General features: G+C 41.5%; 1 protein-coding gene and 1 long non-coding RNA gene across 7 annotated transcripts; both read left to right on the forward strand.

Annotated features, from left to right (window-relative positions):
- The first annotated feature begins 2,625 nt into the window (after positions 1-2,625).
- On the forward strand, positions 2,626-72,429 carry PTH2R (parathyroid hormone 2 receptor). Of its 5 annotated transcripts, none has more exons than XM_023622533.2 (13): positions 2,830-3,128; positions 23,367-23,469; positions 31,661-31,771; positions 31,872-31,993; positions 37,124-37,221; positions 39,175-39,364; positions 40,566-40,719; positions 47,970-48,030; positions 54,157-54,223; positions 65,319-65,413; positions 69,215-69,353; positions 70,146-70,187; positions 71,217-72,429. In XM_023622533.2, the coding sequence occupies exons 1-13, from the start codon at positions 3,054-3,056 to the stop codon at positions 71,610-71,612; spliced, it is 1,653 nt and encodes a 550-aa protein (XP_023478301.1). In that variant the 5' UTR covers positions 2,830-3,053; the 3' UTR covers positions 71,613-72,429. The 5 variants fall into 5 exon arrangements, with proteins under 5 accessions (XP_070098315.1, XP_023478301.1, XP_070098317.1 ...); XM_070242215.1 differs by lacking the exon at positions 2,830-3,128 and adding an exon at positions 8,010-8,298; XM_070242214.1 differs by lacking the exon at positions 23,367-23,469 and having other exon boundaries at positions 2,626-3,128.
- A 44,043-nt stretch (positions 72,430-116,472) lies between these two features.
- LOC111768848 (uncharacterized) lies at positions 116,473-118,194 on the forward strand. Of its 2 annotated transcripts, none has more exons than XR_002801434.2 (3): positions 116,473-116,758; positions 117,175-117,435; positions 117,999-118,194. It is a non-coding gene; the product is annotated as an uncharacterized lncRNA (long non-coding RNA). The 2 variants fall into 2 exon arrangements; XR_011428426.1 differs by having other exon boundaries at positions 116,622-116,758; positions 117,175-117,283.
- The last annotated feature ends 25,985 nt before the right edge of the window (positions 118,195-144,179 follow it).

Below are 144,179 nucleotides of genomic sequence, written 5' to 3' on the forward strand. Positions count from 1 at the left end.
TTAAAAGCAGATATAAATGCAAACACACATACAGAGACAGAGACAGACACAGACACACACAGACACACACAGAGACACACACAGACACACACACAGACACACACACAGACACACACACAAACACATACACAGACACACACAGAGACAGACACGCACAGCAACAGCAGCAACCACTATACCTAAGCTTGGGGTCCAAAAGCTTGAAAGGACTTAGAGAAACCATCCAGGCAGTGACCTTACATTGAGGATCAATTAATCAACCTCAAATTCATAAAGTGATTTTAGCATTTTAGTTGTCCTTCCCCCAAACACAGAGCAGCTGACAGCAGGATCTTTGCTCCCACAATAAAGCCCTCCAGACTAGGCTCCAGGACAGTCGTGTCTGCTCACCAGAAGCCCAGAAAGGAGGATGGAGCCTGAGAGACAGGCAGACAGAGCTTCAGGTCCTCAGTCCTCCCCAACAAAGACTAGAAAGCAGCACAAACTAAAACGAGGAAGTGCATCTGTACTCAGAGATGCACACAAGACAGAAGCGAAGGGTCCTCCTGAAAAGAGGCTGCCCATCTGTAGCTGTGGGGGTCAGGCTAACGGCCTGCTTGTCCCATGTCCCCACTGTACAAAGCAGGCGGGCTGCTGACCTGCCTCCCACCCCTTCACTGCAGAGCGTGATGCGCTTCTCAAGGAGGAGTCCTGGGCTAGCAGACCTTTAGCCACCCAGCAAGCCCACACCAGCTTCGTGGACCCATCAGGCTAGACAGTGGTATCCAAACTTTATCTTGTGTGAGAATCACCCGGGAGCTTGTTAAAAATGCAGATTCCTGAACCCCAGCCCTGGGGATTGGGATTCAGCAGGTAAGGCCCAAGAATGTGCATTTTAACAAGCATCCCGCTGATTCTGATGCAGTGGTCAGTATGTGACATAGGGGACCTATAAAAGACAAAAGCAAACTAACAATAACAGCAAAAACAAACCTAACTAGTGCTGGCCCGGTGGCATGGTGGTTAAGTTCATCTCTCTGCATCAGTGGCCCAGGGTTTGTGGATTTGGATCCCAGGAGGGGACCCACACACCAATCATCAAGCCATGCTGTGTCAGCATCCCACATACAAAATAGAGGAAGATGGCACAGACGTTAGCTCAAGGCCAATCTTCCTCACCAAAAAAACCCAAAACTAGCATTGCCAGAAATAACCAGATAATATGATTTACTTGAAATGGAGTCCCTTTATCATCAAAATCCTGTTTTTTGTTTGTGAATGTGAATGATCAGAACTGCCACCTGCCCTTCATTGATTTTAAGGATTGACAAGATGCCATTTGCATAGAGATTTGGTGGGTAAGTCATTCCACCAATTTTGTCCAAAGGATTTTTAAAGATGTCAGTTTGTAATACTCAACTAATTATTCCAAGTTTACCCATAATATAAGCAATTATAATATTTTATGGCAAGAGTGACAAATATCTTGATATCACAGCAATTTGTGTAATTGTTTTAAAATTTTCCTAACACACCAGAAACACATAGTGTGACACACCAAAAAAATGTGACACAAACCAAAAGTTGCCAGATGTCCCCTGGGGGACAAAACTTCCCCTGGTCAGAACCACTGCTGGGACGCACAGCAAATGATTCTCAAGCTTGGGGAGGGGGCACAAACAAAGAAATGAAAAGAAAAACTGGCTGGAAAAGTGTTTCTGGTTTCGTGAGGCCTAAGGAACATGGGAAACAAATTGTAATGATGCTGTTGCACAAGGAGAACAGAGGATGAGAGGTGCCACACTGATGGAGTATCTGGACCGTGGACGGATGGCTCAGTGTCTGTGTCCTCACCTACAATAGGGACGAGGAGATGCCATCTCACAGGTAATGTGAAGATGAGTTAACTCTGTGGAGAGTACCTGGAATGTGATACAGAGCTCAATAAATGCTGTCTGTCTGTATTATTACTATTGCCATTATCTTCTCGCTTGAGTAGGGTGGCACACCCCTTAATAATTTTCAATAATTTTAGCAAACTGAAGACTTTAGATAATGGAACTTTCGAGAGTTCTATTTTGAAAAGGAGCATTAAAAAATCCCTTAAATCTTCGACAGAATAAGTGGAAAGTGAACTTCACTTGGTGATTTTGCAGGTGTGTGCCTGTGTGTGTTGTGTAATTCAGATCTCGCTTCTTCCACGAGGCACTGAGACGGTTTACACACACGTACACAGTATCAACAATGCGATTACAATGGAGACGTGAGGGAACCTTTACAAATCTCAGCTCTTCACCGGCAGGAGCAGCTGAGGGAATAGTGCTCCTCCGCGGGAGCCATTCCCTCCCGGCTGCGTCAGACCCGGGAGACGGGACCTTCTTCAGCCCATGTCTGTGAGGCAAGGTCTCCGGCATCTTGTTGACTGTGCCTCCAGGAAAAATAAAGGAAGAGAGTTGTCCCAAACGAAGGTGTTTATACAAATAACCCCAAATCGTTAAAGTATATTGGTTGTCTTTTTTTTAGTGCCTGGATCCCAAACTCACAAAACGATACAAAGAAATTTTGACCCAGGGATTTCTGCTGAATCTCACACCCGCGCGCGCACACCCGCGCGCGCACACCCGCGCGCACACACCCGCGCGCACACGCGCAGTGTGTTACCCTGGTCAGGAGGAAGCCGTCCGAGGACGCAGGGCTGCAGGGCCGTCCGGCACGCGGCCGCAGAAGCCTCTCCCCGCTGTCCGGCGCCCCCGCGGGGGTGGCCAGCGCGCGTCCGTCCGGGAGGGAACTTTCAGACACTCGTGCGGACCGGGCGCCCGGAGACGGGGCTGGACCAGGACCGCGCGGGGAGGGGAAACGGGCAGCCGGGATCCGGCGGGACCGACGGACTCCGGGGCGGAGCCGGGGCGCGCGGGGCCCAGTCGCAGGCAGCGCCTGCGGGAGCCCGGACCGGGCCGCTGCCCGCGCATCCCCGCCGGCGCATCCCTGCACGGCCGCCCCAACCGCGACCCCCGCGCGGGCCAAGCTGAGCGCGGAGCGTCTCCGCTCCTGGAGGGAGGTCCGGAGGTCCCGGCATGGCCGCGCCGGGGGCGTCGCCCGGCGCCTGGGGGTGGCTGCTGCTCGGCGGGTGCGTCCTCGCCGGAGCGCAGGTAAGAGCCTCCCGCACCTGCCGCCGGGGCCGAGCCCCGCCGGACTCACTCGGTCAGGGAGCCCGGACCGGCGCGGGCGCCCACGTGAACACGCGCACGCGGTAACACACTCACGAATGAACACAGGCACGCGCGGATACACACTAACACAGACATACTGACACACAGCACACACAATACTAACACATGCACACACCAGCACACTAACACGCGCTAATATGTACACACTAACAAACATATGCGAATACACTAACACAGACGCACACTAACACGCAGACACAGACACACACTAACATGCACACACACCACTGCATGCACACATACTAACAGACACAGATACACTAACACGCAGACATACACACTAACAGAAAAACACACGCTAACAGACACATACTAACATGCACACACCAACACACTAACACATGCACAGTAACACACAGACGCATACTCACACACGAACACACACAAACACAGACACACGGATGTGCACACACACTAACACATGCATGAACACATATTGACACACTAACACACCGCACTGACACTCACACAGACGCCCACCGGGCAGGGTTTCACAGGCGTTTGGAGGAGCTGCGCACAGTCGCCGGTGAGGGATGCCCGGGGGTGGCGCCGCGAAGACCGGCGTCCTGGCCTCTGCAAAGCGGGGCGTCTGCCGCCAGCGGCCCTGGGTCAGCGGGGCGAGGCCGGGGGTGGAGGAACTTTTCTTAGACTCCTTGGTCGCTGTTTAATTAATCCAAATTATTTTTGTCTGCTGGCAATTTACCGAACTTCTGAGAAACTTAAACTTCTAGGTTGGGCTGTGGCCACCGTCTGAAAGGATGACGGGGTCTCCCTGACACAGAATCACGTGTCGTTAAAGAGAGGAGGCGACAGAGAAAGTACAGCGTGTTCGGGCTCAGGTGTTAACGCTGGAACAAGTGTCATTTCGTGCTGCCAACGTCCTTTAGAGATTTTCTGGGCGATCTCTCACATGGAGCCTCTCTAATGTGCAAGTCACAATTCACGCGCACACCTTTTTGAGTCGAATAAAATGCAGGATTTACGCCCAGCTTTTCACAGGAGCTGGAAGGAGACGCGAGTGTGGTGGTTGTGAAGTCGTTAGGAGCTAGAATCGCGAATTTGAACTGAGTCAATGTCATTACCTCTTCTGGTCGGTAGGAGGCGCACCTTGACCGTCAGATAAAGCCCCAAGTTGTGTTTTTGTTTTTAAAAATTCTTTCACCGTGAGGAAATTAAGGCGTTGATTTATGTACTGATACTATCTAAACTTAATACTATATTCTTGGCCTTCAGATCACCGGTTTAAATTTCAGTTATTGTAAAAATGCAATTTTTTTTGGCCAAACCACATAAATTAAAGGAAATGGGTGCCCTGCTGAACACTGGGCTCTGCTTAGCATCACCACCACCCTTAGTACGAACTTACTCTGTTAAGAAATCAGATGAGGAGTGTGTCGTACACTGACTGACAAGATCGGCTTAGAAGTAGGGAGAGAACGTCACCAGGGTGACGGAGGGCGAACGAGTGGCTGGAAGAAAGAAGCTCCCAGGGCCTGGAGACAGTCACAGACCCTGGCGGTCTGACGGGCTTCCTGCATCTCCATCTCACGTGGCATTTGGAAGGTGTTCTTAAAAACACTGCTCCCTTGTATAAGGGCAATGAACTCTGTTTTAGTCAGTGTTCCAACTTCTTTTCTAAGGAAACGGGCAGGTATTGTTGAGTACAACAAAGAAAAAATCTCTCTGGGATTATGGGCAGAATGTGTCCTTTACTTCATCTTTCAATAAAACAATCAGGACATTGACACTTTTCCCATAATTTTAAACCAAGGATTCCCAACCTCTGCACTATGACGCTTAAGGCTGGACAGTTCTTTGTTGTGGGGCCGTCTTGTACATTGTAGGATATTTTGCAGCATCCCTGTCCTCTTTCCACTGGATGCCAGCAGCACCTTGCCTCTCCCACTAGTGTGACCACCAGATGCAGCGAGATGTCCCCTAGGAGGCAAAGCTGCCCCTGGCTGAGACCCGTTGCTTTAAAACCACTTCCATTTATGTTTATAGATGAAGAAGTGTATGAAATGACGGTTTGTGATAATATATGACATTTTTGGCACTTTAAACAAAATCCGAAGTTTAAATTAATTTACATTGACATTGACACTCTCTCTGATCTTCAGTTTCTTTATCTTTATTCCCAGCAAATCATATATTTAAAATTTTTTTAATGTATCGATAGAACAAAGAAGGGAAGTCATCCAAGGAGAATTAGCTTGTGTAGAGTAAATGTTCAATATTCAGTGAACACTGATGAGGTCACAAAGCAGATAGATTAGTCCTTATCACTTGTTCTAAAGGTCTCTGGTTTTGGTGGAAGATGCCGCCTTTGCCTCCGTGCACAGCTCAGACCCTGGGATTGGCGCATAGTGTCATTGCAGAGCCTGGCGGTGCGTTTCCTAAAGTCGGGTTATCATGTGGTAATAGGACCACTGGACAAATATGTGTAGTGTTTTCTTTACTGTGTCAGTGGGTCTTCTTGGAAACAGACTCTGGGATGGAGTTAGGAGTCCAGTAGGGTTACTGGGGGGGGGGGGGGGCCCTGTAAAACATAGAAGGGTGAGGAAGCAGGATTCCACGAGGAGAGCCTCAGACAGGATGCAAATCTGACGAAGTCTGGCCAACCCCGTGGAGAGCTCTGGGGTAGAGGAGCACCACGTGGTGGTAGAACGTCCAGGTCCTAGCCCGCCCTCTGTGCTCAGTCATGCGATGGGGTTGTTCACAAGGTGGTGGCCTTGGCTCCAAAGCTGAGACGATGCAAGCTCTGTAGCTGGAGCTGTCCCCGGCCACACTGAGTGCAGACAAGTGGCTGGATCTGTCTGGAAGGACTGTCTCGGTGGTGCACCTCCCCGGCTGCTACCTCACAAAATGATCGAGGACCAAGATGGGCTTTCCGGGCTTGAGAACGGGCTGACCCCGCGTGATTCGGTCGCCTTCCCCAGCCTCCAGGGTGCAGGTCTGCGTGGCTCTCAGACAGTGTGTGCGCAGGGACAGCACGGAGGTCCACAGAGTGCCAGCTGTGGGCGGGTCCCCACGCGCGGGTTTGATTCCTACTTATTACTCGTTTTTGCCCGAGTGGAATCCCGGCGCTGCCTCGGGCCCTCGTGCAGAGAAGGGAGCGGAAGCTGCGCTCAGATTCCTCCTCGGACAACTCCTCCCCGGGCCTGACACCTGGTCTGGCCGCTCTTTCTCTGGGCCTTGAGGAGGATGAGCTCCACTGACCTCCCAGGGTAGGAGTCGGAGTCCGCCAGGAGGTCAGAGATCTTACTGGATGGGAAACAGTGAGAATCAGCGATGACGTTTATCTACTTACCCCGTGCCGAACAGTCCATCGTTCTCTCCTTCAGTGCTCAGGGTAACCTCCCGGCACAGGCTCTGTGCTCGTTCACACCTTATACGTGAGAAAATGGGGCTCAGGGACGTCGGACAGATCCCTCAAGTCACACAGCTAACAAGCCGGGAGCCGTGGCTCTCACCGGCTTCCCCTCGGGGACCGCCCCTCAGATGGGTGCCCTGGTTCTGGGGTCCGCGGGGCCGCTCAGCCAGGTGATGTGGACGCGCACCCTCTGCCTCGGCACTACCCCCGGCACGTGCCCAAGGCGGTTCTCACGCAGCTCCGCAGTGGTCAGTGCGGTCACTCTGTGCTGTTAGAGGGTTGGGACAATCCGGTTGTTCACGGTGGGTGTTACGATCAATGAGGAGCCGTGGATTCCGTGCACACGAAGCAGCGTGAGATCCGATCCTTAGGACGGGGTAAGACGCGGCACAGAGACAATGAGACTGCGGTATAATGCCATTTCCTTACACTGAAGCGCACACACACGTGGACACACTCAGATAGGGGACACGTGTGTGCGCTCCACGTAAACGGAAGGTAGGGACCTAGGAGCGGGCACGGAGGCAGGCGGGCGCACAGTCAGCACCCGAAGGAGGCAAACCCGCTCTCGGGCCGGTCTGTGCTGACCCGACGTGCCGGTGCAGCGGAGCAATTCCCGTTTCTGGCGGATTTGAGGAGGACCTGCCGGGGACCCATCAGCTTCTCCGGGTGGGAAGTGAGCGCACTTCCCTTCGCAGGCGGAGCTGGCCCTGCCGGCTGCCCCGCGCTGTGTCCGCCGCCCTGCGGTGCTCGCGGTCCACGCGGGCGCTCTCCCTCCGCCTGCGGCCGCCGGGCTGTCCTGTCCGTCCGTCCTTCCTCCTCGGGAGGCTCCGAGGCCCCGCGGGGAGCCGCTCGGTGGCCGCGCTAGTGGTGGGCATCTCTTCTGCTGATGGGAGGGAGCCAGACGGGGCTGCTTCCTGGCAATGCAGAGAGGAGGTCTCGTTTCCGCAGAACTTCCTCCACTCCTTGAGAAGAAAAACGGAACGTTTTCAACTCACATTCATCCGTCCCGCTGATTTTGCCGTTTTGAGCTCCAGGTGGTTTTGTCGCCTGCTGGCACCCTCTCCTTTCCCGCGCCTCTGCTCAGGCGTTGCCTTCGCTCTGCCTTATTCTCTGAATCTTTCTTAGCAGGGTGACTGGGCGGCTCGTTCCACCTCCGAGTCTCCGTTTCGTCCGCTCTAAAACGGGGCGACAACGGCATTCACCTCATAGAATGAGGGAGTATTGCGTTTAAAAGTGTGCAAACAAACAAAAGCCTTAAGTGTCTGATAAAGAAAATGTCGGCTCTTTTCTTCTATTTGCCTATTAGCAAAGGGCCTTTTAATGGAATGGTCATTATATTGAGGTTCTTTCTAAACCTGATTGGGAGGCACTGAAGGCCTTTAAGTGGAGTGAGTGTGTGTGTGTGTGTGTGTGTGTGTGTGTGTGAAGGTAGCGAGGCTGTTCTCTCTGCCTGCAACGCTCTTCCTTCTGCTCCTTACAGTTTCTCATTCAGAGCCCGACCCCCTATCCAATTGATAGGAATTGCACACTTTATTCACAGTACTGTAGAAGTTATAACTTTTCGTTTATTAGTATGAGTACTTGATCAAAATCTGTCTCTCCCTTTGAAGAAGTCATTCTGAGACAGAGAAACTAACCAGAAGGAGTTGCAGCCGTTCTGACAGTCCCCGATGGAAGTGGAGATGCGAGGAGGCCGATGGAATCAGGAGAAAGGTAGAAGGCACATTCAGCTGAAGGAGAAGTGGGTGGAGCAGGAAGGATGAGTTAAAAGGTCAGATTTCAGGCTGAGGGAGGAGTCTGTGGGATATTTAGGAGGTGGTTGGATATTGGATGATGGAGCTTAGAAAAAGCTCTGGATTTGGCATCGGCACCTTGTAGGAGTTCCTGAAACCACAGTGTGAGTAACATTCTCAATGTGAGTGTAATGGATTAGAAGGGCTGGATAACTTGTCTGAAAAAGAGCATGCAGATGGCTTTCTATGAATTTGTGGGGGCAGAGGCTGAGAAGCAGTCTGGAACGGTTAGTGTGCTGTGACAGCTAGTGTGGTGCCTTTGGGTGGTAGGTTCTCCGTAGATGTTTGAATAGCTAATCTCTTTTCTTTCATTCCAAGAAAATTCATCCTTTGTGATCCCACTTGGAACTCAAGTGTCTAATCATTTACCCCAGTTTTAATTTTAAAAAGGTCATTCTGTTCTAAGGGGCAGAGGTGGCTGCCCTGGGCACAAATGATGCATGGAAGCTGCATCTGATCCCGAAGATGGAGAGAACACTGCTGGCAGAGCTTGTCTCTAGGGGAGTTCCAGTTTCCAGAGCACTCTGGTCTTAGTGACTGACAAACAGCAGGCTGGGTGTTGGTCCTGGCAGGTGTTCCATTGGCTGATGGAATTTTATAGACTGTCAAAGAAAGGGAATCATAATTTTCTGGGGGGGGGGTGAGGGAACTATACAAAATGGTTAAGATTATGGACTTTGTTATCAGAACTGAATTTGGGATCTATGTTTTCTACTCTCTAGTTGTTACTTGACATCTGAAAAACTAGTCTTCTAATTTAAAAAATGGGGGTGACAAATTCATTGCGTTGGTGTGTGAATTGCATGAAAAGCTAAGGAGAAGCATTTAATGTGGCACCTGTCACAGATTAGCCATCATTGTTGTCATTGTCATCACTATCATTGTTATTACAATTTCTATTACATTTTCTAATTAGTTATTGCTGGTATAGAGAATCTCTATTATTTTTGTTTGTTGAGTCATAACTACCAAGTATATTCCTGAGCAGTAACAATTTTCTCCAATATTTACATCTGTTATTTCTTTCTATCTTTCGTCTTTTCATATTACATTAGCTAGATCTCCCAGTAAAATGTTGGATAGTGGTCATTATTGTGGGCATCTTATCTTGTTTATTAGTTCAATGGGACTGCTTCCAAAGGTTTATCATTAAGTATGACATTTGCTCTAGGTTTTTAATAGATATAACATCATTGCTAATTATGCTAAGTTGTTAAACGTGAGGCTAGTATAGAAGTCTTGAATGACAACATGCATGATTTCTATTTTAAAGTCATAAATTATATATATATATATATATTTTTTTTTTTTTTGGTGAGAAAGACTGTCCTTGAGCTAACATCTGTTGCCAATCTTCCTCTTTTTGCTGGAAGAAGACTGTCCCTGAGCTAACATCTGTGCGATTCTTCCCCTATTTTGTATGTGGGACGCTGCCACAGCATGGCTTGATGCGTGGTGTGTAGGTCCACGCTGGGATCCAAACCCACGAACCCCAGGCCGCAGAAGCAGAACTCAACTGCTGTGCCACCAGGCCAGCCCTGATATGTTATTTATTTATTTATTTTAATGTCATAATAGTTGTGTTGAGCTTCTGCCACAGATGTTGGGCTACTTGAGACCAAGAACCTATTCTTAGCCCTTACCTATTGGACGTCTCCCCACTAGAGTTCCAGCTACACTAGACGAATGAGTTCTATACCTCTGCTGCACAAGGTGTTGCCGATCGTCGGCAGTACGGTAGCGTGCACTCAAAGTTTAAGAGGGAGGGTAGATCTCATGTTAACTGTTCTCACCAGAGAAAACAAACAGAAGGGTTCTGAGGACACTTTGGGAGATGCTGGGCACATTGATTGTCTTGACTGTGATGGTTTCATGAGTGTTTCCCTATGTCCAAAACTATAAAATCATACAAATTACATATGTGCACGCAGTTCTTTGTATATCGGTTATACCTCAATAAACCCGTTTTTAAAAATAGAGTACCTTATCTAACTTAAAAAAAAACCCAAACAAAAATACCCATAACCTTCAATTCATGGCAATTCAATTCAGCAAATACTTTGAGGGCTTCTCATGTGCCAGACACTGTGATAATCACCGGAAATATAGATACAGTGAAATACAAGTGGATCATGTTCAGCATTTTTGGAAATGTTTTAAAATTTGAATTGATGTTTAAAACAACCTTTGGGTGATGATGGTTCCGTTGGGAGAGGAAATCAATCTGAGAAGATACCTTATTATTGAGTTGCTGCCTTGTGTTTCTCTTCCTCATCTGTCTAAAAGTTTGTGTCCCAGATACACTGATCTCCCACAATCTTCTCAAATATAGCCCCACCCCAGTTTTTGCCCTCACTGGGTTATGTTCTTTTGGTTTGCACCTTGGGAGTTTCCCAGGAGAAATGTGAAACTGGCCCCGTTCATGGAGGGCAGAGAGAGACCGAAGAAAGAGGCACACCCCAGGCTGGTGGGTGGCAGGTGTGATAAGCAAGGGAACTTATGTATGAGCCTTGTCTTGGGGGCCATGGGACAAGCAGATCTCCACCCCCAGCTGCCAGAATCTTAAGATTTATATGGAGGCCTTAACGGGGGTCAGGCACGTATACCATCCAGATGGTCCCAATGCCTTGCTCTCTCAAGGCTGCGTCCTTGAAACAGCTCCCTCTGTGGACAGTGGGCAGAGCGCACATTCCAAGACAGGGAAAGGGTGGGAGCCTCCAATTGCCCAGGTCCACTCCAGGGTCAATCAGTGGTCACATCCTCTGAGTGATCCCTTCCAACAGTTTCCCTTTACCTCCAGTAAGACCATGTAGACTCTCACTTCTTACTCGTTTAGAACCCATCGATTATTCCCAGGTCTGTTGACTAAATTGCTCAGTACATCTTACCCTTCCCACTTTGTTTTTCCCTATTAGCCCCTCAGCTATCTAAGAACAGCTATGCCTTGGCCTCCTCTCTTTCATCAAAAAGCTAGCTCTTGTCTCACGGATGGCCGTACTGGTATATTAAAAACTAGAAAACCCAAAGTTGAGTTCCAGTATCCACTCCTTTTTGAGAGGCCATAGGACATTGTTTAATTTTACAAGTTCTCATAGTAATTTTCCTTTATTCTCTTAACATACGTGCATAATTGTTATAGCTAATGGGTGCACAGTTTCTACTATGTGAAACTTTACCTTAGAGTTTGTTGACCTTGTTATCAGTGGTGATTTTACCTCATTGCTTTTGCTCAAAATTAGCCCCCTCATTGCTGATGGATGTCAACCATGCTATTTTTCCAAGCCACTACCTGACAGATGTGATGCCTGGGGTGGTGACACTAGTTCCAAATGGATACAATGTTGCCCTCTGCAATTTGGCCTGATTTTCTGTAATCTCAAATTCTGGTTCCGGCTACCTGAAGGAAATGATCTTGATGATTTGTACTGTTCCCATGCAGGTCAACACTGTCTTTTTGGGATGAGGAGGAGTGGTTTATTTATTTTTTATTTTATTTTTTTAGGTTGTACAATGTGATTTTTAAAGATGTGTACAATGTGGTGATTTAATATATAAATACATCATGAAATGATTGCCATTATCTAGTTAATTCACACATCCATCACCTCACATAGTTACCTTTTTTTTCTAGTGAGAGCACTTAAGATCTACTCTTTTAGCAAATTTCAGGTACACAAAACAGTGTTGTTAAGTATAGTCACTGTGTGTACATTAGATCCCCAGAACTCATTCCTCCTACAACTGGGAGTTTGTACATTTGACTGGCTTCTCCCCATTTCCCCACCCCCAGCCCTGGCAACCACGGTTCTAGTCTCTGGTTCTATAGGTTCGACTCTTTCAGGCTCCACATCTAAGTGAGATGATACGATATTTGTCTCTCTGTAGACACGTTTTTGATAATGCTAATCCCTGTCTGCCTTCCTCTCCATGTGAGGCAAGGTCCGTCATACAGCAGCACATCAGTAGAAAATCTGAACAGACCAATTACCAGTAAGGAGGTTGAATCAGTAATCAGAAACCTTTCAAAAATGGAGGTCCAGAACCAGATGGCTTCACTGGTGAATTCCACCAAATATTTAAAGAGGAATTAATACCAATCCTTCTCAAATTCTTCCAAAAACTGGAAGAGGAGGGAACACTTTCAAACTCATTTTACGAGATTGTTCTATTGTTCTGTTTCTTTCTGATTCAGTCTTGATAGGTTCTATGTTTCTGGGAATTTATCCATTTCTTCTAGGTTGTCTAATTTGTTGGCATATAATTGTCGATCATTTAGTGTGATATCAGTCAATACACTAACAGAATTTTTTTTCCTAATTTGACTAAAATTTAATCTGTAGTAATAAACAAGGAAAAATTGCATCATTAGGTGGCCATTGGTCAACTAGCTAATAAAGCTTACGTATCGCAGAAATAAAGTACAAACGTCAGAAAACACGTGATTCTGCAGATCAAGGGGTCTAACTGTGGCCTGGGAAAAATTAATAAGTAAGCCAATACAATTTCTTGTAAAACTATTGACTAAGTGTGCAAAACTGTAAATACCCCAGAGAGAATAAAAAAGTCTCTTATAAAAGGGGAAAAACCCTTTATCCCAGTCTTAGTCTTCTGTTTTCTCATCCTAAAATGGTTGAAGGCAAAGGAGAAAGACCTTTAGAGTTTTCAGGCAAACACATTATGACTAAATAGTTCCATAAGCAATAATGTGTGAAGGCAACAGAAAGGGAGAATCATTAAATAAAAGGATTAAAAAATGGCAATGAAACTATTTAAACATAAATCTAAAAGTTTCGATAGAAACTAAAAATAGAAAGTAAAAGAACTACTCTTGAAAGATAAGTAAAAGAATGTAAAGTTGTGAGTTTATAAATAATAAACTGAAGTGCACATTTGTATAAGCTCGGAAAAGTTGTGAACAGGTATGCACAGGAAAGCTAGCTCAGAAGATCTGATAGAGATAAAACTGGAGAGGAGTGTACTAATTTCCTCATTTTCAGAAAGGTTAGGGTCAAAGGGTTAAGTAAGTATGTACCCTGGGAACTTAATCAGAAAGGAAGTAAATGTTACAATTATATAGTGGTAAGTCCAAGATTAAAGAATACCAGAGAAAGGCATAATCTACAACAAATAAACAACTGACATACAATTTTATGTGACCAGCACATAGTGCTAATATGTAAAGACAAGAAAAAGGCACATCCAATTAAAATATTGGCAAAGACTTGATCACTTTACAACAGATGATAGTAAGAGTGGCCATTAAACACACAAAATATAAATTAAGCCACAATAGGTTAGCATTCATACCCTCTGGAATGGCTATAATCAGAAAGTCCGACGACCTCAAATACTGGAGAAAATGAAGAGTCATTTGAAGTCTCATACATTCCTAGTGACAATGTAAAAAACCGTGAAAACTTAAACTGAAGACCTAAGAATTTTATTATTAATTAATTAATGTTATTTATATGTCAGTAAAAGATTTAAAAGGCAGCTACAAGTTACTGAGAATTGTTTATACATATTTCATAGTCACTATCTCATTCATTTAATCCATAAAACAAGATTTTGAACAATTATTTTCCCAATTTTGCAAATGAGATAACTCCAGAGACATGAACAAATTCTCCCAAAGTTCACAACTAACAAGAATTCACACCCAGGTCTGCTGATATCAAAGCACATGCTCTTTGTTACGATGCCATTCTGTTTCCCCAAATCTGGAGAAGCGAATCTGCCAGCCTCCCCCACGGAACCCCGGGCTGGGCTGAAGAAGACGGACGGCTTTGCTTCAGCTTCCTTCTAGATCCCCTGAGGAAAAGATAGGATGCCTCTCACCATCTTGGTCCAGCCCTCGTCAGTCATGCGGGAACCTCGTGTACAAGGCGGGAGGGAAGTTGCCACGCCAGCCTCCTCTCTGATTTCAGCAACATTTGAAAGCCTGTACTTCCCCAGAACTGCAGGGCCCTATTCAAAGCAAATTCTCGGCTATTCTGAGTTGACAGAAAATTTCTCACATTCTTAGTGCGGGTGGTTTGGAAAGCCAGTTCAGATGTACTAGCTAATTAGGTGTTTAAAGCAGTTTTTTTTTTTTTTTAAAGATTTTATTTTTTCCTTTTTCTCCCCAAAGCCTCCCAGTACATAGTAGTATATTCTTCGTTGTGGGTCCTTCTAGTTGTGGCATGTGGGACGCTGCCTCAGCGTGGTTTGATGAGCAGTGCCATGTCTGCGCCCAGGATTCGAACCAACGAAACACTGGGCCGCCTGCAGCGGAGCGCACGAACTTAACCACTCGGCCACGGGGCCAGCCCCAAAGCAGTTTTTTTTTTAATAACTAAAAATCTCAGGTCAACTTTGCTGAGACATGAAAAGGGAGCTTTTGACCTGAGGACTGACAATTGGACAAATCTGTTTGATGCTGTGTGTATAATTCTTAACTTGGCTAATTTTGGATTTGTGTTTTAATGGCAACTTTGTGTAAAATAAGTAAATTACTTTTGAGGAAGATCCAGTTACCTCATTTAACTGCCAAGGGAGTTATTTTAAATTAACTGATGATTAATAGAGCTTGCTTAGGAGGTCTCATAATAGGTGGGAATTTAAAGGTTCTCAGTTCTAGTTGGTTTTCCTGCTTTTTGAGAATATAGGGGATTTTTCACATTTATAGAAGCCTATAAATTTACGGGGAGCTACCTAGTACATGATTTCTTTTGCACTCAAATTCTTTGCCAAATAGTCAATATATTTGAGCTGAATTGAGATCAGATTAATAGAGTATATTGTACTTAATTTATGCTTAATTTAAAATTTACTTGGTCTTTCTCTCTCAGGGTTATAGTCATTAAACCAGACAATTCACTAAAAACTCTTTATTATCTGAATGAAAAAAATCTTGATTTTGAGAAAATGATAGATTCACCTGCAGTGTAAGAAATAATACAGAGAAACTGTACATCTTTCACCCAGTTTCATCTTTCGTAACCACAGGACAGTATCCCAAGCAGGAAGCTGATATTCCGATAGTCTCCCCACTTTGTTCAGATCTCACTGGCTTCCCTGTGCTCATTGTGTGTGTGTGTGTGTGTGCACGCGCATTTAGTTTTTTGCAGTTTTACCGCACATGTTGATGCATGTGGCCACCACAGTCAAGACACAGAACATTTCAGCACAGGAGTCCCTCCCGCTGCCCTTTCATATCCATGACCACTTCCTCCTCCTTCTGTCTGAGCCACGTCCTAGACGGAGAGACATTTTATTCTTAAACTGTTTTCAGTTTGCTTCCTCTAAGAACAGGGTCATGGGAAGTTTTATAGTTTACAGCCAGATTTAAAATGCAAAAAGGAATGGTCTTCAGATTTAGCTCTGAGTTAGAGGTCAGTTTGTGAAAGGGTTATAAACCTTGAGAAGTATGGATGTGTGTGTGTGTGTGTACATCTGTTTGTGTATGTTTATACTGTGTGTTTTTGTTATGTGTATGTATGCCGTGTATTTTTATTGTGTGTATATGCGTGTTTGTGTGTCTATGTGTTCATGTGTGGTTATGCTGTGTATTTTGTCTGTATCACTTGTTTTACTTTCAATTAAAAAAGAAGGACAAAGGGGAAAACACTCTCATAGTTGCTGATTTAATTAAAGGTGGGTGGTTCCATAATATTTTCCCCAAAGCTATCAGATTATTATAGCAGTTTCCTTTTTTCTATTTTAACCCAATATTACAGACAGTAAATTCTAAATATGTTAAAGAAACTTCACTTTATGAAGGAGATATTTTTGCAAAATTATAAAATAAGCATATTTTGACAATTCTTATTTACCTTTGGTTTTTACAACCACTTTATGGCAAACCTTCATTTACTAGAATGAGGTAATATTTTTATATATTGTGTTCTTTTAAGTTAAGACAGAATATTTCTTTTTTTAAAAAAAATTAGGCTATTGAGTTAATTGTAGATTCACATGCAGAGAATACAGAGAGAACCTGTGTGTCCTTTACCCCGTTCCCTTCAGGGGTAATGTCTTACAAGCTGTAGACAGTGTCCCAGCCAGCACGTTACCATGGACGCAGTGGAGATGCAGCACATGCATCCCCCAAAGACCCCTCCTCTTGCCTTTGTAGCCACGCTCTCTTCCTTCCACTCCCCCTCCTCAGCCCTGCCAGCTGCTAATCTGTTCTCCATTTCCATAATTTAATTTGCATTTTCTCTCTTTTTTCCTTTGTGCGCTTGTCAGAAGTTTGTCAATTATATTGTCTTTTCAAAGAACCAGCTCTTTGTTTCATTGATATTCTCTGTTGTTTTCTGTTTAAATTTCATTGATTTCTCTTACTTTCTTTATTATGTCCTTCCTTCTTCTTGCTTTGCTTTATTTTTCTCTTCTTTTTCTAGGTTCTGAGCTGGGAGATTATGTTACTGACATGAGCCTTTCCTTCTTTTCTAGTGTAGGTATTTCATGCTATAAATCTCCCTCGGCATTGCTTTTAGCGTGTCCTACACATTTTGATATGTTGTATCTTCATTTTCATTCAGTTCAAAGTAGTTTTTTGACTTTCCCTGAGACTTCCTTTTTGACCCGTGGATTATTTAAAAGTGTGTCGTGTACTTTCTAAGTGTTTGGAGATTTTCCTCTTATCTTTCTGTTGTTGATTTCTAGTTTGATTCCATGTGGTCTGAGAACATCCTCTGTATGATTTCAGTTCTTCTAAACTTGTTGAGATCTGTTTTATAGCCAGGTATGGTCTGCCTTGGTCTATATTCTGTGAGGGCTCGCACGGAATGTCTTCTGTGTTGTTGAGGGAAGTGTTCTATAAACGTCCATTAAATCCTCTTTGTTGATGGCGTGGTTGAGTTCTTCTATTTCTTTGTTGATTTATTGCCTAGTCGTTCTATCGATTGAGAGAGGAGTATTGAAGTTTCCGACTGTAATTGTGGGTTTGTCTATTTCTTCTTTAAGTTCTATCAGTTTTTGCTTCACACATTTTGCAGCTGTTTTTGATGTGTACACATTCATGATGGCTATGCCTTCCTGGTGGCATGGCACTTTTATCATCATGTACCGTCTCTGTTGGTCTCTGGTAATTTTGTTTGCTCTGAAGTCCACTTTGTCTGGTATTAATGTGGCTGGGGAAATGGGGGTGTCACTTGTTACTGCTCAGTGGAGATACAAGGTAGTTCCTCAGGCAGCTGCTGTTGAAACCAAGGTGGGGGACTCCTTGTTGCTGATGGAGTGGGTGTGAGTTCTGCTCCCCATGTGGTCTCCACCGACCCACTGTGGGGTGGCCTGTTTGTTGCTAGGCTGACTCTCCACAAGGTCTTCTCTGACATCGCTCCAGAGGGAGATGGAGGGACACCAGGTAACTGCCCAGTCAGGGAGGAAGTCCCAGCTCCCACATGGTCTCCACTGACAGCCAATGGGGGGAGCAAGAGGGGCCTTGTCATAGACTAGTAGGGAAGGAAGTCCCGGCTCTCTGCTGTGATGGGAAACCACCCTGGGGAGGGTGTGGGGGCGCCTCCTTACCGCCTGGCAAGGCTGCAGGTCTGGGCTCTCCACCTGGCCTTTGCTGGTGTGGACTGGGGTAGGGTGGCAGTGTTTTCTGTGGCGTTTGCCTGGGGTCGAGCTGTTATTGTCTTAAACTTTTCTGTCTTGTCAGGCTGTCCCTTTCCTTCCTTTCTGTTGAAGCAGAGTTTTCTCGAGGCTTTTATCGTCAGCATCTATTGGTGTTTCAGAATTGCCAGCTTCTCCAACTGCAAGCCAGGAATATATGAGGCAAAAAGAAAACCAGGAGAACTCACCCTGTGTTGTTCTTCCGAATCTGAGGTCCCAAACTGGTCGCTTTCTGCTCTCTGCCTTTCAGAATTGTTTCACGTTCATTTTGTAGACAGCGTCCAGAGTTTTCAGTTGTACTTGCTGGAGGTAGAGTAAGTGTGTTTGCTCCATCATGCCGGAAGCGGATGTTCTGGAGTGCTTCTTTTTAATACATCTGACTGATAGGTTCACATTTGCTGGAAAGTGGAATAAATGTGGATATTGTAATGATGGAGATTTGCATATTCTTACATCAGCAATTAATATCTATAATGGCAACTTTAGGGACTTTCAATAAAATGCGCATTATCAAATGAGGCCTTCTCTCAGCCATCACATGTGTGACAGATTGAAAGTAAATGTTTTGTTTCAAATTGTAAAGGACCACTTGCACAGAAAAGTTACTAACGTCTGTTTTGCTGAATGTGCCACTTCATTTTGGATGTAATTGTTGCTTTTGGAGGGATAGACACCGAGGGTGGAAACCGCTCTTTGGCCTTAAGTATGTACACTACACGCGTCCATGTAAAACCATGTGGTGAGGGCCCGAGGCTTCTTCCCGTCAGCCGCTGCGGGACTGAGCCCCTGACACTAGCCACGTCTTGGAAGTGGACCCTCTAGGCCCAGTTGAGTCTTTAGGTGACAGCTTCTTTGGCCGAAGCCGTGACTGCAACCTCATAAGGAACCCTGAGCCAGAACCACACAGCTAGCCCTCTCCCAAGCTGTGAGATAATTATGTTTGTTGTTTTAAGCCACAGAGTTTTGGGTTAATCTCTTACACGGCTATACATGAACCCCTCTTGGCACCAAATGCAGCGGGCCATATTAGATGGGAGCATGACTTTGTTACTGAAGCTTTTGCAGATTAAGTGGGTTGAAAGAGGTGTGTGTGAGAGCCGAGTTGACCGAGGTGGATTCCAGGGCCTTGTGACGGGTCAGTTTGGCTTGCTCAGCTGGTTCCTCGGAGCCCCCTTCCCTTCATGCTTCTGGTTGGGGTGAGCTGCAGAGACAGTGTTTCTGGAGTGTTGGAGGCAGAGGTGGAGCAGCAGCCGTTTTGGTTTTTAGACTTGGAAGGTGGGGGCAGTCACTTTAGTGTCTCTCACTGGAGAGGGCGGCAGCCGGGCCTGCAGCTGCTCCCCTCTCTCTGGGTCCTCCTTTAACGTCTCTGATTCCTGGGCCCAGTCCATGGGTCCATGATGGAGGGTGCCAGTTTCTCCTGCTGTGTACTCACATCATCAAGGTTGGACGCACCGAGAAGTAACGTGGCTCCAGCGTGTCCTTGTGGTTTCCAGCTTGTGTCCGTGGTTGCGGCTTGTTATTTCTCTCCCTCTCTTTACACTCCTCTTCTTTATCTGACTGCCTCACCTGCAGATTTCCAGCTCCAGCACCAGACAAGAAATAATAGCCTTCCCAGGATTGTTTAACCAGCTCCCACGTTGTTTATGTTCACGTACCTGTAACACATACTTCATTCTGCCTCCATTTCCACCTCTCTCTCTTTCTTTATAATCTATCCTAGTCTCTCAGTAGTTCTGCTTCTCTGATTGGACCTTGACTAAGAGAATGATCTTCACTATTATCTCGTACCTTCAAATATGTTGGTTCTCAAACCCATTAAAGTAAGTGCAAGAATCACCAGGGGTTCCTATGAAACATGAGGATCATCAGTCTCACGTCCAGAAATAAATTCTGATTCACTGGGTGTGATGTGCAGGCTAAGAATCTGCATTTTCCATGGGCATCAGCTTCAGGTGGTCCAAGCTCCATGCTGTCAACAAACACTTATGAATATTTTATCATGTTTAAAATAGATTTTATTGAAATTAAAGTCTTCCAATAATGGAATTTCCTTTCCATTAGTGATTGTGTTAAAGCCAAATCTCATGAATTCATCCAACAAGTATTTATTATTCACTTGTTGTATGTTAGAAACATGCTCCAGGGTGGGAATGGGTATCAGGATACCTACTGAAAGATGTCCAGTAGGAAGAAACATTTGTGTGGGAGTCCTATAAGACGCTGCTGGACATCTTTATATTCCTATTAATGGTGGCTTTCTGGCAATGCTTTGAGAATCCCTGTGGTTTTTCAGAGCAGGCCCGGTAAAAGGAAGATTCAAATTAGTGAGACAGCGTGATTCCCCATTCACATTCTCCTAGGCTTCAGTTGGGGAAGTTCTGCTATTATATACATATTTTTAGTAGTTGGAATTTTCTCATGAAGTGTTTTATTTGAAGAAAATGTGCTACAGAAAAATACTAGAAAATGAAAGTCTTTGCTATAATATCAAAGATTATTTTTCATATCAAAAGTATTTAACAAATAGTGATTGAATGGATAATGGATATGTTGGTGCATATCTTACCATGAAAGTGTCACAGTATTAAAACAAAAAGGGCAGACCCACAGCTAACATTGTACTCAATGACGAAAGTTGAAAGCTTTTCCATAACATCAGGAACAAGATAAGAGTGCCCACTCTCACCACCCCTATTCAGCACTGGCATTCCTAGCCAGAGCAGTTAGGCAAGAAAAAGAGATAAGCACCATCCAAATCAGAAAGGAAGGAGTAAAATTGTCTCTATTTGCAGATGCTATGATCTTATATATAGAAAACCATAAAGATTCTACCAAAAAAACTGTTAGAATTAATAAATGAATTCAGTAAAGTTTCAGAATACAAAATCAACATATAAAAATCAGTTGTGTTTCTATGCACTGGCAAAGAACTATCTGAAATAGAAATAAGAAAACAATTCCATTTATAATAGTGTCAAAAATAATAAAACACTCAGTAATAAATTTAACCAAGGAGGTGAAAGACTTGTACACTGAAAACGACAAGACATTGATGAAAGAAATGGAAGAAGACACAAATAAATGGAAAGATGTACCATGTTAATGGAACAGAAGAATTAGTATTGTTAAAATGTCCACGCCACTCAAAGAAATCTAGCTTCAGTGCAATCCCTATCAAAATTCCAATGGCATTTTTTCACAGAAAGAGAAAAAAAAGTCCTAAAATGCGTGTGGAATCACAAAAGATCCCAAATAGCCAAAGCAATCCTGAGAAAGAACAAACTTGGAGGCATCACACTTCCTGATTTCAAACTATCTTACAAAGCTATAGTAATCCAAACAGTTGGCACTGGCATAAAAATGGACATACAGACTAATGGGACAGAATCCAGCACCCAGAAATAAACCCATACGTGCATAGTCAACTAATACTTGACAAGGGAGCCAAGAATACTCGCTGGGGAAAAGACAGTCTTTTCAATAAATGGTGTCAGGAAAACTGGATATTCACATACAAAACAATGAAATTGGACCCCTATCTTATACCACTCACAAAAGTTAGCTCAAAATGGATCGAAGACTTAAATACAAGACTCAAAGCTGTAAGACTACTAGGAGAAAACATAGAGAAAAAGCTCCTGACATTGATCTTGGCAGTGATTTTTTGGATATGACACCAAAAATGCAAGGAACAAAAGCAAAAATAAACAAGTGGGACCACATCAAGCTAAAAGACTTCTGCACAGAAAAAGAAATTATCAACAAAATGAAAAGGCAACCTATTGAATGGGAGAAAATACTTGCAAATCATATATCTGATAAGAGGTTAATATCCAAAACATATAAGGAACCCATAAAACTCAATAGCAAAAAACCCAAACATTCTGATTAAAAAATGGGAAAGGACTTGAATAGACATTTTTCCAAAGAAGACATACAAATGGCTGATAGATATGTGAAAAGATGCTCAACACCACTAATCAACAGGGAAATGCAAATCAAAGCCACGAGATATCACATCCCACCTGTTAGAATGGCCATCATCAAAAAGACAAGAGATAACAAGAGTTGACAAGGATGTGGAGAAAAGGGAAACCCTTGTGCACTGTTGGTGGGGATGCAAATTGGTGCAGCTACTATGGAAAACAGTATGGAGGTTCCTCAAAAAATTAAAAATAGAACTACCGTACGATCCAGCAATTCCACTGCTGGGCATATATCTGAAGGACATTAAATTACTAACTGGAAGAGACATCTGCACCTCCATGTTCATTGCAGCATTATTTACATAAGCCAAACATGGAAAAAAACCTAAGCATCTATTGATGGATGAATGGATAAAGAAAGATGGTATACATATACAATGGAATATTATTCAGCCATAGAAAGAAGGAAATTCTACCCTTTGCAACAACATGGATAGAACTTGAGGGAATTATGCTAAGTGAAATGTCAGACAGACAAAGACAAGTACTGTATGTTCTCACTTTATATGGAATCTAAAAAAGCTGAATTCATAGAAATAGAGAGTAGAATGGTGTTTGTCAGAGGTTAGGGTGGGTGACATGGGGAGATGTTGGTCAAAGGGCAAGGACTTCCTGCTATAAGATGAATAAGTTCCGGAGATCTAATGAACAGCCTGGCGACTGTAATTAGCAATACTATATTATATACTTGAGAGTTGTTAAGAGAGAACATCTTAAATGTTATCACCACACACAAAGAATGATAATTATGTGAGGGAATGGAGGTGTTAACTAACCTTATTGTGGTGGTCATTTCACAGCATATACATGTATCAGGGCATCACATTGTACACCCTAAACATATGTATATTACACATCAATAATATCTCAATAAAGCTGGAAAAAGGAGCAAAGATGTAAGTAGAGACCATTTGGAGTATCCCGTTTATTTCCTAGGTGAGTAAATCAAAGCCCATAGACATTGAGTGACTTGCCCAAGGTTTCACTGGTGATTTCTCAGGAGTGCTAAATTTAGTCTTCTAGGCCATTCTCTTTCTATTTGCCATAATTGACATATTGCAAGACAATTAATAAAATATTGTCTTCATAACATTCTAGGAAATTTTTAATCTTTGTCATTTTTCCAATTATCTTATATCTGATATAATTACCTAATTATTAAAAAATTCTGGTATGAGATGTTTTTCTTTAGGCAAATCAGGTAAAAGTAAGATTACTCTAAAATCTTATACAGTGATGGATTTTGAATTTTGGTTCAGATAAAGGACTATTTCAGATAGCTTGATATAGAAACTTTTATTTTCAACTATGTTAGAAGGTAAAATAATGAAAATTTGTATCACGGCTTAAAAACAACATAATGGGGACGTTTGTCTCTGTCTGTGTTGTGTTCGATTCTCAGCTGAATTCTGACGGCACCGTCACCATAGAGGAGCAGATCGTCCTTGTGCTGAGAGCTAAGGTGCAGTGTGAACTCAACATCACCGCTCAGCTCCAGGAAGGAGGTAAAGACGCCGAGAAGCCTGTCTACCCGCCCCCCAGCTCCCCGCAAAGCCTGCAGCTTTCCCCCGTATGCGGCATTAGGGAGCTCTCCCCAGTCTCTGCCCCTCCATGGGGAGGGGGCGGAACAAGGCCCCTCAGCTCTCTAACCCGCCGGCCCTTCCCTCCCTGTGGAGAGGACTTGCCTGGCTGAGTTTGGGGGCAGCGGCCCGGCCTGTGCACAGGAGCCGTCCTCAGGCCTCTCCTGGGACTGCCTGCCCGCGGAGAGCACGCACACGGGTGCACGCCGGCCTTCCCGCGAGCTCTGCCCCTGTGGGCACTGCCGGCACTTTCAGGTCGTGCGTAAAGTTCAGAGGAGCAACAAGCAAGCCCACTCTTACATGCCTGAGCCATGCTCTCCAAAACTGTATTCCTGATAAAATGAGCATTTTATCTCGTCTACCTGACTCCTTATGTAGTTTATCAATTAGTTCCAGATTTAAGTGGGAAACTACACAAACAAACCCACAAAACTACAGGCGAGCTTGTGGAGGGGGTGGGGTGCTCCGGGTGCCTCCACCCTGCAGCTGCACAGGGGCCTGTGGCCATTGCGGTTCTCATGGAGACACCTTTTTTTTCTTTTAAAAAGAAAATCTGCTTTATCTTTTTAGATTTAATTTTTATTTATTTATTTGTTTTTAAAGATGTGATTTTTGGTGAGGAAGATTGGCCCTGAGCTAACATCTGTTGCCAATCTTCCTCTTTTTTTTTTTCTCCCGGAAGCCCCAGTGCACAGCTGTCTATCCTAGTTGTGGGTCATTCTAGTTCTTCTGTGTGGGATGACGCCACAGCATGGCTTGATGAGTGGTAGGTAGGACTGTCCCCAGGATCTGAACCTGTGAACCTCGGGCCACCAAAGCCGAGCGCAGGAGCTTAAGCACTCAGCCATGGGGCTGGCCCCTCATTGAGTCTCTTGAGTAAAGCTATTTATTGGATTTCTTTGGCGTAGTGGGGAAAGTAAAATGTTTTATATAAGAAAATACTTTGCCTTGATAGTTTTGAATATATTCAAGGAAATTTTTTTAAAAATGTGCTATTTACTAAGCTCCCTAAATTCCCAACAGTCGGAATGCAGCAGATAATGTCCTTAAAACTATGCCACATAATAAAGTATGTAGTTTGTTGTCTGCGTCATTCTTGTCTCCAAATATTAAAAAAAAAATTTCAAGATTGATTTCTCACTTGGTTATGATCAGAGAATGTGGTCTGTGTGATACTAATTTTTAAAAATGTATTGAGACCAATGGCTTATATTGTGGTCAATTTTGACAAAGGTCCCCTGTGGTCTTCAAAGGAACGTGTGTTCTCCACTTTCTAGGTACCGTGTTTTATAGTGTCCACTAGATTAAGCTTATTGACTGTGTGGTTCATGTGCTCTGTATCCATGATTTCCCATCTTCTTGACCTATTCTTTCCTCAAGTATGTACCTTGAAATCTCCCATCAAGATGATGAGTAATGGCAATTATGGCGAATTTTTTGCTTCATATATTTTGAAAATACGTTACTGAGTATATACAAATTTAGAAATGTTATATTTCCTGGTGAATTAAACCTTTTATTGATATGAAGCAGCCCTCTCTATCTCTAGTATATTTTTGTTTATTAAATAATAAAGAATATATGTAATATAAAATTATATTAAAATAACAGTATTTAATAAACATTAGTTTCTTTCTCCCTTGGTTGGTGTTTGCCTTGCATATCTTTCCTATCCTTTAAAATTCTTTTCAATTGTGGTAAAATACACATAACATTAAATTTACCATCTTAAACATTTTTAAGTGTATGACTCAGTGATGTTCTTATTCACATTGTTGTGCAAACAATTGCCAGAAATTTTTCTTCTTGCAACATTGACACCCTAGGTCCATCAAACAGCTGCTTATCTTTTCCCATTCTTTCATTAAACGTTTTTGTACGCCTATGTTCTGTGAGTTATCATTTGTAAACAAGACATGTGACTTTTCCTTGTTATCCGTTCTGATAATCTTTGTCTATTAATGAGAGAGTTTAGCTCAATTACATTAATTGTGGTTATTAATGCACAATATTTGAATGTGATTCTGTTATCTTATGTGAGCTTCTCTTTCACCAGATCTTCCTATGTCCCTTCCACTCTCACCACTACCTTCTTTTGGCTTCTTTTAAATTGATTTAAACTTTTTTCCTTATTTCATCCTCGTTCCTCCTACTAGTTTGGGAGATACATATTATATTTACTTCTTTTAGTGCTAATCTAGAACATTTTTCATATATAATTTTAAAAAGCTTAAACTTAATAACTTCCCCCTCACAAATAATATATACAGTTTGAAATACTTTAATTGCCTCTAAATTATATGCTAATGTCATATGGGATTTTAGTTTTACCTTAATTTTATGTTATAATTTTTCTTCTTCCAAAAATGTCTTTTTTAAAGGATTTATATACTGCTAAGAGGGAATGGTCTCCGTTTTTGTTTGTCTGAAATGGTCTTTAATTCAGTCTCAATCTTGAAAGATACTTTTTCTGGATGTGTGATCCTTGGTTGAGAATTATTTGCTTTCAGCCTCTGAAGATATTATTTTATTTCTCCCCCCAGCTTCCATTGTTATTGCTGACAAATCAGTTCTCGGTCTGTTGGTGATTAGTTTTTTCTCTCTGGCTCCTTTTAAGAACTTCTCTTTGACTTTGATGTTCTGCGGTTTCGCTGTGTCTAGGTTTGGGTTCATTTGATTTCTGGAGTCTGAGAATCTGTGTCTTTATTCAACGGTGGGAATGTTTTGCTATTTTGTCTTTGAAAACTTGTTCTCCCCTGTCCTCCTACTCTCTCCTTTTGGAACTTTAAATCTGCCAGTGTGGGACCTTCTCACACCACCCTTTGTGTCTTCATATCTTATATATTTCCCTTTTCTTTGTTTCTCCACTGATGTTTTGGTTAACTTCTTCAAATGTGTTTTCCAAAATGCTGATTTTTTGTTCAGCTTTGTCTAATGGCTGTTTAATCCATCCATTAAGTTAATTTTGATTATTCTATTTTTCATTTCCTGAAATCTTCATATTCAATTTTGATACTCTTGTATCTTCAATATCCTTTCAATCTCTTATTTTTTTTCTTAAACATATTTTATGTTCTGCAATTTATAATTCTAATATCCATGGGCTTTGCTTGTCAATGCTGACTGCCTCACATGGTGGCTTATTTCTTGTGTGCCTCATGAGTTATGATAAAGAACTCATGAGGTTCTCAAAGTGCATTCCTCCAGAGAAAATTTGTGTTTACTTCTGCAAGGTGCCTGGAGGAACTGGTGACCTAAGTCCACTTTAGACTAAATCTGGACCACACAGGAATGTCAGCTTGTGGTTAGAAATTTGCAGAGAAGAAGTTTTTTCTTCACTGTTCCTGCTCCAACTCTAAATGGAGCCAAGAGTAGAACAAGCCAGCCTCTTTCTAAAGGATGTTTTTGTTTCTTGTTTGCTCACTAAGAGAGTCATCTTCTGGATGTCCTGACCTTATACGGAGGTTTCAGTCCAATTTCCCAACAGCATCAGGCCTCAGGCTCATCTTTTGTTACCTGCACACCGTCAAAACCCAAGCTCTAAGCCAGCAGGTCAGCAGACGCCTTCATGTGGGCCCCAAATTCAGTGCTTGCTGACCCTATGGAATAATTTCTGGCCTCAGATTTGTTCCTTTAATTTATAGCCAGCTAAGCCATGTTTTAAGAGAGATAGTTTTTATATTAATCCAGCCCTTGTAGGCCACTTGTACTAGGAAGCAGTTCTCTGAATGGCTAGATCAATAGTGTCAGAAAAGAGAATCATCCATGCTACCTCTAAAGAACACTGAAGGAGCAACAATGCCATAAAGGAATTTATAAGGATTATTGTCTATGAGGGCTGAATGAACTGTTTTCTGTGAAGTCTCGTGAAATTTTGAGCTGGAAGATATCTCAGAGATGACCTAGTCCAACATTGTCATCTTCAGTGTCCCTTTGACAGTTCAACAAATATTCTGTGCACATGGTGTGTTTCTTCTGTAATAGACACTGGAAAAAATGAATCAGATTCTGCCCTTGCCCCTTGGAGATGATGATATGGTGAGGCAGGGAGACATCTTCCAGAGGGTGTGTAAGTTTAACGACAGAGGAATCACAACTGTGGAACCACTGAACAAGCGTCTTAATTCATCAGGGAAGGACTAGAGGAGACTCCCTGGAGGAATAATGATCTCAGCCTAAAATTAAAGAGATAGGAAGTAGATGTGTAGAGGAGGAAGAAGGAAGACCTTCCAGGCAGAGGGAGCAGGAAGGGCGTAGGTGAGCCTGTGTGAACCAGTCACACGGCACATGAGCTGCGCGGAAAAGGAGTAATCGATCTGAGTGTAAACTTGTGGAACATCACAGGAGGGTGTGAATCAGGGGGACCATGTGGATGAAACATATTCAAAGAGAAAAGACACTTTCTTTGAGATCTTTCTCCATACAAATAGGATAGAATTAAATCTGGTCAAACTTTGGTCTATCTTTCAATGAAAATGTCTAATTATATGTAAATTGACTAAAAATGTCTTCATTTTATGAGTGTAAAAAACTGAAATGATGTTTTTAATTCACTAGCTAATTAAAGACCTTTTTATTTTCAAATTCTTCTAAAATTGAGAAATGCATATCAAAATATTTAGGAGTGAGCTGTTATCCTGCTCGCAATTTACTTTAAAATACTGCAGCAAAAATATATTAGTTGAAATAAATATGGTACAATATTAACAGCTGTCAGTTTTTGATAATGGATATATAATATTCTATGTTTATTTCTGAAAAAAATTTATAATAGAAAGAAAATAAAATTTTTCCTAATGACTATGAAAGAAAGAACAGGAAATGTGAATGCAAATGTCTGGCTATAGAACTATTCAAATGTTTAAAACAAAAACCAAAATATTATTGGTCCCAGCTCCACTTCACAAATGTGTGGTCACGTTGTGTTATGGGCAGCTGTAGAACTGAAAAGAGACAGAGTTTGAGTCTCCAAATTGTAGATTGTCCTATGAGCATCACATCCTGACAAGCTCACTAATGATTAGGTTGCCCTGGCTCACACAGAAGGTTACAGGGAATGCAATTAGTGGGGTTAATTTATAAAGGGAGATTGGTGAGTCATTTGGCAATTAATTAGTTTCTTGCTGTATAATGCAAGTAATTACTCACATAGGTTGAGAGATGATGATCAAAGACAAGATGTTAATTAAGATCTCTCTACTATCTGTGGAGAGCATGGCTTGCCCAGTCTTTTCAACATTTTGTGAATATTTATCATTATCTTTGTCAAAGAACCACTGGAGAGATGATTGTGATATACAGAAACATCATTTTGGGGGAGTATTGATCTTCTGAGTTTTGGGGGTATGCCTGTGTGTGTAGGTGTATGGGATGGTATCTTGCAGAGAACTAGAAAGCTGTCCCTTTTAGAGCATGAGGAAAAAATCAGCAAACTTTTTGATATAGCAGTTTAAAAACTACATAATTATAGAATAAACTGGTCGCTGGATTTCAGACTTGTATGAAGACCTTATTCCATCACATGACTAACTCTTGCCAGAAAATCTCACATGATGTTGCAGCATACGTTTCAGAGGGACAACTAGTTACAGGAACACAGGAACGTGTGCTGAGGTCCAGTTTGTGTAGCTGGTACAATTGATACCTGGCCAAGGATTGGACAGTCCAGATGAATAGGTGTGTGTGACTGTTAGAGACGAGGTGAATGGGTGGGAAGCCACGTGGAATGGTACCAAGATGCAGAGGAGTGTCGAGGGAAAACTGATGAGAGGCAGACTCCTTACACTCTGTGTGAACAAGAAGGACCACAAACAGACAGAGAGCAGGTAATGGTGGGAAGAGGCCGGTGAGGCTGTGCACCAGGAGCAGGAGCTGGTGCCATGAGTTCCTGGGTTGCTTGTGATGCATAACGTGCAGGCTTTTACGAGCAAAGTGAGGCTGTTTCCAAGAAAACGTTTTCTTCTCTGAGGACAGCGTGGGCGACGAGAGACCTTTTCCTTTCCTATTCCTTCAGCAATGCACAAAGCAAATCAAGTACTCGCTCCATGTGGTGTGCTGGACACTAGGAAGTTAATTTCAGGTTCTGGCTGAATTCTTTTCTGTAGAGAGCGGTCTTTGTGTGTGCTTCTGTTATGCTGACTATTCAAAACTGAACAGACAATTTGAAATCATGAACATTATTAGCTAGAACAGCAATCCTCTGCTACAGTTAGTGCAATTGGTACCTAAAAATTGAGAGAGCTATACTGGATGGTACTTGTGATGGCAGAGTAATGACCCCCCGAAGATGTCTATGCCCTAATATCTGGTGTTATCCTGTGTATGTTACATTACATGGCAAAGGGCATTGCAGCTGGTATTAAGTTTATGGACTTTACAATAGGGTGAATTATCCTGGATTATCTGGATGAGCCCAATGTAATCACGTGGCCCCCTTAAAAGTGGAAGAGGAAGACAGAAGAGTGAGTCTGAGAAACGGAGAGTGAAAGAGACTCCAAACGTGAGAAGACTCGACTGCCTTGCTGACTTTGAAGGTGGAGGAAGGGGGCCATGAGCCGAGGAATGCAAGTGGCTTCTATAAGTTGGGAACAGCCCTCAGCTGACAGCCAGCAAGGAAATGGGGGCCTCAGTCCTACAACTGCAAGAAACTGAATTCTGTCAATAACTCGAATGAGTAAGGAAACCGATTCTACCTCGGATCCTCAGGAAGCAGTGCAGCCTGCCCAGCCCTTGATTTCCACTTTGTGAGTCCGTGAGCAGAGATCCCGCTGAGCTCATTGGACTTCTGATCTACAGAAATAATGAGAAAATAAAGTTGGGTTATTTGAAGCCACTAAATTTGTGGTAATTTTTCTGGTAACAGTAGAAAATGAATACAGCACTCATTAAAAGTCTCTTTTTGGGAATTTGGGGCATGACATGGCCGAGACGCTCTCTTCTTGGAAGTTCAGTGCACAGCTCGTGGGGAGGAGTCCTGGAGAGCCCAGTGTGGACGTTGACTGAATGTTTGTTAAGCCCCCGTCAGGCGTCAGGTGCTGTTCCAGGAATGTGGCTAATGCATGAAACAAAACAGACAAAACTCCCCACTCTCAGGGTCCTTAAACCCTGTGATTTAGGAAAATGATAATAGAACAACACAATACTGGAAAGTGATGAGAGCTCAGGTGAAAACTACTGCAGGAAACAGATAGGGAGTGTTTGGGGTGCAGTTTTAAATGAGGACATTTTACTCAGAAGCTGATGTTTAGTAGAAATCTGTAGGAGATAAGGGAGTAAGCCTTGGGGCTCTCTAGGGGATGGCCTTGAATTCAAGGAGGAGCAGGAAGGACCTTGGCAGGAGCTGAGGTCGGGGATAAGCCGGGAGAGAGAGCAGATCCTGCAGGGCCTTCGGACACTGTGTAGATTTGGCCTTTGCTCAGAGTGCGATGGGAAGTCTTGGGAGGATTGAGGGCTATTGTGTGAAGAACAGGAGAAAAGCGAGCAAGGATGGCGTCGGGGAGCGGGGCTGGAGCCTGTGGCAGTGCGGCTGGAGATGGGGCCTGGACGGTGGTGGTCCAGCGCAGGTGTGGGAAGGGGTGGGTCTGGATGGGTCTCAGCAGAGTAGAGCTTATGAGAATTTTCTCTGAGACAAGTGTCAGACCCAAAGAAATTACTAAAATTATTGGTAAAAAGGTAAACGCCAATCTTGGAGCTTACCCGTGAAGCTCAATTTGTTTCATGCATCATATTTTTTAACAGCTATTTAAAAAAATCTGGGGTAAAAATGTAGCTACAACTATGATAGTTGGAAGAACTTTCCTACAGAAGTTGTTCACAGCGCATTTCAATTTTCTTCTGTATTAATTGCTCTAACTGCTATAACTCATATATATTAGAATCACGAAAATATTTTTAATTTGCACAAATCAAATGTACCTGTTAGTGGGCCTTTGATGATGCTAGGAAGATGAATTTGGGGATGTTTGCATCATGTTTACCCCATTCTACTTTCCCAAACTACCAATTTGCTTTACATTTTGCCACCTGCAGTGACCTGACTTTTTGTATTTTGAATGCATTTACTTTCTGGTTCCAGCTGCACTTTTGTTTATTGTGTTTTACTTTTTTTCCTTGTCAGATGGAAATTGTTTCCCAGAGTGGGATGGACTCATTTGTTGGCCCAGAGGAACAGTGGGGAAAATCTCGGCCGTCCCATGCCCTCCTTATATTTATGACTTCAATCACAATGGTATTGAATTTTTCTTGAGATGATTAATTTGGAACTTTCATTTTGTAATGGACTCTGAGGCACCTGAGCAGTCTCAGTGGTTTTCTTCATGTCTTTGCAGGAGTTGCTGTCCGACACTGTAATGCGAATGGAACATGGGATTTTATGCACAGTTTAAATAAAACATGGGCTAATTATTCAGACTGCCTTCGCTTTCTGCAGCCAGACACCAGCCTCGGAAAGGTAATGGTATTTTTGTATCTGTGAACCCCTGAGGGAAAGCAGAATAATGTTTTTATGTGATTCTTTTTTCCTTTTTCTTTTTTGAGGAAGATTAGCTCTGAGCTAACATCCACTGCCAATCCTCCTCTTTTTGCTGAGGAAGACTGGCCCTGAGCTAACATCTGTCCCATCTTCCTCTACTTTGTATGTTGGATGCTGCCTCAGAAAGGCTTGCCAATCGGTGCATAGATCCGTGTCTGTGATCCAAACCGGAGAACCCTGGGCCACCGAGGTGGAATGTGTGAACTTAACCACTGTGCCACCCGGGTGGCCCCCCGGAGCTTCCTTTCTTAACTTTCTTCTTTTCTAACACAAGGCACTCCCACTTTGATGAGCTCGTTAGTAAGTGCTGACAGTCCTTCGGTTGTGGGTTTTGTCGCTGACAAGCTTCTTGGATAAAATCGGTCCATGTGAGGAGACTGATGGGTGCTCTGCAATGGAACTAGGCCCACAATGTGCTAATTAAAGTGCTTCAAGATAATTTAGATTTCATTGACAGAAATAAACATTCACAGCATTTACTGTACTCTGCGATCAATTTTTTGTACATTAAATGATGGCAAATGCAAGTCTTTTGCAACCTTTAAATGGCCATTAAATACAATCATAGTTTTATTTACACTGAACTCCAATATCTTATAGTGGTTCTTTATGATTACTGTGTGGTCCAAGAATCAAAATAACTAAGGATGGTAATATTCCCAAGATCTGTACTATTTATTATAAAAATGGCTTAAAAGTTAACTGAAAAATTTGAAGGGTTTTGTTAGCGTAAATAATTTTATCTACCTAACTAAAAATATAGAGTGTTTTCTATTTTTTACAACTTTCAAGCAATAATTTGAGGAAACTTAAGAAAACTAAATATCCTTTAGTTAGAAAACTGGATATCTCCTGAAGTTTCGATAGACTGTAGTGCAAAATGATATTACTTATTTATGAGGTATTAATTATTAATGGTCATAATCAGAGTATTTGTATAAGGAACAAAAAGTGAAAACAAAATGTGCCTTTACAATAAATGCCACATCTTTATTGGGGAAATAGACTAACTAAGATTTTTTTAAACATATATTATTTTGTTCTTAAATAATTTTCGTATCATTGGCCTGACAAAATGAGATAATTACTTTTAATAAAAAGAAGGACAGGGACTCATATGATGGGCCACGAGGTTATTAAATTCTTCAGGTAGTGTATTTAAACAGTAGCATGGTGTAGAAATTACCATATAATATATCTCATATGTAAAAACTATATGAATTTTTGGAAAGCAATTTAGCAATACATCTTAAGAAACACTTCAGAGGGGTCATATCCTTCAATCTTATAATTTTCCTTCTAAGATTCAAGCATAAGGATTTGGAATGGGGGAAACTGAATGGAAAAAATGTTCATTGAAATGTTAATTACTATAGTGAATAGTCCAAATAATTTAAATTTCCAATGAAAAGCTCATATATATGTATATTTTGTAAAGGGTTTGTGGCCTTGTGAAATTCTCTTGGTTTACAGTTAACTGAAAAAAAATCAGGTAATAAACTTGTATATAAATTTGGAATACAGTGCTCAAAACAATAGGAAATGATGCCTGAATAGAATGAAAAGAAATATGTGATGTATTTATAGTGTTTCTTTTTGTTTAATAGGAATTCAGGAAATTTTTTTTCTCCTCCATTTTTTATTTTACACATTATCCAAAAACAGGTGGGAAAGTCTGCAGAGGAATGAAAACTTAAAGGAAAAGAACCATACTTACACACATCACAGTCAAATGGCTGTAAATCAAGGCATAAAGAGAATCTTCAAAGCAGTGAGAGGAAAGGGCAGGTTATATTCAGGGAACAATCATAAAAAAGATGCCGACTTTTACTTGGAAACAATAGAGGCCAGAATACAACGGAGTGACATCTTTAAAGTGATCATCTAGATTAAGATAAAAGCAGAATAATGATATTCTTCAGACAGAAAAAGTCTGAGAGAATTCATCTTCATCAGTACTGCAGCATAAGAAATGCTCAAGAAAATTCCCTAGACAGGAGAGAAGCGTGCCAGCTGGAAGCACAGACTGGCAGGAAGGAATGGGCAGCACCAGGATAGGTACACCTGTGGATAAAAATGACAGACTGAAGAACAAACAAAACCGTGTGTCTGTATTTATTGCTATAATTATATCTATCTTTATATCTATAATTTAATTGATTTAAAAGTTTATTGACTGCTTAAAGCAAACATAATAGCCTCTTATTAGGGTTTATAAATTGTGTAAAAGAAAATCTAAATGGGACAAAGGCTGGGGGAGCAAAATTGGGTACATGATTGTAAAGTTTGTGAAATAGTTCAATATTATTTAAATACAGGCTCTGATAAGTTCAGGATGCATAATCAAGTCTGTATAGTTAACTGCTAAGAAATAGCACAAGTGAAATATTAAGAAATACTTGATAGATCCTCTCTCCCAATAAAAGGTAACAAAGTAAGTACAGAAGAACATAGAAAAGATAGGACACATAGAATGTAAATATCAATGTGTTAGATTTAAACCTGCTGATAGCAATGATTGTGTTCAATGTAAATGGACTAAACATTTCACTTAAAAGGCAGAGATTGTCAGAATTGGTAATAAAAGTATGACTCAATTACATGCTATCTTCAAGAAATGTACTGTAAATATAAAGATACAGATAAATGTAAAAATAAAAGGTATGTTGATATAAAAGGGTGGGAAAAGATATATGATGTGCATACTTTAAGTGTAAGAAAGTTGGTGTGCCTAAGTAGACTTCAAGACAAAGAGTATTACCAAAGATGGAGAGACATTTCAAAATAAAAAAAGAATCAATTTACCAAGATGAAATAACAATCCTAGATATGCATGCATTTAAGAGATTCAAAGTACACACAGCAAAAGTTGTCAGAGGTAAAAGGAGATAAAGTCAAATCTCATCACAGTGGAACTTTTAAAATGCCATTCTTCAATAATTGAAAGAACAAGTAGACAAACCTTCCAGAGGATATCTGTCAAACAATTAGATTAAAATGATGTCTGTAGAATACTATACCCAATAACCACAAATTCACGTTCTTTTGAAGTACACTCTGAATGTTCGTCAAGATGGAACACGTGCTGGGCTGTGAAACAAGTCTCAATAAATCTTAGGATTAAAATCACGCAGAGTATATTCTCTGATCACAAAAGAATTAATTGAAAATCAATTAAAATAAAATATGTAGACAATACACAAGTAGTTGGAAATTTGTATGATCCATGGCAAAAATCTGAAGTGAATAAATATGAAAACTCAGTATGTAAAAAATTGTGGAAAACAGCTAAGGCAAAGCTTAAAGGAAGATTTGTAGCCTTCCATGCTTCCAGAAAAGAAGAAAGGTGAAAATTCAATGATGAAAGTTTCCACATTAAGTTACGTAATGAAATACCTAGAGAAACCACCAAGAGCACTATGCAGAAAGATACATCAAAATGAAATTCTACAAAAGGTTGAAGTAATTCACAGGATGGCAGGAAAAACAAAACAGAGAAATGAAAAATAGAACAACAGAAAATAAAAAATAAAATGATAGACAACATATCAATATTATATTAAAAACAAATGGTCCAAATATACAAATTAACAGAGATTGAAAGAATCTATTAAAACTCATGACCTATCTACATCTACATGTGTGCTATCTACAGGTTTGAAACTCATTTCAAATATGATGATGTATACAGATTATATCCATACCATGGAATACTATTCAGAGACGAAAAAGAAAAAATTTAATATGTACAACTCAAATGGACATTGAGGTCATTGCTCTGAGTGAAAAAAGCAGATCTCAAAAGGTCATATCCTGTATGATTCCATTTATATAACATTTATGAAGTAACGAAATTATAGAGATAGAAAACAGAGTAGTGGTTACCAGGTGTTAGAATGCTGGGGAGGAGGAGGGTGGGTGTGACGGTGAAGGGAGAGGTCAGGGGAGATCTTTGTGGTGATGGAATAGCCCCGATTCTTGACTGCAGTGATGTTTACAAAAATTTACATATGTGACAAAATGACATGGAGCTATGAACACCGAAACTGCACCAATGTCAAATTCCTGGCTTTGGTATTTTAGTATAATTGCCTAAGATGCAACCAATGGAGGGAATGGGTGAAGGGGGCATGGGATCGTTCTTACTATTTTTTCCACTTCTTGTGAATCTATAATTATGTTAAAATAAAAAAATGTTAAAGAGGAATGAACTACTGATTCATGCAGCAATATCAGTGAATATCAAAAACAGTATTTTGACCAAAAGGGTGTATACTGTGTAATTCTGAGAAGTCTAAGAACAGTCAAGAATTGTGTGAAGCGTGCGAGCAGGTGCAGCTGCTCCGTGGTGACAGATGGGAGCAGCAGCTGCCTGGGGGTGGGTGTGGAGAGTTGTTTTCGACCAGCCAGCATCACAACAAACTCAGTTTGTTAAAACCCATCACACTGCTCACTTAAAACCTGTCATTTTATTTCATGTAAACTACAGCTCAATAAAAAAGCTAAAGAAAACTAGAAATATTCCAAAAATGACATATGCTTTTTACCAGTTTCCTTTTAAAATAGTCCTGTAAAGTGTTTTATTTACTCCAAATATCACGCTAGATATACAATTCCGGTTAGTTAAAATGAGCAGTACAAAAATACATGAAGTAAATGTTGCAGCATTTAATTTGGCCTCACACAGCAGGAGGTGCCACAGATTGTTGTTACAGCTTTAACCTTGACTGGAAGTCAAGGATGCGTGATAACACATCGCCTATCGCTAAACAGGTGAAAGCATGATGTTTAAGTTTATCTATAATAAGATTACTAGTTCAAACTGCCTTTTTTTTGGTGAGAACGATTGTCCCTGAGCTAACATAGGGGCAATCTTCCTCCATTTTGCATGTGGGACCCCACCACAGCACGGCTTGATGAGCAGTGTGTAGGTCTGAGCCCAGGATCTGAACCTGTGAACCTGGGCCACTGAAGAGGAGCTTGCGAACTTAACCACTACACCACCAGGCTGGCCCCTCAAACTGCTTTTCTTGACTCTGTCCCCTTCAGCGGGAGTTCTTTGAGCGCCTCTCCATCCTGTACACGGTCGGGTACTCTGTCTCCTTTGGCTCCCTGGTGGTGGCTGTGCTCGTCATTGGCTGCTTCAGGTGAGTGGGTCCACGCGCTTCCTCCAGAAGGGACAGGGCTGTTTCTGATCCACTGAAGACACAGAGGTCTCACCGTCTGTGCCCCGGAAGACTTCTCCCAAATACAAGTTTCTGAATTTGGTCCAGTGTTATTACATTATTTGACTTTGACAATTTGTTTTTCATGAGAAATTCAAGGATTTTTTGTTGCTGTTTAAAAACTTAAAGCATTGAAGCAGTATGAAACCATGAAGCCAAGGGATCTGCATGGCAGTGTGTTTTGTTTGCAGTGATGCAGAGCTGAATTGAATGAGTTGCAAAGATTTTCATTCATGAAGTAAAGATTTATTTCATTTTTCCCAATGATTTTGGTGCCATTAGACAGAAATTCTTTTTAAATAATCTCCCAAATTATCTGATATCATATATAAAGAAGTAGTATTTATTGCTTTTGTTGTGGTTTATGTTTTATCCACTTAAATGTTGTCCAGTTCAATTCAACTTACTCTAAATCAACACAAAATTTTGCACACCAGTATGGAGATAAAGCAGTGAACGACGTGTGTAGCACGTTTACTAATGCTCATGATGGCTGCAGCTGGTGTGTGGTCCAAAGAGCTGAGAAACCGGTTCAGTGTGAGAAGTGCTGTGATTCGGGCGGGGTGTCCTGATTTGGGAGGACAGCGGAGGGAGAGGCAGGAAGACCTCCCCAATGGAGCGAAATCTCAAATGGCGCATGAGTCCAAATAAGATTTAACCAAAAGAGGAGGCTGGGGGAGAGGTCAAACCTAAGTTCAGGTCAAGAGAAAGCGTGGAATACTTAGAATTCAGGATTTTGGTGTGGGTGAGACTGGAACGGTAAGCAGGGTGCGGAATGTCTTGAGGCCTGTGGATTATAAGGCATCTGAGGAGCCGTGAAGGATTTTCGGCAGAGGAGTGATGTGAATGTCACTTGCATCGTAAGGTGGAGTGAGAGCTGGTGGGAAGCAGACAGGAGCCCCTCAGCAGAGGCTGCGTAACCCTGGACGAGGGGTGTGGCCTGGCTTCAGGCAGTGGCACTGGGGCTTGGGGTAGAAATGGAAGATTTTGAGATATATTAATTAAGCTGATAATTTTAAGAGTTTAGTGCTAAATTATGTGTGGGAAAAGAGGGGTGAAGGTAGATGACATATTCAGAAAACTAAAATAGAGGATTTAGAAGCTAACAGAAACTGCAACTAAAAAAAGTTTTATATTTTGTTTCCTATTATCTTATAACCCCCTCTTCCTTGAAACTTCTCATACCTATTTCCTGGTTTTTCTCCTTCAACTGATCACCCTTTAATATACTGTCTGGTGTTCACACATTTGTGTTTTTATTTATTTATTTATTTTTTGTGAGGAAGATTGGCCCTGAGCTAACATCTGTTGCCAATCTTCCTCTTTTTGCTTGAGGAAGATTGTCGCTGAGCTAAGACCTGTGATGGTCTTCCTCTACTTTGTATGTGGGATGCTGCCACAGCACAGCATGGCTTGATGAGCAGTGTGTAGGTCTGCGCCTGGGGTCCAAACCCATGAACTCTGAGCCTCCAAAGTGGAGCGCACAAACTCAACCACTAGACCTCCGGGCCAGCACCCTGAGCATTTCAGCTTTAATGATGTTTATCCCTCTTCAAGGTGGTTCTCCATTAGCTATTACTTTAGTATCTAGCGTAATATAACGCTATAGTATAAAGTAGCATAATCTAACACTGTGAAATCTGGATAAACATGGTAGCAGATCAGGATAAATTTGAAATTATTTCTCGAAAAGTTACATTTTAGTTTTTGATCCCAGTTGTTTCTCTTGGAAATATATGATAATGGGTTTCTATCTTTGTTAAAGTTTACTATGTTTTCCTCTTTTTTTGGGAGAAGCTTGGACTCATTTTTGTATTTTCTCTCCCCATTTCTACTTTTATCCAAATCTAAGTACTGAGTATTTTCTCCCCGTAGACGATTGCATTGTACCAGGAACTACATCCATGTGCACTTGTTCGTATCTTTCATGCTGAGAGCTGCCAGCATCTTTGTCAAGGACAGCGTGGTCCATGCTCGCCTGGGAGCAGAGGAGCTGCAGGCCCTGATAATGCGGGACGGCCCACGGAGTTCCATGGAAGCACCTTCTGTGGACAAATCACAATACGTAAGTGTTTTCACCATTTTCTCTCATTATAGATTTGAATAAAATTACAAATAAGTAAAATTTTACAGTCCACTAAATGTGTTAATTTGTTTTATATTATCTTTGAACTAACTGGAGTAGGTGACCAATTTGTACGCTGATATTTAGTACCTCAGCTCTGTCCTCCACTCTCACGCATAATCACTCATCATCTTAGATTGTTAAAAGTACTTGGGCTCTTTCCTCAAGGACATTCTGGGATGGGAACTTCAAAAAGCACGTGAATGGAATGGCATTTGATGTGTGGCCTGTGACAGCTGTCACATCTCACCACTTGCAGAAGTAAAAAGTCCACTTGCAAAATCAGAAGGTTGGGATTTGAAGGCCCGTGACATTTAGTTCTTTTATTGTGGACTCAAAGACTTGTTCCATTGTGAGATCCCATGCCGCTTGATTCTCCTGTTAAATGTCCCTATGTTATTTACTAAATAGGATCACCCAACAATTCCGTCAATTAGAAGCATTATCACCTTTGAAGCAACATATCTGGAAGTTAGGTATTGTAGATGGATTGTCGTGATGGTATGAATTAATGCCCCGGCTGCATTAATGCCTTTGGCCTGTGACTTTGGAGTCCCTGCTGATTCTGATTCTGGACTGGCTTTGTGACTTATTTTATCCAAGAAGTAGAAGCGGAAGTGACAGTGTGCCAGTCGAGGGTAGACTTCTGTGAGTGAGCCTCGCCAAGATCAGCTGATCCGGCCCAGATCAGCCGAGTCACCCAGCCAGTCGATAGCAATCATAGATGTATTAAATCTTTATTGTTTTAAGCCATTAACTTTTGGGGCACAAAAAAGATCAGAATAAAATAAATTCATGGTAGAATGATGGATAATATTTCTTCTTCATGCTTTTCTGTACTTTCCTAATTTTCTCTGATGATCATGTATTATTTTTATAAGCAAGGAAAATTAAGGAAAAGTTATTTTTTATAACTTCTAAAGGAAAAATATTTTAAAAATACAATCAAACCCATAGTCTTAAAAATGCTATGTTAAAATAACTTTGTTCTGGTCTCTTTCAGCAGTTGAGGGCTTCCTGTGTACCAGAGATTTATTAGAGTATAGAAAATAAATGAAGAACTGCTTTTCAGTGGTCTGATGTTGGCATCTAGGCCCATCAGCAGCTCTAAAATGATGCGATTCCGGTTTATTTGTAACAGGTTGGGTGCAAGATTGCCGTTGTGATGTTTATTTACTTCTTGGCTACAAACTACTTTTGGATCTTGGTGGAAGGTCTCTACCTGCATAGTCTCATCTTCGTGGCGTTCTTTTCAGACACCAAATACCTGTGGGGCTTCGCCTTGATGGGCTGGGGTAAGGCCTCCCTGTCGCTTTCCTTAAACCACGTCAAGCGTTTGAGGGCTTTCTGTGGTGCCTGTCATCCCGTTCTTTCCGCCATTTTCCTGGTATAACTCTTCTCCATCTTTATCCCTCCTTCTCTCTCCTTCCTTGTTTATTGGGGAAATTGTTAAGGTCGAGTCTGTAATCCTCCTGTTGGTAACAAACTTTCCACGTTTAACTCACAGTTAGTGTTCTTGGGCCAGATTCTTGAGAGGTTCCTTGGCGGAAATATAAGAGAACACATTGTTAGTTACACACATTTAGAACAGCTATGCTTCTGTTTTATGATGTCAGTGTCCTGATTTAGCAATAATTTCATCCTAAAAATTTTGATTTTTGAATTTCTAAGATAAAATGACACATCTTTGATTTGTATTTCTAGGTTGTGTAATGAGAATGCCAGAAAGGAATTTATGACTATCTTGGCTACATTTAACAACACAAATTACAAACTAATTATGTAGACTTACCATTATCTTCTGGAAGGAAATAATTGAAATTACTTTGGCACAAGAAATTTAAGAAAAAGGATATTCAGCTCACATTCCAAAAATGTCTTATCAGTGCCAGAAGGATTACTGGACTAGACACTAACTCAGCAGGATGGGGAGAAAAGGACATGGTTTGCTTGTTAAAATTTAAGAGAAATTGGGGCTGGCCTCATGGCTGAGTGGTTAGAGCTCGGCGTGCTCCACTTTGGTGGTCTGGGTTCATGAGTTTCGATCCCGGGTGTGGACCTACTCCACTCACCAGCCATGCTGTGGCAGCGTCCCACATACAAAGTAGAGGAAGACTGGCACAGATGCTGGGTCAGGGCTAATCTTCCTCAAGTAAAAGGGGGAAGATTGGCAACAGATGTTCACTCAGGGCCAATATTCCTCATCAGAAAAAAAAGAAAAAAGCCTAAGAGAAGCAAAAACTCATATATGGTTAAAATGAAGTCTTGAGATTAACAACTGCAGATCTTAATTGCTATTTTAATATCCAAATTATGAGGTGCTCCGCACAGGAAAAAAAAATAACTAAGTGGCTCAAGATTAAATTTGAGAGGTTTTCCTCCAAAATAATGATGTTTCTTTGCTTGTTTTGCCTTAATATTGTTTTAACACTTGAAAATGTAAAGTAAGGAGTTTTGAATTTCCTGCTGATTAAATAATATCCTTTAAGGAGACAAAGGGTCAATTTACTGTAACATTTCATTTGTTGTGAAATAACGATTGTTATGAATGAAGTTTTGCTTCTGAAGGCAGGTTGTCTATTTTAAGGGTCTCCCTTATCTTTGACTAGCAGTTACTAAAAATAAAAAAGACATATTTTAGTTTTTAGGGTACTTTGGAAATTTTCTCAACAGTTTTTGGTAGTTTGCCTTCTAATCGAAGTTGTATCTGAGTACTCATGTAGTTCCTAGAAGTTGGTAAAGGTGTTGATAGAAAATTCAGTAATGAAAGTAGACGTATGTCTGAGTTACAGTTTAGTTTTTGGATTTCCACACCTCTAGTCACCACCAATCAAAAAGAATAAATTCTTTTTCTTTTTTTTACCTACTGGTTTGATAGCTAACTCCCCATCAACTCTTATTTGGGCTGAGTCACTCAGTCTGTCCATCTTTAAAGTCAGGAGTTTGTCCCACTGAAACCCAGGAAAAACTGGTTTTCAAATTTTTCCCTGAAAAAGACAAAAAGTAGCCAAGGTTCCAGTGAGCTTCTTTGCAAATATGAGTTTCTCACCTTCCTTTACAACTTCTATTAATTTGTCTACAAGCATTTTGGCATAGAAATGACAAGCACGGTAGACGACCATCATTACTTGAAATCTTCATTTCATCAGATGCTTTAGGAATACACATGAAAGCAAGTAAGGTTTGCATGAGGCTCACTTTGAAAAAAGCATTTTACCTGCGATGTCACACTCTCTTAATTAACTGCAATCAAAAACAGTCATAATCAACATTTATGGAGTTGTGTTTCTATAGTTGATCTATTTCAGACTCTGTCTCTCTTTGCAACTCCATTTTTGTAGGAAATAAATTATCTGGTCTAGGGCATATATAATTAAAAGAATAGTGAATATTCTTTTAAGACTACCCCTCTGCTCCTGAAACACAGCTACCATTTAAAGAAATAAATATCCAAGTCTATTTGACTAATGGACTATTTTTCTCTTATCTCGGTATTGAGCGTCTGATTTTAAAATATCATTTTTCCAAATCTCTATAAGAAAAATAATGATCAAAAACCTTATAGCTGCTTTGCAGGATGCTTTGCTAGCTGAGTTCATAGTGAATGCAGTTTCTTACTTTCTTCCAACTATGTGGCTGCCTGGCTTCCCTGGAGAAAGGAGCTCACTTAGACTCCTTTTTACCCATTTGGATCTTCAGCTGGGTGAATGCTCAGAACCTTATTACTCACATGGTGGTGATGTTGGAGTTACATTGTTTACGTTGATTTTGCTGATTCTTAACAATAAATTGGAAGGGAAGGAGATTACAATATAAAGAGGAACAGATGTCATATCTAACCTTTACTAAATTGAAGGCAAATATTTAAAATGACTCTTTTTACACATTTTTATCACAAAATGAGATGTATAGAGGAGTAAAAGCAAATACTAACGATAACTATATTTCCCTTCTTTCAGCCAACCACATTCTTAATTTTCCCCATCCTTGCCTCAATTTTCTCATAAGTAAGGCACTTTATTCTTGATTCCACTTTATTCTTTCAGCTACACATTTTCCTATATATTTAATTCTATATTTAAAAGGTGTCAGTCTTGGGCCAGCCCTGGTGGCTTTGGCTTAGTGATTGAGTTTGGTGTTCTCCACTCCAGTGGCCTGGGTTTGGTTCCTGTGTGTGGACCTACACCACTCGTCAGTGGCCAAGCTGTGGCGGCAACTCACATACAAAAAGAGGATGATTGGCAACAGATGTTAGCTCAGGGTCAATCTTCCTCAGTGAAAAAAAAAAAAAGGTGTCAGTCTTGTTTCTTTATTCTTATTGAATGTGGCAATTTACCTCTGTGTTAGCAGCTGCTCTTACTTTTAAACCATCAGATGAGATGCTGGTATGTACATATTGTCATAGAAAAGACCTGTCCTGGTTATACTCCATTGCTGAGCTTTCATGTAGAATATTTTCATATTCTGTACTCTTTGAAAATACTCAAGAGAAGGCACTACACTTTCAGTTTTATTTTCTCATGTAAAATGATCTCAATACAGCAGACATTTTTTGATGGTCCTTTGGTAGTAAATAGAACCGCAGTGCAGAGACATGCATTACTGGCCCGCCTGCGAGAAGCAGGCTGCAGGACCCTTTAGTTACTTTGTTTTCTGTTTGCTGTTCTTGTCATACTGTTACATTCAACATATTAAATTTACAAAGTCTGTCCTTCATGAAATTATTTGATAGTCAATATAACACCTTTACACAATTAAAAATCTTCATTGTTTGCTACAAGCAAAATATAAAATCTAGAAAAACCATTTCTCCCTTTTCCTATGATTTTTTTTTCTTTTTGCTGAGGAAGACTGGCCCTGAGCTAACATCCACGTCCATCTTCCTTTACTTTATACATGGGACACTTACCACAGCATGGCTTTTGCCAAGTGGTGCCATGTCCGCACCTGGGATCCGGACTGGTGAACCCCAGGTCGCTGAGAAGTAGAATGTGTGCATTTAACTGCTGCGCCACCAGGCCTCCCCTCGTATGATTTTTTAAATGCCATTATTAATTCTATTGAAGGTTGTCTTAAAGTCAAAATTATATTTAACCATTAGAGTTAATAAAAGATCTATATTTTGACCCTACTTTATGAAAGATAGGGAACTTGGTTCTCTCTGCTTGTCATTTTTCCAGACTTTCACAATGTAATTTGGAGTTTTACTTCCAGTCATTTAAAATTGTATGGATTACTACCTCTCTCAAAGAAAATAAACTATTGTCAACTTTAGATTCAAATCTGTAATGATCATGTAGATTTTCTCTGTGGGTTCACCTAGTTTCAAGATTCCGCCTTCTCTCCATCAATTTGATTTCCTATGGTTTCTGCCCACTGGTGATATTAATTCAATAAGCATATTTTCTTTTCCGCTGTGGCTCTTCTGTTCCAGACTGGTCCTTTTTCACAATGCCTTTCTCTATTCTTCTAGAGCATTTTTTTGGACTATGAATTAGATATAATTTTAAAATATTGCTTGTGTCTCCTGTAGTAATTCCATCTCAGGAGGAGGCAGTTCTTCTAGAGTTTCACAAACAGACATTCTCCTTTGTCAGATGGAAGACTTTTGAAGGCTCAGCTGTTTTCCTGACCGAGACATGTGCTAATTCAGTATTGGCTTTAGAGTCCTGTGAGAATAGAGAACAATTTTGCCAAAATTATATGGAGGGACTTCCAGGTTCCTTAAAGGATGACTCAGCAGGGATGGGTAGTGAGTTCCAGCATGCGGCAATGAGTCCAGACTGGCCTGGAGCTTCACGTTTGAGCAGTCAGCACAGATTGGATTTCCAGGGAAGTCAAGGTTTCTGGTTAGTAAGACGTCATATGTCTGTGGCAGGCCTGGGAATCCGCATGTCATGATGGGTCTCTAATTTTTAGCACTGACTCTACACTTTATGATCAAGCCATGACCACAATGCTTCAGTAGCATCGCAGGAGGAGGGTGAGGCTGTGGCTGCGTTCTGCCAAGCCTCTGAAGTGTGCAAAACAAGATAAAATTACACAGACTCTATCACCCCACTTTGGCTTCAAGGCATCTCTGCTTTATGCAGTGGGATGCTGTATAAGCTTTGGTTTGAAGAAAATTTAATTGCTAAAAGTTTTTGACTGCTATTAGTTAGTCCAAACCTTCATTTTATTTTATTTTATTTTATTTGTGAGGAAGAGTGAGCTAACATCTGTGCCAGTCTTCCTCTGTTTTGTGTGTGGGATGCCACCACAGGGTGGTCTGACGAGTGGTGTGTAGGTCTGTGCCCAGGATCTGAACCCATGAACTCAGGCCACTGAAGTGGAGCACGCAAACTTAACCACTGCGCCACGGTGCCGGCCTCCAAACTTCATTTTGAAGGAGAGCAGTAATGGAGCCACAGCAGAACCCAAGTCTACGTTTCTTAGAGCAGACTTGCCTCTGTCTCAGAGTCACTTACTGATACTGACACATTTTATGGCAATAACTCAGCTCTTAAGGTAAATGCATAAATTGAGTAGCATTCAAATTTACATGAAATTTATTTAAATTAATATTTAAATTTAAAATAACGTCTAAGCTTCATCTTTTTCTATATGTATGTGATCTCAGTTATGTAATAATGTGATACTAAGATCCTTAAAGATTCTCAAAGCGGTTTCTGTTCTTCACTCCTCCGTGATTGTCTCTATGCTGGTCTTGTGAATGAGGGTCTCCCAAGAGGACAAGAAAGCAATTTCATTAAGACAAGATGCTCGATATAAAATACTTGTTATAATTACTGTCTAAAATGTAGTTCCAGCGCAGCACCATTAATCACCGTGTAGAGAACATCATTCAGCAAGCTGCCTGATGAGCAGACTGTGAAGCAGAAGAGAAAGACCTGCAAATAAGAGAATGTGAAAACCACATCACAGTCAGACAGATGCTTTTTAAAGATCGCCAGGGCAGCAGAACAGCAACGGGACCCATGTCAGGCCTTTTGAACCTTCCTGTCAGAAGGAGCCATGCTCTCCATTGCATAGGATCATTCTTGTTTCTTCTTCATAGCACTAATTGATAACTGAAGATGTGTTATTAATTTTGCCTCTACCACGAGAATATGTTTCAGGAAAACAGGGTTATTGTTTATCTGTTCATTGTTTTATCTTCTGAGACTAGAACACTCCTTGGCGCTTAAGTGGGCACTTCATAAATGCTTACTGGATGGGTGAACGGATAGTAGATGGATGGATAGATAGAACACGTAAGCTGAACCTAAGAAATTACTGAAACTGGGAATATCTATTTTGACAAAAACCATTTCCTGGAACATAGAATTCAAGCATATTTTTTTAAAAAAGGAGTTATATACAAACAGTAAACAAAATTGGAGTAAAGAATCATAAACTTAACCACGCAGACAGCTTGAGGCTAAATTCAATCAGATGATCACTGAGGAGACCAAAGAAATTCTCTATTGAGGGCATCATCTTCTTTTCATTTTTTAATGAAATTTTCCTTCATCTGAATCTATTTCTTTGTTCACTTCTTTGCTAAGAAGATCTGAAAAATTAAAAATATATATTTAAAAGTAAAGAATTTAATATTGTGTTTAGTAAAAAATGTTTTAAGTTAGATGAGAACGTTTTCTCTCTCCTTCTAAGGTAAGCTTCCCAGCTTCCTTAGTGTTTTCATCATGGTCTCCCTTTCCTTTTTTTAACCCTCTTTCATAAAGCCTGCAGAACTAACAGTTACCCATTAAAGCCTGTGGTCCTGTGTTGCGGTGTTCCATAGTCCTGGTTTGTGATTGTTCTGTGATGTCAGAGTCTATCAGCTACAGTGTGAACTCCACAATCGACCTTTCCTGGGTCACAGGACTCGTGGAAAGTCAGTGGAACAGATCTGACGTTGCAGCTCACAAGGCGTCTATCTTTATGAAGGACAAATGTCTTCAGCTCACATCCTCAGACTGACACAGCGACTGCCCTTTGCTAAGCTATTCATGCTGCAAATGCTTCTGTCTTGAGCCAACATGGACAAAAAAAGGAAGAGGCTGAACTGACCACAAACGTTCTATTTCATGACTTGCAGCATAGCCTCTCTATGCCTTCACTTTTAGAATGAAAAAGTTCTAACGTTTCGAAACAACAGCCTCCCTGCAGCTCCTGTGAGTCCCTCGTGTTGCCTCTCTCCTCCTGGAAAGCGCGTGCTGTCAGTGTGGCAAGAGTCAACGTCGAGTGCGCCGACGCTGCCTACTGTGGCCCCAGGATATTCATCCCCCACAAAGTGGCTCGACCTTCTGTCCCTCAAGTGGAAGCTGGGCCAACTTTCATCTCAGACTTTGAGGAACAGATAACTCAGTGCGCCCCACTCATTTCTCAAAAGGACAAGAGGAATATTAAGTGGACTTTTCCTGTTCACGCATCAACATTTTTCATGTCTGTTTTTCTCTCTCAACTTTTAATAGTATACTTTTGTGTTTGGGGGAATATAAGGGAAAAAAAATCCCTTAATCTTAAGAGAAATATGGTCTCTGAATCCTTTTCTGATTTGCAGGGTTCCCGGCGGTGTTTGTTGCAGCCTGGGCTGTGGCACGGGCGACTCTGGCTGATGCAAGGTGAGTAGAAAGAAGAGGGAGGGTGAGCCTTGGAGTTTCATAAGACTCCAACTTCCTGCTTGGAGTTCACACTTGCAGTGGTTCTTGGCAGCATCACCCTTTAGGGGTGTCATATGGGAGATTACCCTGATGTGATGGTACATTAGCAGCAAGCTGTCCATCCCTGAGGTCACAGAACAGAAAGACATACAGACCAGATTAGGATGCTTGAACTCCACGCTTATGAAATCAATTTAAAATACCTTGAGAGAAGCAAGGGAGAAGAGATGGGTAAGTTAACACTTAGGATCTGGTGTGAGCAGGTGGAAGGACCACATGACCCAAGTCCTGGTATAGGCAGTACTCACATCTCTTCTTTCTCTGCCACACCAGCCTTCCCCCTTGACGGTGTGGTCATGAGGATCAGAGATGAGGTTGCAGCACGGGGACCCTGACGGAAGATGGCCAGGGCCAGGGGCACACACCTGCTGCCTCAGAGATGCAGGTGCAGGTACGCCTGCCTGGCTACAGCTGTAGCTTGCCAGTAGCCTGGGGAGCAGCTCTGGGTTTTATTTGTGCTTCTGGGGCAAAGGATATGGGGATGGGTTTCACCAGTCAGTGGCTGAATTAAGACGTCAGGAGGAGTGAGCACTTACTGTGCATCAGGGATATTTCATGCCCAGGTGCCTCATTTATATTTAGTACCTGCATTTAACATGCATGCTCTACTGACTAACTGCTTATCTGTATTTAATGCAAACTCTGGGGTTCATCCATCCCATTTGCTTTCTTGTCTTCTAAGCGTAATTAAATGTTTTTCAACAGCAAAACAGACTCACCTTAGAAGTGGAATCCGTCCCAGTGAATCCCTAGCCCCCAGTTGTCTTCGTGCCTCTTTAGGGTTACGTGATGAATAGGTGCAGAAACATTCATTTCTTCATATTATTTCTAGTTTTAGTAATGAAGAGTCAAAGAGAAAAAGGAGCAAGTGGGAAAGCTCTCGGGTGCCTGCCCTTTGCTTTCATGGTCCAACTTACTGCTGTGGACTGAATTGCGTCCCCAAATTCAAATGCAGAAGCCCAAGCCCAGTGTGGCTGTATGTGGAGACAGGGCCCATAGGAGGTTACTAGGGTTAAATGAGGTCATGAGGGTGGGGCTCTGGCAGGACAGGATTAGTGTCCTATGAGAAGAGACCCCAGAGAGCTCACAAAGTGAAGGACTTACGCACACAGCAGGGTGAGGGGAAGAGAGGCCTCACCAGAAACGGACCTCCAGACTGAGAAATTAAATGTCTCTTGTTTAAGTCGCCTGGTCTATGGCATATTGTCCTGGCAGCCCCGGCCGACTGAGACACAGCTTTGACTCATGCGTGTGGTCATGTGGAGCATCCTCTGTGTTAACAGAACAGGATTCAGGATCCACAGACTGCGCACATTGCACGACAGCAGCTCCTTTCTGTCGCTCCTGGGAATCCCTCTTTAATTTGAGCTGACACGTTTGTTTGAGGTATGAGGTGTTTTCTTCAGGAATCACTTTGTCTGTGTGAGTGCCACGCTCCGTGAGCACCTAACTCTGTAGAGAACCTGCCACGGCTCCCAAAATTCTGACCTCCACCACCCTTCTCCTCAGGTGCAGCCTCCCGGCTCCACGCCCTACAGCTCCCCACCCGTCAGCCTCCTCCTTCTGGGACTCACTGGCTTTGCACTTTCACTTGCTTTTCTCTCCTCATGCTGCTTGGATTTTTAACAATTGAGGGCTCCCGTTACGCACAGTGTTGCCGTTATTGCTGTATTTACACAGCAGTGTTGGAAGTCTCAACCAAACCCTGCAGCACCTGCTGTTTGACTTCTCAGAAGAGGGAGGGGGGTTGAGTCGGTAAAGAGGTGCTAAATAACATGAAACAATTTACCCTGAGATGTGTAACCGTCTAACTCAGATTCGGACTTTCAGAGAAGGCAGGGCCAAAGGCATATTTTGGTTGGACCCTCTCATGTGAGATGTGAATAAAATGAGACCAGAGACGTCAGGTCACCTCTCAAGGCCCGCAGCCAGCCTGGAGCAGCTCTGACTCATTCATCTATCAGCGGATGTTGCAGGCCCTGAGAGCAGAAGGAGTGCAAATGTAGTCACAATGCATTTCATATTAAATTAGATAGTTAGTTTTCTTAGTTATCTTGCATTCTTTCTTAAAAATCAAACTAAATCATAAACCAGTAATAATCATGGCTTTTCGCTGAAAAAAAAAAAAAAGAAATCCAGGTTTACTATTTTTGAGGCAAAAATATTTGAGGTACAAAATATTTTGAAAAATATAGCAGATACTAAATATTGCTCTAAAACAGTTGAATTAATGTAGAAAAATTAAATATAAGTTTGATTATGTGACTCTGTGGAAAATATTTATTCCCACCTTACTCGGAATAAATGAATTCTATACTTACTGCCCTTATCTGAGAGTCATAATTGGGTTACAGGGTCATTCTACATTTATTTTGTGTATAAAACCAAACTGCATTACCACATACATGGCATGATTTCAAAATTGCCTGACTTGATTTCTCATGAAATTCAGCTTGTCTATAGATAGCAAATCTGTGGGTTTTCTTGAGCGTGGTCTGACCTCTGTGTGCTGGGTCACAAGTTCGGTGGAGAGAGCAGACTCGCAGAATCCACAAAGGACTGATGGGTCCCTGTGCTGTCTCTGAGGTTGGAGATTCATCTCTTTCTGATCTGGCCTATCAAAGCCAGAACTCTGCTTTTTTGTGCATCTTGACCATTTAGAGAGAAGCAGATTAGACCTAGTTTGAGAAGGTGCCCTAAATTCTATTGAATATTCAAAGGAAGTCTCTTCCAGTTCTAAAATTCTATCAAAAGTGTGATCTGACTAAGAGATAATTGAGTGTTTAGATTGGAGAAATGAACTTAAAAAGTGAGTGATTTTGTTTCTTTTTGTTTTACTTACAAAAGCAAAAACATCTCACAAGATACCTTGTTACCTCCTCCCTCCTCACTCGGAGGAGATGAGATGCCCCCAGGAGACGTGGGGCTGAGGTGGGAAGGACCCAGGAAAGAAGCCGGTCGCTCCTGGGAGACCCGCGTGGCTCTCAGGCTTCTGCCCTCGCTCTGCTGGCGTCAGGCTGTGAGCTGTGGAGACAGTGTGGATCCGGTCAGGCCGAGTCCCTGGTCCTCTCTGGCAGAACCGTGGGCCTCCTGCTTCCAGTCCCGGCTGCAGCAGGGCCTCCTGTCCAGCGAGACCGCTGTGCCTCACGCTGCATTTTCCCTGACATCCCTTCCTGCATTTCCTGGAGTGTTAAAATTTATTTTAAAAAATCTGAACAGAGGGTAGTTCCTGGGCCATGTTAACAAATACAGTATGAGCTGAGACACTGAAGAATTAGTGAAAAAACAAGATTAATAGCATTTTCTTAAAAAAAAATCTGAAATCTTGGTTGCCTTTCATATCAAAAGGCAAAGTTGAAACTTTGAGTTGAAAATGATCAAAGTCAAGTTTTTCCTGTTTTTAGAAGTAGCTGGTTTGACCTACTTCCAAATACAATCATTTTATAGAGCTAAAATTGTGCAAATGAATTCCAGTGTGCTAGGAGACACGAAGATGAAGTGTCATTGAGGCAGAAAGAGAAGATTGTGAAGATATTACCATATGTCAAAACTGAAAAGAAATTTATGGAATCCAAGAGTTTAGTAGCTGGTGAATCAATGCTCAATTCACATTCGTACGCCGTCTGCCCCTTTCCTTACAGCCTTTCCATGGAAGAGAGGTAGACTCTGCACAAGTCAGCAACACTGTCTTTTATCTTTCTTGTCTGGTTGAAGAATGTGAAAAGTAGGTGCATGCAAATAATGCTGGGAGATGCTCGATGATGTGCAAACCCGTCCTTGCTTTCCATTGTTGTTCAGACTTCGCATCTCAGGGTGGCCGGACCAGAATCACCCTGTGTTCTAGGGTCTGGTTGTTCTAATTGAAAACATCCTCCCAGGGGTGCTATGCTCCCAAGCTCTCTTGGTGCTGATATGGAAAGAAATAAAACATATACTGTCAAAAGGAAAGAGCAAGTTGCAGAATAGGGTATACATTGCAGTTCTTTTCTAAGATAGGGGAAAATAAGATTATAGTATTTACGTGTTGATGAAAATAATCCATAGTCAATCTAAAAATAAAGATGAGGAGAGTTTGTTATGAGCCAAGTTTGAGGACTACAGCCTGGGGCCTTCCTTCCCCAGAAGGGCACCAAAAACGTGGGGTGTGCAGAGTGGTTATACACCGTCTTGGAACAAAGAGCATACATCACATATGACAGGAATGTCTCTTTTACAACAGTCATGAGATGCTTAGCTGTCACAGTAGGTCAGTGGTCACCAGGTGAGCACAGCAGGTCGGCAATTAATCCTTAGTTTCCAGGAAGAGATGCTCATCCTTAAGGAAATGCCAATATGGGGGGCAGCTACATGCCTATCTTTAAGGGCATCATTCTTGTCCTTGGGACACAGTAAATGTTTAAAGCAGATGTACAATGTCTGCTCAACAGGCTACATCAGGCCCTTTTGGAAAAACAAGGTGAGGCCAAGTTAGTTTTACAGCAAATGGCTTCCTCATATGCTCCAATATCCTATTGCTTGTCATTTATCATATGTGTAAGGGAACACTGGAAGCATATACAGTAAAGAAATAAAAGATGTTACCCAAGGAGCAGGCAGAGGCAGAGGTGGACAGGAACATGGGAGGACGGAGATGTCTCAGCTGTCTGTCTTTTATATAGTTTGATTTTTGAAATGAGAATGTATTGCCCATATAAAAATTTAAATTTAAAAAATATGTAGTTATTACTTGTGTACTGAAAATGTTTTACCCTCGAGGAATGGTTGAAATAGATTTTATTATCCATGACTTGTTCATTAATTTAAAAGTAACTTTTTGATAAGTTTATCATCTAGATTTAAAAAATTACCATGTTCCTAAAATTTCTCTATAAGATTTCATTCACTGTTGCCACAGTCACTGCTAGGTTTTGTCTAAGGAGAAAGAAGCTGAAGGCTTTTGTTTATGTCTCTTTAAAGAAACTGTTTAAAGTGCTGCATGAAAGTTTCAAGTGGAACTGGTTTTCCTCAACCTGTGCTGTTGGTTCTGGTGTAAGAGCTTTACCCTGAACCAGATCCCGTGAGGTTAGTCAGACTTCTCCTGAAGTCAGTTCACGATGACACTTACTGGTACCCACTGCTGTGTCCCGTTCTGAGCGCTCATAATCCATCAGAGAGCAAGAGCAGCAGTGGTCCCTGCCCACCTAGAACGTGGATCCTGGCGGGTGGGAGGGGCAGAAAATGTGTGTCACAAATAGGTAAATTATATGGTGTGTTTATTAAGTACTGTTAAAAACTAACTTTTAAAAATTAAAGATAAAATAATGGATCTTATGCAAATATACAATGAGCACCTGCCGAAGATTTTTTACTCACTGGTTAATGAGGGAACCATTAAGATGTTACAAACAGTTCACAGGAGAAATAAAAGAATCATGTGCTTATATTTAATGAAGTGAACACTGACATAAATTTGCAAATTAATGCAAAACCTGGTCAATATCCACAGGGCACTAACCAGTCACATTCCATGGAACACAGCTTTTGTCATTTCTATGGTCAAAAGTCATGTTCCTCGTTCTCTATTCCTTTCCCATCAATGAGAGTCATTTCATTATTGTCAGTTTTCTATTGCATTTCTGTGGATAAGAATGGTTTCATCATTGTCAGAGTCCAACAACTTATGGAGTTATAAAATAGAACTGCTGTGACTTCTGAAAGTGAGAGCCTTTATCATTCCAGTGACATAAAAATGAAGTATCGGTTGTATCACGTTTTCTTGTGACTCTGGAAATGTGGTTTTGACTCTTATTACTATAAAAATAATTCACTAATATCTGTGATACTCTAGAGCTAGGAGTATGGAAACCAGGACCCATTACACTTTTTTTTTTCACTGGTTGGGTATTTTACGAGAAGAGTTTTTTGTCTATTTGTTTCTTAATCAAAAGTTTGGGGCTGGAGTTTTTGGCAAAACTTAAAATGCTGCTTAATTCTCACTGCCTATTTGTTCTGCCAACTTATTCATGAAAGTTCCTTTCCATGTCTCAGGTGCTGGGAACTCAGTGCTGGAGACATCAAGTGGATTTATCAGGCCCCCATCTTAGCAGCTATTGGGGTAAGTTTAAGAGCCTCTATAGTAAAAAAAAAAACAAAAAAAAAAAACAAAAAAAACCCCAAAAAGAAACACCAAGATGCATGATTAAACTGCTGCGGAAACCCAGAGAAAGTCTGCCATTTTGTCCCACAAGGTTTAGGGGACTCCCACGTGACAGCAGCAGCTGTTGGGGGAGGTGGGCTGGGATCAGACCCTTATTGCTGTGACACGGACCCACGCAGAGAGCTCATCCCCTCCCTTTAGTCAGCCAGCACACGGCACAGCTCCAGACTTCAGACGCTCATGGACGCTCCAGACAGGACCTGGTGCCCTGCGAGGGTGTCCTGTGTGCCAGGGAGCAGGGGACACTCGAGCTGGAGAGCACGTCGCCGACCTCGTCTGCTGTAACATTTCCGCTGTGTGTTACATCAGTGCCGTGAAAGAGAACAAAACTCACCAGATGCTTACTCTTGACCTTCCTCGAAGACCTTATCACATTGGCTTCCCTGTGATTTGGTGAAGAAATTATACGACCTTGTGCTTTCCTAGTTTTTGTGTATAAATACAAGATAATAAATATTTTAAAGAGGGGACTGATGTCCCAATGTTAAATCAGTTGAAAGTAGTTTAGCGACCTGATTTTTAGCTGATTTTTGGTCATCTTCATTCTTCAGTTTTGCACTTTTATCGTTTTTTCTCGTTCGGACAACCTGTCACCTGGTTTGTTAGCATGTTGGCCTGCTGCGTACGGAAGGACAGCTATCAATGTGGCCGAGGTTTTGTAGGATCTATCCAGAGAGTCAGATGGAAGCTTATTTACCTCATGGGAAAAGGACAGACAAGAGAAGTGAAGAGATCACGAAGGAATCTTCATTTCAGAAGCCTGTCGATGTGAGCGTTTAGAGGGGGAAATAAGATACAGCACACGTTCTGGGAAGCCGGTTTGCATCCTGGCTGGAATGGCCCACCATCAGGTTAGATCCGATTCTGTGTCCAGGAGAAGCTCAAAAACGGGTTGTGGATAAATGAATGGATGACTTAAATTTATGAACTTGCCCCTTAACTTTAGGGAAGTGCTGCTATGTTAGTGCAGTGACGAGCTGTCGGCTGCCACCTGCTTGAGAGAGCGCCACGATCTTAGAGATGAAAGTTACCTTCAGAAAGCAGGGCCTGGGGCTCACCCCTGCCTCCCATCACCCTGAGGCTCGTCCTGCCCGCCCACCCCTGGTGTTCCTTTCTCCTTGCTGTTCCTCTCTCTCTTCCTATCATCTTTTTAAGGCGATAACCCACGTCTTAATACTTTTTGTGTCTTCAGCACCTTGTACTGGAATTGATAGATAGAAGATAATTAAATTTTATATAAAAATTTAGGCAAATTTAAGAACCTTAAGTCTGAGTTTGCATTTGATAAAAAGGAACGGCCTATTATAGTCCAGGGGATCAGTGCAGAGTTCTTAGGAACTGAGCAAAGGACAGTGGAGAAAAGTAAGCCGTAGGACGTTTTCCATTGAAACAGCTGATTTTATCCAGACCTTTGTTGTTTGCTCACAGACCTTAGTTACTCATGTCATCAACATGGCTGAGAAGTTTACTTGTTTATTTGCTGAAGTTTCCACATGGCAAAGTGAAGCAGTGGACTTAGATGATCGTCCAGATTCTGAAACCTTCACCATCGGTGAAGAACTGGAAATGATGGTACACGCAACTTTGGTACAATGAATTTCGAAGAAAACTTGGGTGGAAGGCAATTTTCATCTTCTTGAACTAAAATTATGACAGCTCCAGAGCAAGAATTCTTAAATATTTTTCCCATATTACAATGTCCATTAAATCTCAAAAGCCAGAGAAGAGATTCAAGAGCAACTCACTGCTCCCTGGGTGGCCCTCTGTCTCATTATTACAAGTCAGAGTGGTCAGTGTCCCTTCCAGTTCCCTCGTTTTACTGTAGAACCAGTCACTGAGGGAGAGAAAGCCCAGAACCCATCTCAGCGCCCCAAGTGTGGGGCTCCTGTCTTGGAGCTGCTCTGTGTCCTAAGACAGGAAGGATGATGCAAATAAGGACAACAGACTCTGCAGTGTTTACCACGCCCTGGGCACTGTTTTACACACTTTATTTACATGGATTTATCTAATCCTCCTGGTAACTTTGAAGAGGAAACTGCCCAAGGGCACACCGCTAATGGGCGGTGGAGCTGGGACTCTAACTTCAGCATCCAGGTCCGACCCAAAGAACTCCCTGCACTTATGGTAAAATCTGACCTCCCACTGGTCCAGGGGAGACCCGTCCCTCGTTCCTGCCCCGCCTCAGCCACGTGGTCGGCCCTCAGTTCCTTCAGCCGGTCCACTGTGTCCCTCGGCTGGCCCACATTCCTCACTGCACCCTGAAGGCTGCCGTCTGCTTCCTTCTGCTCCTCACTTGGACGCACGGTCTCACTGTGGCTCCTTGATGCCCCCAATCCCAACTAGTCACCGGTCCTGACCCTCAGAGCACAGTGAGGTTTTCCTTCTCGAGACCGTCACAATGGGTGATGCTCCGATTGTTGACTGTCCATCTCGCCCACTAAGTTGCAGGGTTTACGTGAACATGAACCATATTTTTTCCAAACCTTTGTACTCCTAGTGCCTAGCAAGGTTCCTGGCACATAGTGGCCACTCAATAGTAAGTACTTGTTGGAAAAATAAGACCTGCATACAAAATCGGTGTCCTGGGGAACCAGTGAGTGGGGAGAGGTGAAACAAGAGCGCGAGGCGGCTGTAACTGCAGAGCTTCTGGCCGTTTCATGCAGACTCTTCACCTTCTAGAGATGGCAACTGAAGCCCCGCAGATACAGGGCACACGGCCAGTGTGACAAAACAGAGACCATAACCTGCATTTTGGACCACGTTCTTTTCAATTGCATTCCAAAACATGTCAAGATTGTTTCTTGAATTTATGGGAGAAAGACCTTTCCATTTTTATGGCAATATTTATAGTTTTTAAAACATATTCACTTTAGGGTAAAACGGTTGTTGGTTTTTTTGTCTTGCGTTACATGTAGCACCATTTTATGTAAATAGATATGTTCCATATAGGCTAAGTTTATTTGCCAAGAATTTTAAATATAAGTTGGATTCCTCACTTAATTCTGGCTTTGGATATTATAATGGTGTAGATTTTATTAATTGGATTTTTGTGTGTCTAGGAGCAAAATCTGATAAAACATGGTCGGATTCTAGGCAATATATGAAGCAAACTGAATTTAAGAGAATAAAGGAATTTGTAAAGGATGAACATTCATGGGTTCTGATTTGAAGTCATATCAAGAGAATCAGGTTTTAGAGAGAATCGCAGACTTCAGCGCAAATTGGGAAGGAACCATTTGATTTTGGAATCATAGAATCTAAAATTGTAGCCTGCTGTTTTCGTCACGTGTGTGAAAATAATGTTTAAGAGAACTAGAGTCATTAGGAAACATTAATTTTTGTTCTGAAAATAAATGTTTTCAAATATAGCAACATATTATTCACCTGCAACATCTTGATGCTGATTTGAGGATGATTTTTAAATCCTTCTGTACAACGTCAAAATGTGAGAGGGATATTTCCTAATCGGCAACAGAACACACAGCCCTTTTTGGTCTCGGGCCTTCCAGAGCCACCTAAGGAATAGGACGCTTGGCCTGAAGAGCAGGAGGGGCTGCAGGCAGGGCAGCACGGTCTAGGAGGAGCTCGCAGATGTGATGAGTCCTGACCGAGCGGGCACTGCCCTCGGGACGCAGGGCCGGCACTTGCACTGGTGTCAGCCAAGAGAGGCCAGGACAGCTGAGAAGAGACAAACCCACAGATGTAAGAACACAGGCTGGGAAACTGAGGACCTCCTCGTGAGCATGCATGAGACGGCCTCCAAGATGGCAGTAACATGGGGTGGAGAGAGGCAGAAATCTGAAATCTTGAATTGATGGGTTAGGGAGAAGAAAAAGAGGAACTCTGTGGTATGGATCTTCACTTACTTGTTTCCTCTGTCCTGTTAGTCTTCTCTGTCCACCCATCCTTCCATCCGTCATCCACTGATAATCGATCAAACTGTCTCTCCAGCCCCTGCTCGGTCTCATCTTTACCAAAAAGTCTTTTTTTTTGTCCCTTGACAGATCCATCTTTTGATGAATAAGTATTTTTGAGTGCCTTTTTGCTTCAGGAGTGTCTCAGAACGCTTTTTACATTAACCCTCAAACAACCTTGAGATGGGTGTTTTCATTACTCTCGGTTCCAGTCCAAGAAAGGTTATCTAACTTGCCTACTGTTACACATTCAGAAAGTGCTGTCCTGGAGTCAAGCCCAGGCAGTGGCTTCAGATGGCACAGTTTCCACTGTTGGTGGTGATAGGAGTTAAGCTAGGTCAGTGTTTCCCAAGGTGGGGCATGTGTGCTGGCGCATGAGAGCATTTAGGTGATGCGTGCAAGGTTGTTAAGTCACATGAGCCTTATTTGAGAACATTGATCCCTTTCTGACCCCTCTGAACACATCAAGGAGAGGGTCTCATTTTGGTTCTGGTCTTTAACACGAACCTAACGTGAGTGGTGTCTTTTTTTCTGGGGGTAGGAGAGTGTCGGCAACCCAATCTAGATAAAATTTCATATGATTTCTTTTCGTTGTGTTTATTTTTACATTTGCTTCTTGTTTATAGCAGCTTCTACTGGTTTTCCACTTATGGTAATAATACAGATTTCACATTTTAATAATTTGATAGAAGTAGATTGTTGAAGAAAGGTATTAAGAAAGTAATAGCAGGTGAATATTGCCGTGGCAAAATTGTGGAGGTTGCGTCCTGAGGCGTTCGAGAACACTGAACTAGGCACATCCCTTCAACAGTGAAGTTGGAGTCACTGCAGGAGGCCTGACCAGGGCGACCACTGAGAGTCCACGTGGCTGTGGGGGGCTAGTTATGTTTCCTGTGATCTGACTTTAAAGGTAGGAATGCTTTCTGTGGCTGGAACCATGGGTGGAAAACGCAGGAGATAAGACCGGAAAGTTGAATGGCAGTTGTGTCATGATTGGACTCGTATTCTGTGCTTAAGGACATTGGAATTTTCCTTAAAATTTTGGTGAGACACTGAAGTACTTTTATCAGTGTAGCGATCTGATTAGACTGGGTTTTGAAAAGGAAACTCTGGAGGCGCCCAGGGGATGCACTGGTTTGGATGCGTGGATATCTGTCTAAGAGAGAGTAATGATTCACTTTTAAGTACGTAGTCCTATCCAATTGACTCTGATATGGATCACGATATTCTGAAGGTCCCCAGATTTCTAACGGAGACACCGTACTCTTGGCGCAGGCTCCCAAAGAAAGATATCGGTGTTAAAGAGCTGTGCTGAAAGTGGAACCAGCATGAGCAATGCTGGTGCTGAGCTGAGGCACAAACGGACGCCAGTGTGGCAGCATCCCGTGGCCGGGGGCAACGTGACAGCAAGCCATGGCTCTTTCCTGTTTTGATGAGAGTCACTCCCACATATTCCATTCGTATAAATCCACTCTTTGGAGACGCCGTAAAGCCTCAAAATCTCTCCCTGTGCAATGTGTTGCTTTATCTTAGCTGAACTGACGTGTGAATGTGCCATAAGGAGAATTTTCTGTAAAAAGACCCAAGGAAGGGTAAAAGGCGGCAATAAAAAAGTGAATGTATAACCAATTTAATGACATATCATTTATGTTGGAAGGATAGAAATTTCTTTCCGACTCCCATTTCTCACAGTACCTCCATCTAAGCAGTGTTTATGCCAAGGGAGTGATGGCATAGTCCAAACTCAGTCTCAAAGCAGCCCAGACCTTCCACCGCGGCAGGGGCTGGGAGTCCGGCCGCCGCCCCCAGCGCTGGAATTTGTGGACTTCTTGTTCTCCGACCGCGGTTCATCTTCTGGTAACTCCTCAAAAATAAGCCGCAGAATCAAAGAACTTTCAAGTTGGGAGGCATGGGGGTCTCTGGCCGACGTTAGTCTGAGGACACCATCGCAGAGTTGGGGCCGCTCACGAACCTGCAGGGACCTGATGGAACGGGAGGGGCTTGTGGTCTGCGCTACAGACGTGGAGGGATTTCAGGAAAACACGGGCAGGAGCGGTCCTCCTTCTTTTTTGGTCACTTTTACTGGGCTATTTACTTGCTTTAGATGTTTCTCGTGGCTCCAGCGCCACTGTGTATTCAAGCTAGGAACCGATGGCTGCCTCTACCCGCAGCCTGTGGTGTTTGCGGTGGGCTTGCTCCCCGAGAATCACGCTCTGATTTGCATGACTAACCGAGCGGTGGCTCCTGAGGAGCTGCCTGGGGCGTCGAGCACAGTGAATGGAGAGCTGCAGGTTTTCTGTGTTTTCCGTTGTAAGTGTTTTGTTCCACATACCTGTCAAAGGACATCCCAGGGCATTCTGGGAGAAGGAACGAGACTGCACTTCTAATAAAGGCTTCAAGAAAAATTTTAAGTGGTGCGTTTTAAAAATATCATATCTGCTGTCCTTGATAAAATGTGAAGAGAAGGGAATAAACCAGGACACGATTTCAGCTGCTGCTGAGCTGTGACTCATTTTCCCCTGGTTGGAGTTAAGGAGGCTCCATCACCAAAATCAGGGGGCCTGGAAAGGGACGAATTTTAAGTAAAATGGATGAAATTTAATCTCTAATCTTTGACAGAATTGCAAATACCACATTGATTTTTCCCCAGAAGAAAATCTGCACTCCAGAATTCTTTTCCTCTTCTAAATGAGTCAGAAATAGAACTTCAAGTAAAGTTAAAGTTCTGCCCTTTACCGGAGATGCTGTCCCTAAGTTGTAAATCGAATTCTAAGTGACAAAAAGTGACCTGCATATTTTGTCTTCATACCTATAATACAGATAATCAAATTATAATAGTTGTAGATTAACAAGTTTATTAGCTATCGTTTAAATGCTGAATATTTGGTATCAATATACATATAAGCAAAGAAAAATATTTCCTATGTTCATGATGTTGAAAAACAGCCAGTGTATGGGAGAGGTGTGTGTACTCAGAGTGTCTGGGGAATGAATACGTCCCTCTTTGACGTCCTGCTGTGCTGCTCAGATTCCAAAGAGCCGACCTGTGAAACAAAGGAAGAGAGAGCTGGGCTGGGGGCTGTGGTCTTGGGTCTACCAGCACAGGGGGTCTGCTGAGAGCCCCACAATTAGGCAGGATCTGCCCACACAGCACAGGCTGCAAGGGGCGGGCTCCCAACCCCAGAGATGCCTCAGAGAAAGTGCTCGCTGCAAGCGCCCAGGACAGGGGAGGATGGGCTGAGTCACACAAACTCAGTAAATACTTCAGTCCTCCTTCAGGGACGCACAGGGTGTGGGAGGTGGGAGGACAGAAGGGCATGTCCTTTGAGCTGCCTCCTGGACGGAAAAATCACCCCAGGACCAGGGAGAAGGCACCCCTCCCCAGCACGTATCCAAAGGCACAGATGAAAATTGTGCGGTAAATAGAGTGGACTTTCCTGTACATACGTTCTGACTTCTCTCTCTGATGGTGTCTTTGTGATAGATGCCTAGAAGTGAAGACTCTACACCGAGGCGGGTATGGTGATTTACCAGAATGTTAGTGGGGTTCAGAGTGCACGTCCCCTTCAATCACTTGTTCACAACTCTCGACTAAACACCAGGATGGCTGCAGGTGCCCAGGAGGCAGGGTGGTTGGTGAGGAGGCTGACACCAGCTTCTCCTCAAGCGTCAGCATGCTGGTGAGGCAGACGTTCAGATGTGACCACGTGGGCTGTCGGCAACAGCTTCTGGGAAAGGGTGGCCCTCAGCCTGAGTGTGAGGATGAGCTGCCCAAGCGGGGAGAGCAGAGGGCAGGGGAACCATCCCGCAGGGCGGACTCTGGGCACGTCCGGGAGCACTGAGGAGCCAGGCTTCAGGGCGGGAATTTCATCCTTTGTTCCACTTCACCTGTGGTTCATTTTGAAGAAGCTTCATCTCAGCATTGTTCTTCATTCCATTTGCCCAGGACATAGTCATTTTTTCTTCTTCTGATTCACATCTTTCTTTAGAGCAGGAATTTTTTTCTTTTTTGTCTTTCTTGATTTGTTCTTCTTTTTTGCTGAGGAAGATTTGTCCTGAGCTAACATCCATTGTCCATCTTCCTCTTTTTGCTGAGGAAGAGTCACCCTGAGCTAACACCTGTGCCAATCTTCCTCTGTTTTGTACGTGGGATGCCACCACAGCATGGCCACTGACGAGTGGTGTAGGTCTGCACCTGGAAACCAAACCGAGGCCACCGAGGCAGAGCACGCCACACCTAACCACTAGGCCACCCTTATCCTTATCTTTTCTTCAGAGAGATGATCTGCCTGATGACTCTCCATTCCATGCCCTCCACATAAGCATGTCCCCCTCATCACCAAGTCTTTGTTCTTTATCCCTGCATTTGGGAAGGTTCTTCAAGTATCTTCTAAACTGCTAAATCTATTTTCCTGCTCTGTTAGATCTACTATTTGCTGTTTCTAATATTGATTTTAAAGCTTGGTTGTCTTTTAGATTTTTCACAATCTTTTCCTAATCCACCCTGCTCTTTAAAAACTTTCTGTCTCGATTTCAAGCTGCTGTTAACTCGACTCTATTTTATGGGCAGGATAGCACAGTGGTTAAGGGTCCGCATTGAGCATTCAGGCTGCGTGGGCCTCAGAGGGCTCCGCCACTCACTGACCACGGGTAATCTGTGTTTGCTGCCAGTCCGAGTCCTCATCTCTACAATGGGGACAGTAACATGCCCATCTTGTAGAGCTGCTGTGATGACCAAGAGTCAATCCATGCAGAACACTTAGAAGAGTAAGTAGTCAGTAACTTAGTTTCTAATTAACCTATATTCTATCCTTTCCTAAATTGCTCTGAATAATTATTTGGAATTTTGCCTGACTATTTTTGTGTGTATCCGTATGGGGGTGTGTGTTATTTTGTTTACTATCTTTTAAGGCAGCAAATTCTATTCTATCTTAGCTTTTCTTAATTCTTAATTCTTTCTGTAAATTCACTTCGTTGTCCTTAAATGTATCACTTCAGTTATCAAACTCATGGATTGATTGGTGTGTGTCCCCTTTGGTCAAATTTCTGGGTTTTTGCAGTATTTATTCAGTGTGGTCGACTCGAGGACAGAGTCTCTGATCATGGGATTTTAATATGGATGGAGCTTAAGGTTGGCCCATCTGAGGCCGTCTCTAATTCTTCCATTTCCAAGAATAGGGAATGACAAGTGACAAGCCCCAGCTGGCATGGCTTCCACGGCTCTGCCAGCTTCAGCTCCTGCCACTTCGTCCTTCACACAGTAGTTAGGCAGCATCGCTTCCACTATTTTACTCCCGGCTGCATCATACTGCCGGCGCTGTAGTCTTAGGGAGAGAGGAACTAACGGGGCATGAAATAATTTTGGCCGTTCTAAAAGTAGCACTCATGTGATGGATGAGCAGCTTCTCGCCTTCTTATTGAAGAATGTTCTGTGTCTCTGAGTCAGGTGTTGTAGTGGGTGAGGAGGAATGGAAACCCGCAGTCACATGTTTTGCATCTTTTAAAGATTTTATTTTTTTTTCCTTTTTCTCCCCAAAGCCCCCCGGTACATAGTTGTATATTCTTCGTTGTGGGTCCTTTCTAGTTGTGGCATGTGGGACGCTGCCTCAGCGTGGTTTGATGAGCAGTGCCATGTCTGTGCCCAGGATTTGAACCAACGAAACACTGGGCCGCCTGCAGCAGAGTGCGCGAACTTAACCACTCGGCCACCGGGCCAGCCCCATGTTTTGCATCTTTTTATCCTGAAGATAAGGTATAAGATAGTGGTTAGGAATTCATGATACAGACTCACATAGACCTGGCACAAATTCCGGCTGATAGCTTGGAAGCTTAGGTCAAATCAGTTAATCTTTTTGAGCTGGAGTTTCTTCATCCATAATAAATGGACATAATAAAAATGCCTGTCCCATATTCATGGGAACATTTAAGCTAGAGGGTGCTCAATAAATGGCAGCTCTTAGCCTGAAAACGTCTTTCTTCCACCAGCTCACAGCACACCTCCATCCTTCCTCTAGGGTGTGGGACTCTAGAAAGCTGAGAAATTGGGCTCTAGAAAGCTGAGAAATTGGTGAGAGGTGCCTACAGGGTAGTCAGTGGTAGGATGGCAAAGAAGGTGGTGGAGGTTAAGGGCTGATGCAGATGGTCACCTAGACTGGGGAGTGGGGCACATGAATCACTCAGCAAACAAAATTCTCCAAATTCCAGAAATGACTGAAGACCCTGCAAGACAAGTTACCCCCAGAACGCAGATTTGGTGGGTCCTCTCTTTTGACCGTTGCTCTGGCCTGGACACAAGCCTGCTCTTGGCAATCCACATTTCCATTACTCCTGGCACTTTCTGGACTGAGACATCTCCCTGGATGAAGGGACCCAAGGGGTTCAGGCTGCCACCTCCTTATGACCCCAGACCTGGAGACCTTTCCCTCTTCTTTGTTTTGGATCTCTTTGCTGATCCTTGGGGTCCTCAGGCATGAAGGGCTTGTCCTCCAACACCTTCCCCCCTTTTTAAAGCCAGAACTTGATTGTCTCTGGTGGTGCCCACACCTGTAACATCTCAAATTTAACTTAATTGCCTACAGTGGAGGCCTCTTCTTGTACAGGATCTTACTTGCCTTTTTAAATAAGTCTTTTCACTTCCCCCAGTGCTTATCACATGTCGTAAGAGAATCAACATCCCCAAAACAATTCTACTATTTCTCTCCCTAAAATAGAGACGGAAGGTGGGAATTCATGTCAAAAAGGGCAGTTGGTTATATTTATGCAGTAACTGTGTCCTTTATCTGGCCAGTCTGGCGCAGAGCTCCATCTGAACTTTGGTTGGAAATCCCCAGGGATTCTGGCAGAGCGTCCTCTGGGTTAGAGTTTCTGCTGCTGTTGAAATGTTTTATTTCTTTGTGTTTTCATGTGGACACATGGAGAATCATGAGCTTTCCAATATCTTGTCTCAGATTCCCTCATTCATATTTATGGAATGGATGCTTTTCAGTCTTTGAATATAAAGAAGGTCAATTTACGTAAATTTTTGTAAACATCTTGCAGACTAATCTAATAATTCTTTGTAATGTTACTTTCTCTTTCAGCTGAATTTTATTCTGTTTCTGAATACAGTTAGAGTTCTGGCCACCAAAATCTGGGAGACCAATGCCGTCGGGCATGACACGAGAAAGCAGTACAGGTAATCCCTCACGGGCATCCGTCAGAGGAAATATTCTGGCTACCGTTTAGAGCAAACAGATATTGATTGGTCTGAAACATCTCTCAGAGATAAATTTATGAATGTGTATTTTTTTTTGGTTCAGTTGTGTGATTTGCTAGAAAAGTATATATATTTTAGGAAAATATAAATAACCCAAAGTCTTCCCAATATACTTAAATTCTATTTTTTTATCTGTTCTTAGTATATTGGGATTTTCCCGTAAACTATGTGACCTCCCAGAAAATCTCTTGTTGATGATCTTGGCAGATGATTTTATCTGTGTTCTTAAAATATGTCATAACTGAAAAAATGAAGTAAGAGGATTTGCTGTGTTTCCAATATTTCCATCAAACTGGTACTTACCAAATATACATTTTTAAGAACTTTCCAATGTGCTGCTTGAGGAAGGGCCATTGTTCAGTCTTCCCTGAAGAAAAGGGCAAATTGAGTGTTTATGATCATTGTCAGATTATCTTAAGAGTGTGTCCATTTCTCCCAATAATTATTTTAGAAATTTTGAATAACAGGGCCTCTGTCCAATGGACACATACATCCCGTGATCAGGCAGAGGTGGATTAGTCTGTAATCCCTGAAAGGTAACTATTTCTTTCTTCCCTGGCTCGCAATGAAATGCTGTCTCGGACACAGGAAGGGAGAAATCGTGGTCAGTGTTTCGGTCTCTCTCTCACGCGTTTTCTCTACATGCTTTGCTGAATCATTCCCTCCGCCGTTTAGGCAGCATTTATTGTTGGGCAGGAAAGACTGCAGGTGTGGACTGGAGTCTAGAGCGGGCTGCACGGTGTGAACACCAGCAGCTGCCGGTTCCGGTTACTTTCAGTGTCTTTAGGAGGTGTTATTCTCATATGAACCATGCACAGGAGCTTACAGCAAAGGGCCCGTGCTGCCCCGTACAGCTTGTCTCGTGTCCTGTCCCTGGTGAAGACAAAGGCCAAAGGATGGAAGAACAGTGGAAAAGGTCAATAGCCTTTCATCTTCATAAGGAGAAAAAGTGCAGTGGTGTTCGAAAGCTGCTTCTCTCTCTAGTTCTGACTAAAAGCGAATTATTTCTACAGTTCTGAGTGACGTCCACTTGCACTTTCAGTAAAAAGTTGCCCAAGAGATTTGAGAAACTCTGGAGAGAACAAAGGGTGGATTATCTTAAAAAATAGAATAGACAGTATTTTGAGTTCATTCATGGGGGATTATTTCTCAGAATAATTGAAGAGAACCATTTATCCAGGATTGAAATCGTTGCTATTCAGAATTCAGAATAAATTTTAAATAATCTGGTACCCAAGAGTTTTTTAAGTTTAAAGTGATTAATTGGAACAGGGTCTAGACTAATCATACTCAGGGGAAGTATTTTCAGCCAAATACATTTTTTGTGTAGCTGGAACATATTTAATATTTTTAATAACACCCACAGTGAAGCTACAGATAAAAATGTGGTAGAAAATGACTCAGTATTTCTTTTTAGAGAGAAAAATGGGGAACCCACTTGGTGGTGATTTTGGGAATTCAGTTCAGTGTTCAGTTTCTGAGGCCTTAGATTATTAAGCTTAAATAGCCTCTCACTTTTTAAATAAAGAGACTTAGAAGAATGTAATCTGTGTCTCTGACCCAGTGATGTTTCTCTCTTAGGCTTAATTGAGTATTTAAATTTACACCCACTTATTTTTGTACCTAAACTTGTATTTCATTTGGTTGTTACCTTTGTCAAACAAATGTCCAAATATTCTTGCTAAAATAAAACAATGAAAAAATAGATATATTTCCAAATGGTGGCATCTCAAACAGGGTTTGAACACCTTTCTGTGCATCCCGCTCTCTGAGAGACTGAACACGCATCTCAGGGCTGAGGTAACCTCCCCGGGAGAGCGTGTGCACACACAGAAAGACTTCTAAATGTGCACAATAGCCTCAGTTGATAAAGTGGTTTAAAATTGAAATAAACTAACACAATCAGTGAATGAAACACACTTAAGATAGAACTTTCAAATCGAGCAGATGGTGGTAACTCAAGGTCTCATGTTGAAGACTGCGAACAGCGTGGAGAAAGTGCAGAGGCTCCCAGGTAAACCGCGGGCATGAGGCGGTGCAGATGGCCCTGAGCAGGAGGAGCAGCGGCCTGGGCACTAGCGGAAGCTGAAAGAGGCAGAGGGATGAGGGGGGCGGACGAGCAGCTCCCGATCCTGCGTTTCAACATGATTCCGTGGGGCGCCCCGCTCCTGGAGGAGCTGAAAGGGGGTTATGACAGGGCAGTGGGCGTATGTGGAAAAAATCCCGGCAAAGCCTCAGATCGTCACAGCTCCCATGGACCTCTGAGCTCCATGCCCTCACTTCAGAGATAAGAAAAGGAATCAAGATCGCACAGGTAGAACCTGAATCCTGTTCTCTTTAGTCTGAGTCCAGTCTGACCTCTACTCACCTACACAGCCTATTTCTAAGAAGAAAAGTAAGTCTGTAAATAAATAAAAATAGCTGGAGGAAAGAGGGTTACAATTGTTTGAGGTTACCAGGACATAAATGATTTGTAGAGCAAGAGGAATATTTGAGAAATAAGAAAGAAGAAGCCATATTTGGCCTTTCTTGGATAAGAAGTACAAAAAACAAAACAGAAAGTGATGTGCTTGGGTGTACCAGCTGTCTATTGCTGCAAAATGAATTACTACAAACTTAGTGGCTGAAAACAGCACACTTGCTATTTCACAATTTCTGCAGGTCAGGAACCTGGGCCCAGCCTTGTGGGTCCTCAGCTTCAGGGTCTCTCATCAGGCTGCAGCTGAGATTCTGTCAGGGCTGCTGTCTCATCCTAAGGTTGGACTGGGGAAGAATCCAGGTCTGAGCTCACGAGATCATTGACAGGATTCAGCTTCTTGCTGGCTGTTGGCCAGACATCCCTCTCCTTGACACCTGGGCTTCTTGGTAGGGCAGCTCACAAAATGGCACCTTGCCTCATTGAGCCAAACAAGGGAGAAACTGCTGGTAAGAGAAAAGTTACAGTCTTTTGAAACAGTCAGAGTGACATCCCATCATCTTGGCTGTAATTTGTTGGCTTGAAGCAAGTCCCAGGTCTTGCCTCACTCAGGGGACAGAATTAACAAGAACATAAGTACCAAGAGGTGGGGTCACTGGGGGCTTGGTTGAGTCAACCTATCTATTGGAAAACCTGCGATTCCTCCAAATACACAAGAAAATGCATGTGAAGAGGCAGTTAAGGGAAATAAAGCCAAATTGCTTAGCTTGCAAAAAAGCCCACACAAAACCTAAAGCTACAGACAATTTGAGATAGAATGTTTGACAGAGACGATTTAGAGAAGGCCAGGGGCACTGGCCACATGTAGCTCTTAAAGTATAAAATGATAGATGGAGACCCAGATATAAGGGACAGGGAGGGAGTAGTTGACAGGCCAGAAACCTGCGTGTGCGGGTCAAGGCAGTTGACGTGGGTGGAGGTGATGCTCTTCAAGCCCCAAATGTGGGTGCCAAGGAAGACTTAAGACAGAAAAAAAAGGCATTTCCCAACTTTATGAAATGGTATCCTTTAAGCAAAAAGAGTAGAAATCAGATTAGAGAGTCTTAGGGGTGGGAAGTGAGAAGAAACAACTGGATTTAGTGTTAAAGTGACGGGAAGCCGAGGGAGGAAGAACAGCAGGTGATGGCGGGATCCAGGGGGACGGGGTACGCCGGCCCTGGGGGTCTGCTGAGCTCGCTTCCTTCCAGCCGCCTCTTCTGAAAGGCCCTCTGAGTTGACTGACAGCACTCGCCATCCTCTTCCAGGAAACTCGCCAAGTCGACGCTGGTCCTGGTGCTGGTCTTCGGGGTACACTACATCGTGTTTGTGTGCCTGCCCCACTCCTTCGCAGGGCGCGGCTGGGAGGTGCGGATGCACTGTGAGCTCTTCTTCAACTCCTTTCAGGTAGAGGGCACCTTTTCCCATGTGGCTGTTTGTTTGTGTTTTATCCATCTGTCTTTCTTCTGAAGGTCAGCCCCAGGGGTGCGGGAACCTCGTCTGCCTCGTCTTTTCTTGTGTCGTTTATCCCTGTCATGCTGAGCAGCTAGCACTGTGATCGCTCAATAAATATTTTTGAATGAATGGAAAAAGTTTCTCTGTATTTTTACCATATAATACTCTATGTCTATAGTTTCTGGCATTTCACAGTGGATAAATGTCTGTTACCAACTAGGAAATATTCCATGATTCTTCAGTGGCAACATAAATGAGACCAATAGAATAGAAATCTGTGAATCTTGCAGCGTTTTATTCAGTTACTTGTTTGGTCCAGCTGACACCAAGAAAAGACCTCAAATCTTTCAACTTAAGAATTTGAGAACATTAGAAGAGAATAATTTGCATAATTTTCTCAAGGGATTTTTTTTTTTAAAGATTTTATTTTTTCCTTTTTCTCCCCAAAGCTCCCCAGTACATAGTTGTATATTCTTCGTTGTGGGTCCCTCTAGTTGTGGCCTTTGGGACGCTGCCTCAGCGTGGTTTGATGAGCAGTGCCGACCGCACCCAGGATTCGAACCAACGAAACACTGGGCCTCCTGCAGCGGAATGCTCGAACTTAACCACTTGGCCATGGGGCCAGCCCCTCAAGGAATTTTTTTAAAAACCCAGTTTTTCAATTTGTGCATCACTGACCCCAGACATGTTTGTGGGGGCATCTTCATGAACTGTCAGCGTGCTAACACCTCTTTTGTTCTCCAGGGCTTCTTTGTGTCCATCATCTACTGCTACTGCAATGGAGAGGTAGGTTTGAAGGCACCTGGACAGCCCCCAAGTCCAGCTCCGAGGAAGCTTCTAAATGGTCATCACCATGTGACCTGAATCTCTTCAGGATCCCCAGCAGTCAGAGGGCAGGATGGGCAGGGAGAAGGGAGGTATTTCAATCATAAGTTATTTTGAGAAGCAATAATTAATGTGCATAAGCTCAGGTCTTCCTCTTCCAGCACTTTTAAATGTCAATTCAGTTGCAAACCTTAATACCAGAAAACAACTTGTTGGGACGCAAATTGATGCTTGGAAGGACAGTGAATTTCATATTCCAGTTGGTGCTTAAACTTATATTGGATTTCAAGTTCTATAAGAGACTCAAATACAGGCTTCCCTGGGACAAATCCTTTAGAACATTTTGACATTTTTTAAACTACAGGATGGTGACGGGACAATTTCAGTTAATTTAGGAGTTGGCTCGGGAGAAGTAACCTACTGTTCTGTTAAGTGACATCAGCTTACCAGGGACCTGTCCTGGAACTTCCAGATAAGCTGTCTTCTGGAAGGTGCAATAGCAGTAGAATCGAATGGTCCCAAGAATGGAGATGAGCCCCACACTCTCAAGGACACAGCTGCAGTGCCTGCTTTTCAGTGTGCAATCTTCCCATCGTCTCCTTCGGTACACTCTGCAGAGTGACGGTGCCAGTACCTTTCCAGTGAACACCGTCCACTCCATTCCTCAGCCATGGCTGGCACATTTATCTCTCTTTCTCCTCTAACCCAGAGTCAAGCCAGACATTTCTATTGGCTGCATTTCACCTTCCATCAAAATTCTAATCTCAGACAAGTCCTTTTCCCTCTCTCTAAGCCTCAGGTTGCTCATCTCCAGTGATAACACCTATCTCAATGACTTTTTGAGGTTGAGGGAGAATACATATGTCAAATCCCCAGCACACAGAGGAACCTCAGTTATTATTACCGTCACTGGAGGGCAGACACCCGCCACACAAGGCTGCAGGGTCTCCCTAGTGGTTTCTGATGCACAATGTGGTTCTTGCGGTTTAGGTTCAGTCCGAGGTGAAGAAGTTGTGGAGTCGGTGGAATCTCTCTCTGGCCTGGAAAAGGACGCCTGCCTGCAGCGGCCACAGGTGCGGCTCCCTGCTAACCACCGTGACTCCCAGCACCAGCAGCCAGTCGCAGATGGGGGCCAGCGCCCGCATGGTGCTCCTCTCGGGCAGAGTGACCAAGGCGGTCTGTACACAGCCTGACAGCCACGTGACTTTGCCCGGGTATGTCTGGAGTGGCTCGGAGCAGGACTGCCTGCCACACTCGATCCAAGAGGAGACCGTGGAAGGCAATGGGAGGTGGACGGGTGAGACCACGAGGGAGGAGCCTTCCAGGCCACTGGAGTTTAGCCCAGACACTGGAGGCAGCAAAGGAGAAACAGAGGAAGTTCTGTAATCAGCACCTGCGGCTTTAAAACGCTGGTCCACCTGGCTGTGAGAGGAGCTTGGTGGCATTCCTCTGCTCCGTCCCCGGAGCTGGACATTCAGGGGTGAAGAGTTCCTTCACAGCGGCGTCAGGCCCCATGAACTGGCTCCTATAAATACTAAAGGCACAGAAGGAGAAGTGTCAGTGGAGTAGTTTATTACCTTATTTTGGCATCACATTCTCTTCTAAATTGATGTGTGGGACCTGCTCTGTGAGTGTTCATTTTTCTGCTACTTTTGGGTAGAAAACATTTCAATTGCTTGCCTCTAGTTTTCTCTCGTAAATATCTAAGTATGATGGATTTCACTTAGTATGTGTTTATTTTACTTCTAAGAAATTAGGATTCTCTTTTTCTCTTTCTCACCTGAATGCCCCATTTTGCCTGTTCATAGGAGCAGTTGGGTCTGAAAATGTACTTTGAAAGATTAAAGATCTAAGAGCAAGTACTCACTGGAAAATAAGTTGGCTGGACTTTGATAAAATAGCAAACTTGTGACAAACTCGTTTCTTTCTAGGAACAAGGAAAAGTACTCAAACAAGAATATTGCACATATTCCTCGTCTTGAATGTCCCTCTGTGACCAGCAAATCTCAGGTCTTCACTCCTTTGTAAACCTTGACTCGTCACAAAGTTTGCTCGGTCAGTGAGCTCGTGTCTGTGAACTGATTCTGTTTGCAATCATTTGTATCGACTGTAAATCACACTGCACTTACGCCTTTTTTTCTTTGAGTTATTACTGTATTCCAAATGGCATGTGGGGTAAATTAAAAAGCTTGTTTTAAAAATACATTTTGGGTCACTTTTAAAGTTTTCTCTCAGCATCTCACTCTGTTTTTGAGACCCACCCAAATGTCCCTTATCCAGATCTACGAGATCAGCATGCCACTCCAGTGCTCACTGAACTTGAAGCTTCAGCACGTGGCAGCACTGAAACATTTGTTGAGCGCACGTGAGGTTCCTGGCATCCCGCTCAGTTTTTACGAGCATTAACTCCTTTAATCCTCACTACAGACTTATGCAGTGAGTCTTATTACCGTTGTCCTTTTCACAGATGACAGTGTGACTCACAGAGGTGGAGTAACTTGCAAGGTCGCACTGGTCACTGACAGTGTGGCTCCAGACACAGACTGACTGCCTTCCAGCCCCGTGCTCTCACCATGCTGCCATACTGTCACCCGTGTATGTGTCACCCATCGAGCAGTCACAGTGTTTGGTGAATTCCTTCTGGGTGGAGAGTGCTTCAGGAGCTCTTACTGTCACGTGGTTTAGCCTCTGCCCCCATGAAGTTTCCTCTCTTGTGGGAAGGAAGACAGATACACACATGGTGTGAACATGTCACAGGGCAGCGTGCTTCAGGTGACACGGCACAGGTCCGGCTGATCTGTCCCATTTTGCGAGTGACTTAACCAACGTGCCAATAGTGTGATGAGTAAGGTACTCTGAGGTCTACACACCAGCTTTCCTCCCATGCTCACGCTTTCCTTCCTCCTCTGTGCCAGACAACACAGTGTCCTTTCCTTCCCGTCCTGTTTGTGAAGGTGCCGTTTTGTGTGTTTAATTCATCCGACTCAGTGCTATGTTGCCACGTCCCCCTGTTACGAGAGAGAGAACCATCACAGGCTGAGCCAGAGATTGAGTTCTGTTCCGATGCTAATTTTCTGTAAGTCTTTATAAAACCACTTAGTTTCTTTGTAGTTCAAGTTCCCCATCTTTAATATGAAGGTAGTATCTGTCTCCTTAGAGAACGTTCTGATGATAAGGAGAAATCACCTGCTGGAAGCCTCTTGTAACACAAAAATTCCACACAAGCACTTGGTTTAGGTTGTTGCTACGCTGCGGTTTTAAGCTAAACCTCGTTTTGCCCCGTTATATTATAAAAGGCCCCACTGGTCATTGCAACATAATTGTTAGAATATGTATATTTTGAGAATATAGACAATATTAAGGGTTCTTACTTTCTAGGCCAACCCCAAATCCTGAGGCCAGGCCACTAGTCCTTCCCATTGACAAGGATAGAGGAAGCCCCCAGGGGCACCGAGGCTTTCCTTAAAGTCTGGTCCTTCCTTAGCTGAACAGGCAGGGACTTAGAGACCGCTGTGACAGATGCCTGCTGTGTGCGGGGCCAGAACACAGAAGGGCTATCTATTGCCCCAGAACAAAGAGCGCTCGGCTGCCAGGGCTCTTTATCCCACCTGTGAACACACATTTTTTTCTCCCAGGTTTTGATATTGTTTGCATCCAGTCAGACGGCTGGGGCTGTAAATTACACCCATCTATTGATTTTATCAAGTAAAATATTGAGCAGTTATCAAAGCTCAGCTGATCTGGATCCCAAGGAGCAAACCCTGGCTGACGAGCTAAGCCTGTCCCATAGCTGTGCTTTATGCTCTGTCAAGGGGTTGTGGTGTATTACTTGGTTACCATCACTGAAAATTTGAGGGATTTCACTTAAAAATTATACTTTAAAAATTATCAAAATATCAGAGGACCTTAGAACCAACAGTCAGCTGCTGAAACTCAGTGGTGGCTGGTCCTTCAGATGCCAGCGGGGGCCTGGTCCGCCCAGTGCCCTCCTCCTGTTATTTCTGTTAGTGGCCTGGGCTCCGGGCACACTTGACCTACATCAGGGGGTCAGGACAAGGCACTCACATAGACCTTTAACAAGAGTGTTCTAAAATATTCTTGGGGCGTGACATTCTATATAATTTTAATTTTTCGGATGAAGTAAGCACCCAACTATTTATATAGGTAGTGGTATTTAATTTAAGGTTGGAATAATGGCTATTTTTCTGTTTAGGTGAGCCTATTAAGAGAAAAATTCATCCCACAATTTCTGAGCTTTTGGATCCCAACCACACTATTCAAAGCTTCACTAAGACATTGCTCCAAGGCCCTCATTGCTAATGCAACAGATACTGTTCCCCTTGGAAATACAGGAGGTTCTACATGCAAGAGGATGAAGTGGTATGATAGGTTACAGGAGTGTGTGAAGACAGCCTTACATGGCTTGTTGACATGAACATTAGTTTTGATGCCCTACTCTTCCTGTAGCCAAAGGAAAGCCTGACCTCAGAGATAATCAATGTTCGCTGCCCAGTGCAAACAGGAATGATTTCGCTTGCATAAGTCTCACTGTCATAGCATCGCCTCTTTCTGCTCTTGTTAAGTAAGGTGGGAACGTCTTCGCTTTGCAGGTTCTAAAGCTGTCAGAGTAACTGCTGTTTTTTGAATCTTTGGGAGAAAATGAATAAGGTCTGTGCCAGTTGCAGTATATTATTTACACCAGGGATTAATGTTATGTCATTCAGAAGTGATCTCCCTTGGAGATTATGGCAGGCAGAATGATGCCCCCCAAAAAGATATCTGCATGCTACATCTGAGAACCTGTAACTAAATTAGGTTACTTGGCAAAGAGGAATCAAGGTTGTAGATGGAATTAAGTATGCTAATCAGGTGACTTTAAAATGGGGAGATTTTCCTGGATTATTTGGGTGGGCCCCGTGTAGTGACAAAGGTCCTTAAAAGTGGAGGAGGGGGCTGGCCCTGTGGCCGAGTGGTTAAAGTTCCACGTGCTCTACTTTGGTGGTCCAGGTTCGTGGGTTCGGATCCCAGGCGTGGACCACAGACAAAGTGGAGGAAGACTGGCACAGATGTTAGCTCAGGGCTAATCTTCCTCAAGCAAAAAAAAAAGTGCAGGAGGGAGGCAGGAGAAGGAGTCAGAGAGATGTGATGTAGGAAGGACATGACATTGCCCCTTGTTGTGGGCTTGGAAGGTGGAGGAAGGGGCCATAGATTAGGCTGTGTGGGCTGCTTCTAGGATCTGGAAAAGAAATGAATTCTCCCCCGGAGCCTCTACGAAGGAACTCAGCCCTTTGACACCTTGATCTCAGCCCAGCAAGACCCTTGCTGGACCTCCGACCTTCAGCACTGTGAGATGATGCATTTGTGCTGTTTAAGCTGCACCTGTGGCAGTCTGTTACCGCGTTCACAGAAACCTCTTACAGACTTATCCAGATGCCCCCGGGCAAGGAATTGCTGTGGCCGTCAGAGCTGGGTTGCTGCTTGTCTGCTTGCTTTGTGGAGGTCAGTTACTTTGCCAGTGTTTGTGGTATTCTATGCGCTGCGTTTACAAGGAGCAAAGTTGTCTAGTTTGCCATTTAACTATAACTGATTTTCTTACCAGTAATTGTTTCATTTTAGAAACGTAAATATTCATATGTTTGAGTTTATTCAAAATCTGTGGAGGGCATTCTCATCGATTCTAAGGAGTTGTTAAATGTCTTGTTTTATGAGTTGGATTCAATCTTCTTCTCTCCTTGGCCTGCTCTGCTTAGTCCTCCACTCTCGGACCCTCTCCCTGAGACAAGGGAGTCAATGGCTCAGCCAAGCGGTCTCCTGCTTGTCCTGGAAGTTCTAGGCTGAGAAGATGGCCTCCCTGTGGGTGGTTTAGGAGGAACAGAGACACCCGCTCTGTTTCAGGAGCTGAGCTCAGTGTTCTCAGTATATTTTCTAATATGATCTTCGTAACGCACGATGAGGTAGTCATCACTGCTTCAAAATGTAGAGATAACCAGAAGTTAGATGATTTGCTCCAGATCGAAGTGGCTAAGTCAGGATTTGAACCCAGTTCAGCTTGACTCTAAAGCCCCGATGGTTCTCTCCCCTGTCGCCCTGACCCCTTTCTTTATCAAGAGCCTAATAGTTTGCCAAGTCAACAAGGGAATAAATAAGAATAGTTTCAACTATTTTGATGGTAGAATTATAAATAATTATAGGAATGTAAAAAACAATAACACGATTAGAGTTTTAAATAAAAGCATTTTTATCTTCCAGTATTTCATGACTATCAGAATAAACAATAACTTTTGAATCTAAATCCTTCTTTTACTTCCACCCAGAATATCTAACTAGAGATATAAAGACCTAAATCCTGTTCTTAAGCTGCCTCATGAGACCATGGAAAATTTGCCCACGTATTGTTGCAGAAATGACTTTGAATAACTTTATCTTTATATTATTCATCTCTATGGCCTTTAAAGAAGATTTTATGTAGCTTTCCACTTATTCACTATAGCAAAAACACTCAGATCAGTGGAAGTAGCTATAAATGGTGCAGAGCCAGGAAAAATGGCAAACATTGTTCTTTCTCCCTGGCTCTTAATTTAACGCTGTGAGTATTTAAATTCAGCTGCTACTCAGACCCCCTAATCTCTTCCAAATCTACATTTCACTTTCGGAGCTTATGAGCTCACTTGATTAATGACTTAAATGGCTAAATAGGAAAACAACTTTAGTACATGAAGCTGTGAGTCTGTGTGACATTTTTCACATCTCTAGGACATAGTTCAGATTCGTGCTGACCAAAGACATTTCAAGTCTGCCAACTTTGACCTCCACAGAGTGTGGCAACGAGTGCCTGAGAAAAGTGCCGACCTTGCAGGCAACAAGGTGGGCAGGGCACCCCCAGTCCATCTTCACTGAGGGCGCGGGAGGCTCCCGGCTTCACTCCAGTTGGCAATCAGAGCATTTAGGGTGTTTAAAGCTACTGTGACTTGGAGAGAAAGCCTCACAAAATCATAAGAACTCTTTATAATATGCACACGCACTAAAAACGACAGTGTGAATTAATCTTGCCAGCTCTTGTTTTGGGGTCCAACCATGGGCAGGATAAACCAAGAAGGTTTCTGCAGCCTTTTTTTAAACACAAAGAAAATGACTCCTTAAAAATAGGACTGCTTAAGCAAGCGCTATTTCCCGTAAAAATCTTGTTTCACACCAGTTCAATCTTGAGAAAAACAGCAGACAAACCTCGACTGGGGACATTTTACAGGATACTTAGCCAGGACTCCTAAAGACCATCAGGGTCATGAAAAAGGAGGATAGACTGAGAAACTGTCACCGTCGGCGGAGACTGGAGAGACATGCAACTAAATGTGTCACCCTGAATAGGATCATGGAACAGAAAGAGGAGATAAACGCAAAAACTGGTGAAACCCAACTAAGGTCTGGAGTGCAGTTAACAGTGCTGAGCCAGTGCTAGTTTCTGAGTTTTGACAAACGTCCAATGATAACACAAAATGTGGGATGTAAGGAACTCTGTACTATCTTCGCAACCGTTCTGTAAATATAAAAGTCTTCCAAAATAAAAAGTTAACAAATATCTCAGTTTAGGAATTTAGGAATAAATTAGGAAATCAGTATGGCTATTATAGTCTAACCCTGCTTGAATTTTTCCGTGTCAATTACTTATGATCGGGCTGACATATAACAAAAATCACGCACCACGATCCTTTAGCTTATAAATATATCTAATATTAATCCCGCTTTTGCAAATAATTAGTAATTACTGAATACCTTTAACTGAAATTGTTAAATATTTGTTTTTAGCTGTTCCTATGGCAAACCTTCTACCTCTTTCACATTCAGTAATTACAAAGCAAATTTTCTAGTTGTAACTTCACTTTAAGTTTTTGGAAACTCTTGGGAAAAAACAGTAAACACTGCAAGTGCACTCTGGAGGCCTCAGCCTTTGGGTTGTGATTTTGGCGCCGTCCCCTCCATCCCCTCCATCCCCTCTCTGGTAAAGCCTCCTCCCCCGTCCACACCCATCTTTTGAATTCTTATTGCTGTTGAATTCTGTTACACTGAAGAGAGCCGGCAGCAGCTCTGACCTGGAGCTCTGCTCCTGGAGGTTTGCTGTATCAGCTCGTATAACATCAAGCATGTAGCATGCGATCCTCTGCATATTTCCGATTTGACAGGTTCCCTTCTGTGAAGGTGTCCATTCCTATAATGTCATCTGCGTTATGTTATTCGCCTTTGTAAATGGAATCGTCACAATAATTCCATCGTTTTCCTTTCACCATAATGTTCACACATGTACACACTGGCTGATTAGAGCTGGAGTTGAGTAATGTGTGGAGTTTCTTCTTTGTAGGGCTTCAGGCTGTGGCCTTACAATCTTGGAGATTTCCAACTGAGCAACAGTGACGTGTCGGCTCTTGTTTAACCAACATCTACTGAACTCTGATAAAAACCGTAAGTTTAAGACACAGAAATAACAGACTCTCCCTCCTCTCAAGAAGCTCACGGCTGAATGTAAAGACTATTACGAGAGAAGACAGTTACAGGGGCACAGAGGGGAGGCACTTGGCTCAGACATGAAGGAAAAGGAGGCTTCCTGGGGGAGGGGAAGCAGAATCTCTAAAGGGGAGAAGTGAGGAGGCAGGTGCACCAGGCGGTGAAACTGCAGGTGGGAAGCCACACAGCGGGGAGGATGTGGCTCGTTTGGGACCTCCAGGGTTTCTTGATGAAGTATGAGCTGCCAAGGAAGAGACGTAAGAGGCGAGGCTGGAGAGGGAGGCAGGGGCAATATCGGGAAGGGCTTTATCCCTCGTTATAACCTAAAGGGAGCAAGGACTCCTTAACAGATGGAAGCAGGAGCAGGCAGGTGCGTATTTTTGAAATAACTCCAAAGTGTATGAGAAAGAGCAAGAAAAGGTTAAACAGGAGCAAAGAAAGCCGTTAGGAGGTGGCAGCAACAACATAGGTGAGACGGAACGCAAGTCTCAGTTTCGACCTCGGCAGCGGAGCAGAGAGACGCTGTGAGAGGAGGAAGGCAGGCCCGGCCGCCGGCAGCGAGGCTGGGAATCCCAGCGCCAGGCATGCGGAGCTGGAGAGCTCTCTAAGTCAAGGCAGCCCGAGGGCGGAGCCGAGGGCAAGACAGAGGAAACTACCTCCGAGGCAGGGATGTCGCTCTCTGCCAGGGCTCCGCCCCGACCTCAACAGTCTGCGCCCCGGCCAATGGGCAGCCTCCTCCAGATCTCGGCGGCTGTGCCACTGTCTCTCCTCAGCACCGTCTGTCTGGTTTCGGCTCAGAGAAGAGTCCAAGTCTGGTCGTTTAAGGCTGCTGAAGGCTGGAACAGGCCTCGATGGGGTGGTGGTCCCCTCCCTGTGGAGGCCTTCAGGGAGCAGCAGCCAGCTGTGAGGAGCCATAGCAGCATTCACGAACGACTAAAGGAATCTTAACAGTGCAGCCTCTGCACGCCTCTCTGTTCCCTCACTGTGAATGGAAGTAGAACTGTGTGATGCTAAATAACATTCAGATAAAAGGACAGGTTTAATCAAGCTATGATTGCTGGCAGTTAAGGGGTGGGAGGGAGATGCCGTCCATGGCGTCCTGTGTTTGCTGCCTGCACCTGTTCTCTTTCCTGCTGGTAAGATACTCCAGGTGTCCTTTGGGAAACCACCCCTCCTCCATCCTCAGGCATATGGTTTGGGTGAATTGACTCCCCTTGAAATTCCCATGGCGCCTGTCAAGCTGCAATCAAGCAACATTTCTTCCCTCCTGCAGATTATTGGGGTGGGGATGAGGGCACAGCCCAGGAGAAGCAGGTCCCTCTTACTGGACCAATGGTTCAGAGGTGTGCCTGAAGCTGCCATCACACAGAGAGTGACAGTGGAGCCAGCCCCGAAGGCACGAAACTGATGCGTGCATCCTGGGACAGCATTGGAGGCAGGAATCCCTTCACATCATGTTATAAACTCTCTAATGATGAAACCAATACGGTCTTTATTTTTTTTGCTAGTTGAGGTTTTTCTGACATTTTCAACCCAAAGTATATTGATATAAAAAGTCACAGTTTATTTAGAAGTTATTTTTATTCACTCCACAAATATTTAACATGTACCAGGCCGTGTTCAGGAGCTGGGATTAAAGCAGTGAACAAGGTAGACAGGGTCTTTATTCTCAAGGTGGTTGTATTCTTTCGGAAAAGATAGCACAGACAGTAAACAAATGAAGTCTTGCATAGATAAGATGATTTCAGATTGTGTTAGCTGCTACGAAAATTGATAAGGTGATGTGATGGAGGGAAATATCAGGGGAAATGCTTAAGATAGAGTAGGTTAGAGAAGGCCATTTTCTGAGGATGTAGCTTCTGAGTTGAGACGGAAAAGCCAGCCTTGGAAATATATTTGAGGCAGATGACAAATCCAGGGCAAAATTCCTCAGCAGGGAAGAGCTTTGAGTATTCTAAAAACATAATGAAAATCAGTATTATTTATTTAAATTTTAATTTTTTTGGTGAGGAAGATTGGCCCTGAGCTAACATCTGTTGCCAATCTTCCTCTTTTTGCTTGAGGAAGATTGTCACTGAACTACCATCTGTGCCAATCTTCCTCAATTTTCTATGTGGGACACCACCCCAGCATGGCTTGATGAGCAGTGTGTAGGTCCGTGCCCAGGATCTGAACCTGAGAACGCTGGGCCGCTGAAGTGGAGTGCATGAGCTTAACCACTACACCAGCAGGCTGCTCCTCATTTATTTTTTTATTGCAATAACATTGGCTTATACCATTATATAAATTTCAGGTGTGCATCATTGTGTTTCGACTTCTCTATAGACTATGTCATGTTCACCACCAAAAGTCTAGTTGCCATCTGTCACCATACACACGTGCCCCGTTACCCCTTTCACCCTCCCCCCACCTCCTCTCTTCCCTGGTAGGTGCCAGTCTGTTCTCGGTGTCTATATGTTTGTTCGTTGCTGTTGTTTTGATCTTCCATATATGAATGAAATCATACGATATTTGTCTTTCTCCACCTGACTTACTTTGCTTAGCAAGTACCGTCAAGGTCCATCCATATTGCTCTCTCTCTCTCCTTCTCTCTGTATATACACACACACTCCACATCTTTATCCATTCATCTATTGATGGGCACTTAGGTTATATCCAAGTCTTGGCTATTGTGACTAATGCTGCAATGAACATTGGGGTGCATATATCTTTTTGAATTAGTGTTTTTGTGTTCTTTGGATAAATACCCAGAAGTGGATTAGCTGGATCATATTGTAGTTTTATTTTTAACTTTTTGAGGAATCTCCATACTGTTTTCCACAGTGGCTGCACCAGTTTACATTCCCAGCAGTGTATGAGGGTTTCCTTTTCTCCACATTCTTCCCAATACTCGTTATTTCTTGTCTTTTTAATAATAGCCATTCTAATGGGCATGAGTTGATATCTCCTTGTGATTTTGATTTACATTTCCCTAATAAGTAGTGATGTTGAACATCTTTTTATGTGCCTGTTGGTCACCTGTGTATCTTCTTTGGAAAAATGTCTGTTCAGATCTTCTGCCCATTTAATCGATTCTCCTTTTGTTGTTGTATGAGTTCTTTATATATTTTGTATATTAACCCCTTATTGGATATATGATTTGCAAATATCTTCCAATTTGTGGGTTGTCTTTTCATTTTGCTCATGATATCCTTTGCTGTGCAGAAACTTTTTAGTTTGATGTAGTCCCATCTGTTTATTATTCTTTTGTTTCCCTTGCCTCTGGAGATATATCAAAAAAGATACTGCTAAGACCGATGTCAAAGAGCATACTGCTTCTGTTTTCATCTAAGAGTTTTATGGTTTCAGGTCTTACGTTCAAGTCTTTAGTCCATTTTTGAGTTAATTTTTGTGTATGGTGTAAGATAGTGGTCTGGTTTCATTCTTCTGCATGTGGCTGTCCAATTTTCCCAACACCATTTGCTAAAGAGATTGTCCTTCCTCCATTGGATGTTCTTGGCTCTTTTGTTAAAACTTAGCTGTCCATAGATGTGTGGGTTTATTTCTGGGATCTCAGTTCTGTTCCATTGATCTGTGTGTCTGTTTTTGTGCAGTACTATGCTGTTTTGATTACTATAGCTTTGTAGTATAGTTTGAAATCAGGAAGTGTCATACCTCCAGCTTTGTTCCTTTTTCTCAGAATTGCTTTGGCTATTTGCTGTTCCATATAAATTTTAGGATTCTTTGTTCTATTTCTGTGAAAAACGTCATTGGGACTTTGATAGGGACTACATTGAGTTTGTAGATTCCTTTAAGTAATATGGAGGCTTTTAACTATGTTAATTCTTTCAATCTGTGAGTGTGGAATATCTTTCCATTTCTTTGTGTCCTCTATTTTTTTTCAACAATGTCTTAAGTTTTTGGTGTTAAGGTCTTTCACCTCTTTGGTTAAATTTATTACCAGGTATTTTATTCTTTTTGATGGGATTGTGTTCTTGAGTTCTCTTTCTGCTATTTTGTTCTTAGTATACAGAAACACAAATGATTTTTATATGTTGATTTTGTACCCTGTAACTTTACTGTATTTGCTTATTATTTCTAATAGTTTTTTGGTGGATTCTTTAGGGTTTTCTATATAAAATCATGTCATCTGCAAATACTGGCAGTTTTACTTCTTCCTTTCCAATTTGCATCCCTTTTATTTATTTTCTTGCCTAATTCCTCTGGCCAGGACTTCCAATACTATGTTGAATAAGAGTGGCAAGAGTGGGCATCCTTGTCTTATTCCTGTTCTCAAAGAGAGAACTTTCAGTTTTTCACCATTGAGTATGATGTTAGCTATGGGTTTGTCATATATGGTCTTTATTATGTTGAGGTACTTTCCTTCCATCCCCATTTTGTTGAGAGTTTTTTATCAAAAATGGATGCTGAATCATGTCAAAAGCTTTCTCTGTGTCTATTGAGATGCTCATGTGATTTTTATTCTTCATTTTGTTAATGTAGTGTATCACCTTGATTGATTTTTGTGGCTGTCAAACCATCCTTGCATCCCTGGAATAAATTCCACTTGATCATGGTGTATGATCCTTTTCGTGTATTGCTGTATTCAAGAAAATCAATGTTATTTAAAGATAACAAGGAAGAAAGAGAGAAGATGTAACTGGAGAGGTGAACAAATTCTACCCCTGTTTTAACCCAGATGGACTTTGGCTTCATTCACATATTATTCATTCAACAAATACTTATACCTTTTATGTTCCAGGCTCTATGATGGATACACCAAATAAAGGAAGGAATAACTCAGAAATTCTATTCCAGAGAATCTCACAGTTTTTGAAGTTCTTTTCACTCCCAACTTCTAGAATTTCTTGCTCTTCTCCAGTTCTGTATTGACATCTCAGGGCTCTGAGCTTGGAGCCTGTCTCCTCACCTTCATCACCAGTTCAGCCAAGCACTGTCTTTACTGCTCCACATCCTATCACATCTTTCTTACGACCTTCTCAGACCTAAATCTCTTTCCCTACAATTAGAACCCCAACCTTCTGGGTTGGAAGTTTTCTAATGCAAGCCTTTATTTGCTATCAAATAGCACAAATATCATCAAATTAGGTTATAATTTGTTGTCGTAGTTGTTGTTGGTCTCAGCACATTCATTCTTGTCAATATATCTTTATAGATATGTCTTTTCAAGATTGCCTCAATAGGTTCATAACAATAAATTCAGGAATTTTGCACAGAATCTGAAGACCATTCTAATGATGTTAATGAGCATTATATATTTATGAGATTTTCTATAAATTTTCTTAAGAAATTTAAAGCTGCACTGGTATATCGATGATGAAAAATAACTTAAGAAATTTGTGGACACACATACACACACACAAATCTGCTATATAAATTATATGACCCAGAAGAAGTAGCCTTAAATTTTTATGTCTGCTAGAAGATGCTTCATATATTAATTTCAGAGAATATTATAAAAATCAAAGCTAAAGGCAAACAAGATAATTTTCATTCTGTTGTTGGCAAAATATTTATCAATAGTTATTTTAGGCAAGGCACTGAAGCAAGATTAATTGACACTGGACTATACAACAGATATAATTTTGTAATTATGAAGATAATATTTGAAGGCAAAATGATGAGAAATCATGAGACAGTTCCAAATGTTGAAAAAGTTTGAAAGCTTAGAGATACCAAATTTCATTTCATTCAGTCATTCAGAATGCTGAGGCAAGTATTTCACACCAACCCTAGCTATTATGCAAGTGGAAAATGAATATAAATTTAATTAACTTCACTTTGCATTCCCTCATTTATTATTTAATTTTCTTTAGGTTTCCAAGAAAATGTCATCAAGTAACAATATACATATACGTAAAACTATGAATTCTAGATGTATGTAGATAAGGGTATTTAATGAATAGTTCTTTTATTTAAATGTCACTTTGTCTTTATTCTAGTAGAATGAGAAAATGAGGGGCACATCATGAACAGGCACGTCACCATGAGAAATTGTGATGTTCAAAGGAAGTAAATAACATGTAACTCTCCAAAAGGCGATTGAGCGTGAAATATAGCATATAAGTTGAATCATGTAAGTTGTGAAGCATAAGCTAAAGTTCAATATGTCCTGAATTTGTGTAAACATCACCACTGTGTGTTAAGACAGAAAGGAAAGACAAAGATGCACAAAGATATGCCACCTCATAGCATGGTCTGTCAGTACTGTGAACCGTGCCTCTGCGATCACGTGCTCCTACTTGGGACTCGACTCGGTAGGGATGGGAGAGATGCTAAAGGATGAGGGAGGAACCTAGTGATCTGAACCCCGTCCTGAACTACTCAGGAGCTACTACAATCTATTTTCTTTGTGATCGAATTGTTGTTTTTACCAAATGATGCCTTTGTGATTGTAACATCATTTTATTTAAAAGCATCTGTCTCCATATTACTCTATACAAGAGCAGACACTATTACAGAAGAAACCTGAAAATTCACACTTTTCATGCTATTTCCCAGTGAGTCCATTTCCTTAGAAGAGACTTTATTGTGTTAACATAAAATAAAATGCCCCTATTTTAAGTGTATCATGCAGTGAGTTATATATGACAAAAGCGTATATCTGCGTACTGCAACCACAGTCACAAATGTTTTCATCACCTCAGAAAGTTTATTTGTGGCCCTTACCATTCAAAACTCATTCCCCTCCAGAGCCAGACAAGCAGTAGGGTCCTTTCAGTCCCTGTCGATGGGATTTGCCGTTCTGGTTTTTCAGGTAAACGTAGTCGTGCCCCATGATGACTTGGCTTGTTCATCATTGTGCCTTTGAGATTCATCCATGTTGCTCAGGTGGCAATAGGTTGTCTCATTTATTGCTGAGTAGTAATCCATTGCATGGATTTAAAATACATATATATATTTTTAGTTCACCTGTTGATGGACATGGGTTGTTTCCAGTTTTAGGCCATTATGAATAAAGCTGCCATTAACACATGTAAACAAGTCTTTGTGTGAACGTGTGTTATTTCTGTTAGGTAAATACCTAGGAGTGGAATTGCTAAGTAGTATGTTAAGTGTATGTTTAGTTTTACAAGAAACTACTAAACTGTGTTCCAAATTTGGTTGTATTATTTTACACTCACGTTAGACATTCATGAAAGATTTTAATTTTGGCCATTCTAGTGGATATTTAGTGATAGGTGGTTTTAGTTAGAATTTCCATGAAGACTAGTGATATTGAATACTTTTTCTTATGTTTATTGGCCATTCATATATCTTTTTTTATGAAGTATCTGTTCATATATTATTTCCCATTTTTGTTAGGTTGTCTTTTAATTGTTGAGTTGTAAGAGTTCTTTTGTTTTTAATGAGGAAGATTTGCCCTGAGCTAACATCCATTGCCAATCTTCCTCTTTTTGTATATGAGCTGCCACCACAGCGTGGCCACTGACAGATGGGTGGTGTAGGTCTGTGCCTGGGAGCTGAACCTGGGCTGCCGAAGCAGAGTGCACCGCATTTAACCACTAGGCAACTGGGGCTGGCCCAGGAGTTCTCAATATATTCTGGATACAACTGATTTTCAGATGTAAGATTTGTGGTTTTGTGAATATTTTCTCTCAGGCTGTGCTTGCTTTTTTATTTTCTGAATGATGTCTTTTGAAGAGCAGAAGTTTTCAATTTTGATGAAGTGCTATTTGTCAGTTTTTGTAATGATTCACAGTTTTTGGGGCCCAAGAAATCTTTGTCTACTCCAAGGTCATAATGATTTTCTCCTATGCTTTCTTCTAGAAGTGTTGGGGTTTCTGGTGAGAATTATGATCCATTTTGCATTCATATTTGTGTATAGGGTGAGGAAAAGTCCAGGGTTTATTTTTCCCATGTGGATGTCCAATTGTCATAGTACCACCATTGAACGCCCTCCTTTTCCCCATTGAATTACCTTGGCACAATTGACTAAAATCAATTGACCATGTAGGTGTGGGTGTATTTCTGACTCTCTCTTCTGTTCCATGAATCTGTGTATTTACTCTTATGTCAATAAATTTTATTATGAGCTTTACAATAATCTTACAGCCAGAGAATATTAATCTTCACTTTTGTCCTTTTTCAGAATTGTTTTGGCTGTTCTAGATCCTTTGCATTTCCATATACATTTTAGGATCAGCTTTCAATTTCTACAAAAAAACCTGTTGAGATTTTGTTTGGGAAAATGCTAAATGTATATATTAATTGGATAGAACTGACATCTTAACAATGTTAAGTCTTCTGATCCACGGATGTATCTCTCCGTTTATTTATATCACTAAAAAAATTTACATCATCTTTGATTCCGCTCAGCAACACTTTGTAGTTTTCTGTGTATGAATCTTACATATATTTTGTTGAATTAATCCCTAAGTATTTCACGTTTTTTGATGCTTTGTAAATGGCATTTTAAAAAGTTGAACAAATTCTTGAGCCTTGTCTCTAAAGCCGTGAATAGTGACATTTGCTCTTCCTTCTCTCTCATATGTATGCCTTTTGTTTCCTTCTCTTGCCGTAGCTAGAGCTTCAAGAACAGTGCCGAGTAGAGCGGTGACTGCCGACGCCAGTGCCTTGCTCTGGTCTGAGAGGGAAAGCGATCGTTCCTTCACCACTGAGCATGGTGTGAGCTCTGGGTTTCTCGTAGATGCCCTTTGTCAGAATTAGAAAGTTTCTTTCTATTCTAGTTTGCTGAGAGTTAAAATTTTTTTTCTCATGGGAGGGTATTAAATTTTGTCAGGTATTTTTTCTGCTTATAATGAGACGCAGATCATACATGTACATACACATTTCTTCATCTTCCAATATGATTAATTAAGTTAATCGATTCCCTAATGTTAAACCAATCTTACGTTGCTGGGAAAAACTCTTTGTGGTCACGGTCTATTACTGTTTTTAGATCTTGCTCTTAAGGGTATTTGCAACTAAATTCATGAGGACTCTTGTCCTTTGTTTTATTTTCTGGTAATATCTTTGTCCAGTTTTCGTATCCAGATAATATTGATCTCATAAAATGAGTAATGAGTCCGTCTTTCTCTGATTTTTGAAATAATTTGTGTGGGCTTGGTGTTAATTCTTCCTTAAATGTCTGATAGAATTTACTAGTGAATTTACTCCACTGCACATAGAGTTTTCTTTGTGGAAATGTTTTAAATTACGAATTCAATTATTTTAAAACTTGATCTGGGTTTTGATTCTTCTTGATTCTGTTTGATCTTTTGTGTCTGTCAATGTACTGGTTTATTTTGTCTCAGATGTCAAATTTATTGGCATAATTTCATTGATAATATTTCCTTAATTATTCTTTTAGTGTTTTTAGTTATGTCCCTTCTTTCATTCCTTATACTGCTAATTTGTATCTTCTCCCTTTATTTCTTGATCAGTCCAGCTGGAAGTTTACCAAAAATTTCAGCCTTTTCGGACAACCAGTTTTTAATTTCCTTGATTTTTCTCTATTCTTTGACCATATTTTGTTTCACTGATTTCTGCCTTTATTTTCATTATTTTCTTCTTTCTACCTATTTTGGGATTAATTTGTTCCCATCTTTGTAGCTTTATAAAGTGGAAACTCAATTATTTGTTTTAGAATTTTCTCCTTAAAATAAGCATTTAAAGTCACAAATTTCTTTTTAAGCACTGCTTATTAGTGCTGTACATATTTTGATATGTTGTGTTTCATATTTATTATTTTTTAAGAAAAGAATCTATTTTTTAGAGCAGTTTTATAGTCATGGCAAAATTGAGAGGGAAGTACAGAGATATCCCAGTATTGGCTGTCCCCTCCACCCCGCCCAGGCCTCCCCCATTATCAACATCCCTCACCAAGTAGTACATTTGTTACAAATGATGAACCTACACTGACACATCATTGTCACTCACAGTCCGTAGTTTCCATGAGGGTTCATTGGTGTCATACATTCTCTAAATTTCGACAAATGTGGACTGTCATGCATCCACTGGTCTAGTATCATACAGAATAGTTTCACTGTCCTAAAATCCTCTGTGCTCCACCTATTCATGCCCTGTCCCCCACCCCCCCCAAACTCTGGCAGCCACTGATCTTTTTACTGTCTCCATAGTTTTGCCTTTTCCAGAATGTCATATGGTTGGAATCATACAGTATGTAGTTCTTTCATATGGGCTTTTCCCACTTATTAATATGCATTTAAATTTCCTCTATGTCTTTTCATGGCTTGATAGCTCATTTTTTTTAGTGCTGAATAATACTCCATTGTCTGGATGGACTAAAATTTATTTATCCAATTACATTCTCAAGTGCATCTTGGTTGCTTCCAAGATTTGGCAATTATGAATAGAGCTGCTGTAAACATCTATGTGCATGTCTTTGCTTGGACTTAAGTTTTCAACTGCTTTGGGTAAATACCAAGGAGCACAATTGCTGGATTGTATGGCAAGAATATGTTTAGTTTTAATACGAAAAGCCAAATTGTCTTCCAAAATGGCTATACCATTTTGTATTCTCACCAGCAATGAATGAGAGTTTCTGTTATTCTACATCCTCACCAGCATTTGGTTTTTATCAGTGTTCTGGATTTTGGCCATTCCAGTAGGAGTATAGTGGTATCTCGTTGTTTTAATTTGCATTACCCCTGTGATGTATGACATGGAGCATCTTTTCATATGATTATTTGTGATCTGTGAAGTATACCATTTGCCATTTGGTAAAGTGTCTGTTAAGGTCTTTGATGAAGTTTTTAAATATTTTATTTTATTGTTGAGTTTTAAGAGTTCTTTGTATATTTTGGATAACAGTCCTTTATCAGATATGTCTTCTGCAAATATTGTCTCCCAGTCTGTGTCTCGTCTTCTAATTCTCTGGACAGTGTTTTTCACAGACAGAAACTTTTGGTTTTCGTTAAGTTCAGCTTATGAATTATTTATTTTATGGATCGTGCCTTTGGTGTCGTATCTAAAAAGTTGTTGCCAAACTCAAGGTCATCTAGATTTTCTCCCGGGAGTTTTAGAGTTTTGCATTTTACTTTTAGGTCTGTGATCAATTTTGAGTTTATTTTTGAGAAGGGTGTAAAGTCTGTGCCTAGATTTATTTTTTTGTATGTGGATGTCCAGTTGTTCCACCACCATTTGTTGAAAAGACTATCTCTTTGCTCCATTGTATTGCCTCTGCTCCTTTGTCAAAGATCGGTTGACTATTCAACTGGACCTATTCCTGGGTTCTCTATTCTGATCTACTGATCTATTTGTCTGTTTGTTCACCAGTACCACACTGTCTTGATTACTGTAGATTTTTAGTAAGTCTCAAGTAAGCATCCTTAAGTAAGTATCCTCCAACCTTGCTACAGTTGCTTATTTGTTCAAGGAGCGTTTTTTTTTTTTTCTGTTCTTCAGATTTTCTACATAGATGGTCATGTGTTCTGTGAACAAAGACAGTTTTATTTCTTCCTGCCCAATCAGTATACTTCTTATTTCCCTTTCCTGTCTTCTGGCATTAGTTAGAACTTCCAGTATAAGGTCGAAGAGGAGTGATGAGAGGGTACATCTTTGCCTTGTTCCTCATCTTAGTGGGAAATCTTCTAGTTTCTTACCATTAAGTATACTGTTAGTTGTAGGTTTTCTGTAGATAGTTTTTATCAAGTTGAGGAAATTTCCTTCTATTCCAAGTTTATCAGGAGTATTTATCGTGATTGAGTGTTGGATTTTGTCAAAAGCTTTTTTTTACATTTATTGATATGATCATGTGATTTTTCTTTATTAGCCTATTGATGTGATGGATTACATAAATCAATTTTCAAATGTTGAACCAGCCTTGAATATCTGAGATAAATCCCACTTGGTCTGTCACTATTTTCATACGTTGTTGGATTCCATTTGCTAATACAGTCATGTGTTGCTTAACAATGGGGTTACTTTCTGAGAAATGCATCCTTAGGCAATTCCATCATTGTGCGAACATCATAGAGTGACTTACACAAATCTAGAAGGTATAGCCTACTACACACCTAGGTTACGAGGAATAGCCTATTGCTCCCAGGCTACAAACCTGTACAGCATCTTACTCCACTGAATACTGTAGGCAATTATAACACAATGATAAGTATTTGTGTATCTAACCATAGAAAAGGTACAGTAAAAATATGGTATAAAAGATAAAAAATGGTACTCCTGCATAGGGTGCTTACCATGAAGGGAACTTGCAGGCCTGGAAGTTGCTCTGGGTGAGTCAGTGAGTGAGCAGTGAGTGAGCAGTGAAGGTCAAGGATGTTAGTGGACACTACTGTAGACTTTATCAACACTGTACACTTAGGCTACAGTAAATTTATAAGAAAATATTTTTCTTTCTTCAATAATAAATAAACGTTACCTTATTGTAATGTTTTTACTTTACAAATTTTTGTCTTTTTAACTTTTTAAAAACTTTTTGACTTTTTTGTAATAACATTTAGCTTAAAACACAAACACATTGCACAGCTGTACAAAAATATTTTCTTTCTTTATATCCTGATTATATAAGCTTTTTCTATTTTTAAAATTTGAATTTTTTTTGCTTTTTAAACTTTTTTCTTAAAAAATAAGACACAGACACACACATGAGCCTAGGCCTACGCAGGGTCAGGATCATCAATATCACCGTCTTACACCTGCACATGTCCCACTAGAAGGTTTTCAGGGGCCATAGCACACATGGAGCTGTCACCAGTATCACCACAAACCCGTGAGTAATGCGTTGCGCTATGACATTTTGATGCCCACTACATCATGGGCAATAGGAATTTTTCAGCTCCATTACAATCTTAAGGGTCCATCACTGTATATGTGGCCTGTTGTTGACCAAAACATCGTTATGCAGCACATAGGACTGTATCTTCTTGAGGATTTCTGCGTCTACATCCATGAAAGATATTGGATTGTAGGGTTTTTTCTTATAATATCTTTGTCTGATTTTGGTGTTAGTGTGTTGCTGGCCTGATAGAATGAGTTTATTCTTTTCAAAATATTTTCTAATTTCTCTTGTGATTTCTTCTTTCACAATGAATTCCTTAAAAGTGTGCTGTTTAATTTCCAAATATTTGGGGGACTTTTCAGATATATTTCTATTGTTTATTTCTAATTCTATTGTGATCAGTGACCAGATACTGAACTACTTCCATTTCTTAAAATTTCAGGGTGCATTTTATGGAACAATGTATGGCCTATCTTTGTTAACCTTCTACATCCTCTTGAAAAGCATGCATAATCTGCTGTTGTTAGAGGGCTAATCAATGTTTGTATGGCAGTCGTAGAATGCTGTGGTATTAGTCACTGAGACACACGTTGTTAACATTCTCAATAGAACTTCTGGGGATCTCATGGAAATGCTTTTCAACCTTAAGACAACTCCATCCCTTAATTAACAATTCATGTAGTTTTTACCTGGAAATGATTAAGGAAGCAGATGTGGTAGCATTTTTGAAGAGCAGGGCAGTCACATTTAATTTGCACCCAAATCCACCACTAAAAATGGTTTAGTTCTTAATTCAATTTTTATTTTTAATGGAAACAGTTTTTCCAATCAGCCAGGGAAAAGCTGGGGCCCTATGCTTGGGAACAGTGGGAGGGCCTTTATCTTATGCATCAGTAAGAGAAACAATCTCTGGTGGCATACGTATTAATATAAACCACGTAAACTTTTTCTTCAAAAACCCAGAACCAGAGCAATGGTCTGGAGACAGGAAGATCAGTAGGAAATGGATACGAGGGGATTTTCTGGGGACATGGAAATGTTTTAGCTCATGATAAGGGTAAAGGTTCACAGGTGTATGTATTTGTTAAAATTGTACATGTAAGATTTCTTTAAAATATATCTGGGTGTGTAAAGCAGAAAATAATATATTGTGAGATTTATTACATGTGTAGAATTTTACTTCAGAATATAACTATAAAAATGTGTTTTTTTAAACCTTAGTGTACAGATTAATTTTCTGGATGCTTGTTAAATATTTAAATTACCATATTTTACAGTAGAGGTTCTGATTAATTAGGCATAGGGTGAAACCTAGGAATTGGCATGATTAGCAACCATTCCAGGTGCTTCTTATGAAGATAGTTCAGTGGCTCACACTTTGAGAAACAATGGACAGAAAAAATTCCAAAGAGCGGTCTAGGGAGAGACATGCTGGGTTTCTGGTAGTTGGGAAGAACTTTCTGGAAGAAGTAGGACTCAGATAGGCAGTGTAGAATGAAAGTTAGATGAACAGTGAACTGTCACATCTGTTTTGTAGATGAACATTCATCCCCTGAAAATCCTAAGATGTGAGGGTCCACCCACTTTGTAAATTTCAGTTCTGTTGTTACTTGGTTTATAGCATGTTAAAAAACAACTAGCCACTGACCCATGTGTAACCATGGTAACCTTTTTAAAAGCACACTTTTCCTGAAAAGAAAATAGCAAAAATGGCTATGTAACCGATAAAACGTCTCTTAACATCCAGATGAAAACTAGTTGAAGAGAGGAATTGCACGCAGTGAGGCATGGAATTGCAACTCAAGAAACTGTATTACAACTCAGTTTGTCTGACTGAGTCTCTCACACAACTTTCACTCAGGGATAATAGACGAGATAAGGCGGGGCCAGCCCCGTGGCCAAGTGGTTAAGTTCTCGCGCTCTGCCTCGGTGGACCAGGGTTGGAGGGTGGATCCCAGGCACAGATCCTGGGCACAGATCCACACGCTGCTCATCAAGCCATGCTGTGGTGGCATCTCACACAAAACAGAGGGAGATTGGTGCAGATGTTAGCTCAGGGACAACCGTCCTCACAACAACAACAACAACAACAACAAAGGCATGATTTCAGTCTTTATTCAAAGACACTGTCACGGTGATGGGTTACTACTAAGTCAGGTGTCCTGAGCTTCCTTGAAGTAAAGACTTGAACTTTGTACCAGTGCATTAGAATTTGAGGATGAACATGGATGTATAACTCACATACAAATGGTGTAGGATTCATAGTCGATCATCTATTAAACCTGACTCATGGTTTCAATATCAGTAGGAACCTGGTGGTTGAGAGGTTTTGAGAAATGCTTAGGAACAGCACTTACTTTCCCTATCTGGTGATGTCTCATGTTCAAAGGCCATGTACTTATTTATGAGCAATATAAAAAGAACAAATAATCATTATAGTTGTGGAAAGAAGCCGTGACCCTAAATTAGTAAGAACTGAAGTCAGATACAAAGAAAACAGGCATAGACCACGTCCTTCTTTCTCATTTTTACTGTGTGTAGGTGTGTGTGTGCATATGGGGTGTGTGTGTATGGGGGTGTGTGTGAATATGGGGGGTGTACATTTGGGTGTGTCTATGTATAGGTGTGTGTGTATTTGTATGCTTTTGAATGAAGTTTGTGGGAGAGTTATGGGTATAGATAATGAAGTTGTGTGTAATTTATCAAATTCAGTGTCAATTAGATAAATAGGAGAAATATGTAGTGATATTATTAAAAATTGAAATTGAAAACTAAACCAAAGAAAGCTTAATATATTCATTGTATGCACACACAGAAATATATTTGAATTAATTAAGAGCTGTCACATCCAGTGAGGATACTTCCACAGTAACTGTGATTACCTTTAAGATTTCTGCATAGATTTGAAACTCTGAAGCACCTGGAGCATGTTACCATGACACTATTCTGGGAAATGCTCTGTCCTCATCAGATCATGTGCATAATCTTAAATTAGTGACTTGTTGAAAGGTGTTCTTAAAATATAGAAAGGGTATTAGAGCAGATGCTGGAATATATGTGCACATTCACACAGAGTGACATTAAGAATCTGTAAAATATGGGGTCATTATCCTTGAATAAGAGCAATGGGATTTAGCCAAGACATTTCAGAATGATGAGGATATAACATAATGAGCACTGATCAGTTACTGCTTCTCATCAGTTACTGTCCTTTCCTTTAAGAAAATGGTGAAACCTTGGTGAAATGAAGGGCCTGAGCACAAGTGGGGAATAAAATAAGAAATATATTTAAATATAAGAGAGATGAGCAATGAGTGCCAGTGCAGAGAGTCCCTAAATCGAACAGCTCGTCCGTATGGTGGGGGAAAACAATATTTTTATCATCTTGATTTAATCAGTGCTGACTGGATTCTCACTGGGTTCAAAGTTCTACATGAGATGTAAAAACTCAAGACTTAAAGTGGTTGCTGCTGAGACACCAAACGTGGCCGCCTTTCCCACCACCGTGTAAGTGAGTGTATGCACATATGTGTATATGGGCACCACTGGATCTTGTCTACAGCACCAATAAAGTGTTTCTTTTGTAAACAATAAATAACACCACTTGTTGAGAAACTACCTTCACTCTTTACATGTGTCAATCCCCCTACACTCTACTCTACCACAATGAAAGTGGTGCCCACAATGTGACAGGCAGGGCTTAAAGTTCATCACCCTCAGGTTATTAAAAAAAAATGTCCACATTGATAATTGATTTGCTGGAATTGCTAATTCCTTGTTCAATAGGAATTGAACCAGAAAATGAGTGAATTACCCTCATTTGGGTGGAAGCTCTACAGGCCTGGGAGATACAGCACTTGTTCTAATCCACCACTGCAGTGAGCGGGCCACGCGCCCCTGTAAGGTGGCAAGGCAATCTGTCTCAAAAACAGGCAGGCCGACGTTCAAACTTCCCATCTGCAATCTTCTTGACTAAAAATGCTGTAACTGGATAACACTTAATCTTTCCATTTGGAAAACAGTTTGAGAAAATGGAAACTTGGCAGTGCGCTTTTTGTCACGCTCTGTCATCAAGTCCTGTCGTCACTCATGGGAGACTCTCCCCACTCCTTGCCCTGGTTTTCACCACCCGTTACCATGGTGGAAACTGCTGGGTGGGACAAAGGGTCCTGAGGGAGCTCAGAGCGGGAGTCCCCATCAGCACAGCCTGGCGCCCTGGGCACCACCAAGAGCACCTTGGCCTGCCAGGTAGCGGGCGGCCGCACGGGAGCCCTGGAGGTTGTACATGTCTGGTTTGCTCCCATGTAGTCGTTTGTCTAGTTTTAGGTTACCCTGTACTCTATAGATGAGTGATAAACACTTCTTCAGAGAGTTGGTTGCCTTAACTCAAGAATTAGTAAAATACAAATTTAATTAGAACATTTCTTGATAAAAAGATCAAGAATAATTTTTAAGGTATGAATATGATATTATTAGTACATACAGTTGATATATTTTCTATTAAAGCAATGAATCTATTCTTTTGATACCAATACATAGAAAAAATGATTGCCTTTTGCAAACTCACAGACCAAACCTCTGACAGCACTTCCTAGAATGGGGGGGCCATCAAGATTCCATTTTGATGAAAAGTGGTCAGGTTTAACATTAGGTTCCAGGGGGTGAAGATCAGCTTAATTTTCCTTATCTTTGTTGTTGATTTGAATAATACTCCAATCAGCACTTTCTCTGGTCCTTGGTAAATAAAAGCTTCATATTTTGTAGATGATTAATAAGACCAAGTCGTATGTGTGTAACTATGTGTGTTCTCTACGGTAAATAGAGCCGTTTGTATTTTGGTGTTGCTCTCCTCAGAAATATTTTATTGTAAAAGTGAAGGAAGACTAAATGTATTCTACATCTTTTGAAAGTCTCACATTTTAAAATGAAGTGATATTTAAAATGTCTGTTAAATCACAGAAGAAAGTGACTTTAAAGTGTGAGGGAAAATGAAAAGTCTCCCATGAAATTAGGGCTCACTGACATAGGCTTTTGATGCTCATTTTTCTCAGCATATGTCAATATATTTATTTTTTTCTTACTATGCATTCACTACAGAGCTCTTAGGGATGGCACCGTTTGTTGTGTCACTCAGCAGAGATTGCCTCCCAGAGAGCACACGGTGATGCTGCGAGGGCTGGAGACATCGTGTGTTTTAGCACACACCTTCTACAGTATGTCCTCATGGTCTAAGCACCTTCCCTAAGAAGTGAAATCGTCCAGTAACTCACTGTGTAGATTGTATTTTCCTTTTCCGTGGGTTGTTTAGTTTCTGTGCACTTTTCTCCTCATGGATTTCTCTTCTTACAGGAGCAACCACATCGCTTCCCACTCCTGTGGAAGTTAGTGACGGCAGGAAGCGTGTGTTAGTCCACTACTCCACTCTTTCAGCTGGCCTTTTACTAAAAGGGCTGCAATTATGCAAAAATTGCTCCCAACTAACACTACAACGTGGACAAATACAGGGCCTCCAGTTTTGCGGTCAGTAGCACAATTGTCCAGCAAGCAAGGATTTTAAATGGTTGGCCAGAACCACAGGCCCAGAAAACACTCTTTTCTTGGCATAACTAGGACCGCTGCTCCTGGTCGGCTTTCGCGTGGCTTCTGAGCTGTGTTCCCAGGGCCTTTCCTCAGCGTCCTGAGGTTCTTTTTCCAACTACGCATCTGGGTGAGGCCAGATTTTCTTCATGTACTTCAACTAAAAACAACACATCACAACAAATTGGAAGCAAGGTAGATATGAAAATCCAGCTATCTTCTGTTAAACCAGACAAGTAGATTTTACAAAAGCATAAAACAATGCTTGCACTTTTTTTGTTTGGAAAACATAGTAATTTTTCATAAAAATGTTTATTTACTATTATATATAACATTTATACTATTGTTACTTTACAATGACTTTTTAAATACATTTGAATACCACAGTATTAATTTCTAGTACGTTAAATATTGATGGACATAACTGACACAGACAGAAACTGTTTTGGGTTCTCAAATTTTGAGTGTGAAGGGGTCCTGGGACCAAAAAGTTTGAGAACTGATGCTTTAGAGCATGCCTTCTCCCAATTAAAGCAGAAGGAAAATATATTTTTCTCCCTAAAATAAAAGTCTGAGTAAACATAAATTCTGGGTTTATTGTCCCAAGCATGTATTTTAAGTACTCTTCATGGCACTAAATGGAATAAAAGACTGACAATATCATTGCTAAAAATCAACAAATGAAAATATTTAGAACTCAAGATGTGTACTTTTTATCCTAGTTGTCTAACTTAAACTTCTTTTTTTATTTTAATAATACATTTTATTTAATCCAGCTTATCCAAAATCTGATTTCCACACGTGTCAATAGCCAAGTTTCACGTGATCAATAGCTATCAGTGGCTCTTGGAAAGACTGAATAGCACAGGCCTCGGGCACGACCTAAATATTGTATTTTTATAAAAACTTACTTATGCTTCTAATCTATACTTATAGGTGAGAACAACTCTTGCTTTGAAATAATAAAAAATTCAGGTGTCAGAATTCAGCTAATGCCCTTACTTAATGGAGAGCTTTAGAAATGTGGCTTTTCCCAGGGCCCTTTGTGGGTTGGGGCAGGTTGTACAAATGCCTAACTTGGAGCTTCCATACCCTAGGCTTCATCTGGAGATGAGCTCTCAGCTGGAGCTCCTACTCCTTTAAATTTGAAACGAGTGCCCACAGCTGGCTACCAGGCCTGATGTCCTCCTTATGAGAGACCACAGAGCAGAAGGGGCACAATAACCCCTCCCCATTGGGCTCCTTCTGCAGTGAATTGATGCACTGGAGACAGCAGATATACTCATATTTCAGGTACATGGGTTTTTTAAGATAAATCATGCAGCCAAGACATCTACACGCTTTTTTAAAGTGTTCAGCCATGGCCACTGTCTGGAGAAAAATGTGCGTGATGTTCGAATTTCCATGAGTTGAATGGATATTAGTCCTTGGGACACCGTCATCTTTACATGCATAGTGATTTGCAAACACAACAACTAGTGAAGAAACAACATAAGTACAGATATAACTGACTCATGGCCCTGCATTTCCGATCTTTAACATGCTAGTTGGAGGGCGGGTCCTGCTGCTCCTGGGCTATAAGTCAGGTGGCGAGTGGATCCATGTGATGCCAGAGCTGCCCGACATGGTGGCCACCAGCCCCACGTGGCTGTGGAACACCTTATCCACGATGAAATGTTTGTGAGTGGAAGATGTACACTGAATATTGAAGACATAATGAGATAAAGAGAATAAACCACTTCACTGAGAACTTTCAAAAACTGAGTATATGTTGAAATGATTACCTTTTGCCCACGTAACTTAAACTTCTACATAAGTCAAGTTAACAGTAACATTTCCAGACAATTCCCTTGGTGTTATGTGAATTACAGCCCTAAACTTCCTGTGACATACTCTCCTTCCACACCACCTCCATTCCTCATCTGCAGTCGCTATTTGTTGTTTCCTTACTGTACTCAGGCATCAAATTCTTCTGTGAATCAAGTTATCTTCCTTTTGTTTATTGCATGCTAGTCTGGATTTGTTCCTTCCAAGGGTTGTTAATACCCTCTAGAAAGAGTTATGTTCAAATTTGTTTTCCCTACAATGCAAAATGTGGTAATTCACAGTGGGTGCAAAGCCTATGCTTATTAAATAAATTAGCAGGTGTTATAAAAATTGTTTGGTACAATTAGCATTGAATATAATAAACTACTAATTATTTTCTTTTGGGGAAGTTGCATAAACAATGGTAAGACACGTGACTAGATTGTTTCCACAGTCCTCTTGCTTTCTACACTTAATGGAAATTTATCTTTTCAGAATTGGGTTTTTTATTGTTTCCCCAAAATCAAGGGTTGCAATTTCAAATTATATGTGTGTGTAAGTGTGTATCATGTGTGTGCACATGTGCAGATGTGGGTATATTTTGATTACTGTATTCCTCTTTTCTCAAGACATAGTAAAAATGCAAAATATCTGTGAAATATTTATTTCATGAATTTTAAATATGGTTATTATGCTACCAAAGAGACTGATGACTCAGTTAAATTAAGGAGTTAACGAAACTGTTGTTTGTTTTAAAATGTCAGTAAAATTGGCCAAGTCTAGACCATTAAACTGTCACCCTCATTTTAAAGTCATTTCAAGGGGAAAAATAACTCTGGTTTAAGAAAAACTTAGTTTTTTCCTTCAGAAGTATCTTCCAAAAAAATAACTATTCATTAAAAGTTTTAAACTTAAAAGTTTAAAATTTAAAACCAATTTAACTGCGGCTGTCACCTACACAGATGTAGGAACAAAGAGGCTAAGAGCGCAGCCTCAGGCAGCAGTAGCGGGGGCACGCTGAAAATTGCATGGGCTGGAGACTCTGCAGGCCCCAGAGCCCTGTGGCTCGAGAAAACACAGCTAGTCACTGAGAAGGCTGAGGGGGCGGGGAGAGAATAAGCCACGGGGAAGCACAAAGGAAAAAGCCATTCCTATTTATTTAAGTTTTTGTAAGTCAGAACTTAAAGCAGTTTCAGGAGCAGAAATGGAGACTTTTTCTGCCATTAATAAGTTCTCTGATAAAAAGTAGCGATGATTTTAGCACAGGTGATCAAGGAACATGAGGGATTAAACGAAGACCAGCAAAATTGTCTGATAGTAAAAGGGAGAATCAGGGCAAATTCTTCAGCCAGGTAGACCTCAGTGCTGCAGGATTTGAGGCCAATATCATTGTAAGTGTTGTCGATGAAAATAATCCATAACCAATCTATAAATGAAAATTTGGGGTGAGTTTATTCTGAGCTAAAATGTGAGGACCATGGCCCGGGGTCTTTCTTCCCGAAGGAAGAAAGGGCACCAAAGAAGTGGGGTGTAGAGAGTGGTTATATACCCCCAAAGAGGATGTTTCACATATGATTGAAATGTCCCTTTTACAATAGTCGTGACACTGCTCTGTTGCACAGCGACTGATGGACACAGCAGGTAGGTCTGCTGTCTCGGTGGACACAGCTGGGTGGCAGGTCTGTTGTCTCGAGCTGGGTGGTCACAGGTGAGCTGGGTGGTCAAAGGTGATCACAGCAATTAGTTCCTAGCCTAAGGAAAGATGCTTATCCTTAAGGAAATGCCAATATGGGGGCAAGTTGCACCTGTATCTTAAGGGCATTTGTTCTTGCCATAGGAAATGTTTAAAGCAGATATACAATGCCTGCTCCATGGCCACGGTCAGGCCCTTTTGGAAAAACAAGATCAGGCCGAATTAGGTTTACACCAAATGGCTTCCTCATATACTCCAATATATCCTATTGCTTGCCATTTCCATTTGTCAGTGTTGATCTATAGTGAACTGATATTGTATACAAATTAATTATATTGTATTTAGTGAACTATGATTCTGTACCAGTGTGTCTCAATCTGTTTTTCAATATCAGCCGCATGAAGAGAAAAATTAAATTTAAATTTCTCCCTAGGGAGAAAAATTAAATACTAAGAAATAAGATTTTGTTGGATAAAGTTGAGCTTTGGAGGGTTACAAACCATTGTTATATATAAGATAACCCATCCCCCCTGCCCCTAAGAACCAGTTTTCACTCCCTTACGAGCAATATTGCTCCAGTTGAGAGGGCACATTCTCTATGGATTCAGTTTCTCAAAGAAATGAGAAAATCAGTAGGAAAATGACTTCCCTCTACAAATCTATTTTGTCATTTGTTAAATGGGGTTAATTGCCTGAACTTACTTTTCTCTAGACAGGAGCTGAGCAAAGGGTACCATGTCTGGAAGGAAACCCAGGAAACGGGATGGTCCTCTTCCTGTGGTTGTTGTCTAGGGGGAAGCAAACCAGCAGATCCCAAGAGAAAAGTATTGATGGGTGCGAGGTCTGGACTGGGAAACAGTATAAAAATTAGGCTATCAAATCTAAGGGGTCCATGGGATGTGGAGGAAGGTGCAGCAAATTCTCATTCTAGAGATGTTTAACTATGTGAGAGGTTGGAAGTCTTCAACAGATCACATGTTTTGACACACAATTATGGTTAGCCTCTCTTTCAGGTCTTGAGGCTTCTTGACACTTGAGAAAAAGTCATATTTTGGGTCCCACTCCCTTTTGGAAACAGATATTAGGAATCCTCTCCTCATTTCCCTTCTTCTTTGTTTTCCTCAAGTCTTTTCCATGAAGTCTGATGTTGAGCGTTTGGAAGCTCTGCTGGTCTACAGTAAAATTTGCACTGGGAGCCTGCTCTGGAAAATGCGATCCTTGAATTGTCAAAGGCTACGCTTGGGAAGCATTGTGTGTGTTTCCAAATGTTCTCTGCCTTCTGAGAGTCAGTTCCTGTCTCCTTAGCAACAGAGAAATGTCATTCTTCCCCGTAAGAGTCATTTCTTGTCATTAACATCTTATGTCAAAGAAATTGTAAACATTTGAAATAAAGCTGTTATCACCAAAGAATGAACTCCTGTTCCTACACTAATTCTAAATACAGAGACTTAATCCTTTTGTGTAAGAAGCAGAGGGAAAATTTCTAGTATGTTAACTGAATTTCTACTATCAATGAAAAACACATTGGATTACTTATTTCTCCAGAGTAAACGTCTAAATTATATTACTAATTTCTGAATTACCAAAGATCAGATTTTAAACAATTTATCATGTTCTTAGAAATTTGATTGAATTTCTATGACTGTTCTATGAATAATTTCTCACAAAACGATTATAATACATCTCCATGGATAGTTTCTTTAACTCAGACATGTAATGGTAGCCTAATTCTTTATGTTTACTTATTTTTCTCTTTATTTTTTCTGTTTATTAGCACAGAAAAACATTTTTAAAGAGAAAGACATATTTAATTCAAAGTTGCTGACTAAGTTCTACGGGAGGTTGTTGCCCAGAAAAAGAATGTGGAAAAAGATGAATTTTCTAGACAAAGTGGAACCAACACTAGCATCTCAGTGGGGAGACCCTGACTCCGTCTCAGTGGGGAGACCCTGACTCCGTCTCTGCTGGAAGATGAGACTGAGGACTAGACCCTGCCCCGTCTCCCCCTCCTTCCCGCCCCCTCCCTCTTCTCCCCCTCTTTTCACTTCCTTTCCCTTGTCCCTCACTCTTCTCTCTCTGGTCTGGCAAAGCTATTTAGGGATTTGATCTGCATTATCACCTGGGCTAAAGTGGTTTAATTTTCTCAGGAAGTTGTCTTCTATAGGACGAGAGTTGAAATGGTGAAGTCAATCTCAAGGTGGAATTGAAGACACATGGATCATCCCAGAATTTCAAACCCTGCACTTAACATGGAGACTAAGTGCCCCAGAAGCAACGCTCAGGGGAATCGATAGAGTTAACAGCTGGATATAAGAACTGGGGGACCGTCACACTGGGGGAAGGAGTAGCGAAGGGTTCTTCTTAGTAGGAGGCAGGTGATACCCCAGGATGCAGACACTTTGGATTGTGTAACAGTTGCTTTCACTCAACCTTTAGCTATGCTTTAGATATTCCAACCTCAGAGAAACACGTGAGACTCAGTTCCATCTGATGTGGAGGAATCGATTACATTTGACAGAATTCCAGGAGATAATGGGTTTTGTTTTATTGCACCTATAGTCAGTTTTAAATATTTTCTAGTGTACTTTTAAACTATTACAAAAAGGTATTAATCATGTTATAAATCATATGTATTAGCTTATATAGATATCAATTTGCTCTTGACAATTTTTGCGTGACCTAAGTTTCAAACATTATACAATAATACCCCTAAATTATCTTTGTTTGCTCAAGCGACGCTTTGTCATACATGAATAAAAATTTTGAACTCTAGCGCTGGTGGTGCCTTTGCCAGGGAGCAATCAGCCGTGGAGCATTGCAGTGCTAGTGTCACCGGCTGATACCAGCCCTGATGTCAGTTCCTCTGCATTGAACCCAGCACCCAGTATATATGGGCCTAAGACCAAAAGCACACATTCCCTGCTTCTTTAGCTACACTTATATGTGAGTATTTGTTTCTTTAACCTCTGACTCCCTGAGCTTTACAACCAAATAGAAGTTACAAATTGTTAAAGCCCAGATGGCCTCCCGCTGCTCCCACTAAAGTTGTAGCTAATCCAGGACCTTGAAGTTCTTTTACAGGGAAACTAACGTCCAGAGAATGTCAAGAAACTGAAGCTTCCCAGAGCTTCCTGGCACTGGAATCCACCATCTGCCACAAACAGCCAAGGACACCCATCTGTGGATTTTCTTATCTCGTCCTGCAAATAGCCTCACAAGGCCAAATGCAGGCTGGTGGGAAAACGCCGTCCAACAAGTCTGCATGCCCCCCTCCCCTTCCTAAAACCCCTCCCTGTTTCTCGATGGGGAGCTAGCAATTCTTAAGGCACTAGCCATTGCTTTGCTCCTGCTGCCTGGCAAAGAAAGTAAAGCCTTTCCTTTCCACTCCAGACTCTGTTCTCGTTATTGCCATCGGGTTCAGAGACCGAATTTCAGCAACACTAGAATCACAGTATTCAAGCAATTTTTTTGAATATTTTACTTCATTTTCCTCTCACTGTGTAGTGAAAATGAATGATTGGAAAAAGGAAAAAAATGACTGATACTAATAATTAGTTGCATAGGTCTCATAATCAACACTATTGAGACAAAGATGGAGTCATTAATGGATTGAAAATAGTCTTTCATCCTATTAATTTTAGGAGGAGTACTTATATATTCAATTGTGAAATAAAGAATCTAAATTTAAAACTATGAGTTTGAAAAACAATAAGAACAAGGATTCCTACCTCATATGGGTTCCTACCTCATGTGTTACACCAAAATTCAAAACTGATAAAATACTTTTTAAAGAACATAAAAATAGAATAAATCATAAGAAAATACTTTTATTACTCCAGATTGGGAAAGGTCTTTCTAACTGGCACAAAAGCCAGAACACCTAAAAAAATATTGATCACTACAAAAAAATCTGCCTCAAAATCTTCCATAAATGAACTAAAAAATAAATGAATATTTGTAATTCATATCAAAGAAAAAGAACTAATTTCTCTAGTTAGTTTTATACATTCCCTAATATGCGAGAAAAACTCCAACCAATTGACAAGATACAAGAAGCAATAGGAAAATGGGCAGAGATTAGGGGAGCCATGTCCTCCTGAGAGTGAGGAATGTTCTGGAAGCCCCTGCAGGCTCTCCTTCACCTCTGCCCAGACTGGGTCACACGATCATGTTATCAACAGCAAGGGAAGGGGTTTGCCTGGTGAGTGACTTTGATCACCTCACAGATGTTGGACAGCCAACCATAGTGACTACTGCAAAAGTTCATGCTTAGGGTTAGAGATGACAAAAATCCAAACCAATAGTGGTGTCTATTTTGTCTCTTTATTTAAGCAAAGAAAAAGAATCTATTTTGTTGGAAAAGGAGCTAAGATTGCCATGGTTAAATGCTTGTTCTCAGTGTGGCTTGCCATGAGGCTCAGAATCTTAAAACTCCATCGTCACATACGGGCACCATAGGTTTATTGCAAAGTAGATTATTCAGTGGAAACTAAGTCTAAGATGCTGAGATTGCAAAGACCTATAGCAGAGACTGAAGTTTTCTGATTAGAAATAACATTCTTCCAAACAGAGACTCAGTGTGCGAGCCACAAAAGCAGTAGAACTACAATGTGAGATACTAATCCTTTTGATACAGATTTTATCTTAATTTTGAGTAACATTATACAGAGTGGGTCGTGTGTTTGGATAGCCTCCGTCTGACCAGCACGTAGTAATTAAACACTCGCAGCTGCCACATGTAAAGGATGGATTACTAATTTACAAGTTTAAAAACTTATCAGTAAGAATTGCGGACCCCACCTTTCAATTTAGTCTTTATTATCCCGAAGGCTAGTTACACCAGTCCTAGCTGTCTGGAGCTTATGGGGAAGAAATGTCACGCGAACATGAAAGAAATCTGGGAATTATCTAGTCTACTTTTCTATATTGCAGATAATATTTTATGTTTATTTCCAGTAAAAAGTTAGAAAGTTCTTTCACCTGCATCTTGCTTTAATCTTCTCATTAACCGAAAGGCAGGCACACCAGCAATAGCACCACTACTTTACAGATGATGAAACAGACCATATTGGTGAACAACCTGGGGCAGAGGCTGCTAGTTCCCGGGGCAGCTCCTCTGGAGTCAGATGCCTCCACACGCGGATCTGGGCTTCCACTTGGAAGCAGCTCTGATGGTGAGCATTCAAACTTCCTCTGGCTGCCAAATGCTGGGGAGTAGCTCACCCAGGGAGCAGCACTTAACCAAAGATGGACAGAGGCTGGTGGGTAGGTGTCAGGCCCTTCTCCGCTAGGGTAGAATGTATTCAGGGTGGACTGTGGTCTCTCCAAGTTGAGTTCTTCAGCAGGATTGAGCCCCACTGACCACAACAGCACCCTCTCAATAGCACGGCTCTGTCGGCTTCCTTCCCTTCCCTGCCACACTCCCCACGCCCACAGACATGCTTCCTGGGGTCGCCAATAATAAACTCTTCACTCTCAAATTCTTTTCTCAGGGTTTGCTTCTGGGGATCCCAACTCAAAACAGTTCATCCAAGAACACAGCTCTTGTGTGCAGCCGAGACTGGAGTGAAGTCCCGAGGTCTCTTGACTACCAGTCCAGGGATTCTTTGTGGTATCCTCAGTCTGAAGCAAAATATATTTGAAGGACTAACACACTATTGTTTCTTACAAAAGTAAATTCTTATCACTAATTAAAATGCCAAAAATCTAGATCTTCTTGGCATTTCATCATTAGAAGATTTTCTGCATTTTCATTTCTCTCAAAGACTTTTAAGTCAAAATCTCTCTACCTTTGCTGCCATTGACCTCTTTTGCTAATAAAGCACCTCACTATTACAGATGTTTGCATTAGATAAAATTGCAATTATACACTGACATTAATTACATGCTCTCCAACTACAATAATTAAAAACTCCTGTTATTTACTTTCTTATTTTGCGTTGGTCAAACACAATTTATGTCAGCCCACTAGCAAATGTGACATTGTAGAATGTTTCCCCTTGATTTTTGTTACTAATTATTTTCGTGATTTGTGAAATCAAAATTATATAAAACTGGAAAGATCAAGTTTTAATTGGCTGCATCCCTAGAAGAGACAGGGAAAATAGAGCCCCTTCCTGGGGAACTTTGAGAGAATATGAGTAATTATAATTATATCACGTTTACATGATACCCTGAGTAGGGATGGAAGTTGTATTTAATTATTTTATAGTTCTTAAACTGCATTTTGTGTTAGCAGAAAATGTTGAGTTGTCAAAGCAGATCTATACGAAGCTTGAACTCACGCAAAGCCAAACCTTAGAATGATTAACTGGCTACAGGCAGCTTAGGGCATTGATGAAATGCGTTCTTCCTAGAGGAGTCTGGAACCATCAGACTCAGTTCCTCAAAATGTCCCTTTTCTCTACATTGATATCTGTTTTGGTTTCAGAATTTTTGAGCAATGTGTATAGAAATGTTGTTCTCCCAAAGGAGCCATTATGATTTTGGAGCATCTCCATTTTATACTTCCTTAACCACACAACTTACCTGACTACCACTTTCTCAAACCAGAAATGCTCTGAGAATCCACAAATGGCAGGTTTATTTACATGAAGAAATCCATGAATACCATGTTTAAAAGACATTTTATCAGTAGGATCAGTAGGGACTTTCCACTAGCAAGTATCTTAGCTGTTTATAAGGGGAGTTGGTCATGGTCATTCATTATCATGGAGTGCAAGTAGGTCAGTCAATAATGGCTACTTATGGGTTAATTCTGAAATAAAAGTAAGGCTGTCATCTCCATCAGTGAGTTTTTAGAAGTGACTTTTCTGGTGCATTTGCTTTCCCTTTATTTTTTATATTTTCTAATGAGGCAGAGGTGCAGCTTTTACGTATTATTCTTTAAGAAAGTAAGCCTGCTGTGCATCTCATGACATCAACAACCACATCACCTGCTGAGCATTCAGTGCTTGCAAGACCAGTGAGCTTCATGCCAAAGGGATGATTTCTCATCAATTGATCCACTGTTTCACTTGAAATTTGATTTAAAGTCCTCTATGCTTTTTTTCCTTCGGAGAAGAAAGAAACGAAAAGAAAATGGATCATTCCAAGAGCCTGGAGAAAGTTTCACACTGTGTAATATGATGGATTCTTGAAGTCTAGGGTTTTGGAATCTTTGCATTTTTGATTAATGTAAATAGTCCAAATCTGGAATAACAATTTATTGACTCAGTATTTGGAGTTATGAGTATGGTCAAACATGAGTAGATGGAGTCACTCAAATTATATCATCAACATCGTTACCATTATCTAGAGGATAAAGTCCTTTCTGTTGTGTTCTATTGGTCATGGAAAGTCATGAAGCCGGACCAGATGGAAGGAGTGGGGAATACATCCTGTTTAGTAAGAGGAACCACAAACTCATTTGGCAAAGGGAGTGGCTCTGAAGAATCGGGCTACTTTTGCGGTGTCCTAGAGTCCCTGTGAGGCTTTTGCCCATTCAGTAGTTATTCTTTATAACTCTTTATAATTATAATTTATAATTCTATATGATTCCTTATAATATATAATTTACATGTTCTTTGTAATTAAAAATTCCTTCTCATCAGATCTAGCTTACTTTTTCAGTCTACCTCCTGTTATTTTCTGTCTCCTACCTATCAACTAACTTGGATCCTCATTTATGTGAAAGAGTGCTTTCACATAAGTTATCTCAAGACAGTGGTCATCTTGCAGTTGAGGAAACAAGGCCCTTCGAGGTTAAGCCCGCTCTCCAGGGCATGCAGTGAGTAAGTAGCAGACCCGGGAATGGGCTCTGGGTCCAGGCCAGGGCTCATTTGTCGTCTCACCAAGCTGTCCCTTCAAAGGAGCAGTAACATTTTAAATCATGTATTTGTATCTAAACTCCAGGAAGGAAGAGGTGGGGACATTTTAGGGTCATGGTGGGCAAGTCTGACTACTCATTTTGGAAAAATGGTGATCTTAGACACCAGTTAAATTTTCTCTCCATTAGCTGGCTTTGCCTAGATCAAGTATTTTCTCTGTTTTTGTATGAATAGGAAATAGGAGTCCAGCCTAACAGAGAGCTATTAGCACTTTTCCTTTTTTCTTGTCATTATCATCCAGTATGCTATAGTCTGTAGTATATATATATATACTGTTTATATAGTATATAGTATAGTAACAGCCTATTGCTGTTTCAAATATCCTAAAACAAGATTAATCAGAGTGGATGTGAAGCTGATGGCTTATTTCATTTATAAACAGTACTGAACCAAATTCTATGTCATGCGGCAAGGTTACCATGTCAGAGGGAAAGTCTGTGAACAAATTCAAAAAGATCCCTTCTCTACTGCACATAATTATAAAGTCATGCACCATACAACAAGGTTTCAGTCAATGACAGACCGCATATATGACAGCAGTCCCATAAGATTGGCACCCTCTATCCCAGGTGTGTAGTGGGCTGTACCATCTAGTTTGTGTAAGTCACTCTATGATGTTCATACAAGGACGACATTGCCTAGTGACGCATTTCTTGGAACGTGTTGTTAAGCGAGGCATGACTGTAATGCCATTCCCAGTTTCCTTGGAGATACACTGCAACTACCTGTTTTTTCTTTACTATAATAAATTGTCTTCACAGTGAGTAAAGTAGGTCACACTATGATTTTTCCATTTTTCCTTTTCCAATGGAAAATAATGGAATTTTTGTCCATCATAATTGCATAATCTCATGTTCTTGAACTATTCTTATTCTATTTCAGCATCTCTGAGGTTAGTGTTTCATGGCATTTTATCCTTCTCTCGTGGTGGGTGGTTCTGAGTTTGATGAGACTCTCATTAGTGTGTTGTGAAAAAACAGTCCCACACTTCTGGCTGGTGCCAAGTTCTCCATGCTGGTGTCCTCAGACTTCAAAATAAAACCCATCCTCAATCTCTTCTCAAAAGTTATCCAGCGATTTCCATCTCAAGTGATTAACCATAAACCAGTCACTGAACCAGTGGTAACTGGCAATGTCACCAGAACCTCAATCGTCTGACTCACGTCCCGCCACTTACCACTGCTCCAACATTTGGCATCCTTGGAGCTGTCTCTTGTGCTGTTGAATCGCACCTGCCTCCTGACCTCCTTGGAAGCATCCTTTCCTTCCCAATGATCACTGACTGGCTAGGGTGTGCTTCCTGACACTGCCTCTACCTTTCTCCTGGTGCTGTGCTCCTGGCACTCTGCGCCGACCATTGCTGCAATGGGGGCAGCTGGGAACAACTCCGCACCCCATCTGGATAAAACTCACTGCTTCACAGCCCAGAACTGAGGGGCTTGTGGGCTCTGTTTCTCAGATCTTTCTCATGATGCTGTTCTCTTGAAACACTGATTGACCTAGCTCGTTATCACTTCCCCTCTCCCTTTGTCTCCACTCTACTCTCCTCCAGAACCCTGACAAAAGTTTCCTAGGGGCTGAATCAGATGACAATTTGAATAACTCAAAATTATTACTCTATCCTGAAACCCAACCAGAATTCCAAGACCAAACTGTATCTATGCACCTGACTCTGTCCTCACTCACAGTCACCTCCCTCCTCTCTCATCCCCTCTTAGACCCCCAGGGAGGGTGAGGGAAGTCACTGTCCTCTTCCTGGGCTACCCTCAGCTCAGATGCTCTAAGTGACCACATCCCGTCTCAGAATTCCTACGTCCAGTGCGCCCCACCTGCTCCTGTTCAACTGAGGCACCCTAGACCACATGAGGGAAGACTCCATGGTGGGAGCTCAGACTCGCTAGGCTGCTCCTGAACGACCTGTGTGCAGCCTCTTCCCTCTCCTGGCCATGCTGTCTCTTGCTCTGTGAAACTGTCATCTCTAATTTCCCATCTATTGACATAGGGACTGTAACTGAGTTCCCAGGTGTGCAGTGATCCGATCGTCGCAGTTTCTGACAGCTCCATCAGGAAACAGCACATTTTCATCCAGCAGACCCACCGCAGATAACTGACTGACAGGCAAACTGAGCTGAGAGCTGTTTCAATCCAGTTGCGCTTCAGACACAGATTAAGAAGGGAATATCCTTACGCCCCTAAACTGATGACGAAGGGAACTGAGAACAATGCCCTCAGCTTTTCTATTTCCAAATACTGACTCTGGACAGAGCTCCCTTGGATAAATAAAATCATCTGGAGAAACTCTATCTCTGAGAGTGTTTTGTTACGATAAACAAAAGAAAATTTTAGAAAGCATTTTTGAGTCCTTACGAAGATGCAAATAGACGGCTTACATCGGATAGGAGCAAGAACCTCGCCATGGAAGATATGGAAAGTGACTGTGGCAATCAGGTAGATCAGATAAACTATCCAGCATCCAGCAGTGCATGAAAACACAGCTAGCTGAGCTTGTGAGAGAGAAAGGGAGATCCCAGAGACAAAATGATCAAGGAATTCATACCACGTAATCTGCTTTATTTTGTTCTTACCACTTATTCGTTGGCACTATCACTCATTTTTAAAGAATAAGTAATTTAGAAAATAATTTGGGGAGTTGAAGACACGACTGAAGGACAAAAGAAATTGGAGAGAGTTTGTGGTTAATTCCACTAATGTTTACAATTTTAATTGGGTGTGTTGAGTCTACATTCAATAAAAATATCTTTTAGTATTTTTCAAATTATTACATGCTATCCTAAAATGATGTCTATTGCAGGAACGATTAGAGTTTCTTCAAAAAAAATTTTGTTCCTGCTAGAAAGTAGTGTGTTCTTTATCTCCTTGAGGCGTGTTTCTTTAAAGTTCTTCAAGGAAATGCTTATTTTCGAGCTCATACAACAGTTAGCTTTACTGTAGGATACGTAATCCGTGTGGTGGACTTTTGTCAACTTCATGGCCACTGACCATTTTGTGGACACCTTTCACAAAACATTTGAAATATTTCCCACACAGTGAGTGCCGCTGTGTGAAGTGAGGGCCAGCCCTCAGTCTCCCCATCCCTTGAGCAGGGGCACCGTGTGAGCCCTGAGGCCCACCCATCAGAAGACGACGGCTTCCCCCAGGCGGGGAATACTCTGGAGAAGCAGGTTCTGCACAGAATGGAGCTTCTGGGTTCCTGTCAAGACGGTGCTTCTGGATCCTCTGCCCAAAACCAACCCTGAAGAAACTACAGAAGTCGAAGGGAAGTACGAATTCTGGGAACTGCCAATCACAGGATCCCTGGTGACCAGGAACCCCGGAGCTGGAGGTGCAGGGGAGGCAGCTGGCTGCAGCCAGGGAGAGGCTTCCCCGAGGGCGTTGCATAGGCTGGGGACAGGCTGCGGACAGGCTGCTGAGTCTGCTCCTGCCTCTCCCGGATGTTGCTTTGGTGTGGGCATTGCTGCTTTTCACTGTAGAGACCTGCTCTGCGCTGCCGGCAGGGAAAAGTCAGGGCAGTGCAAAGCCTTGCTGGGGAAGAAGATGAAAGCATGAGGTGGCCAGGGGCCCACGAACTCTCATTCCCACCCTCCCACACTGTCCAGCCCCCGGGCTGGTACACGCAAGGTAAGGAGACTGTATCCTCAAAATGAATCATCTTCCAAAGAGTTCAAAACCTGACTGGGAGATGCTTGGTGGAGGAACAGCAAAGAGGATGGGGTGCTGAGCAGTGGCTCTGCGGTTCCTTGGGCTCCCTTCACACTAAGGCTCGTCCCCTCTCTCTCCTTAAATTTGCCAAGGCTGACATGGGCTGGGGCTGGACCTTAAGCCCTCCCACATCACAGAACACCAGGCAGAACCATCAGAAAAAACAGTCTCGCCACTCAAAATGATGAGACACCTGAGCGTTGTGGCTGTTATAAAAGAGAAACAACGGCTGAACAACATTCGGCACCTTAAGCAGGACTGCTGGCAGAAATGGAGCAAAAGTAAAAGAATAAAGCATGTTAAATATCTTTAAGGAGATAAGGAAGATATTAGCAAGTTAAAACAAGAAATACAAGGAAAACAAGAAATTATAGGGAAGCAGAGACGTAAGTTATGAAAAATCTACTAGTAAAAATAACTTGCGGTTTAGGATAAAGAGAGGGATGGACACAGGTAAAGACTAAGTGACTTGGAAGTTTAGTTTGAAGCAGTCTCCCAGAAGGGTGAAGTGGATGAAAGGAAGGAAAATATAAAAGAAAATATAAACTAGATAGAAGATATCAAGTGCCAGCATACAGATAAGAAGGATTCTAGGAGGGTAGGTAAAGAATAAAGAGATGAAAATATTTGAAGGCGTGATTAAGATAAAATTCTCAGAATTAAAAAAGAGGTGAAAGACCTCAGATTGAAAGAGCTCATAGACGGTCAGGTAGGAGAGAGGAAGAAAAACTGATACCTCTACATACATTACAGGAAAATTTATGAGAATTTCCAAGTGTAATTTTCTAAAGTTAAATATGTGGTTATCATACAAAGACAGTATGGGCGAGAGTCAAAGATTTTTTCCAACAAGGACTAGTACGAAGGTAAACTTGTTCAAAGAACATTTGAGGGACAAGAACTTACGTAGTTGATTAGAAAAAGAATCTTTGACAAAGGAATGTTAGAATAAAATGGCTAAATTTGTACAAAATTAGTTAACGTTCTACAGAGCACTAGAACCATAACCTGTGTGGTTAGCTTTTTCTAATGGACAGAAATCTACAGGTTTACATGTAACTTGGCTGTGTCTGAAAGCCAAATATTGGTACATTCCCCAAGTAGTTAAATAGTCTCTAAGGGAGTCTGTTAAACGATGTCCCAAGATGCCATGGGGACAGGCCTCCCACCTCTAGCCATATTTCCCAGCTGACATTTTTCTTCCTATTAGGTCTTGCATACAGAGGTAACAGCAGATAGCCTTCAAGAGCTTCTTCAAGCTGTCATTATTCTGCTGATCTCTTGGGTCATGCCCACGTACGTCTGTCTTCTGTTGTTACTTCTGTTTTTATCATGTCACTTTGGACGAGATGTGCTTCTGCACTGGCCTGATTTTAAACTGTGATTCTTTACAAAGGACAGTAGCAGGAGTTGGCAATTCCCCTTTGATCTCATTACAAGGAACTCAGCCTACCAGAACATCCCTCTCTTCACTGAGCCTGTAACACGGGAGTTCAAGGTCTTCACTACCTCAGAGTCCACTGTGGAACTTGCTTCTAAATTTTTGTTTAGTAGATAAGGCGTGGTGTCTGGTGCCTTGTATTTTTACCAAGATAAACAGGAAGCTTTAAAGATTGTCTGCTGACATTGGGGAAATACTGGTTTTAGGGTTTCAGCAACTTTTGAAGCAGATTTTCATTTTCTGTTGTCCTGGATCCGGGAGAGGATTGATTTCGGTTTTTGGAGGAAAGCAAAGTCCTGCCATGTAAGACTAATCCCTCATCAGCACGTTTGACTTCAGTAAACAAATCCATCTCTATCTTGCCTGAGAAAAGGAATAGAATGCATTTCAATTGCAAAACATCTTTAAAAAATAAATTTTGTTCCTGGAGACAGGCTGAGCCTCTATGCCAGAAACTAGCCTATGTTCGCAGGCTTCATCGAGTGTAGCTCCCTCTGCAGGAAGTCACGATTTCCATCGGGGTATAGCCAATCAATGTAGCGATAACATATTATTTTAGGGTTGAACTGGCTTATGATTATATCAGACTTTATCTCAGCAGATTCTGAAAACTAATCTCGAGTCCTACGGTGAGTCATGACAGGCTCTTATGAAATCTGTCTCGACTGCAAGCAGATACATGGTTCCTGCCCACAGATGTAGATTAATCCCTTTGGGCACCTGCCTGCAATTCCAGTGTGGACTCTCTGGAGACAGATGGTGTGATCACTGGGGCAGGGTCCATCCTATGAGGACTGATTCTTTCCCTTTAGGGAGAACACAGCAACAAAGCATAATTTTTTCTGGAAAAAGTCTTGATTAACGGAGAGGCTTAAATTGCTTCTTCAGTAGGACAAGTAAACAAGAAAGAAAAGAAAGAGAATAGAACAAAGACCTCTGACACACTGTTTATCAATCCACTGCAGTTGTCACTCACTGCGTCCCCAATCCTTGGCTTCCTTTCTCTCCACCTTTCCCCCTAAAGTGCTCAGAGGAGCCCACTGCTCCATTCACTGTTCTGTGGATTTTCATGAGAAACTCAGGTATTGGCTTTAGCCACTCCCTGCATTGCAGTCTGTAGAAATCTGTACTGGTCTCCTTAGTGAGTCTGAGCCTTTACTCACCTGCTGATCTGTCTACTTAGCAATTGCCTATGAAGAAAAGCTGAGAGTTACTCTCTTTGGGAGGACATTTAGATCCCATTAAGAAACAGACAAAAACCTGAATTCTCAGATCATATCCATAGTTCATGTATCAGTCATTTTCATCACAATGATGCTACATAACAAATAGCTACAAAATGTCAGTGGTCTACAACAATAAGCATTTATTGCTTATGTGTCTGGGTGGTCACCCGGGTGGTCTTAGCTGGGCTGGCTCACATGTCTGGGGCTAGGCTGGCTGTAGACTGATCTAGGCTGGTTGTTATGAGTTTAACTGTCCCCCCATATTTCAGATATTGAAATCCTAACTCCCAGTACTTCATAATGTGACTTTATTTGGAAATACAGTTGCTTATAATTGCTTTATGCAGTTGTCTTTTAAGTCAAATAAAAGAAAATAGTTTCAAAACCCATTTCTGATAAAGGACTTGTATATAAAATATACAAAAACTCTTAACTTGAACACAAGAAAACAAAGAACCCAATTTAAAACATAGGCAAAAGATCTGAACAGACACCTCACTACAGAGATAATATAGAAGGAAAATAAGCATATGAACAGATGTTAAACATCGTAGAGAAATGCATATTAACACAACAATGAGATCCCACCACACACCTATTAGAATGGCCAAAATCTAACACACCTGACAACACAAATTGCATGTGAGGATGCAGAGCAACAGGAAGTCTCATTTATTGCTGGTGGGAATGCAAACTATTACAGCAACTTTGCAGGAGAGTTTGGCAATTTCTTACAAAGCTAAACATTGTGGTACCATATGATCCATCAATTGTGCTCCAACTCATTTGAGAATTTACAGCCACACAATGCATGTGTGCATTTAAAGCATTTGAACCTTTATATATATAGCATGTGAACCTTTATAGCAGCTTTGTCATAAATCCCAAAATTGGAAGCAATCAAGATGTCATTCAATAGATGCGTGATATATCCATACAATGGAATACTATTTATTCCAAAGAGGACTGAGCTATCAAGCCATGTAAAAGTATAGAAACATCTTAAATGCATATTTCTAAGTGAAAAAGCCAGTTTGACAAAGATTCCATTTTTGACATTCTGGAAAAGGCAAAACAATAAAGATAATAAACAGACCAGTGATTGCCAGGGATGTTGGGAGTGGGGAAGGTAGAAGAGGTAAAGCACATGGGATTTGTTAGAATGGTAAATTTGTTAGAATGGCAAATTTGCTAGAATGGTAAACTAATCTGCATGGTATTCTAATGGTGGATACATGACATTATGCATTTGTCAGAATCTACGGAACCTTACAACACAAAAAATGACCTTAATGTTTGCAAATTAAAAGTAGTTTCAGGACAAGAAGCTCTGACAAGGAGCAGAATCAGAAATCTACAGAGCTGAAAATACAGATCATTTCTTATGGAAAAGGAAGCATAACTCGGAGTTCAGAGCCAAGAGCCCAAAGGGCAAGCAGAGAGAGATGATAAATTAGTCTTAGGAAGCAGAACTGGACTCCATTTGAGACTGGTGATATGCCCACTTGGATATCAAAATTTCTGTGGAACGGTGATTATTATATGCCTCCTGTTCCATTTTTTGGAAAATAACTATCCCTAGGCTACTGTTAAGTGGGCTCTTGTGTAATCCCATCCTTTCAAATCTGGGTTGGCTCCATGATTCTATTTTGAGCAATAGAATGCAGCAGCTAAGCAGTGAAGACCAATAGAGCACAGCAACAAGCAGTGAAGAACAATAGAACACAGCGACAGGCAGTAAGGACCAGGAGAACAGAGCAACTTGCTGTGGAGACCAGTAGGACACAGCGACAAGCAGTGAGGACAAGTAGAACACAGCGACAGGCAGTGAGGACCAGGAGAACAGAGCAACTAGCAGTGAGGACCAGGAGAAGAGAGCAACTAGCTGTGGAGACCAGTAGGACACAGCGACAAGCAGTGAGGACCAGCAGAACACAGCAGCAAGCGGTGAAGTCTTGCAGCTTCTGCCTGTCCCACAGCACCAGCTGCCCTTCAGTTGATGGTGAATAGAGATCTGATTAGCATCATTCAATGGCTGTCAGGAATTTTGATGAAAGACTAGATGTCACTGCTTTTGTGGATAATAATTTTTAGGTGAATCACTCATATTTAAATCGTTCCATTTATTTTTGTTTTTAAAAGCATCACAAAATTTGTTTAAAATGTTTGTATTTTAATGAGTCTTAAGTGAGATATTGTCTATGTAGAAGTACAGCTCAAGATAAGCTTTGATTGGATGACATTTGGTAAGAAAAAAATTGCCTTCAGAAATTGTTGGACTCTGGGTCTGAATTGAAGAAATAAGAACTTGAGGGAAGTGAGTGTGTTGCTTGGCAACATGAGTTTGCTTCAGAGAATCTCTTCTAAGGGATGTGCTTATGTTTTCCTCTTGTTTGTTTCACCATCTTGCTGAAACAGAAGCACCTGTTTCTTCAGTGAACGAGGAAATGACCTTCTAGCAGGCTAGGCCTGCGACTCCCGGACTTCAGCGTGAGGATCTTCCATGGAAATCCCACTATGAATGGCAGTAAGACTTGATCCTCACCTGTGGTTCTCCTGAGTTCAGTAGAGAGAAGCAAGTAGCCCCAACAGATGCAGCAGAACATGTTAGAGGTCAGATAATAAAGAGGACGTCCACCCCTCTCCACCCAAGAAAACTAATCAGAACAACAAAATACCGTGAGTTCTCTAAAGCTTAAGAAGTGACAAGAAATAGGAATTCCAAGCAGCCCAACCTCTTCACCAGGAAGTTAAGGGTTGTGTTGAAATCATTGATCACTATTGACCAGGATTCTGTCATGAATCCTGTGTCCAAAATGCTGTTGCCACATTTAAAAAGCTGGCTAAATTATGCCTCTTCCTTCTGAGTATTCCTAAAGGTGGGGGGATCCTATCCAAAATATAATGACTTTAAAAACATCATCCTGAGGTTCCACAAAGTAGAACCACCTAGTGTGCTGGCCCCAACTCCAGCTTTCTGCTGCAGAACTCTTCCATTTGGCTGCTCAGCTCTCTTTCCTCCTTTGAGTAACAGCACCGAGATTTTCCCACACTCTCAGTCTATGTGACTGTCTTGAATAATGCCACTCCAGCTTACGAAATAATCATGAGACACTGGCCTAGCCAATCAGAATGCTAGCAATTGGTTAGGAATTGGCAGGTGATGCAATCAGAACCAATGAAAAGTATAACATTTGGACTTCTCTTGACACTGTTTTGAAAGAGATGTTTTCTTTCCCCAGCAAGGTGCAGCTGGCAGAGTGCAAACCTGGAGCTGCTGGTGGCCTTCCTGCCACTTGAAGAGACCCTGGGAATGGAGCCAACACAGGGACATGCAGAGAGACAAACTTCTGACAATAACACTTAAATACTTGGATGCTGTCATTTCTGAAGCTTCTGACAATAACACTTAAATACTTGGATTCTGTCATTTCTGAAGCTGTGTTGATTCCTGTGCTATTCATTTTGTAAGTCAGAAAAGTCTCTTTTATTTTTAAATGAGTTTGGGTTAGCTTTTAATTAGTTGTAAACATAAGGATTCTGACTAAAGTAGTCACCAAATGAGAATTGTTTGTGTAGATTACATCAGTTGTCTGCTGCTATGTAACAAACCACCACAAAATGACCATTTTGCTCCCATGTCTGTAGGTTGGCAGGTAGGGGTCAGGGTTGGCTGATCTAGAGTGGGGTTGACTGGCAACTCTGCTGGTCTTGGCTGGGCTTCCACGCTCATCTGGCAGTCAGCTGGTCTGGGCTGGGGGATTAGTTTGGCCCTGCTCCATATGTCTCTCCTCCTCCTCCTGAGGCCAGCTGGCTGGGGGAAGCATATTTTTCTCATGGCCATAGCAGAAGCGCCAGTGCACAGGCTGGACCACACAGGGCTGTTCAAGGCTCTGCCTGATCATCTGGCACCATCCCGCTGGCCAAAGCAAGTCACACGGCTCAGCAGAAAAGGTGGCTGGGAGGTGTCCCCCCCACAGTGGGAAGGTGCTAGTGCTTAGCGTGGAGGGAGGAGAATCTGGAAACAGTTGTCTAGTCTATTGCGTTTACACTGAGGGGGAGAACTTCGCAACAGCCACCCCAGCTGATCCTAGGCACACTCAAATTTGGGAACTACAGGCTTAGTGCTATGGTTCTCAGAGCTAACTGACTCATCAGGGGCTCGAAAAATTCTGAGGCTTAATCCCAGCCCAGAGGTTTTCATTTCATGGGATCTGGACGTTGGTATTTTAAAGAAAATTATTCCTGGTTGAGAACCACGCTCCTAGAAGAACTTGGGTTCCAGAGGGAATCACTGTTATGTTTCTCCTGTCTGCTGACGTCTTTTATAGAGATGAAATCAGAGGAGAGTGTGAATGGAAACCAAACCACAGAGAAGCAGGTCTTCCAGACCCGTCCGTAGACAAGTGTTCATTGAGTATCTCCTCCATGCTGGTGTTTTCCTGGCACGGGAGGAAGTTGTGGCAGATACTGGAGGTGCAGACTTGCCTGCAGGAACTGAGTCCTCAGGAAGACGATGATATGTACATATTTACAAAGTATTAATAAAATGACGACAAGTATGCGAAGTGCTACAAAACATGGGTATAGCCTGCTGTGAGGACGAGTGACAGAGACCTGTGTCCATGTGCAAATCCACCCACCACAGCAGGAAGCGAGTGCAGAGGAAAGGAGGGACGTCGTAAATGAGAAAGGCACAGGCACGGCTGGTTTTGTAACTAGTCTCTCCTCGCGAATCCTTTTGTGTCATTACTGCTTAGTCACTCGTCTTAAATTGAAGGGATGCAGCAGGAGTCATTTCTTAGAACTGTTCTAAGAAATGTGAGAGAGCTGTGCCATTAATGACATCTTCGGAAGGGTCATGAGCTGGAATCCCGGCAGCCTGCTCAGGTTAACCTCTGTCGATCCCAATTGACTCCAGCCCTCGAGGGAGTAAAAGCATTTCTCTGGTGTCACATGAACCACATCGTGCATAACTCCATGTGATGCTAAAGCTGACTCTGTTCAACAGTGAGACTCGTTAAAAGTCACAGTCTTTAAATCAGAGGCAGGGTTATAATTCGTTCCACCTGGCAAGACTGCCATTTGGGTTGATGTTCTACCAGGTGAGAATTTTAGGATAAATTCTGCCCAAACAGAATCACTATCAGCAGAAACAGCTGGCTTTTTAGTCCTGGAATTATATATCTTCCTTGCCACCTAGTTTCACAAAGTTATTATAAGACTTACTTAGTTACTCACTATTAAATCTATAATGTTTCTGAATTCATCAGAAATGAGTTCGTTGCCAGACTGACTTACTAGAGGCATTAAGTGATTTCTAACTGACTTTTTGATATTTTACCTACTGGGGACATTTAAAATTTATTTAAACATTTTAAATCAAAAGATTCCAATGTTTTCAATTTTGCCTATTCAATGATCTTTCCATGATCTCTGCAGAAATAAGTAAATCAGTTCATTTTAATTTAATCATTTGACGAGTTCAAAGACTGTTTTGGGAGGATTCTTAAGGGCGTCCTTGTGAGTGACCTTGAAAGCTCTCTTAGGATTCTCTGCATCACAAAATAGAAACCAATAGGATTTAACAGTTCCCTCGTTTGTTACCCATGAAATATGAGTTACATCCTCACTGATATTCCAAAAATTTAATGAATAAAATTGAGGGATAAATTAATATAATAAAATTACAAAATAAAAGGTTAATTGGAAAGTCATGACGAAGGCAAATAAAAAGGAGAAGCAGCTGGGACTGAGGTGGGAGGAAGGTCTCAAATTTGGGATTAAAGATTGTAGAAGCCAGTGAAAAGGGGAAACATCCTAATAGGAACGCAGAGAAAAATTTCCCCCTTGGACCCTTACAAAGAGACTCGGTGAGTCATTCCTTCCAGAAATATTTCTACGTGGCTACGTCGGCGCTGTTTTAGATGTTGGGATACGACAGACAGCAAAAGCAGGAGGTCCTGCTTCATGAGATTTACATTCTATTGCAGCAGATAAAAGAAAGCAAAACAAAGCATGTGTATCAAATGCTGATAAATGCTGTGAGGGGAAAAATGAAGACAGATAAACGGGAGCGATGAGGGTGGGGGGTGGCGGTCAGTGAAGCTTCTCCGATGATATGACGGGGTTTGACCCTATGCTCAAAAACGTAAGGGATTGAGCCACCTGGCTATTTGGACGAAAAGCTTTCCAGGCCAAGGTGAGAACAAGTACAAAGCCCACAAGGTACCAGCACGCATGATGTGCTCTGTGACTCGCAAAAACGCCGGTGAGGCTGGAAGGAAGGAGAGTGCGAGGTTTTGTTCTGAGATGGGGAGCCGTTTGGAAGGTCTGGATAGGTCAATGGCATGATCTAACTTATATTTTAAAGGATTGCCTGGGCTGCTGTGTGGCGATTAGACTGTGGAAAGGAGAAGGAAGTGGGGAGATCTGTCAGGGTTCTTTCAAGATAGCTCTGACAAGAGGTGATGGTGGCTGAGGTGAGGAGGTAGCAGTGAGGGTGGAGAGAAGTGGTGGATTCTGAATATGCTTTGAATATAGAGGCGGCTGACTCGTGGAGTATCAGAGAAAGAGAAGACTCTGAGATGGCCCAAGGATTCTGGCCTGAGCCTCTGGAAGAATGGAGAGGCCATTGATGGGGAGAGGATAGTTGGGAAGGAGTTGACTTGCAGTTTATCTTTCAAGGCAACTTGCAATGTAAATAAATAAATAAGTTGTCATATACCTTGAGCAAAGAGGCTAGAGATGGGATAAGGATAAATGAGGTCCCCGGAGGACCGGGAAATCAAAACCAAGAGAGCAGAGGATCTGAATGTGCAAACTGCAAACCACAGAAGAAACATCAGTAGCCGATTAAGGTAGGAAAGAGTGTACCTCAGGGATAGTGAAAGTATACAAATTAAAACAGTGGGGTTTTCATAGACTGATAATACTCAGCGTTGACTGTTGTGTGATGAAAATGGCATTCTCCTCTGCTAGGGGGTGCTGTCGGGGGGTGGGTAGGGCCGTAACTTTGTTGAACGGCAGTTGGAATTACTCGTTAACTTTGTGTCTGAGGCCACTGCTAACTCATAAGAGGACTTTATGTAGACAAGAAAAAGTGGCCCTTCTTCAAAACATTTTGTGGTCTTAACTAGAAATTTATAATGCTCACGCTGTGAACAATGCCCCTGGAATTGTGCAGTGTACAACTACACTCAGAGTCCCTGTGCTCTTAACTGGCTGTCCACCAACACTCGCATCCTGTGCCTGCCTCTCAAGAGCTTTCTCATCCTCTCTCACAGGTGGGGTTGGCCGTGAGACCCACTTCTGCCCAATGAGACATAAAGTCTCTGCTGGGGGCGTTTGGGAAATAACTTTCTTTACTGATAAAGGATGTATTGTAGCAAAAAGAGTTTCCCTCTTCACCTCATCTCCTGCTTGCTTCCTGCTTGGGAGGCTGCTGCGTATGGATGAGATATTTGGATCTGCTGCAGCCAGCTTGACACTATGAGGAGAAGGACAAGAGAACTGCAGAGGCACGCATCTAGGATCCCGATATTGTTAAGCTGCTTAATCCAGAACCACCACCAAATTTCTTATAAAGAGAGGTTAATAATGAATATCTTTTTGTACATGACACTGCTGTTTGTGGCTGAAGGCATCCTAGCCAATCTCGGTATTGCAACAACAAAAACTTACTCTGTAGGAACCTATGCAGAGGACACAGGAACAGAGAGACAGACTGAAGCATTATTTGCAGTAACGAGAAAATTCAAAGAAGCAAATGCCAAACAATAGGGGATTGCTTAGCTAAATCTGGATCATTCAACAGTGAAATTCTATTTAGTCACTAACCAAAATGAGAAAATTCTGTGTACTAACATGGGCCAGGTTTAGGACACATTGCTAAATTTAAAAAGGAAAATTACTTTAAACAGTCTAGTTCTACTTAATTCTGGGGAAATTTGGTGCATGCCTATCTAAGTTGCTGTAAATGAAGAGAGCAAGGAGCTGACGTTTGCTCCTGGGGAGCAGAAGCAGCAGCCAGCTTGGGCCCTGGGAGTTTTCCAGGCAAAGTTGTAATTGTCTAGTGAACACCAGAAGAGCAAAAATATGAGAAACTGTGATGTTGACCTGTAGAAAACATACAGCATTCACGTATTTCATATATATATGTGTACACACACATGTATAATGAAGATGCTAGAGAATAACAGCACGTTTCTGCAATATGTGTTGTTATCCAAGAAGACAGTCTATTAATTTTAATAAAACACGTACATAAATGTGCCTAATGGCTGTAACGAATTCTTAAATAATATCAACGTTTATACCAACTTCTAAACTTTGAAAATTACCTCTTGCCCATTGCAATTGTAACTACTATTTGTATAGCACTTTATAGGTTACTTCCTCTACCATCCTGAGTCCAAACATCCATGCAAATGAGTCACAAAGAATTTCAAAACCCCTCACTTGAACTTCAAAGCCAATAAGTAAAATAAGTAAATAGGGTAGACATTATCCTAATTTAAAGATGAGAAAACTGAGTATCAGCAACACTTTGTTCTTGTTCCCACTAGTCAGGGGCAGAGGCTGACGTGACCCAGGATTTCTGGGTGGGACTCAGGTCTCTCCAGGTTCAGGGCTGTCAAGTTCATCTCCAAGTGTTTCCTCCCCCCCCCCCCCCGCCTTCCTCCTGTAAACTGAGCTGCTTTCCTTCCACCTGTGCCTGGAATGACTGCCTGCTCCCCCAGGGCACGGTCTCATGAAGTGTTGGGTGGAAGGGCAGATCGGCAGATCGTCACCTTGTCTTCCTCACAAGGGGAAACTAAACCACCCGAGGAGAAGTATGCCCTGGCTTCCTGTGGCCCAGCTCAGGGCAGCGCTGCACTGAAGGAGCTGCATCATGAGGGCGTCTCTCAAAGCACATTAACAGGGGTCTCATTCACACCCCCAGCAATACCTCCAGAACCCCCTCCCCTCCCTTCCCATGTCTCTCACTTCCTCAGGCTGCTGTGCAGGCTGCCTCCCTCCCAAAATCCTTCTCTAAGCTCTCCTCCTTCGTCTTGGGAGCCCCGGCAGGACCCCGTCCTCCCTCTGCCTGTTCGTGCACACACAGTCCTGTCTCTTTCTCCATCTTCCCCACACTCTGCGTTACAGGAGCCTCAGGAGAGAGTGGAGGACTCTCCTTACAGGGTCAGGCTTGGAAGAAACTGAGCACAGACCAGGTTCTCACCGTGGTTGCCTTCTGCACAGATAATTGTCAGCCTCTCCATCAAGCCTCATGCGGAGTCTTACCCTAGAATAAGCAGAAATCAGTGCTGGGGTGAAACAGCAACTCCAGAAAGTGTCCCTGTGAGAGCAGAATTTGAGGAGCCCCATTTCCTGGCAGCTCACAGAGACTCTAGGCCTCGAGGTGATTAGTCTGGAGGAAGAGCCCTGCACAGCTCCTAAAACATGAATGGCAAACAGCACCTTGGTCTTAGGGAAGGAGCACCAGTGTCTGCAGGGCTTGCTTACTGGGTTCAGAACCTTTGCTACCTCCTCTCTTGGCAGTTCCGGAAGGCCTGTGAATGTCAGGGCACAAAGAGCTCTGGGTCCTCAGACAGCTGCCCCAGGGGAGTGATGAGTCACAGACCAGGGCAGGAGAGCTGCAGGCCCTCAGACAGCTGTGCCAGGGGAATGACGAGTCACACCTAATGGATCCCATTTGCTAGCTGAATGCTACAATCAAAGGTTAAATGGAATAAATTAGCCATAAACGGCCAGTGTCTTCTCATTCCCGGGTTACCCCCTATTGTTTCACCATCACAGTGAGTTTTGTATTATTCCAAAGTACTCATTTTCCTCACACATGATTTCAGGTTGTACATATCAGACTTGATTGGGCCAGTATTTCTCCCCAGTTCCTTCCTTTTGTTGACAAAAATAATCCGTAACAAATCTATGAAATAGATTTTCTTAAGGAAATGAAAATTGGGTGAGTTTATTTGGAGTCAAATGTGAGGACCATATAGCCCAGGGCCTTCCTTCCGCAAAGGAGAATGAGCACCAAAGAAGTGGGATGTGCAGAGTGGTTATCTATGCTCACAAAGCATGTGTCACATATGATTGAAATGTCCCTTTTGCAATAGTCATGAGACTGCTGTTGGCACAGCAATTGAAAGACACAGCAGGTAGCAGGTCTGCTGTCTCAGTGGGCACAGCAGGGTGGCAGGTCTGTTGTCTCCGGCTCGGTGGTCACAGGTGAGCACAGCAATCAGTTCCTAGCCTAGGGAGAGATGCTTATCCTTAAGGAAATGCCATGTTGGGGGAAGTTGCGTCTTTATCTTAAGGCCATTTGTTCTTGCCTTTGGGACACAGCAAATGCTTAAAGCAGATATACAATACATGCACAATGGCCACATCAGGCCCTTTTGGAAAAGTGAGGTCAGGCGAAATGGCTTCCTCATATACTCCAATATATCCTATTGCTTGCCATTTATTTGTCATTTTCCCCTTTTGATCTATAATCTTTAGCAGAAAGAATTGATAATCAAAATATTGTCCCTTGGTGCCAGAGTGGTTGCTGCCTGCCCTGGGTCCATCATGTCCCTTGGTGCTAGGCTTTTAACTCATTTATTTGCCTAGTTGTCCATGTTGGGGGGAAATAGTCACATATAGTGGACAGGCATAGAGGTATATATATTAACAGAGGAAGTATTTCAAAGGTTATATAATTTTCAATTAATTTTAGATTGTTTCACGAACATTGTATATGTGCTTTTCTATGACTCCTTATGTTTACTTTGTTCATAATTATAGAAAAAGTATAGCAACAATAACAATGCAACATAGATTTGAAAAGATTAGTCTGAAATGAGTTCTTAGGTGTAGTCCTTATGAGGAAAGGAAATTTGTCTAGGGTTATAAGATCAATCAACCATCTCGAGCCACCAAGCAGCCATTACTCTAGTTTATATGCCAGTCTTAGAACACTGAGTAAAGAAAACAGCAATCAGTTTGAATATTATGACTAGTACAAGAATTCCAAGAAGCAATAGAAGTAGGAACTGCAATCCGGATTGAAAAGGGAACCAATACTGGAAGGGAGCCAACCAAACAGTAAGAATGGGTGTAGGATTGCTTCAGGCATTCACCTGTTTTTTCATGTACTTTAGCAGAGATGACACATTGGAAGATTCATCACATGTAAAAGCACAGCATTCAGTCTGAATGATTGTCTATGTGACACCTTGGGATGCAGTAAGAATATCTAAAGGCATTCTGTTTTAAAGGACAGCCCTTCTCGTTGAAGACATTTCAGTATTTAATAAGGCTATCCCTGCTTGACTACCATTAACGGCTTGTTGAGTAAATTTAGTCAGGGCTTCCATGAGCTAATGACATCTTTTAGCCCCAAAGAAGGAGAACTACAGCCACTTGGTGGCCATACCAGTGGAACACTGAACAAGCCCATCTGGTCTTAAAGAGAGGGAGATTGGCAACAGGTTTTAACTCAGCCTGACTCCTTCCCTGCTTTTAGAAGAAACTCAGGGTGCAGTGTTTTAGCCATCCAGGCAGTAGCCAAGGCCAAAGATTTGTTCCACATAACCATTGAGTTCCGTTAGGAGTCACTCGATAAATGCCTGGCCTTCAAGACCAGTCTATTCTAAACAAATCACTTTCTTTAAGTATGATAGTATTCCAAAGCCTTAAATGGAACAATTATAAAATGGGTATACAGTTTAAACATAACAAAGGTTTAAATGAGGGGATATAAGATTGAGAATACAGGTCTGGTCCAGAGACTTATTGCAGACAGCTATCTACAACAGATGCCGTCTTCTTCTCATCCTGGTGTGGTCACAGGGCTGTAAAGAGTCTTATTTGATGCCTCTTCTGATAAGTGAATTCTCCGGGTTATAGTCCATGATCCTTAAGGTGTGGGACTTCTCTGTGAAAGAATCAACTACCAATCTTTCATTTCTTTTAAGCACCTCAATAAGACCCTGACAACAATGTAATATGTCTCTTAAGTAAAGTTGGTTCATGTATTTATTTGTCTAACTGCATAGGCTGTTTTATTATTATTTCAAAAGGAGACAGCCAGTGTTTACCATAAGGGTGTAGATCTAAGATGAAGGAGCACTTGCAGAAAAGCTTTTGGCCAAAAGAGAGTAAATGCTTCTGAAAGCTTTACCAATTAAGTTTTGGTTGTGCTATTAGTTCTTTCCATCAATCTTGAGGATCGGGGATAGTAAACACAGTGGAAATGCTGCATTATTGGCCAAATATTACAAACAGATTTACTTATTTGTCTGGTGAAATGAGTTCCCCAGTCACTGTGTAACTCGGTAGGAATTTCTCAAACAGGAACTATCGTTTTTAATAACAATTTACCTAAAGCTGTTGCTCTTCTGCAAGGAAAGACCTCAACCCACTGTGAGAACATATAGATCATTACAAGATATATTTATCCTTGAGATGGTGGTGTTTGGACAAAGTCCAATTGCCATAACTCAAAGGGTCCCTTAGGAAAGAGAAGGTGGCCTTGTGACTCATGAAATAGTTTCTCTAGATTATATTTTGGGCATATAGCATAATGAATATAGGCTATATTAGTCACTGTGGGAGAAAATTTCCAAAAGTATTGCTTTTCCCTTTTGTTGCCATCTTTCTATATATATATATATACATATATTTTTTTCTTTTTTTTTCCTCTGTGGCAATTTCTTGATCCTATAGAAAGAAACCTTTTACTGGGTTAGCAGAGTTAATAGAAAGTAGCAGGCATTCTTGAGGCTGGACAGCATATCCAGCTTGATAACATCTTTGCTTATCATTTAAATAAGACCCATCTGTAAACCAAGTTAAACAATAGAGTGCAGTTGTGGTCTTCTCCTCTTGTGATGTTGGAAGCGAGGTAGCAGGGTTAAAATAGTGAATAATATTTACCTACACGATATAACCTAAGAAGGTTTATCATCCTTGATGATGCTTCCCATGCAATTTAGCATCAAACAAGCCTAATTAGTATCTTACCTTTAGAGGAAGAGAGGACAAATTTTCTTTGAGAGCTCCCAGGGGCCCTCTGAAAACCCTGAAAGAAAATTCTCAAAATAAAGACTTCATTTAGGATGTGAATTATTGGGGAGCTTGTACCTTCATATCAAAAGATTTTAAAATACCTGTTGAAACTAGATCAAGGGGTTGCTGATCTTGTCACCGTGAAACAAGGGTCACTAAAACAGTGCTTTGTAATAGTATTTAACCAAAGTGACAACAGTAACAGTCAAAAATCATAGAGAGACCTCAGTCTTCTTGAACATAGGAAATTATTTTAACAAAACATAGATCTTCTGTCTTTTAGGTAAACTTTACTCAAAAGTAAAGAAAAACCTTTTATAACCTCTTTATCAAAAGCAGACTAAGAGTTTAAGAAAATTATCCTTTTAAGAGAGAAAGCCAAATCCTAATTTTTGTACCAGCTTACTTTTTATATTTGACAAATAGAAATGGCAAGCAATAGCATATATTGGAGTATATGAGGAAGCCATTTGGTGTAAACCTAATTCGGCCTGACCTTGTTTTTCCAAAAGGGCCTGACCGTGGCTGTTGAGCAGGCATTGTATATCTGCTTTAGATATTCCCTATGGCAAGAACAAAGGCCCTTGAGATAAACGTGCAACTTCCCTTCCCATCCCAATGCTGGCATTTCCTTAAAGATTAAGCATCTTTCCTTAGGCTAGGAACTGATTGCTGGGTCCACCTGTGACCACCCAGCTTGAGACAATAGACTTGCCTCCTGCTGCACCCGCTGAGAGAGCAGACCCACTACCTGCTGTGTCCATCAAGCGCTGTGCCGACAGGGCAATCTCGTGACTATTGTGGGAGGGACATTTCAATCATATGAAACACCCTCTTTGAGGGTATATAACCACCCTGTACACCCCACCTTCTTTGGAGTGCTCTGTTCCTTTCTGGAAGGACTCTCCCAGGCCATGGTCCTCACATGCCAGCTCAGAATAAACTCTCCCAAATTTTCACTTATAGATTGGTTATGGATTATTTTTGTCGACATATTAAAACCCATTTACTTAATTTCTTTTAATCTTAGCCAACTTGACAGGCTCAAAACTCCTCAGGGTTTTACTTTCACCAACCTTCTGTCACATTCTTTTACACTCAGAATTTGTCCCATGCCCTTCTTTTTTTTTCCCAGTACTTTAGGACAAATTTATCTTTCTTAACCAACCAAACAAAATATTTCCATTCTTTATAACTTCTTTACTGAAAACTTACGTCTTACTTTCCTTGAATACAAGTATGTTTTCCTTACTAATTTCTAGTAGATTTAATGGTACATTAGAATTTTTAACCATTAGAAACCTTAATTTTTAGTGAAAACTAAGAAGTAAAGAATTACAAACCCTTTTTTTACATTAGTATTTTGTGGCTTGGCAAATTTGTGAACACTTTTCATATTCTTAGAAACGTTACTTCATAATATAATCTTTTAATAAAATACAAGATGTTTACTAACACACTTAAACACCTTTTAGTTTTTTCTAATAAAAAGCCAAAAATAGGTGGAGCTACATTTAATTAATGTCCAATACTCTATCTTATTTAGAGATGATCTAGATGTTTAATGAATCTTTATCATTTAAATTAACCCAGTGAAACTTCAATGTTTCGAGTTACCAAAGAGACTTTGGAAGTTATTTTAAGTACAAACACTATAACACATAACAATTGTTAAAAGTTCACTCAACACTTTTAAAAGTATATTTAGATACTTGTTCCCAATAATCATTTAGATTGCCTACAAGACTTCATGAGACATTAGACAAAATTAGCCATCATTTCAGGTCATTATTTTTGTTAACCAGTTTTGTAACAGAGGTAACATCAGCTTATCTGACCAATAAACATAGAATAAAGGCTGCATGTCTGCGTCATATCCAACACTGACAGCTCTGAGGACATACCTGTTTTAATCAGACCAACAAACTTAAACAAACTTTCATTTACCAAAGATCATTTCGTATCATGTTAACTTGGACGACGTTTGGGTTAGTTGCATTTAGAAAAAATTTTGTAAGTGCTTCCTTTGAGTCAATGGAATAGAGCTCTTTAGAAAGGTAAAGAAAGATAAAGTGGAGGTAAAATGCCATACATTTACAGCATACATATAGACACACACATAAACAACAGACAGATACAACAAAGATTTTCCTTAGATTTCTGTGCTAGGGTGTTCTCATAGCAGACTGTGGCTATAAAAACTTGTTTTCCCAGTTTTTTTCCTCTTTCTTTTGGCCTTAGCAATCTGGTTTGGGAATATCCTCCTTTGTTAAGCAATTGAAGTCACAGCATGAAGCCAATGGGAGTCCTGAGGAGAGGCTGCCCGTTCAGGAACTGATCAGGCTGTCTTAGAAACTTGATTTCCCACTTCTCTTTTAATTTTGTTTTGTTATAAAGTCTGAGCAACTTCTAAGGACAGTGTAATGGGTCAGAAAATGTATTGCTTCTGAGTATTACTCCCTATAGAAAGGTCATAAACACTATCTTATGTGCCTCGGTTTCTCCCTCCAGCAGTCTAACACTGCCGTGGGGGCTCAGAGCGTGGGTGACTAGCCCTAATGTGCACATCCCAGAACGAGTTGTAATTAATTACCGTGAATGAGAGTGGACCTATGGGACTGCTATACGTCTGGAGGATTGATCCTCTGACACTCCCGCTGAGGTCCTCAGTCATCTAAGGACGTCTTTTGGGTGGAAAAAGCCAGGAGGAGCTAGTGTCCCTTTTCTTTGGAGCTGAACACGTTCAGTCTCTCATTTCTCTATCAAGCAGTTTGTTCAGACTTTATAGACACAATTCTTTCCAATTTAAAGCCAAATTAAAAAGGTCAGCCGTCCTCATTCACTCCAAGGTTCCTTTAGGCTCCTCTGGCCTAGGAAATTCCCTCTTGTCTCCTCTGCCCTGGGAAGTTCCTCCTAGGTTCCTCTTACCTAGGGTATGTACCAGTACTCCTTAAGACACCTAGTCTTAAGACCTTAACCAGCTCATATAAACTCTTGGACAGTCAACTTAAAATAAGGAGGTCTGGGTTTTAGGAGAACTCACCAGGGTCACCTGAAGAATGCAGTGATCTGGGGGGCTCACTGGGCCCCTATTGGTACTGAATGCTGGTTCAGAGTGGATTTCAGGTGGTCTCCAGTGGGTTTCTCTGAAATCCTGCTGTGACTACACCAAGAAATGTCAACGCAAATAATCCGTAACCGATCTATAAATGAGAATTGGGGTAAGTTTATTCTGAGCCAAAATGTGAGGACCATATAGCCTAGGGCCTTCCTTCCCCAAGGAAGGAAGGGCACCAAAGAAGTGGGGTGTACAGAGTGGTTATATACTCTAAAAGAGCATGTTTCACATAAGATTGAAATGTCCCTTTTATAATAGTTACAAGACTGCTCTGTCAGCACAGCAATTGACACAGCAGGTATTAGGTCTGCTGTCTCAGTGGACACAGCAGGAAGCAGGGTCTGCTGTCTCAAGTTGGGTGATCACAGGTGCGCACAGCAATCCAGTTCCTAGCCTAAGGAGAGATGCTTATCCTTAAGGAAATGCCCATGTTGGAGGAAGTTGCACCTTCATGTTAAGGGAATTTGTTCTTGTCTGGAAATGCTTAAAGCAGATGTACAATGCATGTTCAATAGCCATGTCAGGCCCTTTTGGAAAAACAAGGTCAGGCCGAATTAGGTTTACAAAAAATGGCTTCCTCATACTCCAACATATCCTATTGCTTGCCATTTGTTTGTCACTTTTTAACAATGCAACTCTTTTCAAAAGAAAGGTTATTAGTAACCCTGAAATATGAACAGGTAAGAGCGAGTGAGCATAACTCCACAATTGAATTAACCCTAATTGGATGAGGATGTGTTGCTGTTGAAAGAACTTGGAAGATGCACACCCTGAAACCTCTGTTCTCTTCCTGTGCATCTACGTCTGTAATATTTTTATGATTTGAATTCCATTATCTACACTTTTTTGCACAATTGTCTGTATAATGAATTATAAGGAAGACACGAGAGGCTTTTCACATTTGGTCACAATATATCTTTTTTTTTTAAAGATTGGCACCTGGGCTAACAACTGTTGCCAATCTTTTTCTTTTTTTTTCCTACTTTTTCTCCCCAAACCCCCCCTGTACACAGTTGTATATCTTAGTAGCAGGTCCTTCTAGTTGTGGGATGTGGGATGCTGCCTCAATGTGGCCTGACGAGCGGTGCCAAGTCCACACCCAGGATCCGAACCCTGGGCCGCCGCAGTGGAGCGCACGAACTTAACCACTCGGCCACGGAGCCGGCCCCACAATATATCCTTTTATCTGGGCCCTCAGACGGCTGTCCCAGGGGCATTATGAGTCACATGTCAGGGGTCACCCCATCCTTTCCAGCGTGTCCAGCCCAGCCCCGCCCAAGGCTGCTCTCCTCCCCACGCAGTCTCTGCAGATGCCCCTGAAGTCTTGGTGGTGTAGGAGTCGATCCTCAAAGCTGTAGGGCCAACACCAAGGTAAGATATTCTACGAGGAGAGATGACTGTAGTAGGATACAGAAAATCCACTCCCGTATCTGCCTTGGGTGATGATGCTCGCTATTCCTAACACCAGAAACAAGAACAAAGCTGAATAGCCCTTGAACATCTTCAGGTTTGAACCTTTGAAGAAATCACCCTCTGAGTGGTGTTCTTATCTTAAGTGATATAGAGTCTCTCAGGAAAAAAGTGTAGTATTTCAATGTGCACGAGAGTCACCTGGGGATCCAGGGACAATGCAGAGTCTGATTCAGGGCGTCTGGGCTGGGACCCAAACTGATGCCAATCACGCAGTCCCCGGACCACACTGTGAGCAGCAAAGATAAAGAGAATGAGAACTACAGCAAATTCCTCTCCCTGAAGAAAAGAACAGAACGTCAGCCTACAACTAGCAAGAACCTATTATTTCTGCTCCTCACAGTTTCTCTGGCAAAACAACTTCTCAGTGAGTGTCACAGCCTCACTGAGGCCACGTGAGCAGGATGCGTGCCTGATTTGTACACAGTTCTGCGGGGCACCCGAGGAATAAAGGGACATATCAGGCCTGCTTTAGATTGAAAATCAGAAGTCACATGTGATTAACGCTGGAATAATTAAGCACCTGTCATAAACTGTGGAAGGTTGAGTCCTCCCGCTGGCTTTTATCCTGCCTGGATCCTGCAGGGCTCCGCTGAAGCAATCTGCTGTCAAAGCAGTGGGACAGCAGTTAGAGGGGCTGTCACAGCCCATACACTCGAGAGCAGCGAGACAGTTCTTCTCTCTGAACCTCCGGGAAATTAGGTCAGAGCTTTCAAATCTAATTCGAGAGGGCCTCGCAGACCGGAAGTCCGGATTGCAATGAAGATCTGATGCGGATGCTCTGTAGCTCTCGAGAATTAGCTGGGAATGAAGCTGAAGGTGAGCGCAGGGTGATGAAGCAGATGAAGAACTCCTAAACGGCTGCTAACGTGCTCTTCCTGCTGGTGGAATAGCGTCGTCTGCCTTATGGGGCTCCGAAAATCAAATCAGGTTTTCTCCATTTGAATAGTACTTAAGACTTCATTTGTGATGCAAAACAGATGATTCTAGAGTTACACAAACAGGGCAAAGTTCAATTCAAGTAATTCCCTTTTCATACTTTATTAATGATTACAATATCCATATCCACCAAACAGACAAGTAAATATTGACCTTAAAGACAGACATTGTTATGATGTCTCATATTTTTATGACAGTTACTAGGTCAGGATTTAGCGTGGGAGGATTCCAGTGTTGCACAGAGAATGACCTGCGGCTCCTCTGGGAAGAACGGCCAGCTCGGGAGAGGACCAACCAGTCATGAAAGCTACAGAGGCATTGATCTAGCAAGCATTATTTCACCAGAGCTCAGCTTCAGCAGAGTTTTTTGTGGCCTGAAAATGTTTGCATTTACCCTTACTGAGTTCTCAGTTGTACGTAGATCTGTTTGTGGAAGCTGTGAGTGGATGAGGCCAGAGTACTGTTGTAGGCAGAATTTTAAGATGGCTCCAAGATTTCTGCTCCCTGTTGTAAATGCCCCATATAATCCCTTCCCCTTGAGTGTGGGTAGGACCCGTGAATCGAATGGGCTCTCACTCCTACGATTAGGTTACACTATATGGCAAAAATGAAGGGATTTTGCATGTGTAATCAAGGTCCCAAATAGTTGATTGAGTTAATCAGAAGGGAGATTATCCTGGGTAGGCCTGACTTAATCAGGTAAAAGCCCTCAAAAGAAGAGACTTGGCTCTTAATGGAGGGAGAGATGCTCTCCTACTGGCAGTGAAGAAACAACTGTGGTGTGACCTCCCTATGGAGAGTGACACCTCGAGGAGATGAAGGTCTCAGTCCTACAGCTGCAAGGAACTGACTTCTACCAGCAAGCTGGTAACAAAATGCAGCTCCGTCGCACTAAGGATTTCTACCTGAAACAGAGTGATACAGACTGGTTGAAAACAAAGAAATTGGACATAAGTTCCACTTCTAGTATTATGGATGACTGCCTGCTATAGAATAAATAAATTCTGCACAAGGAAAACTGCATTCATTGCTGGACATCCAACAGAGGTCTCTGGAGACAAAACGAAATAGAGCTGGTAGCCTCCTCCGGGGGCTGTAGGCTTGTCCTGAGGGTGAGCCCGGGGCTGTGGCCTTGTCCTGGGGGTGAACATGTAAAGTTGCTGTTTAGATTATGAGTCTTGAGCTAGGAAATTGTTGGAGAAACTGGCCTGGTATTAAAAGGAGACACCATGTAGGGGATATAGGGGGTTTGATGTGTGTGAAAAGTGGTCCCCAATCACAGGTGACCCCTGTCTACCAGCAGGATCAAATCCTCTTTGGGGGAACTTTTCCCTAACCTAGAAACCCATGTAAGGCAATTAAATCAAAATCAAAGATCGCTAAGCAACGAAGAAGGTGACCCATTGTGTGTGGGAGTCACTAGAAACAGAATTCAAGACTCACAAACGTTGGCACTTTAAGATCTGCACCATGTATTAGCTAGTCATGAAATGTTTAAGGAAATGCATGATAAAATAACACAGATAGTTAACACTATGAATATTTTTGTGCTAATAAATTTGAATTTAAAAGTAGATTCATAACTGTAAAAATATACTTAACTGACTCAAAAATAAAGATAAAGATAATAATCTTATAACTTTTCAATACTCCAAGTAGTAGTGAAAATTCTTGCTATAAAGGAACTTCCGGATGCAGTTGCTTCCACAGGCAAAATCTAACACACTCTCCAGGGACAGATTTGTCCATTCTTAAACAAACCCTTTCAGAGACTTGACAAACAACTCACCAGTTCATTCTGTGTTGCTAGTATAAACTGGATTCCAAAGTAGAAAAGGAAAGTACAAAATAAAAAAACTGTTAGAATTAGTCAATCTTAATCCAGTGAGGTGTGAGGAAAGTAATTCACCAAAATCAATTTGTACTTATCCCAGAAATGCTTTAATATTAGAAAATCTGTACATATTATTCACCACATTGATTAAAGGAGAAAAATCATCATGATCATCACCTTAGAGCAGAAAGAAGTATGATAAATTTCAAACCCAATTTTAATAAAATAGTAATAATGATCTTAATAAACTATGGACAGCAAAGAATATCCTCAACCTGATAAATTGTATCCACCACCAGTGAATGAAGGAAAACATGGAGAGAGCTTCCTATGAAGCCCAGAACACAAGGATGCCTGCACGGCCTGTTTACTGATAGTGCAGTAAAATGCTAAAGGAACTTAAAACATAGGGATTGGAAAAGAAGAAACTTTTATTTTGAAGATGATAAAATTATCTACAGAGAAACCCTAAAATAATCTGAGACAGATTGTTAGAAGTAAGAGAGTATAGGAGAGTAAAGCAAGAGGGCAAGGCTTTAGACCAATGCAAACCTAATAAGGAGAGCTTTCTAATAACAATTGCAGGCATGTGGATGGTCCATAGCAAAGACATTTTTCCAGGGAGATCAATCTCCCCAAGCCAGCTAGCAAGATAATCCTTAAAATCCTAGATTTCTGTAATGTTTTTTCTTTTAGCCTCTCATCTTCAGACCAGAGGTGAGGTTCTAGTCTTCTCGTCTCTTCTCATGAAAGGGGGGTTCCATCCTCCATGCACCAAATCTGGACCCCCTTCTTCCCTTCCTGGGAACACAGGGCTATCTTTTCTAACAAGAGTTGACTCTCCTGATGCCATTTTCGTTTTTTATTTTTATTTTTTGTGAGGGACATTGTTGCTGAGCTAACATCTGTGCCCATCTTCCTCTGTTTTATGTGGGATGCCGCCATAGCATGGCGTGATGAGCGGTGCTAGGTCCACGCCTGGGAACTGAAACTGTGAACCCTGGGCCACCAAAGTGGCACGTGCAAACTTAACCACTATGCCACTGGGCTGGCCCCTCATGATGTTATTGTCACAGGAGGCATGATCTCCCCACTCCCCTCTCAAGTGTCCCTTTCTTGTGACAGGGAGATAGTCTTTCCCAACTTCGTGAATTTGTCTTCACCAATCAGCATCTCCTCAGCAGAACATGACGGCAGACATGCTGGGCTGAGTCAGGACCAGGATGCAGTGTGTCACTGCTCCTCATCCAGTGCTCTGGGGCTCAAAAGACCTGAGTTCTAGGTTTGTGGAAAGTCAATTAGTACCGTTGAACTTCTGTTTCCTCAACTGTAAAATAGATGGAGAAGGTTTGCTTGTCTCATGGAGCTTTGACACAAAGAAGTGATTTATAAATGTGACTGAATTTTATGTACTAAAATTTTGAATTAATAGAAAGTTGTATGGTTTTATGCATGTGCTGTTTATTTAGTTATTCATTTAAACTCTTTTCCATGTAGTGCCTTCTACTAGTAAGAGAGACATAATGATCGCAAAGAATAGAGGCAGCTTGCCTTTAGCATCATGTGGTGGAATTAAGAGACGTTGTCCATAATCCTGACACACCAATGTGTATCACTAAACCCACTTATAGTCTTGATCTCAATTTTGCATCTCAAGAAAAAACTGTTAAGGCTGCCAACAAAATGCTTCTCCCTATTTTACAGAAGTGGAAAAGGGTAAAATAATTTGCCCAGAGTTTTGGATATTGAGTTTGTAGGAGATGTATAATTCTGCTTTGGCAAAATTCCTCTTGAGTATATTTTCTTCAGAAATAAATTGCCTCACCCCCAAATTGTTCTCAAAGCACGACCACTCCCAGTAACTACATCTTGCTGCCCTAAAGGCGATGAAACCAAATTATTTAGGTTTCTGTCTCACCAACAAAAAACCAACTAACTGAATAAACAATAAAAATACTTGATTCTCTCTGTAGAAATATGAATTTCTACCAGTTCCCTTGGAAGGCTTGAAAATACTTTTACATGGCCATAGTTGTTGGTCATTTGACTCTGTTCTTCTGGCGAAGGCAGAAAATTTCAATTGCTGAAGAGAAATCTATCCTCTAGAGTGGAGTCCGTTGGACAAGTGCTGTTCTCGGGGTTGTGTCTGGATGTCTCATGGCGTTCAGAGTGATCGCTCAGTTGGATGTGAGCCCCGTGTGCCTCTGTTATCAGCTTATGTTCTTACACTTTGCTTCAGCGTATAAGTTAGATCCCATTTAAACGTTTAAATTGAAGAAAGACTGTCTTTAAGAATAGCAACATGAACAACTGATTCAAGTTTGTTAAAACTGATCTTTCTTGTTTATTTGCTGAACTGTTTCTGGGTTCATTGAGGTAGGTGAACTGATTGAACTTATGAACAGAGTCTGCTTCTCATAAAACCAGGGAGTTTGGAAAGAAGAGTGTCAGTTTTAGGCAAGATAGAATGAAATAAAACGTTTCTAAAATAAAATTATACTTTTATCTTTTATGATTATTTTACAAAAGTGTACTTAATTACAAAATTGCATTTAAAATTTTAAAATTATATCATTGTAATTTAAAATTATATAATTATAAAATTACACCTTAACTTTTATAATTATTACTTTATAAAATTAGAATTTTGAGTTAGTGGCAAAACCATACAGAGTAATTATTTCAAGGTACTTAAAACATGCAGTTCAATTTTCATACCAATAATATATATCCCAGGGGCAAAAAGAACTATCAGAACACCATAAACTGTTTTCTATAATCATGACGTTTAGGATACTTTTGTTTTTGTTATTCTGAGGCCATTGCACACAGATTGTACAATAAACCAAAGGAATAATTATGAAGACCAGAATTTTCAGTGTGGATGAAAGGTGATATAGGTGGAATATCGGAATTCAAGCAAATCTGTAATCCTGAATTTGAAGTGGAATTATGTCCTGAATTTGAATTGGAATTAGCAGTATGAACTTAAGATGCAGTTTATCTTAAAAACCAAACCAAGCCAAACAAAAGCTAAGAAACGACTTACTTCTGTCCAATGAAAAGACCTAGAAACAATGGCCAGCACAGTAGCAATGATCACCTCACTGCACGAGTTGTGGCATCTAAACGCCATCGCCCATAAAGACATCAGGTGTCCCTGGAGGAGTGGCTAGACCCAGGCTTGGAGGAAAAACATAAAAGATGAGACTTGAATATCTTGTCAAGCCAGGAGGTGGCTCTTTCTCTTTTGGAATTCTCCCACTGTCTTCAGCCACCAACTGTAAATCAGGCTCTAGATATATGCTGTAGAGTTTATGCTAAACTTAAATAAAATAAAAGTGTTTCTGATAGGTTAAACCTAAAACAAAAATGGATTTAAAAAAATACTTTGGTACTAGATCACATGGCTTGAACGGCTTAACAAAAGAAAACTTGATTTAAAACATCCACCAGAGGCAATATTTTATAGTATGCACTAAATTAGCTTCATAAAATATAAACCCAAATTTTAATTGAGAAGATGCCAAAAAATGCTATTCATAGTTCGTATTACTTTTAACAGCAATCAAAAACTGGATTTGAAAACTTCTTTTGACAATCTATCTTAACTTTCCAATCTGGATACATTTATTTGTAACTCCTGATGTTCCAGTTGAGACTGATTTTTTAATGCGTGTGTGTGTGTGAGAGAGAGAGATAGAGAGACTAGGTGGCAATATACCTCTATATAAAAGGGCTCAAAAATTTCGAAGACAATTCCCTAACATACCCAATTCTTGTATTCCCTTTAACTCCTTGAAAGCAGACCTATCTGTGTGTTCTGCTTCCTTTAATTGAGCAGAATCCCTTTGACTTTTACTCATATCTTCAAAATGTACTGCTTGCCCTTTTGTACCTTATTCCGAGTTTGTTGTCACTGTGAAAATGTCTTAGTTAGTTTGGGATGCTGTAACAGAATACCGTAGATGGGGTGGCTTAAACAACAAACATTTAATTTTCGTGGCTCTGGGGGCTGAGAAGTCCAAGATCAAGGTGTCAGCAGATCTGGTGTCTCATGAGGTCCCCTTTCTGGTTTGTAGGTGGCTGTTTTCTTGCATCCTCACAAGGCTGAGAGAGAAAGAGATTATCTCTCCACGAGCACTAATCCCCTTCATGAGGCTCCTCATGACCTAGTGACCTCTCAAAGACCCCACCTCCTAACACCATCACCTTGGGGTTTAGGATTTCAACTTACAAATTTTGGGGGGACAGACATTCAGTCCATAACACTCAGAATGCCATCATCCAAGCCTTTAAAAACCTGTCATTATGACATCAAAGAAGTGTGTCGTGTCACCTGTCTGCTGAATTCAAGTACATTCAGTTCCATTTCAAATGGTGTTATCATTTAGACAATATCAGGTCATTGAACATGTGATTCCTGAAATAAGCTAAAAAACTTACTCATGTCTAGAATTAAATTCAAGAAGAAAGTCAGTATTATCTTCAAAATATTATTGACATATGCTTGTTCATTGGGAAAAAATTCTTTAACCAGGAATGTCAGATAGAGTTAAAGGGTTAAGTTGGACTCCACTTAAAAGATAGCATTTTGGGGGACATGTCATTGAAGAAAACTTAGGTTGATTTTTTTAGGGAGCTGTCTTACTGTGATTGTAGTTATGATAATTTCAGATAGAAAGAATAGGGTTATTGTTTTATTTGTTGTAGTTCAAAACTTTAAGATATATATTAGTCCTTTAACTAAATCTAAATAGAATGCCTCTTGGGGCTGGCCCCGTGGCCGAGTGGTTAAGTTCGCGCGCTCCGCTGCAGGGGGCCCAGTGTTTCATCGGTTCGAATCCTGGGCGCGGACATGGCACTGCTCGTCAGACCACGCTGAGGCAGCGTCCCACATGCCACAACTAGAGGAACCCACAACAAAGAATACACAACTACGTACCGGGGGGCTTTGGGGAGAAAAAGGAAAAAATAAATAAATAAATAAATAGAATGCCTCTTTCCAGAATGTGAATTCTTTATTCCACAGAAAGGGACATGGTGCTATTTTTATCCTTTATGATACAATCTGTATGTGCATTTAAATTCATCCTGAGCTATCAATGCCTAAGCTAGTGTGGCAAAGCTTTCTGAGGGGAATCATATTTTGACAACTTACCAAGTCAGAGAAATTCCAAGGAACACTGTCTTATTTTCAGAAGTCAGTGTTGCGAAAAGACAAATATTTGTGTCTTTAATCTCAGTTTTAGTTTGTTTGTCCCTCAGCTGAAATGCAGGCACGAAGGAAGAAATGGTTATTTCAGAGATGCAGGAGAGCCCTGTAGGGACAGAGCTATAAAGATCATAAATATGGGGTGGAAACTAACATCGAGTTTTGACATCACACAAAGACACATGTCACTCCTAAGAGAGCCTGATGTATAATTTTGCTGAGTCTATGTGGTCACTGACAATAATCACTGAGAAAATGTTTCACTTCCTGTATCTGAGCTGGATCTTCTAGAAAAGTCTGTAGACGTTCAGTTACAGAAAGTTTTAGAACTCATCTAGTTCAACTACCTCATTTAACAGATAGAACTATTGAATTCAAAGATTAAGCAACTTACCTATGGTTACACAACTGGTGGAGATGGCTGGTCTTGGGCTTCTGACTTCTGATTTCATGAAGCTTCATCATGTCTCAACTCTCTGTCTCCAGCGCATTTAATTTTGTTCTTCCTAAGTATTTGGAGCTTTGGACTTCTCTCATTTAAGAAACAAACTGTGCTTTTACAAGGATCAAACTCTGCTTCTCTATGGATGTAGTGTCCAGCATTGTTAAGAGTATGGACTTTGCAGTAAAACAGACCTGAGCTAGGATCAAGGTCCCATCGCTTGCTATCTTTGTGATTTAGGGAATTATTTGAACTTTGTAAGCTTTACAGAGGCTAATGAGGCCAAACTATTGCTTTCATTTTTATGGCAAAATATAAAATAATGTGAGCCATTATTATATCAATCAGTATGCGTAGTACAAAACCTTATAAATATGAAGATGGTTTTCAGACATTTTGGTGAAAAAGCCAGGAAATCAAATAACTTACTTTCAGATAAAGCCACTCAATACCATTTTTTTTGCAAGTATATATAGTTGCTATAGTAAAATTAAAAACCAAAGTAATAAATTTGCACCTTCCTTGGAGAGCTTATTATTTATTGAGGAAGACAGCTAGATAAAGATAGAAGGTAGTACTATGGTGTTGGGATTCAAGAAAAGAAAAACAGAATATGCGTTAAGTATTAATTTGGAAAAGGTTCACAGAGGCTGTAAGTTGAAAGAAGAGATGTACGCAGTTTGTCAACACAAAGGGAGAAGGACATTCTGAACAGTGATAACAGGTGAACCAGCTCAAAGCTTCAGGTAGGGAAGCCAGATGTATGGTTTTTGACTGTAGAGTATCTCACACAAAATCAGTTTTTAAATTCATTTATTCTTTCTTTCCAAAAATTGTTTAAAACAGTGAATGCTAAAAAATCACAGACATTATAACGCAATATAAAAACATAAGAATAAAGTAATATAAGAGCGTGTCAGGAGGAGAGGCACCTGGCCATGCTTTCTTCCAAGAGAACTTCTAACACAGAAGTCTGCAGCGAGGAGCTTTGTGTGGCCCTGCAAGGCTCCAGTACTTTCTCCAGCCCAAGCATTGCATCCTCGTTGTTAATCCACTGCCAAATAAATGTTGTCAAGTCAGTAACAGTCTGTCATTCACACATTAACACGGTGCTTGACACAGAGAGAGAACTACACATAGAAAACGTGGTTACTATCTTCAAGGTGACCAAAATCAGACTGGGGTTTAAGACTATTACACCGTTTATGTGGTAATTTACCTCAAAATACTTCATTTGAATTGTATGATGTAAGTGGTTAAGAATTTTAACTTTAACATGTAACTTTGTATATGTTGCATTATATACTACAGTATGATAGTAGCATTTGCAGGACCTTAATCAGAAATTCTCACTCCAATTGTGTTTTCATTTGTTCTTTAAGTATTAGATTATTTAAATAATCTACTCCAAAGAATTCCTTACTTACCATAAGGAAAGTTAGAAATAATTTTTCATTGTTGAAATGAGTAAGGTTCAAGATATGTGATAGGCTAGAATAGTGATATAGACACCATCACCTTCGTGATCCAGGTACAACCATGACCCAGGTCCAACAGTCCGTTAAGTCCAGCTGCCTAGCACTTAGGGACGGTTTTGTAGATCATAGAGATGCATTTGGTGGTGTGTATCCTGCATTTCCCTGTTGTCTGTCCCAGGAGAAGTTGATGACCCATCAGGATGTGTTTGTCAGATGCTTTGGAATGAGGGTCTCCCTGGTGGGCTTGCTCGACTGCATGTGGGTGGAGAGTTCTGAGTGACTGAGCATAAAATAATAGACTGTGTGTCTGTTTTGTGTCTCCCTGCTAATAAATGCTCATGAGTTTGTCAGACTTTGCTCTCACGTATGCTTTCACTATAATAAGGGAGAGAGATTACTGAGGAAGGAGATGCATAGATCCCTCTTTCTTCTAATCACAGGAGGCCACTGATATTCACTCGAAAGAACTTGGTACCACTAACTGCCACATTGGCTGAGATAAATGTACAGCATGCAGCCAAACAAAACAATCTTTAAAAAATTATAAGAATACGTTCAGCATTTTTTCCTAAAATCTGAGTGTCTAGCCTCTCTGTTGATGACCTGATTTTTTATGCCTCTTCCGGGATCACTCACAACATGTGATGTCAACTACAAAAAACTATATAAGTCTTCTTAGCATATTTTAATAAAAAGAAAACTATATCCTGAAATAGAGTTGAACCTTCTTTCCTACAGATGTATGGAGATTGGTTAATAGAAATGAGGAGATCAAGATGTCAGACTTGGACAATTTTGAGATTTTATTGGCCAATAGGATGAGAGTAGGAAAAGACGGAGAGAAGTCGTGATACAATACGACAAAGACCACAGTCTTGAACTACAGAATTTTTTGAGTCCCTGCTGTTTAAGGAGCAGTGGCAGAGATGCAAAAGATCTAAAATAGAACTCAACGCCTTTAAGGAGTCGTAATAACAGAAATACAAGTGGAAGACAATGAGGCTGTCTAAGATGGGAACTCTTAGATGAAGACTAAACAGAGCATTCTCCTTTCCTTTTCTTTGTTTAACCAAAGAAAGTTTCATCTCCTCTGCAGAAAAGAGATGACGTTAAGAAACTTATTTTGAATTGAGGTATTCAGAAGTATAGGATGGATTGAAATGACTATAAATGGGACAAGGGTCTCTCCAGAAAGATCCGTTCTGCCTGAGCTCCTATTGTCCATTTTGAGAGCACTCTGGCTTTTTGTCCTTTTATTTCTGACCAGGATTTCTTGAACTCAAAAGTGCTCTCAACTCCCAAATATAATTTTAATATCAATGAGTGGAAGCCGGAGAAAAACTGGCTGTCATCTGCTTTATCTACTTCCAAGAAATCATTCTTTCAAGAAAGAGCAAGCAAGACATTTTAAAATTAAAAACTGAGGCACAGAGTTATTCTTTTCACTTTGGGCTGAATGAGCTGTGACCTTTATAGTGTATAATCTAAAGGTCTGTGGTCATAACGCACATATTGTTATACTAAATAGCATATCCCTCTGGCTATATTTCCTAGCTTTTTAATAAAACCTAAAAATGCCCTTCTTTCTTCCCCTTGTTTTCTATACAAAAAGACATTTTTTTAGTTGATGAAGACTTGAAATCTTATAAGATCTACCTTTCCTAGTTTAAGCCTTGTCTAAGGCAATTAGAATTCTTTAAAAAAAAAGTATCAAATGAGCTAAGATTAAAGCAATAGTCTAAAGAGAGGAGATCTGTAATGTAGCTCCGAGATTGTCCAGGGAACCTCATGGGACAAATTTAAAATATCTTCTGATATGTCTTGTACTTTTCATGCCTAAATCATCAGTAAGACAAATATTGCTTGAATAG

This window comes from Equus caballus, chromosome 18, assembly GCF_041296265.1.
Source record: "Equus caballus isolate H_3958 breed thoroughbred chromosome 18, TB-T2T, whole genome shotgun sequence".
Lineage (NCBI taxonomy): Eukaryota > Metazoa > Chordata > Mammalia > Perissodactyla > Equidae > Equus > Equus caballus.

Excerpts from the sequence above, each read along its gene's own strand:
- PTH2R (XM_023622533.2), top strand. The coding sequence starts at position 3,054 with ATGGCCGCGCCGGGGGCGTCGCCCGGCGCCTGGGGGTGGCTGCTGCTC. Across the intron at positions 23,470-31,660 it reads CGCTCAGCTCCAGGAAGGAG|ATGGAAATTGTTTCCCAGAG; the intron begins GTAAAGACGCCG and ends TTTCCTTGTCAG. Across the intron at positions 54,224-65,318 it reads CCATCTTAGCAGCTATTGGG|CTGAATTTTATTCTGTTTCT; the intron begins GTAAGTTTAAGA and ends TTTCTCTTTCAG.